Source organism: Rhinatrema bivittatum, chromosome 8 (assembly GCF_901001135.1).
Source record: "Rhinatrema bivittatum chromosome 8, aRhiBiv1.1, whole genome shotgun sequence".
NCBI classification, from domain to species: Eukaryota; Metazoa; Chordata; class Amphibia; order Gymnophiona; family Rhinatrematidae; genus Rhinatrema; species Rhinatrema bivittatum.
In genome coordinates, this window is record NC_042622.1 from 15,972,369 (window position 1) to 16,116,547 (window position 144,179).

Consider the following 144,179-nt stretch of genomic DNA (forward strand, 5'->3'; position numbering starts at 1 on the left):
GCTCCTGCCCCACTAGTGGTACATATAGAAACGATGCCAGCAGACCGAGGCTGGCACCATTGTTCATTTTTTCCATACAAAATGACATTGGTGTTGTCCTGGGCATAGGGATTAGAGGGGGAGTCCAAGAAAGTTTTTTTTTGTTGGTGGCAGCATTTTAGAATGAAATGAAAGAAAACAAAATGTGTTTTTCGTTTCATTTTAAAAAATGAATTGAAACGAAAAAGGAAAATTCATTAAAATATCCTGCTTCATTTCAAATGATTGCACGTCCCTGTTCTTGATTAGCTTTTGGTTCCTAACATTTCCTTCTTCGGGTCAGAACAAAATGAAGGGAATGTTAGCTCCCAAAAACTAATCAAGAAATATATTGTTAGTCCAAAACATGATATCACTTTATATAGATTTTTGGTTTCTTGACCTTTAGTTCTGTGCCAATCACAATCCTTCATCCCAGCTGGAAGAGACTGCATACAGCTGTATGGATAAACAATTGAATAATTCATTTTGGGATTTTTTTTAGGTTACATTTCACTTTAGATGTATATGTCACTCTCCTCCAAAGAGGAGCCAAGGCAGTTACAACATAACATCAAATTACATAATAAAAAATACAGTACAATGGCGTACAAATACAACAGCATAATCATCAAAACATCATAAAAAATATAAGACATGCCCTGATGAAGGAAATGCTCGCTTCTGAAACCTAGTCAAGAAACGGGTAAATCAGTCCAATAATAAGGAATCAGGTTGCATATTGTTTGTTTATTGATCAATATTTCTGTCCGTTCAAGTGCACCTGCATGGCAGCCACAATCCGCTAATTGCCAAGAATGTTTAAGGCTGCAAATCCGAGTTTGTTTATCTGCCTCCGTCTTTAAAGGAAGGAGTCCAGCCTCAGTCTTCTCCTCTTCTGAAGTTTATTGCTGTGGTTCTGGATTGTAATATGATTTCTTTTCGTCTGGAAGGGATGGTGGCAGAGGTTCACGGCCTAGGAGATCCTTAAAGACGTGAGCAGCAGTTTCTGGGTTTCATTAAGTACAGCACAAAAGAGCCCCATGGCCTTTATTTTGCTGTTCCCTCTCTTGCTGCAGACGGATCGTTGCAGGAAATGAAAGCCCACTCCAGGAAAGGGGAAGCGAGAGCGAGCTCAGATTGAATTCTCTCATTAACCCCGCTGTGCGATGCCATGAAAAAGTAGTGCCCGGCCCTGCCGCAGACGATAAAGAATTTCAAAAGAAAAAGTTTGCTTTTGCTGACTTCTTTGAGCTGCGCCTGTACAGCTGTGAGCTCAAGCTCTGCAGAGCAGCAAATGCAGGAAGAGGCCTCAGGCTGTAGCTCTGAAAACCTGGCCCTGGACCCAGGGTCCGCAACAGACTGGTTTCAGTGTTCTGAAAATATTTCTCACTTGCTTGCAGTGGCTTCTCTTTCCAACAAACAAGGCGAAAGCCACGGATTCATTCTAAAAAAGATAATTTGAAGGAGAAACGTGTTTTAGAAGTGATACGAAGGCGTTTACTATACAGTGGGACAAATGCTGGAGAACCTCAGTTCATCGTATTACATGTAAAAATAAGAATTCATTCTTCTAATCATGCAGTCTTAAAATACTATTGCAGAAAGCTCCTTCATGCGAAGCCCTACTCTAATAATCCCCCACTGTGGAATCTCTAGCTCTGTTTGTAACTTGCCTCACTTCTACTCTTGGTGTAGATGAGGTTTGGGATATTTTCAGAATTTGTGCCCAATGACTGAATGTCCAACAGGTCCACTGGTCCCTCTTCTTCACTGCATGACAATATCATTCCCTCTAAACTTGGAATACTATCCTCAGACCTTATCAAACCTAATATAGTAATGCAGTAAATGGCAGCAGATAAATGGGCCATCCAATCTGCCCAATTGAATTTTGTCCGCCTCGGGTAGATGGGCATATAAATTGCCATATGTGACTCAACTTCAACTCCCCCTTCCTATGTCTTCTGCTTGGCCTCTCAATCCTCTTCTCACAACTGTCCTCCATATCCATCCCTCTCCTGTCCAAAATCTGTTACATCTCCTCTAGTAGGCCATTTCAGGCCTTGCCCTCTTCAACATTGCTTCTTATAAGACAAATACTTAAGCCAACACCCATGCCCCTTCTATCATAGCTAAGAAATGGATGCCTTTTTAGTCTTCACTTCCTCTTGTTCTTGATGCAGAAAAGCATCGACTGTCTACAATGTTTTGGGTGATTTTTGGTTTTGTTTCCTGATAGAAGATCACATCAGAAAAAAGCCAAAAGTCAGCTGCCTTACCTGCAGGCTCATGCCTCAGAAGGTGCACTCTCTATGTTTCTATGCTTGGTCCTGAATTTCTCGAGCATCTGCTTCTTATTCACCTGTCTTCTTGTTACACTCACCCCCTGTGGTCGCTCGGGCACAGCCTCAAGTTGGGGAAACAGCCAGGAATGCAATAAGGAGGACAAACTCCTGCTGATTCCACACAAACAAACTCTTTATTTACAAACAAACCCAAAAGTACAGTGCAGAGGAGACTCACAACGATCCAATATACGCAGTTCTGCATAGGCTGGGGCCTCGCCAGCCTTCTGGGCCCTGCCTTCGTCTCCAACGCTGCAGAATCTGCCCTGGCCCAGAATTCCTTGCTGCAATGGCTCTTAAGAATAGCTTTGGCTGGTCCTTTGAGTGTTCGGAGGGAGTTTCTTATACCCTCCCTCTCATTAGCCTCCCCTCTCAGTTTGGTCTTGTCAGGTTGAGCGTCCATTCGAGCCCTAAGCTAACTCCTGGCTTCTCCTCTGTGACCCTTGTATCTTAATCCATGGCCAAGCTCTCCTCAAGGATGTTCTGCCTCCGGATGGACTGCCCAGGCTACCCATAAGCTGGCCCCACAGGGTTGCAAACTGGGGGACAATCATGTCCCAGGAAGACTGGGTATGGAAGCTCGGGAAGGACTCCTGCTTCCATAATGGCTTGTCCTGTTGGTTGGTTACTTCTGTTTGTTCCCATGTATTCAAGCAAGAGTCTCTTTCCTCATATGGTTAATGTGTTCTTTTTGGAGCAGCTACCCATGAATGAGAATCCTGCCTCCCCATCCAGCAAAGCTTGTATGGGAACTTCATACAGTTCCTCTTCGATCATAAACTCCTTAAGTCTTGAATGAGGAATGTCCACAAAGTTGCAACTTTGGAGTTTTGTAAAAGTCTGTGCCCATTCATGTTCCCACTTTTCATTCTTTTTCTGGGGCTCTGCCTCTGTCCCTTGCTCCTTCTTGTGTTTTTCCCGCCAGCTTGCGTTCCCAGTCCATGTCTTCAAGTCATAGGCACTCTTCGTCCGTATGGTCCTCTATCTTACAAAAAGAGCATGCCCGAGGTTTGAGTTCTCCTTTGATTTTGGCTTTTTCTCCCAAGGGCTTTCCATTTTCTGCTTTCCGTAAGGCAGCGATCTTCCTCATGTCCATTCCCTGCACTAAGGGCACAGAAGGAAAAAATATCTGTAGCTTCATTCCTGGGTTGGCCAGTATCTCTGAAATGCCCTTTTTCTTCAATTTGAGAATCATCCCTGCTTTGGAGATTTGTCTTTATCCAAATGGACTTCACCCTCTAGTGTTGGCTGCATCGCTAAGCTGATGGCCATAATTTTGCTTCCCTCATAAAACAATCCCTTGCCAAATAACCTCTCCTTTCCCAGTGGAAGCAATCAGGAGAGGCTGTGGCTGGTGGTCTGGATACAGAAGATGGGCTGTCCGCTTCAGAGGATTGTTTCTGTAATGATTCCCATCACTGCATCATGGCGGCTGTGCAGGCTGTCTTTTTAGCCTCCATACAAGGTTGGGCATTAATTGTGCCTCGTAAAAGGCACCTGCCACTTCTATTGCTTTTCCCAAAGTGAGCCCTGGGTGGCAGCAGACCCAAGTCCACATGGACCGGTCAAGCCTGTCTAGGGGCTGGTCTAGAAGCACTTGTTTTGGCTACCTCTAGGTATTTGCCTTCAACTGCAAACACTTCCAGATGATGGGATAGGTTTCGAAGGCTTTCCCCGAACTGCTGCTGGTTTGTTTGTGACTTAAACCCAGCTCTTTCTAGGATGGCAGTCTTGACTTCTGCATACTTCTGCATACTTGACTTCTGCATACTTCTGCAAACTCAAGACTTGGCTCTTCCTACAAGCTTTCCCAGAGAGCTAAGAGCAGGAAGAATAACAACCCTCCCATCCCACAGCAATTTTGTAATGTTTATTTGCTTCATTTATGTGTTCTTAGTAGATCTTAGTTTGTATTCTACTTTATAATAGATTAACTGTTCTATATGTTCCATGTAAACCGCCATCTCGGCGATAGTTATCTCTGTTATCTGTGAACCGGAGTGATATGTATATTATACAGGAACTTCCGGTATATAAAAACCAAAAATAAATAAATAAATAAATAGGTGGCCTGTACATCTAGATTGGCCACTTGAAAGGCTGCTTGGCTTTTGCCTGCGAGCAAATTTGCCAGGTACATGTTCCAGTTGGCCTCTGGTCAATCCAATAGGAAGATCGTCCCCTGGTTTCATTATAAACAGGATGTGAGGTAACAAATTCACCTGGGTTTCTGGCAGCTTGCATGGCTTGGGCAATCTGTGTCAGCATCCCCTGTTGTTGGGTGAACTGTTCATGTAAACTTTGCACAGATTTTTGTAGCTGCTTCTCTCTGCAGCAAGGCGCAGAATCACCTGCTCTATCTTCTCTGTTTCTCCAGCTACGCAAGCAGTGAAGCTTGGAGACTCCGGGATAGGAGAAAAAGAAAACAAAAATACCCTTTCTGGCCTGTGTGACCCTTACTAACTGGGTATTTCCTAGCTGCTGCAGGCAAGGCTAGCCCCCTTGGCCTGCTCTAACTGATTCCCAGGCTGTCCCTGCAGCCAGGCCACAGAAAAAAAAATATTTCTCTGTGGGCTCCTGCTTGAATTCTCACTCAGAACAGGAATCCCTCTTCTGCCACCTCAGCCACAGCCGGGAGTCAAAAAGGAGGCCAAACTCCAGCTGATTTCCACAAACTCACTCTTCGTTTACAAGCAAAACCAAATATACAGCGCAGAGGCCGCTTACCTCAGCAGTCTTACAACAATCAGATGGACTGAATCAAATCATGGTGAACCTAGAAGATGTGGTAGGCCTGATTGACAAACTGAAGAGTAGTAAATCACCTGGACCGGATGGTTCCCACCCCAGAGTTCTGAAGGAACTAAAAAATGAAATTTCAGACCTATTAGTAAAAATTTGTAACCTATCATTAAAATCATCCATTGTACCTGAAGACTGGAGGATAGCAAATGTAACCCCAATATTTAAAAAGGGCTCCAGGGGCAATCCGGGAAACTACAGACCGGTTAGCCTGACTTCAGTGCCAGGAAAAATAGTGGAAAGTGTTCTAAACATCAAAATCACATCAAAATCACAGAACATATAGAAAGACATGGTTTAATGGAACAAAGTCAGCATGGCTTTACCCAAGGCAAGTCTTGCCTCACAAATCTGCTTCACTTTTTTGAAGGAGTTAATAAACATGCGTATAAAGGTGAACCGGTAGATATAGTATACTTGGATTTTCAGAAGGCGTTTGACAAAGTTCTTCATGAGAGGCTTCTAGGAAAAGTAAAAAGTCATGGGATAGGTGGCGATGTCCTTTCGTGGATTGCAAACTGGCTAAAAGACAGGAAACAGAGAGTAGGATTAAATGGACAATTTTCTCAGTGGAAGGGAGTGGACAGTGGAGTGCCTCAGGGATCTATATTGGGACCCTTACTTTTCAATATATTTATTAAAGATCTGGAAAGAAATACGATGAGTGAGATAATCAAATTTGCAGATGACACAAAATTGTTCAGAGTAGTTAAATCACAAGCAGATTGGATAAATTGCAGGAAGACCTTGTGAGACTAGAAAATTGGGCATCCAAATGGCAGATGAAATTTAATGTGGATAAGTGCAAGTTGATGCATATAGGGAAAAATAACCCATGCTATAATTACACAATGCTGGGTTCCATATTAGGTGCTACAACCCAAGAAAGAGATCTAGGTGTCATAGTGGATAACACATTGAAATCGTCGGTGCAGTGTGCTGCGGCAAACAGAATGTTGGGAATTATTAGAAAGGGAATGGTGAATAAAACGGAAAATGTCATAATGCCTCTGTATCGCTCCATGGTGAGACCGCACCTGGAATACTGTGTACAATTCTGGTCGCCGCATCTCAAAAAAGATATAATTGCGATGGAGAAGGTACAGAGAAGGGCAACCAAAATGATAAAGGGGATGGAACAGCTCCCCTATGAGGAAAGACTAAAGTGGTTAGGACTTTTCAGCTTGGAGAAGAGACGACTGAGGGGGGATATGATAGAGGTGTTTAAAATCATGAGAGGTCTAGAACGGGTAGATGTGAATCGGTTATTTACTCTTTCGGATAGTAGAAAAACTAGGGGGCACTCCATGAAGTTAGCATGGGGCACATTTAAAACTAATCGGAGAAAGTTCTTTTACTCAACGCACAATTAAACTCTGGAATTTGTTGCCAGAGGACGTGATTAGTGCAGTTAGTATAGCTGTGTTTAAAAAAGGATTGGATAAGTTCTTGGAGGAGAAGTCCATTACCTGCTATTAAGTTCACTTAGAGAATAGCCACTGCCATTAGCAATGGTTACATGGAATAGACTTAGTTTTTGGGTACTTGCCAGGTTCTTATGGCCTGGATTGGCCACTGTTGGAAACAGGATTCTGGGCTTGATGGACCCTTGGTCTGACCCAGTATGGCATTTTCTTATGTTCTTATTCCAATAATATATGCAGTTCTTTCATAGACTGGCTTCCTGCCTTCTCTCTGGGGCCTCTCCAGCCTTCTGGGCCCTGCCTTCTTATCCAAGGCTTCAGGGATCCTCCCTGGCCCCAGAATCCCTTGTTGGGTTGGCTCTTAAGGAGGACCAGGCCAGATAGCTGTGTTAAGGTGTTCCAAGGGAGTTTCTTGTTGTTTTTTTTTGTAAATTTTATTTATCATAATATGAAACATTTTGCCAATACTTACAATTCTACATACCAGGACAGCAACAGTGTCTTAGTGTACCACATTAACATTTTTACAATAACAAAGACATAAAAACTGCAGGCAGCTAACAAGACAACTGATTCACTTCACACTAATAATCACATGAACACACATACAAAAGACGCATTCTGATGCCGGCACCCAATTACTTTATTTTTGTTCAGACTACCAACTTAAATTAACCCAACCAATCTGGAGAGTAGCCTACAGAAGTTAACTTTTCCTGAATGGCTTGTGGTAAGAGAGTGTGGAAGGTTTCCCAGGCTCTAAGATAAATTTGCGATATTCACCTTTGTTCACTTTTTACATCTAAACGTTCTAGTTGCATCCAGTCTGCCATTTGATGAAGCCCGAGGTTCTCCAACCGAAAGAGAAGTTTGAATCCAATGTTTCAAGATACAAAATTAAACTCGTGAAATAGCTATACCTACAAATCTAATACATCCATTTGACAATTTTGGAACTCAAACCATTGATTCTAAAAATAAAAAGGCACCTGTATACTGAGGCTTAATAGTGATTATCTTCTCAATAGCACTCAAAACAATATCCCAAAATGGCAATATTCTTGCACAGAGAACGAAATTCTGAATCATGGTTCCTTTTTCAATGTGACACTTTATGAAAACAAAAATCTGGCATGTTTAATCCCCCCATATTTCTTTGCTGTATAGTTGATCCCAGATTGCATGCCCCTCCAAATAAATCGAGATAAAATCGCTCGCAGTCATTTGTTCTCAGTGACTTTCAACCAGCTGGGAAGCACTTGAAGCTTATATAATAGTTTTGGAATTAGAACCATTTTAAATAAAGCACATCTACCAAACAGTGATAAAGGTAATCTCTGCATGCTGATAGCTGGTTTTCAGTTTCATCTATAGTTTGAGTGATGTTCACTTTATATATTTGCCTTCTATCAAAAGGAATAAACACTCCCAAATACTTTGAGTAGTATCCATTGCAATGGGAAAGGACCCTCCCATCTTGTTCTAGTGCCATCAAGCAACGGCACAGCTACACATTTTGTTAAATTTAATTTTAAGCCTACAAGTGTAGCAAAACTAATCAAAAATGGTCACTGCTCTTGGAAGTGCCAGAGTAGGGTTTCACAAAAACAATAACATGTCACTGGCAAGCAAGCAGATCTTATATTAATCAAGTTTACTTAGGGAATAGCCACTGTTATTAATTGCATCAGTAGCATGGAATCTTCTTGGTGTTTGGGTAATTGCCAGGTTCTTATGGCCTGGATTGGCCTCTGTTGGAAACAGGATGCTGGGCTTGATGGACCCTTGGTCTGACCCAGCATGGCAATTTCTTATGTTCTTAATGTCCCATGCTGAGGGAGTTTCTTATACACTTCCTCACGCTCCCATTAAATCTTAACACGGTCCTTTTCTGTACAAATGAATGTCATTATCAACCGGAATCTTTGTAGGCTTGTGATAACTTTATTGGATCACAACCTACAAAGAGTCTGGGGGGTTTTTTTTCCACCAGGACAGATGGATATACCAGAATGCTGACATTGTCAAAAGGTTAACCCTTTAGTCTGCATTTTTCTTTCTACCAGGACAATAAACATGAAATGTGAATAAAGGAACTCAACTTTTTGTCCTACAGGTAAAATCATTCTTCCTTAATAGAGAAGTAACAATACATAACATAATGGCATGTCGGGCCCTGAATAAAGATGTTCCCTTAATATGCAATGATGGATTCTACAATTTTCATTTGAAATAAATTGTAGTGCCTAATTTACTGTATATTCTTATATAATTTTCTGTGAACAGAAAGATGAGTGCAACAATGTCCGAGGTTTGTTCTAATTACTCTATGTCAGCTGCCTGTACATTGTATTGAAATTGAGGCAGAGAGTAGGGCGAGTGGAAACAAGGAGAGAAGAAAGAGAGGTTAAGTATGTGGAGAGCAATTTTGAAAGTATTTTCCCGGGTCAATGGGTCTGTCTAATAATTTTTCTCCTCAATGGCTCCCCTATGAGGAAAGGCTAAAAAGGTTAGGGCTGTTCAGCTTGGAGAAGAGAGGGCTTGGGTGGGGGGAGGGGATATGATAGAGGTCTACAAAATCATGAAAGACTTGAACAGGAAAATGTAAAATAGTTATATATTCTTTTGGATATTACAAGGACTGGGGGCATACCATGAAGTTAGTAAGTAGCACATTTAAAAAAAATTGGAGAAAATTCTTTTTCATTCAATGCCCAGTTAATTGATTAAGGCAACTAGTGTAGCTGGGTTTAAAATAGGTTTGGTTAAGTTCCTGAAGAAGATGTCCATAAACTGCTATTAATCAATAGGAAATAGCCACTGCTTGTTGCCAGCATTAGTAGCTTGGGATCTATTTAATGTTTGGGTACTTGCCAGGTACTTGTGACTTGGATTGGCCACTGTTGGAGACAGGATATTGGGCTTGATGGACCCTTGGTCTGACCCAGTCTGGCATATCTTAATTTATTATGTAAATGTACACAAGAGCATTAAGTTCCTGAAGGCACCCTGGCTTTGAATTGGCAACATTTGAAAGGCAGAGACTGAGAAGCTGCAGAGGAGCCATAGGACATGCAGCCAGGGGATATTTTATCTTCTGGTTGCCTCAGCTAGAAACACACTCTTGGAAAGTCTCATTGGTCAAGCATAGGGTGTGCCTTGACTGGTGTTAGTATATAAGGAAAGCAATTGAGACACACCTTTGCTGGTCCAACAGTCTACTGGGGTATGCCCTCTGAAACCCTTGCTTGATTGGCCTTGTTCCTTGCTCCAGTGTTCCTGCTTCATGATCAGCTCTGTAGGTCTCACTCTGGTGCTGTTATGTTTGATGGCTTGCAAGCCACCACACTCGCCTCCCAATGTCGCTCAGCCTCCACATGCCAGGAAGCCGCTGGAACCCTTCTTCCATGCCTCTATGTCTTGATGGCCATACTCAGCACGTCAGGAACACTTCTGGCGCCACCCTCCATGACCACGTCACCAAGGCTCTACTTCCCCATAGGCGTGCACATAATATGTGGTCAGTGGCAGGAAACCAGGATCGGCAATCTCTGATGATATCATTCCCTCTGACCTATAAGCCTCAGTCTTCAACACTTCTCTGCCTCAGCATTAGGTCTTCTATGCAGCCTGTGTAGTGTGTGTTGCTGCTTCTTCGTTCCTGTGATTCTGGTCCTTGCCTCATCTCACCAGCCCAGCCTCGTCTCTTCAGATCTGCTTGCCTTGTCTCTTTGTTTCCCCTTGACTGACTTCTGAATCTGACCTTTGCCTGGACACTGATCATTCTTGTTTGCTGTCTGCCTCTGAACCTTGCCTGGACACTAACCATTATTGTTTGTCACCTGCCTTTGACTCTAGCTTGGCCATGGATCAACGTCTACGCCACTGCCACAGAGACTCTTGCCTAAGACCTGCTGGTCCCTGGAACCCAAGGGCTCAACTCAAGGGGATAGGGGTTGGTATAGGTGAAGCTCGTAGTCAGTCTCTCTCGTCACGCCACCAGCTGCCAATAAGGGCCTACAAGATCTACCTTGTAGGATGAGCCAATCTCACCACAGCAGCAAGGGTCCACAGATCTTCAGGTGCCTTGTTTATTGCTCCAGTATTCCTGTTGTATATCCAGCTTTGGTGTCATAAGAACATAAGATATGCCATACTGCGTTAGACCAAGGGTCCATCAAGCTCAGCATCCTGTTTCCACAGAGGCCAATCCAAGACACAAGTACCTGGCAAGTACCCAAACATTAGATAAATCAGAAGCTACTACTGCTTATTAATTACCGTAATAGCAGTTTATGGATTTTTCTCTAGGAACTTATCCAAACCTTTTTTAAACCCATTTACACTAACTGCTATAACCACATCCTCTGGCAATGAATTCCAGAACTTAACTATACGCTGAGGGCCGGATTTTAAATGCCCTGCGCGTGTAAATCCGGCCGGATTTACGCGCGCAGGGCCCTCGCGCGCCGGCGCACCTAAGTCAATTTTTTACCTGCTTGCTCTAATCTCCAAGAGGGAGTTGTAAAAGTCAATTGTAGAAAATTGCCTGCCCTCTGTAGGGGTAAACTTAGGCACGTAGTGACATTAATAGGTTAATTTTCAGAGACTTTCCGCTAATTTTCCAAACGGAAGTACCCCCATGCTTTTGCCTTCCAAATTGGTTGCCAGCATGTGCACAAGCTCATGTGCAGAAAGTTTCACCTGCTATTCATAGGGCGTTACTTGTGCGAGTGGATTCGTGCGTAAAGTCTGGAGTTGATTTGATTTGTACCAAGAAAGTCGGTATATAAAAGCCTTAAATAAATAAATAAATAAATAAATAAAATGCCGAAGGTGCGTAACTCCAGACTCTGCCCAACGACCCCACCCCCCCTCGGAACACAATCCTTTGCACACATAAAAGTAGGCATGAACCCCGATTTACGTGCACGCTTTTCATGTGCAAAGACCGGCACGTTTTCTGACGAGTGGCTGACAGGAATAAAACCCGTTCCCTAAACGGGAGCACCACTTGGTGCCCTTGCATGGAAATCCCATGCAAATGAGAGCATTAAGCGGCGCTCCCTGCTGCAGAGAGGATGCATTTGGCCGGCGCACCTTTTCCTAGCACCGGAAACTCAACCGCTGACTCTGTTGCTACTTATTAAAAGAGGAAAAAAAGTGGAAGAAAAAAAAAAAATTGCAGGACCACAGAGACAAATGCAAACTTATCCAGGTGAGCAGTAGCAGCAGCTGCCACTTACCCAGATAAGTACCGACTGATCCAGCGATCTGCTGTGGCTCACCTCTAGCTAGCCGGTTAAATCAAGTACTTATGCGGGCAAACTGGCGGCTGCTGCTGGTCTGTACTCATGCTGGTATGTGGCGCAGCCTGTCAGGGATGCCTCCTGCCCCCTCCCCCCCCCCTTCATCATTAGCTTACTGCATCGGGAGTTAATAAGAAAATGAATCAGAAAACCCAGCGCACAGTTCCTTATTGCCCAGATTAGTGCTCCAGCCTCTGAGGGTTGGGAGCAGCAGCAGTGCCGGAGCTCTGGCAGCCACAGCTTCTCCCTCCTCCTGTGCCCTGAATATGGAGGGAATCGGCCCATCGTGGGGTTCCTATCCGCCCCCACCCCCCCTCTCCCTTTGTTTTAAAATTTGGAAGAGTGACCTGGGGGGGTGGGGGGGGGGACGACCTTCAGTGCTTCCCTCGGTCTTCCTTCGGTGACACGAGTTCCTCTCCATGTCCGCATTGCTTGCTCCCTGCAGGTTGCTGGGCCTCACAACATTATGGGTAATGCAGGTGTGACTTGGGCTGGAAGAAGCTGGGAAACACGGCTTTAGCCCTTCTTTGGTTTTGTTTTCTGGTGCTGGGGATAATTTTCAAAGGCTTAAGGGCCTTCTCCATGGGTAAAAATACAATTGACTTACCTAAACCACCCACAGTGGGGCGAGTAGGTTTTTATCTGCCAGGAAGCGTGTGCAGACTTTCGTAACGCGCGTTTCAGGGTCGGATTTCCCGTATGGCCAAGCTAGGCCATGGTCTAGGGCCCAGCAGTCAGGGGGGCGGGGGGTGTATATACAGCAGAAATAACAATCAAACCTTTACAGATTTCTCAGTATTATTTTGAAAAGGCCATATAAAATGCTGGTTTTTTAAAATTTACATCCATATACTTTAAATAAATTGAGCGGCACATTTACCTTGCCCATCTCTACAGTTTGGGCTGTCTCGCTCAGTCACGGGCAAAAAAGCATTCGCTATTTCTCTCTCACACACACTCAGCATAAACCGCGTGTTAAAGGAAAATTCCAGATTTGGCCTTACGATAGAGATTCCAAGTGATTCATTATGCTCATATCGCTCGTCTTCTACATATCTACTGATAATAGGTTCGTACAATATATCGTTCCTACTTTTATGTACTGTTTTGTTAACTCAGGGCTGAAAGGCGTAAGCAGAAAACGTTGACGGGGGTGTTCGCCAAATTATAAGGGGGCTGCGATTTTTATTACAAAACGTGAAACATGCACAACTTATGGCTCGTTTATGCAGCATCATTTAATGTGGTTTAATGTAAGTTTGACACAAAATGCAAAACATTCCAATAAAATTCTATAACGTCAGATGAGAATCGATGTAAATCTTCCGCATTTTATGTCAATTTTATTCGCTGTTTTTTGATTCGAATACGCCATCTGGGTGAATAATTTGAACAAACCAAAGAAGTAATTGTCGTACCTCGTACGGGTTATATAGGCAGACTTCTGCATTATGCGGGCTGGCCCGACCCGAACCCGCGGGCTGGGTCGGATCCAAAATATTTCAGTGCGGGTCGGGGTCGGACAGAACCTCCGTGGGGCGATGCGGGTCCCGCGGGCTGAAAAACGTTTTTACTGGTTTTAGTCTGTTTTATTTTGCTTCTGGGTTCACTCGTCGCAAGTTTAAAAACGTTTCGAATGACTGGCAGGAATTACAAATTAAATTGAAAATTATAAATCGAACTTTTGAGGGGGAGGGGGGCGCAGAATTGTGCTTTGGCCTAGGGCGTAGAAATGTGTAAATCTGGCCCTGCGTGCGCTCTTTATGTCTCATAAAAACAGAAGGGTTCTGAGGTGAAAGAGGGTAGGATCGCCTTTCGGAGACCCTATAGGCCTATATTTGATTTAACCAAAATAAAAAGCAGCACTCCTGCTGTAGGCCTGCTGCTATCATGCACACAGCATTTTCTGGCATTGTTTAAAAACGTGTACGTGGACGCACCTGCTGTAGCCACATCACAAGTCCTTTGGGTTAGTACTGGCTGCCCGAGTAGCATTTGCCGGTCAGGTGCCCTGTGGAAGACGTACCCATTTGTACAAAGGTAAGAGAGGCAATAATTCATGTAAACTTTTGGCTATCTTTCCTTGTCTAGGTCCTGCCCTATACCTTTCTCCACCCTATTTATTATGTTCTTCACAAAACTCTGAGCACAAAATATATTCGCTGATTTTGCCTTGGTTTTCAGGACATCCACCATAAAGATGCATGAGATCGATTTACATACAATGGATGCAGAGCTATCCACATGCATATTCATGCTGGATATCCTGCAAGCCAGACTGGTTGGGGCTTCACTCTCGGTCAGGTTTGGGAACTGCTTCTCATCCCACTATTTTACCGAACCACTGACCCTCCCCTTCCCTGCAGTTGTGCCAGCTAAGGCGTGGATTCTGGAGCACCGGGAATTTGACCAAAACCACCCACTCATTCCACACAGAGCACCCGATGGTTTCAGATAAATGTGGGCAGGATGTGAACCGAGTCGCCTTGAGATTTAGGAGCGCATCACGGACAGGTAAAAACGAGGGGGGCTGCGAGGATTGGCAATGACGAAATCAGATGCAGGCTTTTTAACGAGCAATGTTCCCTTTTTTCCATGAGCAAACATTAACCCATTTGTGTGATCGGAAATTGTATCAAGCGGAAAACTCTCTATTCTTGTACCTTAATAATGTGCCAGCCCACAGGATGCTTAGGTGCCCGTTTTTATGCGAATTCACTTTGTTTCAGAGAACAAATCTAGGCCACTTTTGTGTCGTCTCGGATGTCTCCTCAGCTGGCTCTCTTTTAAGTTGCTGTTTTAAAGTTCCTTTTCTCAGATTTTTTGGGTTAAGAGGAAACACTGACACGTTGATAAATGCACTGAGCTGCAAGTGTTAATTAGAGGCGATTGATCATCTAATTAACTCGAATTCAAGAGTATTCAAAGAACAATCTAATGTGTTTATTAAGTGAATTAATTGATTAAATGTTATCGATTAATTTAGTGCTTAATTTATCTATTAATTGATAGCTAATTGAATGCCTGTATTAATTCATTTTTCGTGCCTCCCAGCTGTAGAATATGCAGTAAATGCTTGTGCCCTCGGGAGAGTCGTTTTATGAACTGAGGTAGGTTCGGGTAAAGTCTGCGCACACCTTTTCCATGCGAGCTTTACCCAAATGTTCAAAGCCAGCCCCGGGTTTGGCAAGAGGCAGCCATTATAACTGTGCGTAGGGCAGCGAACGTTTATGGCCAGCGGGCAGGCTAAGATTTTCTGCCTTCCAGCTCTGCTGAATCTCATTCAGAGGAGAACGGGCCTCCTGCTACCCCGTAACAGATCCTCGCTGAAGGTGGCTCTAAAAAGCACCAGAAATGCATTAGTGGGGGCGGCAGAATCCTAAATCCGTCCCTGTTCAAAGCACGTCAGTTTACTTTGAAACTTTCTGGGTAATTGTGCAGGTACACACGCAGATTTACTCACAAAGTTATGCCTCTTCTGCAGAGGACTTTAGAGGTATGAATTAATTTACAGGCACACTGTACTTTAAAAAAAAAAAATCTGAACGTCTGTGCGTAAATTCCAGCTCTGCCCACTGGAACGCCTCTCACCCATGTGCACGAAGTTTCGGGCGGAACCGGGTTACATGCGCACTGAGCCCCAGGCTAGGTTCCATTGGCCATTTACTCACATAAAAAACAGTTTTATGTGAGTAAATGGGCTTTGAAAAATCAGTCCCAAGAGGGTATTTTTCAAAGTGATTTCTTCCCATCCGATGTGTGTACGGTTTGCTGCATTGATTGGAGGTTTTGCTTAGGGCAGAGTTGGGGGTCGGGATTTGGAGTCAGGCTCCTACTTTTGAATTAAAAAAAAATTGTGCAGATGTTTCAGCGGCTAGAACTTGTGCGGGGAGACTGATGTCACGCTAGAGGGGAGGAAGCTCTTGTGCCGCAGTTAAGTTTGCGCTGCCTATCTTGTGCAAGCAGGCAGCTGATGCACCACAGCAGTAAGTCTTCTGCCTAGCCAACTACCTCCTCCTTGGATCGAGTCCTCGGGTTCTGGTGGTCGGTAGGACTTTCCTGTCGTGATCTAGAGATGGTGAGAGATGCTAGACAGCTAGCCAAGCTGAGCAAGGTTGAGACGAGAAGCACAGGAACCAACACCAGGGCAGACAAAGACACCGGGAACGCACAAGAACACACTGGGTAATTAGCAATGCTAAGAAAGCAGGAGACCTGTTGCAAAGGCACTGGTTAGTAGTTCTCAGCATCCTTTTATTCTAGGCAGGATGTGATGTCACAGGAAGTCCTGCCTGCAGGACCTATAAAAGGGCTCAGGCGCTGCGGGAAGTTCAGCCATGTTCCTTGGATGCAGCTTCAGACCAGACGCGAGGGGCATTACATGCGAGTAAGCCTGCTTCTGTGCATATTTCCAGACTTGACTTTTCATGAGCGATGTTACAAAATTAACCCCACGGGGACAATTTTCATATCTGCCTGCATCTCTGCAAACGCCGTGGGAGTTTACCGGCAGGCCTTGCATCACTTTTCAGCAGGAAAGCACAAGTATACTTCCCCTCTGCAAACAGACCCGGGGGGGGGGGGAGCTGGAAATAACGAGCACAGGTTTGAAAATGCCAGCTCTGCGCGTGACTTCCATCCCTCGACCTGAACACACCTCTGGACTGAAGGGACGTGTTCTGGGCAGCATTGGAAAATAGCAGCTGCAGAATGTTTCTATGCCCGCTATTAGCCATCGAAATTATATCCACAGAGACAGCAGGTGGAAGCCACCCCGGCTACTTTGTTCCTCTGGCAGTTGTCAAAGACAAAGTATGCATGGACTTTTCCTTAGAGAATTAGGCGTAGGGCCAGACGGTTTGAAAATTGACCTCCAGACTGCTAACATGCATTAGTTCGAGAAAACAGTTGGGATCTGGATCTATATTCCACCGTTCTCCTTTTGCAGATCATTTTTGCTTGCACATCTTTTTCTGTAGGATTTTTTTTCCCCGTGGCGGGATGCCGGGTTCTGCCGCTTACGTGCAGAGGTTGCCCCTAGTTAGTATGGTACCGGTGGTCTCAACAGGTCAGCTTGCCAGGTCTCAGCAGGCCCTGCTCCTGTGTGTGTGAGGTCAGTGCAGGGGCAGTGGGTTAGTGTGGTGTACCACTCCCCCTCGGGAGGGGGGGTGGGTACTGAGGATGTATAAAACCCCTGCACTCATTTGATGCAAAAAGGAGAATCAGCCTTAGCACAGGGCTGAAGGAGCAGGGGTCTCTCCTTGTGGAGGACACTTTGGTGGACCTTATCCCTCCTGCAGAGAAGTCTGGGGAGAAGTGATGAAGAAGAGCTTCAGGATTCCAGGAGGGGAAATTCCTGGGAGGCCAATTTTGGAAGAAGAATTCCTGAGAAAGTATCAGATTCTGAGGAGATCCTAGAGAGAAGGAGATTCTGCAGAGTGCTGGATGAGTGGACCAGGGCGGGATCAGAGAAGAGAGCACCTGCCTGGAAAAATCCACTTCCATGGTTACTGGCATCTGAGTACACCACCCCACAGCAGTGCAGGACTGCAGGTCACTGGGCTAAACAAGGGCCAGTCTTCCGCCGAGCCGGCCCCCTCCCCTGCAGGTTGAACCCTCGGGTTCTGGGGGACAGTAGATCTTTGCTGCGGAGGCAGTACATCATGGTGAAGCAAGGCTAGATAGGCTGGAGAAGGCAAGGCTTGATGAGGCAGAGAGCAGGAACTGGGACAGGATACAAGCACTGACAAAGACAGGGATACCGGGCAAGGGCAGGCAATAGCAAGGCTGGACTGGGCAGGGCTTGACAAGAGCAAACAAATACAGGACCGGACAAGGACTAGGCAAGACAACACAGAACAAAGAACTTAAAAGCCCGAAGGCAGCAAGGCTAGAGGCCTGAAGACCACTACAGACAGAGATACCAGAAGGATGCAAGGCAGGATACAAGACTAGAGCGGGCATGGAGACCACAAGGCAAGGCAAGACCTAGAGTAGGCCACAGAACAAGGAGCAAGGGAACAGAAGACCTGGAGGCCACAAGACAAGGAAAGCCTAGAAAGGCCACAAGACAAGGAGCAAGGAGGCCACAAGGCAAAGAACAAGACATAACATGACTAGACCCTTGTATAGATGAATCTCTTGTATTTAGTGTTTACCTATGAATGCGTTTCAAGTTACTCCTCCCAGTTCCATTCACCCCTGTTTTATGTACGTTCCATGTTCTGTTCCATGTAAACAGATATGATGTTTCGAAGAATACCGGTATATAAAACATGTTTAAATAAATAAATAAGGTCAGAGAGTCAAGGGTGACTCCATGAAGAGGCAAGATGGTTCTGGCAAGGCAGGGTTAAATGAGGCTGGAGCTTGGGTGTGGTGAGAACAGCGAGGAGGTGCTTAGTAAGGCTGGTGGTGAAACTCGCTGAGAACCTCTGCAGGTGAGGAGGAGTCATAGCAGGAAGGACCTGGGCACGGAGAGATTGCGTGGCAGGCGAAACTGTGACATCCACAGAATGTTGGCAGATCAAGAAAATCAGCCGGAAGCTCACCAAAGAGAAGAGAGAAAGGAACTGAGAAGATCAGCATCACCAGAAAGGTACTGGGAGGGCCCAGGGTGGAAGGTTACCTGTCCCAAAGAGCTTACCTTTATGGGGAGGAGTTTTAGACTTTGCTTGCTGTAGTGAACTATTCGCTGGTGTAATTGTGTTGGTTTGCCGCCAGTTTCAGTAAAGACTTTAGCATTGAGAGTGAAGAGCAATTTGTGGTGTGACTGACAGGTGTTCAGAAGAGCCCCAGAATGAAGGAAAAACCTTAAGGGCCTTGAAAAGACAGACTGTCAGTGACCCTCCCCATGTGCCCTCCATGCCCAAGAGCTGACTGGGGCAGAGGCTACGCTCCCTACCACATGTGGCCAGCTACGAAACCCTTGTGCAAAAGATGCATTTCTAGCAAGGTGAGCAAGTTGACTTGCAGGCTGCTGCTTTTCCTAATTTTTGTTTTTTTTACCTGAGTTTTTGCCTGGTGTTTTAATATCGACCCCCAAAGGGGTCTAACAGCAATTCAGAGGCTTTGCTTTGAAAAGGGACCCCCCCAAAGTATTGTACAGTGCGGTCATGGTATGCACACCTCCTAGGCTCTGTGTTAATAGGCCCTGAAGAATCACATGCACGCGAGACCAGGCCAAACCCCGGCTCTGATCTGTCCAGCTGCTCTTTCGGGTCTCTGCTTGCTGGACGATGCTTTGAAAACTGAAACCCCTGGTGCCTAATAGCAGCATCTGGCAGACCAGGAAGTGATGCTGCCTTCCAGCAGAGGGGCTTTTCTCTTTCACATGGCCGGGAACGTAGGCTGGGCCTGCTGGTATGAAATATTAAATGCCTCCAGCTGTGCTGCACTCTCAAAGCTGTGACAAAGGGGCGACACGGCAGAGATGCTGCCTGCACCCCAAAGTGCCCCCCTGCTACACCCTCTCTCTCTCTGCTAGGGAAGGAGTTTATTCTTAACTAAGCAGGCGGCAGCAACTTTAGTACATAGGTGAGAACGGAGGGGGTTTGTTGCTGGCAGCTCCGTAATCACATCAGAAGCACACAGGATGTAAAAATCTGCTCCACCATAGCACAATCTGTTCAATTTTTGGCAACTGGATGCAGAGACCTTCAAGTTCCTTGGCCAAAATCCAGTCAGACTGTAGGGCAAAATTCATGGCATTGCAGAGACTTTCACACCATACGAGATTCGCTCAGTTTCCTGAAACATTATGTACTCTGCTATAATTAATGTGATTCCTGTCACAAAATATCATTGCAGGGTTTCACAAAAGATCTGACAACAAAGTCGTTCACTAGAGCTCATGTTGTTGTTAGGCTAACAAAAGTTTGAGAAGGCAAAGAATTGCATTTTACATTTTTTTTTTTAACAAACGTTGTCACTGACAGGCCCACGGAGATGGAAACTTTGAAAGAGGCGTGCCGGTGGACATGTCGCGCGTTCATCGGCCTGCGCCCTGGGATGCATCCATTTTATAACATACGTAAGTATATGCGCATGTATTAAAATAGTCTGAACACGTGCACTCAACTTTAAATGGATGCGCGGGCCTGCGAGCACAAATCCCGTGTCAGTCAGTGGGGAAGTTTCACAAGGGATGCACACAGACGCCATTCACCGTTTCCCCACTTCTCCCAGGCAAGGAATAGGACTTCCAACCCTCCCTAGTTTAATAGCCTCCCTTCCCCACTGTTAGCCCTGACCCTTAAAACCCTGCTGACTTGCCAAAATATTTTTTGTTTTCAAACTTACACGTCGTCCATAACAGAAGTAAAGCCGTGCGGCAGGGACGCCAGCGTGCGCCAGTGCAGGTAAGTATTTACGCGCTCATCTCTTGGCCATGCCCCAAACGCACCCAGGTCCCGCCCATATCCTACCTTTTTATGCAAATTTTTTTATTTGTGCGTGCAGTGACAGATACGCTCGTACTCGGGTGGCTTTTAAAATCTGCATGATGCCCGCTGGCCCGGTTTCGGCGCGCGCCGGGCTTCTAAATTTCACCTAACAGTCTTCTCTTTCTAGCACACGGTCTGACTTACTATAACATATTACTGACTTACTATAACATATTATTACGGCACGTGGAACCATTAAAAGTCTGATCCAAACTGTCCCCTTGGTTTTGAGCTCCATTTGAGACTGTACATATACAAAATGTAAAATAAGGATAAGGAATGCATGGTAGGGGCTGTAAATTTGTTTTAATCGAAATGGGAAGTTTAAAAAAAAAAAAATTCCCGCTACATTTCAATTTGTTCTTAAAACAAAATGAAAGAAATATAAATAAAATATATTTTTTATCTATTGTTTCGTTTTAAAATGTTGCCACTGCCAAAACCTTCCTCCCAGGCCCCCCCTTTTCCCCGAACCCTCTTAACGTATTTTTCTTTTTTTCCCCATGATCCCTAACCTGCCAGAGAAACACTTGCAAATAGTGCTGGCAGATCAAGGTTGGCCAACAACATTCTGCCCTAAATCAAAAGGGATTCCAGTAACTTCATCCTTGTCACCAACAACCTATCTCATATACTTCAAACACTAATTTTATAATAAAAAAATGTTTAATTCTATATTGATATGTAGGACTGACGCTACAACAGCTCACAATCAAAGAGCTGGACTTAAGCTTGAGTCCAATTTACTTTATTGAAAAACAAAAAAATTTGATTTAAAAAAAAAAAAAAAAAAGTCCATTATTTAATCTCTGTATCATCCAATGACCATTAACACCTTTTTCAAAAACATCAAATGTCCCGTATATATATCATAATAAGCCGTGAGTTAAGGAAGGCTTAAAGAGAACTTAACTTTCCTGTTGTTTAATCCTCCAACCCCGACATGAATTCATGTTTCGAAAAAATATCTGCTCTAGGGGAATCTGCCTTTGAAGTGCCCACTACACGTCCATTGGGATCTGATGACTTGCTTTCTGAGTAGATGATAAATATTACCCACGTCGATTCTTGTACCGTCTTATTGTTCTCTGCCACAACATGGCATAACGGGAGAGTTTATAAGGCGTCTGGAAATTACGTCTAAGCAACCATATTATCAAAAAAAATCACACCAATGAATACCAATTAATTGTTTCATTCAAACCTTGTGGGGATATTATATTTAAGAAAAATATCCAAAAATGTTCTCTTATTTAACAGGGTCTGGATAGTCCCACCTCTACCTGACAATTGTACCTATTCTAAAATTGTCCACATTAGATCTTGAAAAGTATGGTTCTGGCTTAAAGAATGGGTGACCATCAGAGCTGATACTTTAGCTGTATTTAAACAGCGCTTATGCTCAATTAGCCGTGTATGAATCCTTCTTTTAGTCCGTCCGATATAAACCAATTTACATTGACATTGAATCAGGTATACCACTTGAGCAGAATAGCAGTTTGTACTTGAATGAATAGTGATTACACGATGCGATACTGGATATTGCCACTAATCATAGCTAATGTGCACATATCGCACCTCCCACAGGGATGATTCCCTTTCATGGACTCACCTAAAGCCTGGTGAACATCTGATTGCATAGTGGACAAATTTACGCCATGTTGTTGTAGAGAACAATAAGATGGTACAAGGATTGACGTGGATAATATCTATCATCTACCGAGGAAGCAAGTCATCAGATCCCAATGAACGTGAGGTGGGCACTTCAAAGGCAGATCCCCCTGAAGCAGATATTTTTCGAAAGGAAACATGAATTCATGTTGGGGTTGGAGGATTAAACAACAGGAAAGTTAAATACTCTTTAAGCCTTCCTTAGCTTACTATGATATATATAGATTGAAAAAGGTGTTAATGGGCATTGGATGATACAGAGACTAAATACTGGACTGTTTTAAAAAAAAAAAAAAGCAAGTTTTGTTGTTTTTCAATAAAGTAAACTGGACTTGAGCTTAAGTCCTGCTCTTTGATTGTGAGCTGTTGTAGCGTCAGTCCTACATATCAATATAGAATTAAACATTTTTTTTATTATAAAAATAGTGTTTGAAGTATATGACCAATTAACTATTGTGAGAGATCAAGGTTGGCACCATTATTAATTTATTCACTAAAATAGTGCCAACACCTACAAATTATGGGCTGGATTTTAAAAGGGTTACGCACGCCGGGCCTATTTTAAAAAGGCCCAGTGATGCACACAAAGCCCCGGGACACATGTAAGTCCCGGGGCTTTACAAAAGAGGCGGTCTGGGGGCAGGGAGGGGGCGGAGCCAGAGGCCTCCGACATAGCGGCCATTGCTGCTGTGTTGGAGGATCATGTGCCGGCAGGCTGCTGGCACGCACAACTTGCGCCTGCCCAGAGGCAGGTGCAAAAGGTAAGACAAGATTCAGGTGGGGCGGTTACAGTAGGGCTAGGGGGGGAAAGATTAGGGGAAGGGGTGGGAAGGTTAGCATAGGGGGAAGGGAATTTCCCTTTCAGGCTGCTCCAATTGTGCACCCCCTTGCGTGCGCCGACCCTGGATTTTATAACATGCGCGCGCGCCAGGTAGCGCGCCCACAGGTAGGCCCCCCACACTTCTTTTAAAATCTTCCCCTTTTGTTGATCCTTAATTCTTCATAACCACGTGGACTAACATGACAATCACAATCCTTTGCTTGAGGTCATCAAACAAAGAATCTTACAGCTGCCTTGCTAGGTCCCCATGATTACAAGCAATCAGCATATGGTCATTTGATGTGGTCTGACCAAACACCATTCTTGGGTTTTTATCCCCCTGAATCTTAAAATGATTCACTAAAAAGTGAAAAGATTCTATTTAGTATTTGGGGCTTATTCACAAAAGCTTAGCATGCATCCCCTGGCCATTTAGCATGCATGTGGAAAAAAGTGCTAGGTACTAAGGCCTTTGAATGCATGCTAGATGTCTGCCAGAGGACATTAGCGCATATGCCCATGCCAATGAATGAGCAGCCATTTTGAAATACAGTACCAGTGGGGCAGGAGCAACTGTGGATCGCTCCTGCTCCTGAAGTCTCCACGGAGTAAGATGCTGAGAATTGTCTGGGAAGGTTGATAGCAGACAAAAAGACAAATAGAATGTTAATAATGAGCCATAAAGGAATGGAGAATAAAATGGAAAATGTCATATTGCCTCTGTATCAAGCCGAGGTGTGATCACACCTTGTGCATTGCATGGAGTTCTGGTCACCCCATCTCAAAAAAAGACATAGCAAACTCTAAAAGGTACAGAGGAGGGTGACAAATACGATAAAGGGAATCCAACGGCTCCACTGCTGAGAGGCTATGCAGGCTGGGGTTGTTCAGCTTGGAAAAGAGACGGCATGACAGAAGTTTATAAAATCATGAATGGGATGGAACAGGTAAATAACCCTCCCTTATTTACCCTCTCAAGTAATACTAAAACAAGGGGACGCTCCGTGAAACTGACACCCGGCAGATGTAAAACAGATCATGGAAAGTAGTTTTATCACTCGGCGCATGATCAAGCTGTGGGATCTGTTGCCAGAGGATGTGGTCGAGGCGACAAGCACAGCGGGGTTTAAAAGAGGTTTGGACAAGTTCCTGGAGGAACTTAACCAGCCTTAAAAATACTATTGCTCTCCCTGGAAGTGAATAACAGGAATTAGATCTGCTTTATGGGAGCTGCCTGGTACTTGTGAGTTGGACTGACCATTGTCGGAGACAGGATGCTGGGCTCGATGGACCTTGGTCTGACCCAGAATCACATTTCTATTTAAAAGCTTTGCAGACATGGAGGAGCCTGGATCCATTGTTTTTGTTTTTATTTTGCTTTTCAATTTTTTTTATTGGTTTTTGTTTTTTTTATTTTAAATAAACAAAACAAATGCAACAAACAAAATAAAAAAAATTGAAAAAAAAAACAAAAAGGAAAAAACAAAACAAAAGGAAAATATTTTCAATGCATAAACCAACTATAGGGGCTCTTTCCAGGTAAAAAAAAAAAAAAGTTGCGCATTGCACGTTATGTGACCTTTCAGTGTGCATATCCTAAAATAATTTCTTGTGCAAGTTTTAGTTCATAGGTTCCTTTATTTTTTATTCACAATTTGTAAGAATTCAAATAAAGATCAGGCAGCTTGCTCTGGGTAAGCGCTGCTGTATTCCAGGGTAAGAGCTGGTTTTGGAAGCGTTAAATGAACCAAAGTATCTCTGAGTGTTCTTGGTTAATGCATCGGAAATAAAATAGTCCTAATGCTTGAAGATCATCTCTATCCCTCTCAGCAAACAACATGTAGATGTGCACAAGTACTTTATCACTATGCAAAACATGTAAAACCATTGCAAGGAAAAGCAGAAGAAAGTGTACCAGCCGATGCCTAGAACCCTGTTGTAGATTATTTTAAGATTATGGAAATATTGACGAAGGGTAGGGACGTGCATTCATTGTCCAATGAAATGGGAATAGGGGAAGAGCCGCACAGGGGAGCACTAATTGTTAAAGGTCATGATCGGGGTTTTTAGTGGTGGGGGAAGGGGGCTCCCTTTTTTTTTTTTTAATTAAATTTTCATTTTTATTCATTTATATTCCACACATTACAATAGTAGTTCGGGGCGGATTCCATCAGTAATACATATACAATTAAAAAACGGACAAATTCTAAAAATAACACAAAAATAAAAAGTATCCACTTTGGATAGAAGACTTTACAGAATAATTCATGATCTGCTTTATGAGATGTTAAAAGCCAACAACAACAAAAAAAAAAAGTTAGGTCTACAAATCTGTTTTGAAAGATGTTAAGGTCGGGGCAGATCTTAACTGCTCTGGGGATAGAGTTCCAAAGATGCGCTCTGGAAATTGATCGAGTTCTGTTCCTGCTGAGAGCGAGCCTTGCAGCTTTAACAGTGGGGACCTCTAATAGGCATTTATTTGCTGATCATAGGTGTCTGAAGGGCTTGTATAGTCAGAGGTTTGAAGTTCACCAGGCATGAGTCCCTTTGAATGATGTTCTAGATAAGTGTCAACACTTTATAACGAGTCCCTTGAGAAATCGGGAGCCACTGTAATATTGATAATTCTGGTGGAATATGACCCCTAAGCCTTGAGCCGGTTAGTAAGTATCCTTGCAGCTGAGTTTTGTGCAACTTGCAATAGATGGGTTGAATTAGCGGGGAGGCTGAGATACAAATGGTTTATTTATTTATTTAAAACATATTTCTATACCGCTACTCAAACCATCATAGCGGTTTACAAGAATACCCTACATATTAAAAATTGTGTAACAAATACAAAAAACATCTCTTTGGACAGTCCAGAAAAAGAACATCTGCTACAGAGTAAGTCAATATGTTGCAATAATCAAGAGAATTTAGTTCAAGAGATTGTAATACTGATCTGAAATCTTTTTGCTATGGGGTTTATTTTGTTTCTCATAAACAGAACAAAATTAAACAAACAAACCGAAAAATGAATAAAAATATTAAATTTGGGTTGCAAGATGGCGGCCAGCTGAAGTTTCCTTCCAACTTGGCTCTCTCTCCTTTACTCATATTGAAGATTTGGGGTCGGCTGCGAGTCTTTCCTTAGGCCTTTTATTTCTGGTGCTATGGCCCATTTTACCGTCAAGCTTTGGATTCTCAAGGCTGTGACCTCTGGAAGCAGCCTCTGGATCATGCCACCGAGGTGCGACGCTCCAAAAGAGGCATGAGCAGTTCTTGTTGATGCGTCCTGCCATTTTGCAGTTGGGGGGGGCTTCATTTTTCCTTAGGAACCCCTATAAGGGCAAGGTTAAATCAATGTAGTAAATGAGTTTTCTTTGATCCTCCTCGACTCACCGCTCTTCTTGATGTGAGAAAATAACTTAGATCCCCGTTGGCAGGGTCCTCTAATTACCGAATTTATTTAGAAACTGCCCTTACCTATATAAAATGTCTTGAAAGTGGAACTTTTGCTAGGCTACTTTTTTCTTCTGTTTCTCTCAGTTATTAGAGATAAGCATTGGTTATTGGAATCCTTGATTGGGGCCTTGACTTAACGGGTTATGCATGTATTTTTCCATTTGTGGCATCTCTCTGTTATATTGCTTTAAGCTTGTGCTTTGTATTCATTGTAAAACTTACAAATTAAAATATATTTCTGTGCATTATTTTAGAAGCATCACATCTCAGAAGTTAAAAATGTACCTTGAGCCGTAATGTTCAGAGTGTCAAAGTAGCACCGTAGTGGAAGCTCTCCAGTGTAGGTTGCGTGTATCAAGGGAATTACTGGAAGACTCTTCACTTCTTCCCTCACAGAGGAACAAAAATGATCTTGTACTACGTTGGCTTTCTGACTTTCAGGTTCAGTTGACATTTTATCAATGCATGAAGAGGTACAGTCACCAAACTCTCTCGCCTTCTGTCCCGGCATTGACGATTCTCTGCCTATTTATATAGGATAACACAATCGGCACATTACTTCTTCTCTGTGGTTGGCAAACACAGACATAACAGCTGTGCACCTCCTAGCAAATGTGAAGCCAATATTCAGAAAAGGTATCAGAAATTTTCAATGGGATAAATGTCCTGCTGAATTTACACAGTTATCCAGCTACTTTAAGCTGATAACTTTAAACTTAACTGGCTATATTTGAATATAACTGGTTAGGAATAACCCACATAATTTTAACCTTGATTGATTACATTCAAATGCTACAGCCGGTTAAGTGTCCCCTCCTCCCCCCCCCCAAAAAAAAAGAAATCAAAAACATTTTCTGCTTTTCAGGCCCAATTCCACAGCCTCCCACGCACAAAACACTTTCAAATAATTGCGACAAATACCTAATACCCCCCATGCCCTGCTAACCCACCAATGAGATGTTACTACTTACCTGATAATTTTCTTTTCCTTAAGGCGGATAGATGGATTCAAGACCAGCGGGTTATGCACCTCTACCAGCAGATGGAGACAGAGCAAACTGATGTCACAGTATCTATACTCCTGCAGTGACATCAGCCTGCCAGTAATCTCTTCAAAAGCAACTATGGACAGACTAGCAAAAACTTGAATAACAACAGATAACATTGGCCCATGTTGAGTCTGGATCCTACTGTCAGAGCTCTACGATCTAAGTTTTATATGCACACACAAAACATTTGACTGAAAAAAATCTTGTTGCACATATTTATTATTTATTTATTTAAACACTTTTAATATACCGATGCTCAAGACAAATGTCTTATCGTACCGGTTTACAGCAAAGCCAGGGGAAACCAATAAATAGAAGAAAAGAAAGTTACAAAGAACAGGGATTACAATTCAGGACAATTAAGAGAGTAAGAATTAGTTTAACAAAGCGCCACTAAAGTGGAAAATAAATTACAATCAACGTCTGATGGTAACTTAACCGATGATGTAAAGGTCCGGGCAACCCAGAATTAAGAAAGAGTACTCTTTCAAGGCTTGCTGATGTGTTTTATCTAAATAAATATATTTCAATAAGCTCACAGTATTGCTTATAAAAATATCTCATAAAGGTCCTGTTGGTGAAGGTTTTCTTTTTTTTGGAGTTTCTTGATTTTTTGGATTCGTGTCATTTCAGTGGAAACGCGAGGCTCTTGTATTTTGATACTATGTCCTTAACCAGGCCCTCATCAGGCTGGGAAGAACCAAGCTTAGTAAAATCAGAGGAAGATAATTCTCCCTGAGTCTCTAAGCAGCTTTGGCACAAGTTAGAGGGCACTCCAGGCTGAGATGCCCGAATGACAGCACAGAGGGAAAGGCGCTTAGGTTTCTTAGCCACCGGTGCCATTAGCCCGTCAGTACGCTTAACAGGTGACTGAAGATGTGTGTCCAGCTGAAAAAATTTAAAGACACTATTTTTATGTGCACAAATTTAGGCATCCCAAGTCTATGTTCTGCAAAACTAAGTGCACTATCACCATGCCAAACCTGGGCGCACAACCGATATTTGCCAGAATGTGTGTACAGGCAGCGTACCCAAAATAAACTGGGCACACAATTCGGACGCACAGCTGGATGCACTTGTGTGCACCGATGTTGCTGTAGAGGGCAGCTGAACGTGCAGAAAAAAAGTGTGCGAAAACGCCACCATGGCCTACTACGCAGTGCACAGAAAGAAGCCTAACAGCAGGGCCTAGCCCACCCGGGCTGTCCATTCTCTCAATCCCCACGGGAGTAGGAATGAACGATGGAACGGTGCGCCGAGCACGGAGACCGGAAGAAGTCCTACAACATCCCCTCTACTCTGACTTTTTTTTTTTTTTTAAACTTACCTGAGCTCAGCCTTCCTTGTTGAGTACAGAGACGGTCTCTGGCTGTGCTCAGCTTCCTGCACCCGCTGCCTTCAGATGCTTAATTCAGTTAAATCCATGCCAGCTGAAGAACCAGCTACCGGACCAAGACACTCATCTGAGGGACCACTTCAGGAATTCTCAACTGGGGGGGACGGGACACCATTACGTATCACCACAGGAAAGCAGGGCAACTCAAATCTCCAATTAATTCTTCTCTAAATTTTGAAGCAATCCCCAGTAGGGAAATGCACGTCACCCTCTGCTGGAGATGGAGAATACTGGCAGGCTGATGTCACTGCAGATGTATATATACTTTGTGACGTTAGCTTGCTCTGTCTCCATCTGTTGGTAGAGGTGCGTAAGCCACTGGTCCTGAATCCATCTGTCTAGGTGATAGGAAAAAAAAGCAGCCTTAGTGTGTTGAGTTTGGGTTACTCCTTCTCCTGAGCCCTATCCTATCCCCCACTTGCAACCTCTACTGAACCTCCTGGACCTTTCCTGGACACCCCTTCTCCCCTGAAAACTTAAGTTAGAAGCATCCGATAATAACGTTGTTGTCAGAGCAATGCTGGAAGTGGCTGGGCGTGGGTAAGACTGAACTGCACTGCTGGCTAGGATTTCAGGAGGAATAAGGGGATGTCCCCGGCTACGGCTCATTTAAGGGAGAAGTGAGGGGGCAGAGGAGCCTGTGGATGGGTGTGGATCAGCCCAGCCCTGTAGACCCCAGATTATTGGAGGGGGTAGGGAGGATCAGAGGTCCTGAAAATACCCCAGAAAGCAGCAGTGAAGGTCTAGGGGGCTGGATGGACCCCATTTCTTTTTTTTTTTTTTTTTGTTTGTTTTATGGTTGCCAAACAAACCAAACCAAAATAAATTTTTAAAAAATGAAATTTTGGGGTCTGTACATCTCTAATACATTTTTAGATGTTGAGTGATCAGAGATTCTCATCTGGAGCTTTTCCATGGTCCCACTCCCTCAGGAACACCAATCATACCAACTGCAATGTTAAATTGAACTTTTAGTCATACTCGTTCCACATTTAAACCTCAAATGAGGGTTTGTAATGGAACCAGGCTAATTATAAAATGGTTATTTAATTATTTCACTGATGCTGAAGGACAAGTTTCCATTCTCTGGATTGATTTGACCCAGGTCACACAATGTGTTCTTTATGCTACAAGAATCTTTTTCAGATACAGGCCAGGGTTTTCCATGCACTTGACAGACATAGCAAGGATGATATCCAGATCTCTAAATTCAGGATCCACCTTGGCTGCAACCAAATACCAGATCACAGTTCCACCAGGATCAACTGTCATAAACTTGAATGGTGAGACTCTTACATGAATTCAAGAATAGATTCTCAAATCAGACCTCTCTTCTTTGCCTTTTTACTGTTATGATCCTTTTCTAAGCCATGTGGATCTCCATAGATTTTTTTAAATTGCTACAAGTAAATTTTTTTTTTTTAATCCATTGTTATTATGTAACTTTTTGCTTCTCTGCTCTTGTCTCTTACCACAAAATTTGCTCCTTATGTTATGTTACGTTATACTGATCTACCCCTGTTCGATGTAAACCGACCTGATATGGTATTCAACCTTGAAGGTCGGTATAGAAAAATGTTAAATAAATAAATAAATAAAAAAAATCTGCATTACCTGAGATGTCATCAGTTGTTCAACCTAGGTCAACTTGTATTTCTCCAGGACCAGTTGACCCTCATATCAAAACTTTCATTGATCTAATATTTAAGGATTTATTTGTTTTAGAACAACAACCAGTGAGACCTTTTCATAATCACACCCGAACTGAGACTCAGGCTCCGAAAGAACTATGGAGTAATGACAATCTTATTATAAAACCTGCTGACAGAAGAAGCGGAGTGGTTATACAAAAATTGGGATGATTACGTAGTTGAGATTGAACAACAAATCACAAATGGACTATATTTTGAGTGGTTAGTTTCAGATCTCACTGTAGTCTTGATCCACCTTATTTTGTCTGAACTGAAATGTGTGGAGGAAGAAGATTTTGTTACGAAAAAAGAGATGTAGTTTCTAACACCTAGAAATCCTAGAATACCAATACTGTACTGCACACACTGTCCCAAAAATTCATAAATGTTTAAGTAAGCCTCCAGGAAGAATGATGGTATCTTCTTCGGGTTCAGTTGTAGGGCCCTTAGCAATTTTTGTTGGTTATTTGTCTTACATTTGTTGAGTATTTGTCTTACATTAGAGATTAGAATATTTTATGAAGCTCAATTTAAGATGGAACACATTTTCCTGGTTTCCTTGGACATTCAGTCCCTTTATACTAACATTCCACAAACTGAAGCAATTCAGATAGTACAAGCCCATCCCAATCCCAGACCTCATAGAATTCCTACTGAGTTAATTTTGAGATTAGCTAAGATTGCTCTCTGTTATAATTATTTTCTTTTTCAAGAATCTTTTTACTCACAAAAGTATGGCATGGTAATTGGAGTAATGATGGCTCCAGATGTCACTAATTTATACGTAGCTCATTTTGAAGAATCTTATTTGTATTCCTTGGGGTTTGTTTTTTTTCAGCATTTCTATCTATGGTCTAGGTAAACAATGATACACAATGGTCTAAAGGCAACGGTTTCTAGATCGGGGTGGAGCTTATCGCGGAACATTGTTTAATAATCGGGAATTGTTGTTGTCTGAATACAAATGTGAACCACCGACCCGACAGGCATGCACTATGAAGCACACACTTATTTCATCTCAAATCTGTCAGATTATTAGAAGCCACTGGCAGATGTTACAAACCTATGTTTGTTGTCAGGACTTCCCCCTCTTTGCATTATTCTGAGGTAAGAATCTCAAAGATGTGATTAGTTGCTCAACATTGGATCCTGTCACTTCAGATATCACATTAATATCTACACAAGAATGCAGTACTAGACTATTTTGTCCATCACAGATTTGAGAGAGCCAGGTGATATCACTAACGGGATGATCTTTTGATGTCTATCCAGATTTGAATTGTCAGAGTACATTCGTGGTGCATTTCCAGGCATACTCCTCATTATATGCCCATGTGGATTATAGAATGTGGGGAAAACTAAATGCAAAGTTAGAACCCACTTAATTGAGCATAAAAGTTGCCTAAAATAACAGCGATTTGAAGCTCCCATGGTGCAACATTTCACTGAGAAACGCATGCGTTCTCAGACATCAGATGGATGGTGCTTGATGATGTGCAAAAGAATTGGAGAGGTGGAGATAGGGATTTGATCCTAACACGTCAGGAACAAGAATGGATCTTTAGATAAGAGTCAATTATGCCTAATGGCTTTAATGGAGAGATAGAGTGGGGCATATTTTGATAGATACAAACCTGGGGTTCTGATTTGTCTTCTTTACATTGTATTCAAGCATATATCAGTATGACATGTCAGCACTGGATTGGCCCATTAAGAAAATGTTCCACCATTATTTTAAGAACAACTAATGCTACGGTGTAGTTTACTAAACAACTCATTAATATGAGAAGGCCTGGGATATGGCATGTGCATATGTGTGTCTTACACTTGGCATTCCTAGTGTGAGTTTGAACAATGGGAACTGCAAATTTAAAATGTATTTCTTAGTGCATAATTTACATGTATAAAGTAATATGCTAGAACTTGGTTTACTAACCCAATGATTATGTTTTTAATGAATACTACTCAATATGAAAAGTCATTAAAATAATATTTTAATGCCCCTGAAGCAGTCGATGAGATATGGTACCATGTTGGGCACAATTTGAAAGAGCAGGTATAGTGTCTTTGATAGAAGAAGGAAAGTGCTGCTTTTATTGTTAAATGTGCATGCTTATAAGAATAGACATTGATATGGACCAATGATTACATATGATTCGCTGAGACCGAAGGTTCATAATAAGTAAAGTTGATACTGGGCACGGATGTTATGAAGGTCCTTTATAAAAAGGTTGATAACTGTGTGATACATTTACAAATAGACACTAATGTTATGCAAATAATCATCCTGCATTTGAATACCATTTTGACTGGGGATTATATATCTGTATTCAAATGAAGAATGCTTGTTATTGGATGATTAACTAGGTACACAGATGACATTTTCTTTTGTTGTACATCAGAGTAGATCACTTACAACTTTAACATGGTTACATTTTTTTTTAACAATTTAAAATTTTTCCATGGAGTATCATGAATCATATCATATCATTTTTGGACATTTGATTTATAAAAATCATCAAAACTTGGAACATCTCTTTACAGAAGGCCCATCGAAAAAAAACCTTCTTAGTTTTGACAGCTTCCATCCATATAGTTTACATTCCAGTTTACCAGAAGGACAATTCCTACCCCTTCATCGTATATACTCAGAAAAATCTGATTTCTCCATTCATGTTCATGACTTTTGCAGTCTGTTACTGACAAGACGATATCAGTTCTATATAATTAAGAAAGCATACAAGAGTGTGTCTAATGCACATAGAGAATGGTTATTACTTTATAATAAAGAAATGACACCATCACGTCTAGAATGTGTAATGAGATACTCTTTAAGAGTTCAAGCGATTGCATCCTTGAATTATAAGCACTGGCATATGCTGAAGTTACATGAGATATTTAAAATTCCTCCTTTAATTATGCATACATTTGGATAAAATATCAAAGTCTATATGTGTTGCGTCTGTCGCTGCTCGACGCCCTCACTCCGCCCTCTTTACCTCTGTGGCAACTCTCTCCGGGTCTGATGGACGGTTAGATGCCACGGCATCTTCTTGCCGTTTCCCTCTAGCGTCCCCGGACCGGCTCAACGCTGCAGCTCCGCCATGTTGCCTGATGTAGGGCGCGCGTGCTCCGATTGATGTACCAGCAAGGGCGCGAACCTCGGGGGCATCCCCCTGAGTTGACGTCATCCGCTTCCAATATAAAAGGTCTCAGTATTCGCTAACAAATCGAATTAGCAAGGGGATTGCTTCGGCTTTACTCGTAAGCTACTCTGCCTCCTCGGACTTACCAGGGGTACCCGCTCCTCGGGGGCCTCGCTCTCTTTACTTTATTTCAGACTGCAGATAGGAAGCGGTATTCGCTCCTCGAAGGCCCATGTTCCTGAACACTCTGAAGATTCTCTCCTGCCTGGAAGCTATCGCAGATACAGACTTTTGTGAGTTACCATCGCTCTCTCAGAGCTTTCCCTGGAACCAGGTACTCGCTCCTTGAGGGCCTAAACCTTTCCAGCTACTGAGCTTCCTAAAGACCTTATGTGAGTTTTGTCATCCAGTTCTGGCTATGAACACAGTACACCCTGTCTACTCACTATCTATAGTTTCTCTACAGCTCAGCAACCTTGGGATCGCTGTTCCAGTACCTGAGGGACTTCAGCCCTTCCGGGCATATCAGCTCACTACTGCCACCTCTGGTGGTTCTACTAACCTGTCTAATAAAAGAATTATCTATGTCCGTCTCCGTACCCAAGCCTAGCCGGTGGTCCCTCTCAGGATATCCTCCTGGGGGCGCAGTCATCTGCCATCGGCCCAAGGATCCACCTATCTATATTCCTCTACAGCTGAGTGCCCTCTCCAAGCACTCCGCTGGTAACAGATTGCTACTCCTTCCCCATCAGGAGTCTTCAGCAACAGATTCATAACAGATTGCTGCTCCGTAGTCTAAAACCTAACAGATTGTTTACTACTCCCTCTACAGGAGCTGAGCATGTCAGATTGCTAACTCCTCCCTTCTTGAGGAGTAGATCATAACAGATTGTTAACTCCTCCCTTCGGTGGGAGTAAAACCTACAGATTGCTAACTCCTCCCTTCATAGGAGCTGATTCATAATAATATGGTCAAATCTTATTTGCATCTATTGTTTTAACAGAGGAGGGTCTCCTGTCTGTTGCTATTCCCCATGTAGAAAGCACTCATTTTGCTCACAAACTCTTATAAGTGATATGTGGCAAGATCCCAACACTGGCAAAATCCACAAACTGATCAGTACTAACAACTGCACCTCTTCTAATGTTGTTTATTCAATCATTTGAAAATCTATGTGAGAAGGATGAAACGAATGATTAAGACACACTTAGCAGAACATCAGAGCTGCCTTTCCACAAAACAGGTTTGAGCAACCATGGTTCAACATTGTCTGTTTCTTTCTAACTCATTCCAAGCCCAATAGGGGCTTCTTTTAAGGATGATGTTTAAATTGTGCTTATGGATGTTTGAACTGCATGTAGCCAGTTTGGCTTTGAGTCTGAGATAAATACGGTTTCATTCTTTTCATATGTATTAGAAAAAATATTTATTGAAAAATAGAGACTAATGATTATTGCTTTGAAGCAACAGTAAGGAAATGAGTGAGCTGGACTCTGTTCCACATTCCTAACGCAAGCTTCTTTAGATGATGGTCTCATTACAGTCCTACAAAGTTTTTGATTTGCCTGGCGGTTCTTTTCATGTGGATATTAGATTTATTACTATCAAGACCAGGTTTCTTTATTGCATCTCTATGTACATCCCAGCAAACTTAAATCTGACTTCAATAAACTAAAGGAACTTTTTAATGTCAAATAATATGCGATCAAGCTCTTTAAAAATGAGTTCTGTATGTTATGAATAATAATGGATGTTTCCCACAAGTAAAGGACGTTTGTATTTGCTAAGGTGGTCTGTAACTAAATCCTATCCCTAAATCCACTCATAGTAATGCCTTGAAATACTTAAACTATGAACTCCTGGCATGTTATCTTGTGTATAATAAACTAGAAACTTAATACCGAGTTCTGTGACTCTGTGAGCTAAGTCACATTAATAGTCAGCTCTTCATCACCTAGAGGTCATTTAAAATTACGGGAAAAACCAAACAGGAGAGGCTGCTCAACCCCACAAGAGTGAGTGGTGGCCAAAAATGAAAAAAAAAGAAATGGAAATGACTTTGCCAGAATGCTAAACCATCATATAACTCAAAGATGATTTTCATATAGATAGAAACATTAAATAAAGTAAGTAAATACATAAAATAAAAACAAACGAGATACTAACAAACACCCATCATAACTAGCTTTTGGAAAATTGCATCGGGGCGAAAACATAAGTTGCATGTTTTGTCTGAGATTGAATTATGCATGTATTTTATTTGCGGTATATCAAATGTAGTAAAATGTGTACGTAAGTAATCTTATTGGGGTAGATAGTCAAAGCTGGCTGTGTAGGCCAGTTAGAACGAATACATCTAAGTCACAATGTATATTCAGCGGCACAGCCAAGCCGCTGAATATGCACATATAAAATATCAGCCTGATTTTAAAAGGGTGTAAATTACAGGGGTTACGCGTGTAGCCGGGCCTTGCACGCACTGCACACATAGCCCGGCGACGCACGTAAGCCCCCGTTAAACGGTGAAGTGTCGGGACCTGCAAAAGGGACGGGCAGGCCAGGGCAGCGCCATTAGCCACTGTTCCGGGGAAGCGCGTGCCAGCAACCAGCCGGTGCCCGGAGATTACTTTTCATTCCTGGGCAGCAGTAAGTTTTAAAATTTAAAAAAATTAGGAATAGGTAGGGTTGGTTAGGGGTCAGGGAGGAAGAGGCAGGAAGGGTAAGGTTAGGGATAGGAAAGTTCTCTCCCAGACCACTCCAGATTGAGTCGCCGTGCATTTTTTGCCAAAATTCACCCCCCCCCCTCCCCTGCACACAGGGGTCACAGGCCACCTGCACATGCAGATTTTAAAATCTGGTGCGCATGTGTGTGCGGCCATCAGGTTTAAAAACATGCGTGCGTTGGTGCGCAATGTTATAAAATCGACCCCTATGTGCGCACTTAAAGGTGAATTTCAAAAACCCGGCGTGTGCCAAAACCGGGAGATACAGATATATGTTGGGCTGGCACATATACGTGCGTAAGTTATAAAATGGCCGCGTCCCTTGGTTGGGCTGACGAACGCGTGCACATGTGCTCCCCCCGCGTGCCTGTTTAAAAGTTACTGTCTTGGGGGGGTCATTTATCAAAGGGGAGGAGATTGGGGTGGGATTTCTGGCCAAGTGGGCTGGCTTTGCAGTCCATCAAGCTAGGTTGAGAGAACATTGTACAAATCTCATCTTTGGGTGAGTTTCCTCACTCCAAAGGACATCAAATCTTCACAAGAGTGCACTGTTCTGTTCATATGTCTCATTCTCAATGTCAAAGAGGCCCCTAACCCCAACACTACTACCTAAAACCTCACCTCGAGGTACTAGGTGGGCCTCATATAGAGGTATAAATACCTACGCACTATAAGGGCCTTATAGCTAGTGTCTCTCTCTCTCTCTCTCTCTGCCTGGGCAACACTTCCTCCCCTCAGGATGCCCAAGCTGATAATTTACTTACAACATGCCGTTTTGCAGTGCTTAAGACCTTTCCTTCAGTCTGCAGCCAGAAGGCGAAGACACTGCCCATTTGAACTGATCTTCATGAACTGCGATGATTTCTCATAAAACTGGCAAGTTTTCAGATTTTATAAAGCTTTTGATTTTCGTAATTTTCTTTCTTTTTTTTTAATTTGATGCAAAATGTTTTTCATTCCCATCAGAAGAAATAATCTTGTTTACTGGTGCACCGGATGCCTGAAGCACCTGCTGGTCAGTGGTCCTCGCGTGCCGCTGAGTCAGCTCTGACCCAATGGGAGGCGGCGTTGAGCGCAACTCTCATTGCAATGTTTAGTTTTCACTCCTCCCCGCTCCTGCAGCGACAGGAGCCCTCTCGCTGCCTGTCTCCTTCAGATCATAAAGCTGTCGCAGTGAGGAGCAGGTTTCTCGGACACAGGCACGGAGGGCCGCAAACCAGGCGGGCTTTTCAGGATATCCCCAATGAATATGCGCGAGAGAGATTTGCATGCACCCTGCCTCAGTTGTATGCAAATCGATCTCCTCTATACTTATTAGGGATATCCTGAATTCCCCACTGCTTTGTGGCCCTTGAGGACCAGAACTGGCCACTCCTGCTCGAACATATGACGCCATCAGAGCAGCTCCTCATTGTGGGTTTAACATGCATGACTGGGCTTAGTACTTGTGCGTTGCCACGCGCAGCTATTAGACATGTCGAGATAGGAGATACAGGTAGGGAAGGACTTGGAGGGGAGATAACTGTATACAGAGGAACTTGACCTTCACAGGAATCTGTGACGGACACAGATAGATCATAAATCGAGCAGCGGGCCATGTTGGTCTTTGCATTAAAATATTTTTTCCAGCTGTGGATACATTACTATGGTGAAGGGACATTCATTATAGATGAATGCAGTTATCAGATTCCCCTTTGAAGAGCAGAAACAGATGTGAAGTTGCACTGAAAAATTGCGATTCCAGATTCTTACTATCTGCCATTATCCATTTCTCATCTGCACTAATATATTTTTTTTGTTTTGAAATTTTTTTTAAAATTTCATTTGTAATTTATTTTATTTCCTTTAGTTTATTTGAAATGACAAACATTACACATGAAATAGCAATAATCAGCAAAGAACTTCCATCAACACAGGAAACTTCCATTGCGTTTGAAAACAAGCGAAGAATGCAATGCCAGCATCTTCTAAAGCATTTGTAATATTTGTATTTAAAGTTCAATCAGTCGCCTGCTTACTCTGTATTAATTTGTAATCAGAAGCTGAAATAAACGCCTCCACCTTTCATAGTGCTCCTGCATAGTGCTTTCTGGCAGCTGTTGGCCAGAAGTGAGGCACCACTGACAGTAAGCGCGCATTTTAGCAGACATTAAATTTCTTTTGGCGTTCGGATTTCAGTTTTAATGAAAGCCATCTCTGCTGAGTAATTACCTGCTATTGCATTTCTGGAGTTTGCAAACCTTGTAGGATGTTCGACTGGAGCCACTCAAATTAAATGCAGGTTCCTTAAGTGTCTCCCAAATGGTTCACCAGGCTGAAATTAAAAAGAATACTTTATTGCTTTTCCTGTGCCTCAGTGAAAGAAGAGCTGGTGTTTGTTGTTGGGCTTTTCCCCCCCTCCCTTCCGTTTCATTAATTCTCCCACAAGAAAATGAAGTCTGTGGTAGGATTTGATAGTCCTAGCGGTAGATAATTCAATCGCAGAAGCACAGACAGGATGTGAGCACTCAGTGACTCCTATATACGCGGCCTCTTAATGGCCCTGGACCTCAGGAACCTGGGAATTGTTCTAATTAAATTAAAAAAAAAAAATCCACCTCCTCCAAACCGTCTCCATGATACAGAAAGGTAGAAAGTAGTACCTAACTGATCCCTTTTCATGCCGCATTTCCCCTCTCCTCCACGCTATTATTTTTCATTTCATGGCACTAATTACCTAGAATTAGCAGCACAAAGTGCTATTTGGTAATAATTACTCCCATTGCCATAGAAACCTGCACTAAAAACAAACAGACATTACCTGCGAGTTCTTATCCTAAAAATGCTCCGATAATGTTATGCTGCCAGCATAGATGCCAATTAATTATCTGAAAACATCATTATTATGGATCCAGCACGGTAACAGTGCTCAAGGAGTCAGCAGATGCGAGCTCCGGGCGTTATTTCAAGAGGCAGCCGGTGACTGGAGTCCTTCCGATTACGCGGGGTCGCGGTAACACCAACCTGCGGCTCCTCTTATTAATTCTCTGACGGACAGAGGGCCCGAGAAAACGGGAGAGGGCAGGGCACAGCGCGCTCACGCTGGGCTCCAGACACATTTAGAGCGCGCGCATGTCAAACTACTTTAAGGGAAAATCGCATTTATACTGTAGCAGGCTAAGTGCTACAGAAAGAGAGAAAATAAATACTGAGAAAAGAGTGGACAGGCAGGCAGGCGGAGCCTACCCTTAGCTCCCCTCTCTCAGTCAAAACAGCCCTTTGAACTTGATACCCAAAATTCATTTCCAAATTAAATATTAAGGATGGAAAGGTAACGCATCGTCTGTATCATGTCACACTCAATGGCAGCTTCAATGAATCACCGTTGTTGCAATTTTAAATATAATCAAGGCAGTCTGCCGAGCAAAGCTTACTTCTTGGCAATCCTGTATTCCTGGTTGCACAGGACCTGCTTTCCCATGTTTACTGTGCCTCCCCCTGCATGGAGGAACGTGAGATGCAGAGAGAAGGCTGGGCCCTTGCTCATGAGCTTGCATGGAATAAGCTAAATCAAGGCCTGATCAAGCGACTCAATCAACCGATCAAGCTTGATTTGAATGCAACAATCCCTAATTACCACTTATGGCAATAAAAGGAACTGGAGAGCCACAACATCCGCTATTGACCTTAGTGAATTGGTAAACAGGCCTAGCCAGTGCCCTCTGCAGATAATGGGAGAGCTGCCAGAGGCTTGGGAATCAGGATGATCACTTAAAAGTTAGAATGACAGGAAGGTCGGCAGTCTCAGCATTATCTCTCAGCTCATCTTAATAAAAAGGGTCAGGCTCTTTTACTTCTTTACAAATCAAAGGCACTGGCTGAAAGCCTGTGATTTTGTAAAACTTCTGATCTAATGGCACTGAATAGCTTGTTAAAGACACTTTTCTCAAGAGGTTATTCTACCCTCTTTTGTATCAAGGTTCAGTCGGGAAAAATGAGTACACCATAAAGGTCAGACCTCTTAAATAGATACAGTACCTATGTAATATGCAATATGCCGGGGTTTGTTTTTTTTTTTTAAATACCTTCTCCTGCAATCCAGTGAGGAACCATAAGAAGGCAGCACCTGGGACAAGCAAACGTAAATGTACAACCTCCCCACCCCGATCCTCCGCTTCTCTCCCCCTCAACCTTCAACCCTCTGCCCTCTGATCCCCCAGTCCTTACCCCCTCCGTAATGTAAACTCATATTTTAACAAGGGCAGCGTCAGCAGCAACTGTGTCACGCCCGCTGCCCCATTTAATTTAACACTGTCTGTAATAAATTAGCACGAACCATTCTCCACCAACTGCAGGGCAGTTAAAGTGCAATTAGAAGAAGAGATCACCTGCATGGAAAGGTACCGCGGATGATCAATATCTGCCTTCGCATGGCTGCTTCCTTATTTCTCCATCCCTTCTTCTAGCCAACTGCAGCCAATTAGTGCAGCAATGTTCCAGTAATTCCTGCTCTACGGAAGTCGCAAAGCGACTTAATTGTGGGCTGGGGGGTTCTCTCCGATCTTTAAGGTCCAGGGAACCGTCCACATATATGATATGATGTGCAGGTGCCATTGCATGGTTCTGCTCTAGCTGCCTTCCCCAGACCCTCTAGCCCTTCACCCTGCACCCCTAGCAGTTCAGCCAGACCTCCCACCCACAAATTGCGGACAGCAGACGAGTCCAGTTTCAGTTGCATGATCAATTAGCAGGTGTAAAAGTGCACGAATGAGTTTGATAGTTTGTACGCATCTCTCTCTCATAAAATAGAACTTCTGTGGGTACTTCTTGACCCTGCCCATACACTGCCCTCTGTTTGCTAAGAGCAGAAACGTTTCTGGTTTTTTTATATACTTAAAATGAAATGAAATAAAAATTATCTTGGATTTTTCTACATCTAATGTAAATTTGGAGTTTCCTCTGACCCTTTGGTTGAAATATTTGCTTTGCAGCAGCTTTGAGCGGTACCTTAGCTTTTTTTGAGGCTTTTTCCCTCCATTTCTTCCTAAAATTATGTAGCACTGTATACGACTGTGTGGAGAGGTTTGGTTTTTGTTGGGTTGATATCCCTCATCTGCCCTATTGTATTTGGAGAAGGACCGTTGCTGGTAGATAAGGCAATGAATGGCAGTGGGATAGATTCAATGCCGTTTACAGGTGAGAATGTATGGGAAGAGCTGGGAAAACTGAAAGTGGACAAAGCCATGGGGCCGGGTGAGGTTCATCCCAGGATACTGAGGGAGCTCAGAGATGTGCTGGCGGGTCTGCTACATGAACTGTTCAATAGATCCCTGGGAACGGGAGTGGTGCCGAATGATTGGATAAGAGCGGTGGTAGTTCCGCTTCACAAGTATGGGAGCAGAGAGGAGGCTGGAAACTAGGCCAGTAAGCCTCACCTCAGCTAAGGGAGCAGTTTTAAAGGGTCGGGGTGCGTTTTTAGGTTGTGTCCTAACTCCCGTTAGTGTGCACTAACCCGATTAACGATTTTTTCACGATAAGTCGGTGGAATTTCTATTGTATCGCACTCTTTAACGATTAATGACGATTTAAAAAATATCGGATGATATTTTAAATCGTCAAAAAACGATTCACATCCCTACTAAACAACTTAGACTTGTCGGATGCAGAAACTGCCCTATTATCATGGCACAACATTACAAATACTGTGGCCAACAAGCTCTGCCCTTTACAATCAAGACAAATAAACTCACAGCACAATAAAAAAAACCCTGGTACACAAAAGACATGAAACATAGTCTTAGAAAAATAGAAAAGACCTGGCGCAAAGATCCTACCCCCACACTCCTTCCCGATTCAAATCCTTCCTACATTGCTACAGGGAAAGGTTAAATAATGCCAAAAGGGATTTCTACTCCACCAGAATTCACCAATTCCAATACAACCCGTGAGCCCTCTATGACTACGTTGCCTCGTTAACCAAATCAGCACCTGCAGTTATACCAGAGGAAGTAGCCAAAATCAAATGCGAGGAACTCGCAATATACTTCCAAGACAAAATCAATAAACTGCTTACACAATTCCCCTCCTCCTCCTCAACCAATCAAAACTCACAAGAAGCCTACCCAGCCCTTCCAACCCCCCCCCCCCACCAAAGGCCTGACCTCCTTAGAATACACCTCTGCTCTAGAAATTGAATCATTCCTTAAGAAATCCAGACCATCCTCCCACCCCTTTGACACAATCCCTACTAAACACCTACTCTCCATCCCTAACGTAATAGCCCAGCCCACAGCCAATATTATAAATGCCTCTATCATCTCAGGCCTAGTACCCAATCCCCTCAAACAAGCAATAGTCAAGCCAATACTGAAAAAACCTAAGCTTGACCTCACCGACCTGTCTAACTATCGCCCCATCTCAAACCTCCCCTTCATCTCAAAAATTCTGGAAAAAACGTTCAATAAAGCAACTCACTGAATACCTTGATGACTCCCACCTACTCTCTCCATTTCAGTATGGATTTTGGAAATTCCATAGCACTGAAACCCTCCTCTTTTCCTTGTCAGATTGTCTCATTAAAGACCTAGATAAAGAACAAAAAGAGCAAAAATCATCGAAAAAACAGTCAACAATCAACTCACAGACCACCTTGAAACCTATAATGTTCTTCATCCTGCACAGCATGGTTTCAGAAAACTCTTCAGCACTGAAACCCTCCTCCTCTCCCTCACCGATACCATCCTCAGAGGCCGCGACAAAGGCAAATCGATCCTCCTGATACTTCTTGATATATCAGCCGCCTTCGACACCATCAATCACAGAACACTCCTCACCAGACTTAAAGAAATTGGTCTCCAAGACACCTCAATCAAATGGTTCAAATCCTACCTCTCAAACAGATCCTACATCGTCAAGATGAACTCATCTGAATCCTCACAAGTGCCCCTCACTCATGGAGTCCCACAAGGTTCTTCCCTATCATCAACCCTCTTTAACATTTACCTCATCCCACTATGCAAATACCTTTCAGAAGCAAACTTCACCTACTTCGTCTATGCAGACGACATACAAATATTACTCCCCATAAACAACTCCATTCAACTCACCATGGAAAAATGGAACAAACTCAGCTCAAATTTATCTCACTTACTATCTCAGTTATCACTATGTCTCAACCAAGCCAAAACAGAAATCATCCACATCCACGATGACCGTCCCTCCTATCCACTCATGTGCACCCCCTCTGACCACCCAGGAAGCTCAATCAACCCGGGAGTACCACAAATCTCACAAACCTCACTCACGCCGTCCACAAGAAACCTAGGCGTAACAATTGACAGCCAACTCAACTTTAAACGACACATCTCCAATACAATCAAAGATGGATTCTTCAAACTTCAGACTCTAAAAAAACTCAAACCCCTTCTCCAAGAGCACGATTTCCGAACAGTCCTCCAATCAATTATCTTCTCAAAACTCGACTACTGCAACTCCCTCCTCCTCGGCCTACCAGAAATCCACATCAAACCCCTCCAAGTTCTACAGAACGCTGCCGCCAGAATCATCTCTAACAACAAAAAATCCTCTCACATCACACCCACTCTCAAAGAACTCCACTGGCTACCCATTACACAAAGAATCCAGTATAAAACCCTCACCCTCATGCACAAAAAAATAAACAACAACAAAATGGACTGGCTAAACAACGGAATACAACCTTACCCCACTCAAAGAACTCTCAGATCCACCAACACTGGCCTCCTAGCCGTCCCCAATCTCAAAGCTGCACACCTCAATGTCACCCGCAAACGAGCCATAACAATAGCGGGCCCCACCTTATGGAACAGCCTCCCCACCTGTCTCAGAAACGAACCTTCACTGCAAGTCTTCAAAAAACACCTCAAAACATGGCTATTTTTAAAAGCTTTCCCACCTGACACATAACCCGCCCAAATGCACCAACCACACCATGCCCCCTACACAAGCATCTCGCCCCACCCTTTCCCTCCCTATCACTACCTTCCTCCCACCCATCCCTTTCTCTCCCCTCCCCCCCTCTACCCTCCCTGCCATCCTTACCATAATTTATCCTCATCAACAAGCCATTTATGTACATATGTTATATACTATAGTCTAATGTTCCATATATTCCTGTTAGTTCTGTTACAACTTGTTATATTTATTATCATGTTATAATGTAAAATAGGGCTGTTACCACCCTATTCCTTTAGTTATCTGGAAACCGATGTGATATCTCGATCGAATGTCGGTATATAAAAGAAATAAATAAATAAAATAAAATAAATAAACAATCATATATCCTAGCCCTCTTAGACATATCCTCAGCTTTTGACACAATCAGCCACAATATCCTCCTGCAGCGACTTAACGAAATTGAAATAACAGGTGTTGCCCACAACTGGTTCAAATCCTATCTCAGTAATCAAAACTATAAAGTCAAAATCGGAAACCATGAGTCCAAACCAATACCCCTTGACCAAGGAGTCCCAAAAGGTTCCTCTCTATCCTCCACCCTTTTCAACATTTACCTCCTACCGCTCTGTCACCTCCTAGTCGATCTCAAGCTTCCCCACTATATTTATGCAGATGATGTGCAGATACTTATCCCAATATGTGACACCCTCCCTAAAGCTTTGAACATCTGGGAATCTACGCTACTGTCTATCAACAAACTCCTATCCAGCATTCACCTTGCCCTTAACACGGCAAAAACCGAAATTATGCTTATCTCTCCACAGAGTCAGCCTAATGCCCTTCCCCTGCTTCACTCCCTATCACTACCAATCTCGTTCTCCCAACAGATACGAGATCTAGGGGTCATTCTAGACAACCAAATCAACCTTAAGAAATTCATTAACACCACCCTGAAAGAATGTTTCTTTAAATTACACACCCTAAAGAAATTAAAACCTTTACTCCACCTTCCAGACTTTCGTACAATGCTACAAACTACAATATTCTCTAAAATTGATTACTGTAACTCACTTCTCCTAGGCCTACCCAAAAACTCCATTCACCCACTACAAATTCTACAAAACTCAGTTGCCCGGATACTTACTAACACGCGGAGAAATGAACACATCTCACCCATACTTAAGGAATTACACTGGCTTCCTATCGCATACCAAATCCAATATAAAACCCTTTCTATCGTACATAAGGCTCTCCACAATCCTGAGACAAACTGGTTCAGTGATTCACTAATATTCCACGAATCTTCTAAACCAACCAGAAACCAATACCTTGCTACCATACGCACACCTTCCCCTAAAAACAACCACCTGGCATCTACCAGAGCACGTGCGCTCTCCATAGCCGGCCCCGCCTTATGGAACAAAATGCCCGTAGACCTACGCCAGGAGGACTCCTAACAATCTTCAAGAAAAAACTAAAGACGCGGCTGTTCACGCAAACTTACACCTAATCCTAACCATATTATTCACCCAGCATCTTCCTTGGTTTCATCCTCATAAGATGTCCCATATTTTTTGACTCAATCCTGATACATGTGTAATTTCTCTCATTTCCTTTCCTTCCTGCCCCTCCCTATATCCAAGCTTCTCATTGTGCCAATCCTTTCTCGTCTATGTTCCCCTCAACCGCACTTCTCCTTATTGCCTTTAACTAATTGGAACTTTCCCAATATAAGCAACTTTGTAAGTTATTGTAAATAAATCTAGTGCTATGTACACAAGTTACCTTTATATACAATACCCTTAGTCTTATACATATTTCTTATAGGCATATAGACATTTATTCTGTTAATGGCTTTGTATGTACCTGTTTTCGTGTTACTTGTCGAGCGCATCTTAAGCGTAGTTTCTCGTTTATTGTAAACCGATGTGATATCCCTGATGAATGTCGATATATAAAACCCTTAAATAACGGTCCCTACAGCGACTGACTGGGTTGGAAAATGGTTGAGTGGGAGGCAACAAAAGGTAATGGTAAATGGAGTTTTTTCTGAGGAGGGGGATATTACTAGTATGGCCATAGGGATCGGTCCTTGGATTGGTTCGTTTTAATATTTTTGTGAGCAACACTGCAGAAATATTATCGGGAAAAGTTTGTCTTTTTGCTGATGATTCCAAAATCTGCAACAGGGTAGACAGCCAGGAAGCTGTGGAAAACATGAGGAGGGATCGAGCAAAGCTTGAGGAACAGTCTAGGGTCTGGCAGGTAAGATTTAATGCTAAAAAATGCAGAGTTGTGCAATTAAAGGTGAATTTTAAAAGCTGGTTGCGTGCCAAAAATCGGGAGATGGGCAAGCATCTAGCACTAGCACGCATCCACCCGATTTTATAAAGCGGGCAGATGCACGCACAAGTGCCAAGGCACAAATATCTCACATCGGAATATGTGCCAAGGCACGAATATCTCATATCGGAATATGTGCCAAGGCACGAATATCTCATCGGTGTGATATGGGCAGGGCGGGGCATTCCAGGGCAGGACCAAGAGATATGCGTGCAAGTACCTACACGCCTGGGCACATGCCAAGGGCCGGTGCCACGTAACTATGGAGGAGGTGTAAGTTCAAAACCCCCCCAAAACATTTACATGCATCAGTGAGGGGTTTGAGGGCTCTGGGGTAACGGGTTGGGAAGACCTAGCTGAACACTGGGCAAACTGGTGAATGAACTGGTGAAACTGGTCGTTGGCTGGATGCACATCTTGTTTTAAAATGCAGGTAGTTGCGCATCTGTAAGCTGACTTACACTGCTGGGCATGCACAAGCTTAAAATTAGGCGAACAGATACGCCTAGGCTATTTAAAACATGTGCACCCCCATTTAAAGGTTACCTTCTTAGGGCCTGATTTTAAACAGCATTTACATGCTTAAAATTGGGTCTTACATGCGTGAATGCACTTTATCCATGTAAGTGGGATTTTGAAAATTGCTAGAATATGTGCCATTGAATTGTCCATAGGATATTCACGGGTAAGTGCACTTTACACGCCTAAAAGGATTTTAAAAATTGCTATGATAGTATGTTACATGTACACATGTATCTCCTTTTAAAACTACCTCCTAAGTCTACAAAAACCCATAGGGGGAAGTACAGTATAGGGGGTGAAATTCTTCTAAGCAAGAAAGAAGAGTGGAATCCGGGGATGATCACATGATCATAACGTGTCCAAACAAGTGGATAAGATGATGGCAAAAGGCAGAAAGATGCTTGGCTGCATAAGGAGAGTAATGGTGAGCAGAAAAAAGGATGTGATATTGCCCCTGTATAGGTCCCTGGTGAGCCCTCACTTGGAATACTGAGTGAGTACAATTCTGGAGACCTTCCCTTCAAAAGGATAGAAACAGGATGGAGTCGGTCCAGAGGGTCGACACTAAAATGGTCAGTGATCTTCATTCTAAAGCACGAGGGGATAGAAGTAAAGTTCTAAACTGTAAGATTCATGGACTCTTGTTGCTGTGGTGAGATTGACTCAGCCTATGGGGACAGGCTTATACGCCCTCACCGACATCTGATGGAGCTACGCAGGGAAGAGATGGTTCAGGCCTTCACTTATACCAACCCCTTGGGTTCCGGAGCCGACAGGTCTTAAGCAAGAGTCTCTATGATAGTGTCTCTATGATAGTGGTGTAGGCGAAGATCCAGGGCCATGCAAGGGTCAGAGGTAGGCGGCAAATTAGAAGGATCAATGTCCAGGCAACAGTCAATGGCAGATGGCAGGCAAAAGTGGTTAGTATCCAGTCAAGGGCAGGTGGCAGGGAAGTATGGTCAGTATCCAGGCAAAGGTCAAGGGCAGACAGTGAATAAGAGTGGTCAGGGTCTCAACAATATAAAGATGAAGGCAGCAAGAGGGGGGCTTTCCAGTCTTTTGCACTGAATGTCACATGTATGATTTGTTTACCCACCAGTGAGAGATTGTATGTGTGGACCTGGTTCAAAGAGCTCCTGGCTCTCAGGGAATGAGTCCGACCTCTGGAGGCTAGAGTAGCAGACATGGAGGAGCTGAGGCAGACAGAGAGGTACATTGATGAGATCTTCAGCGACATGGTAGCCAAGTCCCAAATTCAGTCTGGCAGCCTTGGTGCTGACTTGGATCAGAAAGGTCTCCTGGTTGGAGAGCAACACCCTGGTGTAGCAGGAATTGATCCTGTATCAAGAACCTGCTCTCCATGTGATGTGTTCTCCTCTCGCACTGAGAACAAGTCTCCCAGGGCTACTGCCCAGGAGGGAAGGGTTAGGTCGGCCATCATAATTGGTGGTTCGATTATAATTATTAGAAATGTAGATAGCTGGGTGACTAGTGGACATGAGGACCGCCTGGTAACTTGTGTGCCTGGTGCGAAAGTGGAGGACCTCATACGTCACCTAGACAGGAATATAAACAGTGCTGGGGAGGAGCCAGCTGTCGTGGTACATGTGAGCACTAACAACATAGGAAAATGTGGAAGGGAGGTTCTGGAAGTCAAATTTATGGATTTTAGGTAGAAAGCTGACATCCAGAACCTCCAGGGTGTCATTCTCTGAAATGCTTCCTGTTCCATGTGCAGGTCCTCAGAGGCAGACAGAGCTCCAGAGTTTCAATGCGTGGATGAGATGATGGTGCAGGGAAGAGGGATTCAGTTTTGTAAGGAACTGGGGAAACGTTTGGGGAAGGGGAGACTTTTCCGAAAGGATGGGCTTCACCTTAACCAGAGTGGAACCAAGCTGCTGGCTCAAACTTTCAAAAAGGAGATAGAGCAGCTTTTAAACTAGAACAAGGGGGAAAGCCGACAGTCACTCAGCAGTGCATGGTTAGGAGAAATGTATCCTTGAAGGATACTAATGAAACAGGAGAGTTAGGAACAGAGAGGTTCCAATAAAAGCAAAAGTAGCCCATGTGCCTATAAGTAAAAAATCACCTAAGCTAATGATTTCCAAATTATCCCAAACAACTGAAAAGCAGGTTGTAATACAAACAAAAAACACACTTTGAAATGTCTGTGTGAAAATGCCAGAAGTTTAAGAAGTAAGATGGGAGAGTTAGGGTGTATGGTAGTGAATGATGAGATAAACATAATTGGCATCTCAGAGACCTGGTGGAAGAAGGATAATAACCAATGGGGACCGTGCTAATAATGAGAACTCTCTGGACTGGAAGCAAGTACAACAGATGCAATGAAACATGAATTACAATGTACTGATTGCTAAGAGGGATTAGCTGTAATATGTTATATCTTTTGTTATATATATTAGGTAGCAGAATAATCTGTATTGGAGCATTTCACTCTATATGTGTTAATTCTGTCCAAGAATTAGGAATATTATTTTGTAAACCGTTGTGATGGGATAGGGAAATACCTACAGTACCTGAATGTAAACCGATGTGATATCTCAGATCGAATGGCGGTATATAAAAATAAATAATAAAAAAAAATAAATGTTGATATGGAACGATGGCAATCAAAATGTCTAAATAAAAAAATAAATACATCAGGGTACAAATGATATCACAATGATAGGGAGGATCAACTTGGTGGGAGTGTGGCACTTTATGTCCGGGAGGGTATAGAGTCCAACAGGATAAAGATCATACAAGAGACTAAATGCTCAGTAGAATCTATATGAGTAGAAATGCTATGAGTGTTGGGTAAGAGTATAGTAATAGGAGTATACTACCATCCACTTGGACAAAATGGTCAGATAGATGGTAAAATGCTAAGAAAAATCAGAAAGCTAAACAAATTGGTAGTACAGTAATAATGGGAGATTTCAATTATCCTAATATTGAATGGGTAAGTGTAACATCAGGACTTGCTAGAAAGATAAAGTTCCTGGATGTAATAAATGACTGCTTCATGGAGCAATTGGTTCAGGAACCAACGAGCAAGGGAGCAATTTTAGATTTAATTCTTAGTGGTGCACAGGATTTGGTAGAGAGATAGAGATGGGGCCACTTGGCAACAGTGATCATAACATGATCAAATTTAAACTAATAACTGGAAGGGGGACAATAAGTAAATCTGCAGCTCTAACACTAAACTTTCAAAAGGGAAACTTTGATAAAATGAGGAAAAGAGTTAGAAAAAAACGGAAAGGTGCAGCTGCAAAGGTTAAAAGTCTACAATGTGGACATTGTTTAAAAAAAATCCTAGAGGCGCAGTCCATATGTATTCCACACATTAAGAAAGGTGGAAGGAAGGCAAAATGATTACCGGAATAGTTAAAAGAGGCTATTTTAGCTTAAAAAAAAATCCTTCAAAAATTAGAAGACGAAAGATCCATCTGAATAAAATAGGAAAAAGCATAAGCATTGTCGAGTTAAGTGTAAAACATTGATAAGGCAGGTGAAGAGAGAATTTGAAATGAAGTTGGCCGTAGAGGCAAAAACTCATAATAACAACTTTAAAAAATATATCCGAAGCAAGAAACCTGTGAGGGAGTCGGTGGAATCGTTTGAAGACTGAGGGGTTAAAGGGGCTCTTAGGGAAGATAAGGCCATTGCAGAAAGACTAAATGAATTCTTTGCTTCCATGTTTACTAATGAGGATGTTGGGGAGATACTGTTATTATTTGTGATAGTTTTGGTTGGATCCTTGGGCCGGTGGCAGATGACCACGCCCTTGGGGGAAGATCCTGGGAGAGACCACCGGTCAGGCTCAGAGTTGGGAGAGGAAGGCTGAGCTGTAGAGAAACTGAATATAGTGAGTAGGCAGGGTATGCAGAGTTCAGGAGCAGAACCTTGATGGTAACACTCACACAATAGTCTCTTAGAAGCAGCTCAGGAGCTGGAATGGATTAGGCCCTCGAGGAGCGAGTACCTGGTTCCAGGGAACGCTCTGAGAGAGAGATGGTAACTCACTGGTGTTGTAGGCAGCGGTGACTTCCTGGCAGAAGTTATATTCAGTAACATGTCCGGGAACGTGGGCCCTCGAGGAGCGAGTACCGATTCCAGACTGCGACCTGAAAAGTAAAAGAAAGAGCGAGGCCCCCGAGGAGCAGGAACCCCTGGTAAAGTCTGAGGAGGCAGAGTAGCAAAGTATGCGGAAAGCGAATCCCATCCGCAGTGATACCTGGAGGCAGCTAGGTAGGAAACCCTTAGTTAGCGAAATGAAAGACCTTTAAATATCTGAAGATGATGATGTCATCTCAGGGGGACGCCCCGGGGGTTCACGTTACTGCTGGTACTTGGGTCGGGGCTGCGCCGTGCGTGCGGCCTTAGGCCTCAGGAGAACATGGCGGAAGGCAGCGTCTAGCCGGTCCTGGAACGCCAGAGGAAGTCGGCAAGATGATGCCGCGGCAACCAAACTTCCATCAACCTAGGAAGGCGTCGCCAAAGAGGTAAGGAGGGCTGAGTGGAGACGTCAGGCAGCGACGGTCGCAATAGATACCAGTTCCGGAGATGGTTTTCAGGGGTGATGAGTCAGAGGAACTGAACCAAATCACTGTGAACCTGGAAGATGTAGTAGTCAAGATTGACAAACTAAAGAGTGCAAATCACCTGGACCAGATTGTATATCCCCCAGGGTTCTGAAGGAACTAAAAAATGAAATTTCAGATCTATTAGTTAAAATTTGTAACCTATCATTAAAATCATCCATTGTACCTGAAGACTGGAGGGTGGCCAACATAATCCCAATAATTAAAAAGGGCTCCAGGGGCGATCCAGGAAACTATAGACCAGTGAACTTGACTTCAGTGCTGGGAAAAATAGTGGAAACTATTCTAAAGATCAAAATCATAGAACATATAGAAATACATGGTTTAAAGGAACACAGGCAGCATGGCTTTACCCAAGGGAAGTCTTGCCTTAAAAATCTTCATTTTTTGAAGGGGTTAATAAACATGTGGATAAAGGTGAACCGGTAGATGTAATGTATTTGGATTTTCAGAAGGCGTTTGACAAAGTCCCTCATGAGAGGCTTCTAAGAAAACTAAAAAGTAATGGGATAGGAGGCGGTGGATTACAAACTGGTTAAAAAACTGGCTAAAAGAGAGTAGGATTGAAAGGCCAGTTTTCTCAGTGGAAAAAAGGGTAAACAGTGGAGTGCCTCAGGGATTTGTACTTGGACCGGTGCTTTTCAATATCTTTATAAATGATCGGGAAAAGAATATGACGAGTGAGGTAATCAAATTTGCGGATGGTTCAAAATTATTTAGAGTAGTTAAATCACAAGCGGATTGTGATAAATTGCAGTAGGACTTTGCGAGACTGGAAAATTGAGCATTCAAATGGCAGATGAAATTTAATGTGGACAAGTGCAAGGTGTTGCATATAGGGAAAAATAACCCATGCTGTAGTTACACGATGTTAGGTTCCATATTAGGAGCTACCACCCAGGAAAAAGATCTAGGCATCATAATGGATAATACATTGAAATTGTCAACTCATTGTGCTGTGACAGTCAGAAAAGCAAACAATGTTAGGAATTATTAGGAAGGGAATGGTGAATAAAATGGAAAATGTCATAGTGCCTCTGTATCGCTCCTTGGTGAGACCGCACCTTGAATACTGTGTACAATTCTGGTTGCCGCATCTAAAAAAAGATATAGTTGTACTGGAGAAGGTACAGAGAAAGGCAACCAAAATCATAAGGGGAATGGAGCAGCTTCCCTATGAGGAAAGGCTGAAGAGGTTAGGGAGTGTTCAGCTTGGAGAAGAGATGGCTGAGGGGGGATATGATAGAGGTCTTTAAGATCATGAGAGGTCTTGAATGAGTAGATGTGAATCGGTTATTTACACTTTTGAATAATAGAAGAACTAGGGGGCATTCCATGAAGTTAGCAAGTAGCACATTTAAGACTAATCAGAGAAAATTCTTTTTCACTCAACGCACAATAAAGCTCTGGAATTTGTTGCCAGAGGATGTGGTTAGTGCAGTTAATGTAGCTGGGTTCAAAAAGGGTTTGGATAAGTTCTTGGAGGAGAAGTCCATTAACGGCTATTAATCAATTATACTTAGGGAATAGCCACTGCTATTAATTGCATCAGTAGCATGGGATCGTCTTAGTGTTTGGGTACTTGCCAGGTTCTTGTGGCCTGGTTTTGGCCTCTGTTGGAAACAGGATGCTGGGCTTGATGGACCCTTGGTCCAACCCAGAATGGCAATTTATTTTGTTCTTAAGGTCCAGGCCAGGGTCAGATCGATATCTCTGTTCGAGGGAAGGCTTAGGAGACAGAAAGGAGCACTGATGCAGCAGGGCAGGCAGAAAGGCAAAGGCTGGATAGGATGAGACAAGCACAGGATCAGTTACACAAGAGTCAGGAAGAAGCAACTCACACCACACACAAGATGCAGGTGACCCATTACTGAGACGTCTGCTGGGAGTCTGCCGTGGCCTTTTATACCTGAGGCAGGTGATGTCATCAGCAGGCGCCAGAGTCCTGTTTCCTGCCTCTGGCCCTTTAAGGTGTGACATGCGCCGCATGTGCCTACGGAGACTTCCAGGAGGGGCTGGAGCAAGGCGAGGAAGAGCAGAGTTGGAAGGAGTTTCTGAGCTGGGGCTTGCTTCTGCCATACAGCATCATGGTTGAGTGTCGCAGCTTAACATAAACATGCATCCCCTGGAGGGAAGGTGCAATGGGGAAGATATGATAGAGCCATTTAACAAGTTGCACAGTAGGGGAGCTTCTTTCATAGGAAAAGGGGCTCTAGAACAAGGGGTCATGGTAGGAGGGTGAATGTGGGTTAAACTACAAACATATTTCTTTACAGAAGATGGTGGGGGCATGGAGCAACCTCCCCACAGAGGTGGTGGAGACAAGGACAATATCTGAATTCAAGAAAGCATGGGATAAACACGGGGGATCTCTGAGGGAGTGGTCGGGATCATAAAGCTGAGCAGTTGATGTGGTCTTTTTCTCTGTTTAATGAATTTGGCAATATTGAAACCACCAACCAACTTGTTGTTATGCATGCCGTCCACGGCAGACCCGTGGCTCGGCCCCCTCACCTTTCTCAAGTGACTCCAGTGCCTGGTCCCTCGTCTCTGGCGGCGGTAGGCCGCCGGCTCCATCCTTGGGCCACCTCTGGTGCCTCCGGCTCAGCTACAGAGCGTGGTGTCCCCGGTCCAGCTACTGCTCCTGCTGCTCCATGTTGGGCCTCTCTGTGTGGCCCGCAGAGAGACGCTGCTTCTTGGCGCCGCGTGCATCACTGTGACTTATGTAGGGCCCATGGCGGGAACCGAGCCGCGGCCCCGGATGATGACGTCAGTGGAGCATCGGTATATAAGCCTGGGATCCGCTCCCTAGCTTTGCCTTTGCAACAGATCTCCTCACTGGTCAAGTACTCGATGCCGTCTGAGGGATTTGCCTTGTTCCTGTGTTCCTGATCTTTGCAGTCTCCAGTTCCCGGGTTCCTTGTTCCTGTTCTTCAACCCTTCCTTGGATTGCCTTCACGGACTTTGACTCTTCTTTGCCTGATCACGTCGTTGACTCTCTCCAAGCCCAGACCTCTGCTTTCACCTCACCACGTCGTTGTTTCTCTCCAGACCCAGATCTCTGCATCACCTGACTACTCCGTTGCCTCTCTCCAGACCTAGACCTCTGCATTGTCTGACTACGTTTACCTGTCTCCTCGCTCAGACCTCAGCCCTGCTTGCCACCGTTTCTAGATTGCCACCAGCCCTGACTCAAGCTTGCCTCTCGACGCCTCTTCAGTCATTGTCCTGACTTGGCCTATTCAGGCTTCGGCCTGCTCTTGCTCGGGTGCCCCCAGTCAGACTTTTTTCCTTTGGTGTTCGGGTCTCCGGGACTCAACCTTGGCCAGTACAGACTGTATCTCTCCTCTGCTGCTGTCTCTGGCCTGACCTTGATCCATCCACCTACGACTACATACGGAGGTCCACCTAAGTCCAGCCGGCCCCGGTACCCAAAGGCTCAACCCACAGGGAACAAGGGCTGGTATTGGTGAAGCACCAGCCAGCCTCCGTCCATCAGCCCATTGTGCCTGCTGACGGTAGGGCCCCGAGGATCCTTCCTATGGGTTGCGCCAACCCCACCTCAGCCCAAAGGTCCACCTCCGGTGCAACACTTGTATACTGAACTCTTACTCCCAGGTTTGGGATCACGAGCATGGCAGTGACTGTCATCTGCTATGAGCCTGAAAAAGTCAGGTAAGTTGAGGGGTTGTTCCATTCACCCACAGAGGGGAGAGGTTTCCCATTCTAGTGAGGAGGATCACAATGGAAGAAGCTTCTGGAGCCAAGTCCACTACACCATTTGCTCGACCACATTTCTTGTGAACCCACAGATTAATGCAAGGAAGGGTCAGAATCCCTCTGCATGAGGTTAATGTTTTATGCGACCCTAGCAGCGGTTGCACATACTTTCCCTTTCCCACCCTAACTCACCCCCTGGCCTAGTCCTTTCAGGACGAAATCCCCGTACATACATTCCTGTTCTCACCCTCACCCATCACCAGGTATGGCCCTTCCTAGTGCAGGCAAAATTAGGTTTGCAATAAAAACGTTTGCTTAGTTTTACCGACATCGAGGGGGCAATTTCCAAACGGCTCCATCTAGCCTCATTAATCTGTTTTAATACAATTAGACCTGATTGAAAATCGCCTTCAATTTTATGGACATACTAGTGGGGTAGATTTAAAAAGGTGTGCCCGCTTTTGTAACTTGCACGCGCAAGTTATAAAAATCAGAGGTCGGCGAGCCGAGCCGTGCTGCCTTCCCCCGTTCCCCCTAACCTAATCTTCCCATCCTGTCCCCTAACCTTCCCCCCCAGCCCTACTCTAACCCCCCCAAAATTATCTTACCTTTTGCGCCTGCCAGCAGCCTGCCAGCACGCGATCCTTCAACACAGCGGCAATGGCCACTATATCGGAGGCCTCTGGCCCCGCCCATGCCCCGCCCCGCCCCTTTAGTAAAGCCCCGGAACTTACACGCGTCCCAGGGCTTTAGGCCTGGCGCGCGTAGGGCTTTTAAAATCCGGCCCAGTATGAACAATCCGGAAGCAGCTTGCATTAATGGGAATTTTTTTCCTATGAAAATCAAAGTTCATATTTTAAAAATGTTTCAGAAAGTGGAAAGAGAGCACCAGATTAGCTCCTCAAAAATAAAATTTTTTATAGAAATTCACCAAAGTAGTTGAATAGAGAGCATCCCTAAGAGATGTTTAAAGAGGTGGGTCCTAACATTCAGCGCTGGCTGGTTAAGTAACTTACAGCTAAATTCATCAAACAAAGTGTTGCTAATGCATTGACAACGCCCACGATAACAAAAAGGGGTGTGTTTATGGAACTTTTTGAATTACTGCTTCACATTGGTATTACCACATGGTGCAGTAAACTTAGCACATCAGGAAAGAGAGAGGGAGAAAGAGAGAGACTGACTGACCGACTATCTGTAAGGCCCTCATAGTAGTTAAGTATTTATATCTCTACAGAAGGCCACCTTATAGGTCATGGTGAGGTGTTGGTGCTGGTTTAGGGGCCAGTTTCGCATGCAGAGTGAGACGCACTAACAGCACAGGACACTTGGTGAAGATTTGACATCATTTGGAGCTCTCTCTCTCTCTCTCCCCCAGTCTCTCTTCGCCCAGCCTAACGCCAGGAAAAAAGGTGTAGTTATTTACGGCGTTAAAACCGTCTGATAACACCCCTCATTTATCTAAATCCCGCCCCCTCCAAAAAAATGTGCGTTCGCGCCATGCGTTATGAACAATAACGTGTACGTTAACGCCACCATGCATTTTGATGAATGACCCGGTTAGCTGGCTATGATCAACCTGGCTAAGTTCCAATGTATATTCAGCGGTACGGTGAAGCTGCCGAATATACGCGTATATGTGCGCACTGAACTGGGTAAGTGTACCCGACCGAGTTTAGACTTGCTCTATGGGGCATCTAAACCTAGGTGTAAACTTATCCGGCTAACTCCGAATATTGGATACGGCTAACTCACTCTGCCCCCGATCCGCCCAGTACACGCCTACATTTTTTGCATGTAACCTTTAAGCTGTATAAGGGATGTATATGGCTAAGTGGCGGCCGCTGATCGTAGGCGTGTATTTAGCAGCATAAGTCTCGCTTATTTGGCTAAATAGCACTGAACACTTGGAATATTGGGCCTGTGGTGTTCTGGGAACAACAAGGTATTTTCTTCACCCTGCAAAGCATAATCTCTACTCAACAACTCTGTGGATTTTCTTTTGATTTGTTAAAAAAATAATTGTTTGTTTCTTGGCACAGATATATTTGTAAACTGAGTCCAACACCTCTAGCTCAGCCTAAGAGCGCAGTTTCAGAAGCTTTCTGGAAGGACAGTGAGCTTCATGCTTTGGCTGCTGAAAAAGTAATAATAATAAAAGGATACACATGCATTTTATTCTTAGGAAGAAGAAAACCAGCAAGCAGAACATGAAGATGGATGCAAGCTTTCACGGCAGAGCTGAACGTGAAATGGGTAACCGCTTCAGTTATTAGGAACCATTTTATGATCAGCTGGACGTCGCTCAGGTTTCCGTGCTGCAGTCAGGGATCTTAGGAAAGGTTAGCTGCCTTATTTGCAGAAGAAAAAAAAAGAATTTATAAAGAAACTTAGCATTGCAGCCAGAATGTTCCAATGGTCTACTCGGTTGAGCTCTTGGTTGAACTATCTAGAAGCATAGGACTGAGTTTATACTTTGTACTGCAGCGTACTAACACATGTACTCTGTTTAATTCTACACAGATGCTTTGGTTGAGTAATTTTGTAGCACAGTTTGAAGACCGGCAGCATAGCCTGACTGTCAGAGTAGGGAACCACACAACGTGTAAACCCAGCTTTAGTTTCCCTTTGCGATCCTGAGAAAGTCAAGATTATTTGACATATTGAATTAATGCACTCAAGATTTACCCTCAGGTTATTTATCCAATACCTGAGGCTGCAAACTGTTACATTTGCTAGCTCATAGGCTGCTGGAGTGAGCCAGCTCACTCCACTACTGCTGCCAAGACTGCCCAGCAACGCCACTCTGGAGAGCCAGGAAGGCCGTGTTCTAGGAATGCTGTCATAAGAACATGCCATACTGGGTCAGACCAAGGGTCCATTAAGCCCAGCATCCTGTTTCCAACAGTGGCCAATCCAGGCTACAAGAACCTGGCAAGTAACCAAAAACTAAATCTATCCCATGCTACTGATGCTAGTAATAGCAGTGGCTAATTTCTAAGTCAACTTGATTAATAGCAGGTAATGGACTTCTCCTCCATGAACTTATCTAAACCTTTTTAAAACCCAGTTACACTAATTGCACTAACCACATCCTCTGGCAGCAAATTCCAGAGCTTAATTGTACATTGAGTGAAAATTGAGTGAAAATTAAGTTTCTCTGATTAGTTTTAAATGTGCTACATGCTAACTTCTTGGAGTGCCCCCTAGTCCTTCTATTATCCGAAAGAGTAAATAACCGATTCACATTTACCTGTTCTAGACCTCTCATGATTTTAAACACCTCTATCATATCCCCCCTCAGCCATCTCTTCTCCAAGCTGAAAAGTCCTAACCTCTTTAGTCTTTCCTCATAGGGGAGCTGTTCCATCCCCCCTTTATCATTTTGGTTACTCTTCTCTGTATCTTCTCCATTGCAAATATATCTTTTTTGAGATGTGGCGACCAGAATTGTACACAGTATTCAAGGTGCGGTCTCACCATGGAGCGATACAGAGGATTATGACATTTTCCGTTTTATTCACCATTCCCTTTCTAATAATTCCCAACATTCTGTTTGCTTTTTTGACTGCCGCAGCACACTGAACCGACGATTTCAATGAGTTATCCACTATGAATCCTAGATCTTTTTCCTGGGTGGTAGTTCCTAATATGGAACCCAACATTGTGTAATTATAACATGGGTTATTTTTCCCTTTATGCATCATCTTGCACTTGTCCACATTAAATTTCATCTGCCATTTGGATGCCCAATTTTCCAGTCTCACAAGGTCCTACTGCAATTTAATCACAATCCACTTGTGATTTAACTACTCTGAATAATTTTGTATCATCCACCAATCTGATAATCTCACTCGTCGTATTCCTTTCCAGATCATTTATAAAGATATTGAAAAGCACCGGTCCCAGTACAGATCCATGAGGCACTCTACTGCCCACCCTCCTCCACTGCGAAAATTGCCCATTTAATCCTACTCTCTGTTTCCTGTCTTTTAACCAGTTTGTAATCTATCAACCCTTTTTAATATATACCTCATACCCCTCTGCATACTGCTCTCCAAAATGGGCATCCAGCACTTCATATATGCAGACGACGTACAGATACTCATACCTATAACAGACTCTATCACTAACGCGATGAAGACTTGGAAATCTGCTTTGTCTGACATAAACCAATTACTCACTGACAACTTTCTAGCACTCAACACAAACAAAACCGAACTACTCATCCTCTCTCCCCCCAGCATTCCCACCCTCAGCCTTTCACCCCCCTCGCCACCAGATTGCCCCCCCACCCAATTCGTCCGCAGCTTAGGCATATGGATAGACAACCACTTTAACCTCAAAAAATTCATTTCTAACACCATAAAGAGCGGATTCTTCAAACTCCACACCTTGAAGAGAATCAAACCTCTCTTACACACTTCTGACTTCCGAACAGTACTGCAGGCCATGATCCTTTCCAAATTGGACTACTGCAACGCAATCCTACTAGGCCTCCCAAAAAATACCCTTCAACCGTTACAGCTCCTACAGAATGCTGCCGCCCGCATTCTCACAAATACTCACCGTCACGAACACATCACCCCAGTTCTTCAATCCCTACACTGGCTCCCAGTAAACTCCAGGATAATCTACAAATCCCTCACCCTCATACACAAAGCCATTCACAACCAAAACATGCACTGGTTCCCTGAACATCTCCACATCCACAACACAACCAGACCAACCAGAAAACAACACCAAGCCAAACTTCTTACACCCTCCCCCAAAGTCATCAAACATGCCACGATCAGAGAAAGATCATTCATTATAGCAGGCACATCCCACTGGAACAAAATGCCACCCCATCTACGCCAGGAACCCTGCCATAGAAAATTCAAACAGAACCTGAAAACCTGGCTCTTCAAACTAGCATACCCCGAATAACCAACCCCGCCCAACCCTACACACCCGACCCTCACGCCCCTCCCGACTGACACCCCCTTTTGAACTTGACAACCGACTGACACTTCCTTCTGAACCTAGCAACCATGCCCCCTCCTCCTACTCCCACCTCATCAGCCCCCCCCCCCTCCTCCTACCCCTCCATATCCGCCCTCTTACCCATCACCTTGTGAATAGTTAAAGAACATATTGTGAATAGTTAAAGAACCTACTTTCCTTCTACCCGCACAAGAATTACCTCCTCTTACCCCGCCTTTCCCCTTTTACCTTTTCCCTTCTACTCTCCTTAAGAGTTTATCAAGTAATCACCTGATAAACCACCTATCCCAAGTTGAACAGCTGTCATATTGTTTATCTATTCTAATTTATAGTAAAGCTAAATATTGTTTATCTATGCTTATCTACTCTAAATTATTGTAAAGCCTGTTGCTACGTTACGTTACATTGTGAACCGGGGTGATGTTTTTAACGTGCCCCGGTATATAAAAAACTCTTAAATAAATAAATAAATAAATCTTTAACAATCGGACCCTCCCTCTAGGTACACATGCACATGGCACTTACTAGCATATGAAGACTCCATGGCAGGAACAGATCTCACCAGTGCTCCCTGATGACATCACATGGCCAGGTATTTAAACCCTGGCCGTGCAATGCAGAATTGCCACAGCAACGGGTCGACTATCCTCAGAGAGTGTGAGTTGCTGCTCCAGTGTTCCAGCTTTGTCTTCCTCTCTTCAGCTTGTCTTCACCTCTTCCGCCTCTCCAGCTTTGTCTTCATCTCTTCAGCCTTGTCCAGCCTTGCCCTCCTCTCTCCTAGCTCAGCCTGCCTTCGTATTGATTATCAGAACTGACCTTAACCTCTACCCTGACTACTCGTGCCTGCCGCCCCCCTCAGACCCCAGCCTGGACTATGACCACTCTTGCCTTCCTCCTGCCACTAACCATAGCCTGAACTCTCGTCACCCCTGCTTGCCACCTGTTTCCAACCTTAGCCTGACACCAGATCTACTCTTCTGCCTGCGCCTCAGAGACTGCCATCTAACACCTGCCAGACCCCCAGAATCCAAAGGCTCAACTCGAGGGGAAAGAGAGTTGCTACAGCTGAAGCTCCAGCCCAGTCTCTGCACCATCTGCTCCACAAGTTGGCAGCGAGACCTACAGGGCCTTCCATGTAGGTTGCATCAAATTCATCCCAACACAAGGGTCTACAATCCTAACAGTTTGGGGAGGCCATGGCCCCAGAGGGCCTGTCCTCAGTCCAAGTGATACCTGACCTGGGTCAACGACTACAGGAACAGCAGCAGTTACTCAACCAGGTTACCGTGACACTGGAAGGATTAGCTGTAAGGATGGATGCCCTGAAGCCAGTCCCAGCACAAATTTCAGTGGCTCCCTCTCCATCGGTGCTGCCTGCATCCGCCAGACTAGTGCTGTAGCTCCCAGCACCCCCACGCATCATGGGGCACTCTAAGCAGTGCCAACATTTTGTTAACCAATGCTGGATGCATTTTCAACTGCAGGCCATCCTGTTTCCGGATGATCTCACTAAGGTCATGGACATCCTCTCCCTCTTGGGCAGTAGTAGTACCATGCTGGCTTGGGCCTCTCCTCTCTGGGAGAGCGACAACTCCATCCTCCAGAACCTTACAAGGTTTCTGAACAAATTCTGCCTCGTATTCGATGAATGAGGAAGAGACACATCCATAGCTATAGAGATGTTACAAATTTGTCTCACCGAATACACCATAGAATTCTGAACTGTCGCTTCTGAACTGAACTGGGGTGAAGATAGTCAAACATAGCCATTTTCCTTCAGGGATTTGCAGGCCAAAATAAAGGATGAGATTGTAGCACGAGAAGTTCCCACCTCCTTGGATAACCTTACCACCCTAGCTGGATGTATTGACTGGAGATTCCAGGAGAGATCCTGTGAGCATAAAATGCGGCGAACTATTCCCCTAGCACCTCGCTTCCAGCATCCGCCTTCTCCACCTACAGCCTGGGCTCCAGAAGTTAAACCCCCAGAAGAACCTATGTAGCTATGCTGCAACCAGCTGGTCTCTGAGGAAAAGCTATGCAGAAGGCAGCTGGGCCTGTGCATGTACTGAGCAAGTCGTGGGCACACTTTTTAAAGTGTCTTCTCTCCTATATTCTAAATTCTTCTTTTTATTTTAAACAACAAAGAACTAGAGTTAAGTAATACCAATCTTATAGCGGAGTTAGAAAAAAATAGACATGACTTATAACACTCACCAAATAGTATTATGATATTATGTTACAGTATTTTTGATGGCACCTGTTTAAGAGTTAGAATTCTAAACACTTTATACAGCATAGTTTTTGTGCTTTATTGTGAACCGTTGTGATGGCGCCCGCTTAATGACGGTATAGAAAAGAGTTTAAATAAATAAATAAACAAACAAACAACTGCCCTGAAAAACAGGGGAGGGAGGCCACCCTAGGTTGGACTTCCTCTGCTCCTCAACTACTCATTCCTGTCTCCATCATCCTGGGCCAAACCCACCGCTTTTGAAAGCATTTCTGGACTCCGGCGCAGGGGGAAATTTCATCGATCAGTCTCTGGTGGTACACCATGGTATAACCACATTGAATGTTGAGACAGGAGAACCATATCCTCAGTCTATGAAGACCCCTTCTGGGGGCAGCTCATAGAGTATTGTTCCACTAATTTTCCACATGGGCCTTCATCATTCCGCAACCATTACTTTCTTTGTCATTCCTCAAGTAGTCAATCCTATCATTCTGGGCCTCCCCTGGCTTCAAAGACATCAGCCTACCATCGACTTGTCCTCGCTGGAACTGGCACAGTAGGGCCCATCCTGTTCTTCTCCTTGCCTTGCCTCTGTCTCTCCTCCAGCCCATCTGACCACTGCAGTCACTCAGATGGGACTGCCTTCTCAATTTGCCAATTATTAGGACATATTTTCTAAGTAGAAAGTTTAAATATTACTTCTTCACCATTCCTATGATTGTGAGATCAAGCTCCTCTCTGGCAAGAAACCTCCTCAAGGGAGAGTGTACCCACTTTCGGAGCCTGAGACCAAAGCTATGGATGACTACATCCAGGGACTAAAAAAGCAGCAAGGAAGGTTGCTTAATAAAGCCATGATAGCAAATGTACACAATAAGCAACCAGATGTCCGATCTTGTAAAAATTTATTGTGTAGAAACAAAAGTATGCAAATGAGCCTGACTCCAGCCGAGTTTCGCCCTCTTTCAATAGGGCTGCATCTATTAATAATTTTTTCACCAAATATTCGTCTTATTCAATTACAAAGCTGGGTATGCTGGTTAGTGTAGTCATGGCTAAGTCAATCGGCATACTGCCATTTTTTCATTACATCTTTACACCAAATATGACAGTCTGATTCAATTCCCACAAGGATAATGTCAGTCTTAATTTTATTATTCTGCACCATGTTGTTTTTCAGTTAGACTCAATTTTGTAGTGATGTTGAGATGGCATTGAACTCCAGAAGTCAACAAAATAATATCAATGCTTACTAGTGTTCTCGCGTATTGTGTTGTTTTTTCCTGTTATGGGCATGTTTAATTATAGATGCGATTCAATGCAATATGAATATTGATCTCTTCAATTGACTCTTTATTTTTCTATTTATCAATCCCATAGGCATCGCCCATAGCTCATATATACAACAATTTGATGAAGATATAGTATTTATACATGCAAATAGTAAGCATTTATAAGCTCTTCACTTATTTCACTGTGTACACCTCATTTTTGTTCTTGTTTTCTCTTTCTTTTTTCACACATTTCATAGGAGTGGTGAGCTTTTATGCTTTTAATTAAATGATAGCTAATGGCACTCATGCTAATAATATATAGTGATAAAGGCAATATTCATTTTTATGTACTGTTCATATTTTTTTTTTAGCTGATGATTGCTTATTTTACTGTGCAGGTTTTACAATCTTAACTCATATATTTATCTCACATTTTTATGTTCACTTTCATCTTGTGTTTTTATGCTCACACCACATATATCCATGTTACCATTTTATATGTATCATTTTATGTTTGTTCATTATATGTTTTTATTAGTCTCATTCATTTTTATATTATTTATTGTTATTTATTGTATGTTTTTAGCCCCTGATGCAGCCCTATTGAAAGAGGGCGAAACTCGGCTGGAGTCGGGCTCATTTGCATACTTTTGTTTCTACACAATAAAGTTTTACAAGATCGGACATCTGGTTGCTTATTGTGTACTTTTGCTCTCATGACTACATCCAGGAAAATCTTACTAGAGACTTCATCCACCTGTTGGAGCGGGTTTCTTCTTCGTGGCAAAAAAAAAAAAAAAAAGACGTAACACTCCGATCCTGTAGAGACTACAGGGACCTTAATGCCATTACAAAAAAGGACTGTTATACCCTACCACTGATATCCAAGCTGTTTGATGGATTGCAAGGAGACCAGGTCTTCACAAAACTGGATCTCAGAGGAGCATACAACTTCATCCGTATTAAGTAAGGATATGAGTGGAAGACTGCCTTTAATGCTCGAGATGGGCACTTCGAGTACTTAGTAATGCCCTTCGGTCTGTACAATGCCCCAGCAGTCTTCCAAAAAAATGATGAATGAGATCTTTTGGGACTTTTATACTCCTCCATTGTAATCTATTTGGACGACATCCATTTCTTTTCCAAGTCAATGACCATATATAGACTACATGTGAAACAAGAGCTCCAGTGCTTACATGAACACCAACTGTATGTCAAGATAGAAAAATGTTTTTTTGAGCAAGAGTAACTACCCTTCCTGAGGTATTTTAACTCCAGCATTGGTCTACGCATGGACCTAGCAAAGCAGAAGGCCATCCTAGAATGGCCCCAGCCCATTGATTTCAGAGTCCTGCAACGATTTTTGGGCTTTGCCAATTACTATCGGCAATTTGTCCCTGGGTACTCTACCCTTGCCACATCACTCATTACCTTGACTTGCAAGAATGAGGATAGAAGAAACTGGGCACTGGAAGCTGTCAATGCATTCCAGATGCTAAAACTATCTTTCATTCAAGGGCCATGTCTATGACATCTGGATCCCACTTGTCCTTATGTGCTCGAGGTAGATGCCTCCTCCCTCAGGGCTGGGGCTGTCCTCAATCAACAAAGCCAAGAAGGAATGCCTCTTCCTTATTCATTCTTCTCTAGGAAGTTCTCCTCAGCAGAGAAGAATTATACAATTGGGAGAGAGAAGTCCTAGTGGCCCTTGAAGAATGGAGACACCTCCAAGAGGGGGCCCAACACAAGATCACCATTTCAATGGACCATAAGAATTTAGAGTACCTTCCGCAAGCCCAGTGACTCTATCCCCAACTGGCTTGCCCATCCCTTTTTTCACAATTTGATTTTGAACTCTATCATCGACTGGCTGAAAAGAATTTGTGGGATGACGCTCTTTCCCAATCTTTCATAACTGAAGATATAAGAGAGGCCCCATGATATATCATCTATCCTACAAGGATCATCCTTGCTTCCACCACTTCCATCCCTGCAGGAAAGATGATTGTTCCCAAAAACACCGAGAAAAAGTAGTGAAGTGAGCGCATGACTCATGTGGCAGAATATCCTGGAGTCAAACCTTGACTTCCTCCATTGCCACTATTGGTGGCCGCATGTTAAAAAAAAGATCTGAAAGACTATGTGGATTCCTATCTATCTGTGCGCAGAACAAAACTGATCATGCCCAACCCTGGGGGTTGTTACAGCCATTGTTAGCCCCCAGGGAACCCTGGACCTACATATCCACAGACTTCATTGTGGACTTTCCTGTCTAATATGGCTCCACTGTGATATGGATTATAGTGGATAGATTTTCAAAAACTAGCTCACTTGGTATCTCTCCCTGGACTATCTTTGGCTCCTGAATTGGCTTGTCTCTCCATTTAACATGTCTTCCGGCTTCACTGTCTGCCATCCCATATCCTGTCTAATAGAGGCATCCAATTTATGGCCCGTTATTGGAGGGGTCTCTGCTGCAAGTTTGGCATCTCTCTGGAATACACTTGAGAAAGGTCTTGAGGACCTGACTGATCTTTTCAGTATGCCCATTGTCTTGGAGATGACAGAGTATCAGCTTCAAGGCAATGGGCACACTGAAAGGATCATTCAGATCCTCAAGACCTTTCTCAGAATGTATGTCAACAAAAGACAAGATGACTGGGCCTTTCTGCTGCTGTGGGCAGAATTTTCCAGGTTGTGTATGGGAGCCGCTCACTGTGGACTGCCCAGCATCCCATCTTATGGCCAAGTGGATTCAAATCATTCAACTAATTTCACAGGCAGCCACTCAAGCCAAGAAACATGCAGCTATCAAATACTGACTAGCACTACAGTTTAAAGAGGGTGATCTGGTATGGCTGAGCACTCAGCATCTACATCTCAGAGTACCTTCACTTTGTCTGGCCCTGCGATTCATTGGACTGTACCCTATCCAACTGCAGGTGGGCTCCGTCACATATCGGCTGAAGCTCCCCAATGCATTAAGATTCCACAATGTATTTCACATCTTACTGAAATATTTGTTCTTTTAATGGCCATGCAGGAAGAATCCTACACCCATGATTATGATGGTGGAAGAAGATACACAATTTGAGTAGAAGAAATCTTGGAATCCCACAGGAGGTGGAACAAACTAGAGTACCTCATCGCTAAGGGGCCAGACAATTTTAGGGAGCCCGCTACAAAGCTCCCAGCACCATGTCCAATAGGAGACTTCCACAGACAATTTCTCTCCAAATCTATGCTTTGGACCCTAAGGAGGGGGCATACTGTTATGTTTCCTCGTTCACGAGCTACTCTCATGAACCGGCTCACTCACCCAATTCTGCCAAGACTGCCTAGCATTGCTGCTCCACACAGCCAGGAATACCATCGTCTCTAGCATCGGGCCCTTCCTCTAGGCACACACACCCAGCGCGTACCATCATATGAAGATACTCACGGCAGTAAAGACTTCACTGGCATTTTCTAATGACATCACACTGTCAGGTATTTAAATTCCAGTCATGCAAATTGGAATTGCCTCAGCAATGGGTCTACTATCTTTAGATAATGGGAGATGCTGCTCCAGCATTCCAGTTCATGTTACAGCCTTGCCTTCAGCCTTGCCTCCCTTTCTTCAGCTTGCCCAGCCTTGTCTTCATCTCTTCAGCCTTGTCCAGCCTTGCCCTCCTCTCTCTTAGCCTGGCCTGCTTTCAAACTGATTATCAGAATTGACCTTAACTTGTACCCCGACTGCTCCTACCTGCCGCCTGCCTCAGATCCCAGCCTGGACTACGACCACCTTTGCCTGCCTTTTGCCACTAACCAAAACCTGACCTCTCGTTGCCCCTGCTTGCTGCCTACCTCCGATCTTATCCTGATACCGAATCTACTCTTCCACCTGCATCTCAGAGAGTGCCACCCAAGACCTGCCGGCCCCCAGAACCCAAAGGCTCAACCAGAGGGGAAAGGGGTTGGTATAAGCAAAGGGGTTGGTGCAGCGTCTGCTCTGCCAGTTGGCGGTGAAGACCTACAGAGCCCTACCTGTAGAGTGTGTCAACCTCACCCCAACACAAGGGTCCTAGTCCTAATGCAAATTACCTGCAGTCACTGGAACCAAACCTATCTCCTTATAGATGGGATACCTTATAGACCTGGCCTCCAATTATTGTGTTAGGTCTAAAGAAGTGTGAAAGACACTCAGATTTGTTACCATTAAGACCTAGTTGAACCCTTAGTTAGTAAGAGTATAGGTTAGTGAATGGGAGGCGGGGGAGTTCCATTTAAATGCAGCTCCTCCCCTTTGAAGGGTCTGGAATGGCCAGCAGCTCACTCCGGATGTTCTAGAGCCAGTCCCTTATGGTTTGCTTAGAATTAAGAGGTATAGAGGAGCTTTTTCCTGAGTTGATTTTTCAGGTGCAGTCAGAGGAATCAGACAAACCCTGTCTGGGGAGTCTGACCAGGGTCGTGAGGGTTTTCCTTATCCAGTCCACTCACTGGGTGTATTTTTGGGATTTTTGCATTTTAAGGGTAGGCTCAGGGCATGGGGTTGTGTCTGAGGCTGATCAGGATAGGGAAGACCTGCCCTTCCAAAAACTCAATGGAGGATGGAGGAGGTGGTGACCGGGGGGGGGGGGGGGGGGGCAAGGCGGAAATCCGATGTTTTATTTATTGTTGAAAGGGAAAAGGGACTTTGAGTTCAAGATACAGGAGGACGTTTTGGCTGCCCCTGCCTTCCTGTATTGGAGCAGGGTGATCAAGCTGTTTCCAAGGGATCCCTCCCATTGGGGAACCAGAAAAAAAAAAAAAGACAGTGAGAAAATTAAGAAAGTTCATCGGTCTGCTGACCGTGAGTAAAACCAATCCCAGACCATTCAGGGCCCCCATCCAGCGTCTTTCCCCCCTGGGGAAAGAGAGGGCTTTACTCTCTCTGTGCAGAAGCCTTTTAGCTCGTCCTCCTGCCCACGCAATGTTTCCCTGCCCCGGCGTAAGAGACCTGCGCACAGACAGCGGGAAGGAGATTGTAATACAACGGAAATTCCGTGCTGCCATCCCCATTAGTGGTGGAAGTAGTAAAGACTTTAACTTTTAGACAAGTGACTCCCAAGGGTTTTTTTTGACACCTATTGCACACATTGAGGTCATGTACCCCTCTCCATGGGGACGCAGAGACAAGGAGGCGAGACCCCTCTCCCAGGGGCATTCAATGGAAAGTCACCCTTAGCACCTGCGGCCCTGAAAGAAGGTAACTGGTCCTACCCCTGGGGAAAGAGACCGCAGGAACAGCTAAGCCAGGGCCCCCCCAGAGATAATAAATAAGTTTATGGCCCCATCTGGAAGGTGTTACAGAAGTTTGGATTTTAGACTTAAAATCACTCGTCTTTTCCAAGGCGCCTTACAGTCCCCCCCTTCCATGAAGGCTCGCAATCTAAGTTATACCCCAGGGAATGGAGGGTGACAAGGAGCATCCCTGGCAGAAGCAGGACTCGAGCCCAGCCTGCAGCTTTAACCACCAGGCCGCCGGACAAAGAGGACAATGGCACAGGCCTCGGTTTGCTGGCGCCGTTTACAATTCTAGGCTCTGTCAGTGGTTTGTTTTTTTTGCCCGCCCTGAATTCTGATTTGTACTTTCCCCGCTAAAGATTACTGAGAGGGTTTTTTCCTGAATCAAAATGATTACGTTAAAGCCTCGTTTAGAAACCTCTTTGATCTTTTCTCTTTACTCATTTGGGGATTCAGCACTTTTGACTCGATCCCACTCCCCGTTTAGATGGATTTCTAATTACTCGTGGGCTTCCTGCGTCGGGGGACCGTGAAACTACCCACACAATTATTTGGCTTGATGCTGACGACTGAACTCTTTTGCTTGCCTGTACATTAAAAAAAAACCACACAAAAAAACTTTGCATTTGAACTTTCGGGACATTGTTGAACCTTTAAAGCCCCTCCTCTTCTTGATTAGCCATTTACAATTGTAACATCAGCGGGGCAAGAGAGGGCGGGCATTGCGACTGCCCCATAACGAAAGAAGACTCGAGGTAAGCAGAGCCGGAAGAAATCGAGGGAGGGTCTGGGATTTTTGTTTTGCAGGATGGGTTTAGCTAACTATTTTTTGCTTTTTTTCATTTTTTTTTATTTTAATATTTCATTTTTTTTATTTCAAATAAATGATATAAAGCAAAAATGACATTAAAAATAAGAAAATGAAGAAAATGTGTGCGCACCCCTATAACCTTTTGTACTTTAGGGAATTCTGTCACCCAGGTTTTCATCGCTCTGCTGGCATTTTCTGCCAGGTAATGGATGACCAAGGAGACGAGGCTGTAAATCAGTTCCATCACTAAACCTGACTTCCATGAATTCTGCCTGGTCCGCAAGCCAGGAAGCCCAACCATGCAGCGCCTAATCAAGTGAGGCAACAATGAGTGAACGGAAGGAGCTGCAGGCCCACCGCTATCCTTCCTATTTTAAAGGATTCACCACCATGCCAACCCCATCTCAGACAGTTTCCCAGGAAGCACTCTCCTTATAATCCCCCTCAGATAATCTCCTAATGGTGCTTTGTCCTGTAGCACAGAAGGGAAATTACCTGTCCTGGAGGCTTAGAGGAAACCTGAAACAAGGACGACCCTCTCTCAACTTTCCATGGAAAAGGGATAAGCAAGCAGCAGTTCCCTGCACCAGATTCTGGATGTGGGCTTGTTCTGCGGGACATTGAAAAGCTCATGACATCGTGTTGTCTCCAGTCCAAAGCAACACAAAAAAAGAAACCCAACAAAATTTCATTTTGTTCTCCTTTTAAGTTTCAGCGTATGCTAAAAAAAACAAAAACCTAGCATAGTCCAAAACTTCTGAAATACAATGAAACACCAAAGGAAAAAAGAAAAAAAAACCCAAACTCTGGTCAACGGGAGACAAAAGTGCTACTACTGGTGCATGGAAATGTTTACTGCTTCTACTTGGCCGTTCCATGGGTTTAAAATCTCCTTCTGGCGGACTGGTAGAGCCGCAGCTCCGAAGACCAGATTACCACTGGTACTAGTGCTTACTGGGGCGGACGTCCGCGAGGCCTCTTCAGAGGCTGACTGAGACTCTTAGTACGAACTGATGACCACAGGGGATCCCTACCACAGTAACCAGGTGTCTGCCTGCTTTCCTAAAATGGTTTCCCTTAGCACTTTCACCTGGTGGAGGAGATACAGTCTCCCTCTGGGGGAGCGATACTGGGAAGGAAGAGAGGCGTACAGCTTGGGGCCTGCAGACACAAATATGGTGAAAACGCTTGGATACAGCTGCTCCAGTTGTTTTCTGCTCCTTGGCATAGTCAAAAGTAAACAGGATCTGCTTTGCTTTGGAGGTCATGATTGTGGGGTTTTTTTTTTTAAGATTTGGAGAGAATTTTATAGCAGAAGGCCTTGCAGAGATTAAAATGTGCAACAATTTTATAGGAGCAGATTTAAAGCGACCCTGTCAAGCGCTAATAAAAAGCAGCCGGAAAGGATCGTGTGGCCTGCAGCTCTGCTGTAGCTCAGCAGATCCGTTTGCAAACTCTAACCGTGAAGAACAGGAACGTTCCAGAAGAGACACACGCGGGAAAACGTTTCTTCCTCGTTTGAAAATTCAGCGCTTGTGCAGGTTCTCGCGCGCGCCTCTTCCTCCACGGCCTTCGGCACATTTTGTCGCACGCCGGCCCAGATTCTTCAGCGTCACTGGTGGTGCCGTGGGCCAGTCCCTTCCTGGATCTCCCGGCTTGAGGCGCTCACTGCTGCTCAAATGCAGGAGAATAACGTCCACTTGCTTAGCGACGAGAGCTTAAAAATCCAAAATGAACCCTGGCTCGTGGGTCGCAGCTGGGAGTGCATCGGTAGCCAAAGTCCTGAGACTGCTGGATAACCGTCCACCCCCCCCCCCCCCCCCCATCCCCCTAAGAATCCTCTCTTCTGATTGTCATATTTTATGGGGGAGCACCTTTATGAGGTGCTTGAATCTAGCTAGGGTCAGAAATTTGGGGAACCTGCTTTCCAGTGGCTTGCCCCTTTTATTCATTTTATATATTTTTTTTGTTACCAATAGGCTGATCTTGTTGCACGTAGGGAGATGCAGTCCTGTGGGTTTCTTAGGGAAACCAGAACTGCGTCTCTATACATGCAACAGGGCTAGGAAGCTAAAACCACAACCCAATCAACCTGTCCTTGAAAAACAATAAAATCTGGCAATCACATTTGGGAAAACAGAAGGTTCAGGCAACAGATAAGCTACACAAAAATCAAAAACAGCGGTCAGTAAGAGATGTTCCCAAGGTGCCAGATCTGCTATTAATAAGTTAGTTATTCAGGAAAAAAAAAAAAGAATTAAGATGTTTAATGGATATTACTAATTAATAACCTAAGAGACTGAAATGCAGTCATTCTAAAAACTTGCCTCCAAGGGAAATTACACTTATTAGCTACAGATCTCAGCTTTTATATTATAAAGTGAAATTCTATGCTGTTTCTTTGATTTGACGTGAGAGCTTTTAGCTATAACTGCTTTCAAAATAGCGCCTGTGAAATTTCACGAGACATTAAAAATCCGGTCTGTTTATTTAAAAACCTTCCTTGCAGAGAACTTTCTGACTCACTGCATCCTTGCAATATTTCAGTACTCAGAGAAATGCTTTTCCCGTGGAGCTAGTTCTCTCTGCTGTCTTTCTTGACTCTGGCAGATTTGACTGGCTGAGAGAAGAAGAGAAACTAAAAATAGATGTATCTGCTTTATGACAATGGTCAGACTCAGATCTATAACTTTACTCATGGCTGCGATTCAGCCGGGAATTGACAGAAACCCAAAAGCGCCGTTCGCGTACTCGGTTCTGAATCTGACAAGGACTGGAGGAGCCCGACTGACAAGCTGACACTCTCCCCCCTCTCCCCTCCTAGTTCTGGTATCCCTCTGTCATCGTGCAAAAGGGGACGACGATGATCTGTCGGGTGGCATGTAAGCTAGAGGCAAGCCAAGGCCGCTGCCACAAGCACAGAACTAGCCTCGGGGTGCCACAGCTTTACTGCCTGTCTGCTGAAGGAGGGCCGCAGAGACAGACTTGCTAGACTGCTCAGAATCCTGTCTGCCTGTCAGCTAAAACAGACAGCATGCCAGGTTAGGTTAGGTTTTTGTGCTGTGTGTGGACAGCCCCAGAAAGGACCATGCTTATTACAGGCCTGTGTAACGCAGCAGGCCTGGAAGTATATCCCGGAGACTCAACAGAAGCCTGAACAATCAATCAGGTTACCGCACACACACACGCGCGCACACAAGCCTCAGACTTAGCTAACGAGCCACCGACCACCGGGTCAGCGCTCCAGCAAGGCCGCGGAGATCGTAAGATGGGACTCGGTCTTAACGGATGATGAAACGAAGCTCAGCTGCTCTCCCAAGCATCTCCTCCCGCTCTGAAACTAAGGCGCAATTGGGCTAATGAAATTAAGCAGAGCATCGCTCTTCTTGAGATCCAGCTGTCTTGCTTTATTCATGCACCATGCACAGAGACAGAACGATCCATAGGCAGCGGAAAGAGTATTAATGACATTATCTTTAACAACTGCTGAACTGATTAGTAACACTTGGCAGACGGCGCTTAACCCTGGTATTTTCCCTTTATTGCCGCTTAGCTCGTCTGCTCTTATCGCCGAGCTATCCAGTGCCTGTTGGTACACTGGGAGTCCCACTGTGCTGCTCACACTTCAGAATACAGAAACCGGGGCTTCCAGGATGGAGAATTCAATCCGAGATGGGCATCATTGGACCTCCTAGAGCTGAGGTTTACTTTAAAAAGTGAGCTGGATTCTCTGGGCAGGCATTTAGGGAGAGTGAGGCTGACACACACGTGGCGACTTCCACTCTCAGGCGAGAACTTCAACTCTACTGCCACCTAGTGGGGCATGCTCAGTACCCACCTGTCTAGACCATTACTGCCTTATGCACGGGGGGGGGGGGGGGGGGGGGGGGAGTGGAAGAAACCAGTAACAAGGGGTTACCTTGCATCCTAGCAAGGGTATAACTAATAACATTAATATGGATGAGGTTTATTTGCTCTCCTACCCTTACCCCCCTCCCCCCCCCGTTTTAAAGCTCGCAATCAAAATTAACGTTACACTGTATTTCGATGTATTGTATTTCGTTGTACCAGACACACAGTTTTTGTTAAATGATTTTTGTTTCTTAGTATCAATCTCAGTTAATGTTAAAATGTAAAATAGTACGACCTCTCGTCTTACTATTCCAACTGTTGTGATGTGATGTACGCCAACGAATGTCGGTATATAAAAGCAAATAAATAAATAAATGAAGATCCTACTCCTTCCTCCAGCCCTGTTTCGGGAGGAGAGTGGAGTCCTGCTGCCCTAGGGGCTTCTGATGCCTCTAGGGAAGAAATGCCCTTGGGTGGCGGAAGATGCCTCTTGGAGGAGGTTTCCTATTAGGCTGGGGGAGGGGGGAGGGAGGAGATAGTGCTCGGGGAGGGGAGAAATAGATCTACTTTGTGGAGTCTGGCAGGTACTTGTGATACATTTTCCCTCTAATCTGTTGTGAGCTGTGTGTACAAAAAATGTTCTCATGTTCTGCACAGTGTACACATTTGTGCTGTCATCTTTGAAACACTATTCTATTTTCCTTTGCTTGTGCATGCTATGTTCTTCTGGGTGCGCTTGTTTCATGATCTGTGTGCGCCTACACGTGTGCTGACCCAAACTGGACACTGTTGGACACAGGATGCTGGGCTCGACAGACCTTGACCTGACCCAACATGGTAATTTCTTATGTTCTTATTTCTTATGTCAGGAACGACACCATTTTCTGTTTGCTGGGTTCAGGGGGAAAGGACCAAACGAGCTTGGAGGATTTCAGCAGGCTGCTGGCATGCACTGCATAATTTTATGCGTGACTGTGCACGGCGCTACCATAGCCCATGCAACATGCAATTGGAAAAAAAGAACTCATTGCATACCCTGTCTGTAACTGGTGTTTTACCGTACAAATTACATTTTTACTGATTCACGCACAAACATTTTTTAGCTGAAATTTTATATTGCAGAGGTCTGCAATGATGATGAGCCAGTTACCGAAAAAAAAGCACATCTTGAGTGTCGTATGCCATTCACATGGTGCAGTAATGGCATATAAAAGGATTCTAATGAATAAACTGGACAGGAGGTGAAAAACGCAGAGCAAACACACATGGTATATTGTGTGTTTGCTCTGCACCAAACAGAAAAAAAAAATGCAGTGTGGGGTCTGTGCATTTTTTTTCTATTGTTTGGTGCTTCTTCTTACTATCTGTGGTACTTTTTCACGTAGAGGCTTTTATCGACAGGGAACTGAGTGAACAAATTCAACTAATCCACCCATCAGAATTTTACCAGCACAGTCTTAAAAAGATTCTTTAACTTTGTCCGATTTTTAGCAAAATTTATATTGATGTATACTTTATTTATTTTTTTGAGGGGAGGGGGTGTGAATAGATTTAATTGAAATGTCTATGGATTGCTAAATTGAATAATGTATTTGATGATAATTGCACACAACATGTTTTAAAAAATGTGACAAAATTAATTTTGGAGCTATGTGGTGGATAGAATTTCCATAATTAGCCATCAGGAGAAGTAATAATCTTTTTCAAAACTCAATTATCCTACGATTACAGGATAATCGAATTCTCACTAAATAAGTTTGTTTTCTGAACACAAATAGTATTTTTATACTTTGGCTTTTTTTTAATTGTTTTCTATTTTTATACTTAATAAACATTCATCTTTTCCCATTTACTGCAAGCTCTACTTGGCAAAAACTTGATATTGGGAGGTGTGCAAAAAATCGTGCACAGAGAGAGAGCATCAAATATCTCCTGAAGCAGCCCCAGGTATCTTTTTTTTTTTTTTTTTTTTAATAGAGAACAGGACTGTGAGATGAGTCTCCATCGCTTAGGCTATTTTGCATGTCTGCAAAAATGTGATATCTAAATTATTTTATTTTTTCTGTTTTCCAAAAAAGGTTAGGAAGGAACAGAAAATTAACCAGGCCCTGATTTACCACTAGACAGCCTAAGCAGCTGCCAAAAGGCACTGCTTTCTCTACTATAGCAGCTCTACGCAGTCTGAGCGCTAGCATCCTGTTGGACCTATCCTCTTAAAGGTCCAGGCTCTCAGGGCCATGCATAAATTTGGAGAGCTGTAAAATAGAATCAGCACTGACCCACCTTGGCGCCATTGTGGATGGCAAAAGAAAATTTGGGTTGGCGTCATTCTTGTTCTGCAAGTGCCATTTGCGATTGCTCCGGGTCATTGCCAACTGAAGGCACACGACACTGCGGCCCCAGCTGACATCTTTTCTTAAACAGGACTTTCATCCAGGCACACACAGACACCCTCCCACACAGTCCCACCCAACCCTATACCCCCCCCCCCCTCACACACCCACCCCTTCATTCCCCCTAAACACACCTCCCCCACTGTCACACCTCACACAACCCTTTCTTCAAACCTGGGCTGGAAAGCATTCCCAAAGTCATGCCCCTGCATGCTTTCTGTAAAATATTTATTCCCTGATTATGTAGTACTCTGCTTGGTTTGTGGTTCAGCTCATAATGATGTTTTGAGAGTGTTGTTCCGTTAGACTCTCTGTTTTTTTTCTCAGCCCAGCAGCTCTCTCTCTCCATCACCTCTGGGTTTCCAGCTGAATCAGAGCTGGGACCACAATGTCACCAGCCTTGCGTTTGCAATGGGGTTTCTCCCATTTATAACCACTCCGCCCCACACTGTGGCTGCTAGAGTGATGTCCGACTTTGTCCTGTTTGGCACCGGGTACTGTGTCTTGGAACGTTCACCACAAGATTTGGCTTCTACTGAACGTGCAATACACGAAGAAGCTTTTCCTCCAAAGCTGCATGCTGATGTTTGCAGTGGAAGTGTCTTTGACCAGGCTCTTGCTAATAGTGTCAGGGGGAATGCCTGTATCATGCACCCGGACACTGACCTCCAAACAGCGGGCATGAAAAAAATAAGAATAAATCACATGCAGCAGCAGCTCTAAAATGGGCTACAATGAACTCAACGTTGACTAACTGTGCAGGCATCATGTAGTGCCTCTTATAGTTACAGGAGCAGGTTTACGAGCCAGTCTGAGCAAGCTGTTCCTTGTTGAATGGGTTTTCCTCTGACACACAGGAGTAAAAGCAGTGGACGAGTCATTTCCATTATTTGTCATAACATTTAAATTCCCAGGCAAAACAGAACAACAACTGAAAATGAAAGTGCCTGCCTATTGGCTGTTTTCTCTGCTCTCTGTCTGAATGAGCCAATGAGAAGGAGGCTCCATTGCTTTGCTCCTTGACCCAGGATCAGCTCTCTGCAGAGAGAGACAATTCCCCTTCATTCCCCTCGCTGTCTTATGTGGCAGCAGAGTTTTCCCTTTCGCTACAAGTCTCTTTTCAGGAACTGTCAGAACAGAGTGCCAGCGGTGGGGTCTGTGCATGTTTTTCTATTGTTTGGTGCTGCTTCTCACTATATCTGTGGGACTTTAGCTGTATGACTATTGAGATTTGTTTAAATAAAGTTGGGCATTAGTATGTGATTATATAGTGTGCCAGCATCGTGAAATGTAGCACCTTTTTTTTTTTTACACAAAGAACTCGAGCACTGTTTGGCGTTATTAATTCTTATTTTTTCATGTCCACTTTTTCGGCATGTGGGTCATTTAGGAATTTTTTTTTTCCCCTGGACTCATTAGTTATTTGTTAACAGTCAAAGCAGCTTATGCTTTGGAATCCTTTTAAAAATATTTTCTGTGTGTGTGTGTGTGTGTGTGTGTCACTTCGCTCGCTCTTGAGGTTCAGCTGCCACCCTTTTGCCTCACCCTCGAAACCATCGTTCACCATAACGGAGTCATACTGATGCCAGCAGAGTGACTGGAGAGGGCATAGGACCTCTACCCGCCTTCTCTCCATATGTCAGAATTAGGGAAACAATATCTCATTTAAATTATCGCAAAACAACTGGAGGAAACACGGAGCTGAGAGTTACAGCTCATTGGAACAACACAATTCTCATTATATGCCTGAGCAGCTCCTGGGACAACAGCAATTAGCAAATGCTACCACCGCGGCAGCTTCTGCAGTGAAACCTCATCCTCCTTGTGCCTGCTCCCCTGGGATGTCATTATCAGTCTTGCATTCATAAACCACGGTATGGTAGGGGCCCCGGGCAACTGACGAAAAGTGTTGTCAGCACCCTAATTTTGAACAAAACTCCTCACATTCTGCAGAAAAATCAGACAACTCTTCCCAGAAGGGTGCCACGTAGCGCACTCCCGGTCCAGTCACAGGTGTCACTGTTTCATGACAGACCAGGGGCTGTGTTCAAACTCTAGTAGGGACACTGGCAGGAGTCATCCAGTTAGGAGATGGACCATTGCAGGCCGGGATCAGTGGACTGCTTATTGGAACATGAAATTCAGCACTCAGAGTCACTCAGAGGTATTTCATACATATTATCTATATGACCTTTGTTCTACTGAATTCAGAGGTGTGTAAAAAGATCACACACTGAAAAAAAAAATCTCTGATGCTGTGAGAGGGAATTTCAGCCATTCCAAGCCAGTGACACCTAGTCGGCACAGCAGTTTCTACCATAAGCTAGCTGGGCAGACTGGATGGAATATTTGCTCCTTTTCTGCCGTCATTTCTATGTTTCTATAGGTCCAGTCGCCAGACATAGGGCCCATGTGTCACAGAGTGGGGGGAACTGGCCAGACTCTAGGGCAAAGCCAGACACAGGATCTTCCACGTGACCAGCCACTTCCCCTGCAGGTCGAGCCCTTGGGTTCTGATGGCCCAGCTGGACTTAGGCTATAACTGGAGACAAACTATTTCTAGAAGGAAGAGCAGGTGTTGGTAACAATGCAGGCCACAGGCAATGAGACAGGAACCGGAGTCAAAACTGGTACTGGAGGCAGCGACTGGAACCAGAGACACAGGAGGTACTAAAGGCAGACAGGAGGTGGAGACAGGGCTGGAATAGGAGACAAGGGCTGGACACAGACACAGAAGGCCCACTGGGAACTGGGCCACAGGGAGGACTAGACAAGACAAACAAATATAGAAGGCCCGCAGGGCAAGGCAATACTAGAAGGCCTGAAGGCTCGGGCAAAGCAGAGCAGGACAAGAAGGCTCAAATGCCACAGAGCAGTATGAGGAGACCAGAAAGGCCTCAAAGCAAGACAGAAGGCCAAGGAAGCCACAAAGCAAGGCAGGAGGCCACAGAGGGTCATAAGAGAAGGCATAAGGCCAAAGAGGCCATAGGGCAAGGTAAGAAGGCCGAGCAGGCCACAGGACAAATCGTAGCAAGAAGACCACGGGGGCCATGCAGAAGGAAGGTAAAACAAGATGGGCCAATGCAAGGAGCCAAAGCGACTCCATGTTCTGGGAGAGGCAGGGCTGGCCTTGCTGAGTCATGGGAGCATCAAGTGTGGCTAGCACAGGAGTGAGGGTGGCTCTGTGAGGGTCTCTGCTGGTGGGGAGGCTGCCTAGCAGCCAAGATCGTGACACCAAGATTGAAGGGTTCCCAGTTGAGGAAGGTCACTGCATTGACTAGGCAGAGTCATTTTGGGGGGTATGAAATAGGGGGGAAAAATCCTCGGGCTGCAAATGATGATTCCTGGCAGTACAGTCCAACAGGATCCAGATCTGACGGAGGCAGCAGCCCAAAGGAACAGAAGGAAACTGCTGCACCAAAAAAAAAACAAAACAGTAAAGGAAATAAATCTCCAGTGGATTGAGCTGAACAACCCCCTCCCAGGCCAATCCAAAGAAAATGTTGCACACTGAATATCTTCAGCTATTTGGACAGACAAGAAATTTGAAGAAGAGGGGCCATGATGACGGGAATGAAAACCACGTGTAACCAAACGGGTGTGAGGATAGGAGGGGAGGTGCTTATGCTAGAGTCAAGCCCATGCGAATCTGAATTGCTGTGCTGCAGTGTGAAAAAAAAGCAAAATTTAAAAAAGACCAAATTGTTACTACTTGAGAGCTGATATTTTTTTTCAGAACGGCACACAGGGAAGGCACACAAGTCCTAGCCCCCAGAATGCCTATTGCAAATGTTTTGTAAATATTTGTACCTGGTAGGGTTATACGCATACCCCCCCAGGCTATCTTCAAAAAGCCATTTAAGTGCATAAAACCGGGGCCTGTATGCATTTTTTCAAAGTGATTTAGGCAGGTTAAGAAGCATTTTGCCTGCATAAATTGCCCACCCTCAATGCTACTAAAAGCGTTGTTGCACGGCCCTCGCGCTTTAACTCAGAGAGACGGCGTTCCTGGGGGGCGCGCTCAAGTCGGAAGGGGAAAAGCGCACGGATGGCGTTTGCAGCTCTCTGCGTGCACTTCCAAGGCAAAACTTTCACCCGCCAGGAGGTGCCCGCGCAGGCGCTCAAAGGGAGCGTTCTCATGCGCAAAGGCTGCGGGTAGGAAGCACACGTGGATTGCGCCAAGGCGGGCACTTTACCCCCCCTCAGAGCCTACCCAAGCAGTGATCTCGTTATCCAAAGAAATCCAAGGCTGGGGCAGGTGAAAAATGCGGTTTATTATGCAAAGCAGCCTGGGGGGGAAAAGCTTCAGCAAGACATCCCAGATCACGTTGCGAGGCTGCCTCAGGTTCCGGAAATGACGCACACGCTTTGCTGGAGGGCAGGGCGCCTGCAGGTCAGGTCACGCGGTGCGGTGCAGCACTTCATGCTTAATTGGCATTTTAGGGTGCTTTGCGCCACTCGGGCACAGAGCGGGGGGGGGAGGGCAGGGTTTGTGAATTGCACCCAGGAAAATATTTTCTGCTGCCGATGCTGAACCAGGAGCGGTGGGGAATTAATGGAGCTGTCGCCCGCTCAATCTATTATTGATTGCATTCAGCAAAATGAGAGGCAGATTTCATCTTTACAGACAAAATCAAAAATGGTTTGCTTTATCAAGGATAGTGCAGCATGGGGTTTCTTCCATTGCCCATGACTGAATATCCATCCTTAAGTAGCAAAACCCTTAAATGAGAGAGAGAATACACTAATAAGAACACAATATTTACAATCAAGAGCTAAAAAATAACTATATAAACATACATTGATGAAGATATCCATGAGAACTGTGATGCCAAGGCCCACTAAGCAGTGAAGGCAGCAGCCTAGGGGTGCTGGGGGCACATTTCTTTTCCCAGCGCTATTCAGAGCCAGCGGCAGCGCCCTGTGGGACTGAGGAGCTGGCCAGTGGCATTACGAGCGCCATAGAATCAATGCCCACCCTCGCATTCGCCTGTTAAGGTGGCAGGTCTGACAGGATGCTGCTGCTTGGACTAAGCAGTACTGGAGGGGAGGGAGATGGCTGCCCTGTGGAGGAGGTGCCTCTTTCACTGCAGCACTTCCACATCTCCTCACACGGCTGCTGCCGAGGTCAGCCCTGCCCTGGCATTATTATCAGTATAGGATTTAAACAGCTGGGGAATCTCCATGTAACAATGGAGTAGGAGGTACGTCATCCTAAATACTGCACAGGTAGCACAACCAACTAGAAGTTTCATTTCTTAACTTGCAGCCTTCCGATGTCTTGTTGAAAAGTACATGCACTTAACAAATAAGTAGCTCCTTCTCGTCATTCCCAGACGAGCACATTGCTTATCCTAATAATTGTGGAGTAATCAAGCTCATGAGGCCCTTACCATACATACAGTGCTACTGGTCCGAGGACAGGACTGACGCTTTCGTGCTTGACAGGTTATCTACACGTGAATGTGGGTGGCAGCAGCCGCTGGAGCTAGCGGATGTGCTCGTCCACGATCGGAACACCAGCCCAAACATTACTACACTGCCCTCTGCAAAAATAAGATACAAAATGCTCATGTGGAAAAATGAGGAGACAGCACCAAAGATGTTTATTGTTCGGTGAAAGAAACCGGCAACTTTTAGCCTTCTCCTAGGTGACTACAACCATTTAATAACTGAATACTTGGAATATATATTTTTACATTGCACTTCTGACAGATCTGAAAGGGACATAGGCTGTGCCTATCAAACTTGCACTAAAAGAATTTTACTGTGCGGCTTAGTAAAATGTTTACACGCATGCTAAAACCGGCATTAATGTGCTATGCAAAAATATTTAACGAGGGCATGGTAAAAAAGTTACCCTCCGAAGCGTGGTCACGGTACAGATGTGGATGTTAACAGAAAACAAGTTGCACGTTCATGCTGGCTGCAGAATGCCCTTGCTAACTGGCCCAAAGTAAAACGCTTGGTTATTTGGGGGGGGGGGGGGGGGGGAATTTGCTCTCGCTTTAGCCCCAGTTAAAAAAAAAAATGGTTGTTACCATCAGCAATCTATCCCACAGTCACCGGCACGAGGTTGGCATCCCCCTCAGAAGCACAAGCCTGGAGGGTCAGGATTGTCATGGGCAGGAATGGCATCGGAGCCACCACCGCATGATGCCATTAGGAGTTGCTTCTCCACCATCACCTGACGGGGATGAAGGGGCCCTTAGCGACGTCATTCACTGAGCCCTGGCAGTGAAGGCTGCTCCCTTCCCAGACTTTAAAGAACGTAAAACTTCTCTAAACGTGCACAGTATCGCGTGAAACAAGCCTATATCACTGGGTGTGCACTGTCTAAAGAAAGAAAGAAACACGATCTTTCTGTCTAATTTTCTGTCTGGACTCTCTTTACCTCACTGAGAAGTGTTCAAGGCGTTATGACGCTCACAGTAAACTGACCGATCACATGAAACAAACAAGTACATTTTCTACGGTAGCCCAGCACATTTATGGGCTTAAAAAAATGTTTATTTCATATTTTTTAACTAAATAAATGAAATAAATATTAGATGAAACAAGATTTGTGGAAAATCAACCCCCCACCCCAAAACAAAACAAAACAAAAATCTCAATTAAATTGGTTTTCTTCTTCCCACACTGAATTCACAACTGGAGGAACAAATAAAAACCTGCCATACCCATTGGCTAAAGGCTATAGCCCAGATTCTGTATTAAAGAGTGACCCCATCAACTGGTCACAGCTCTCCGGCCATTCACCATTAATCCACTTTTGACTGCTCAAGTGCTCACAGTTCCTCGGTTAATTAAATCTAACATTTTTTTGCCCTCATGCAAATTTAAAAATCACCTACTGCCCTCTCACGCACAACAATCTGACTAATAAATATATTTTTCAGGAGCGTCCACATTTCCAGTAGGATTTTGTGCTTTTAATTACTCACCATGTCCAAATCCAAGCTCAAGATATTAAGTTACAATTCAGGTACTGAAGTTACTTCCCTGCCCCCAGAGGACTTAAGTTGTACCTGAGGCAATGGGGGCTGAAGGGACTCCTCCAAGGTCACAGGAAGTAACCCCTGACTTCGCTGGTTCTCAGTTTGCGGCTCTATCCATTAAGCCACTCCACCCTGTTTACCAAATAAACAACAAAATTGCTTTCTGTTTTCCTATTTAGCAATGCTTTAAATTAAATTTTCACATCACCAGATACATCTTGCACTACTGCGTCTAAAGATATTAGTTTTGTTCTGAAATCACTTTTCCAATGTAAAGGAATAACGAGTAAAGCTTCCCCACCAGCAGTCATTTCTCCGCATGCCATAGCATATAATGGAGCTTGAACAACTCATTAAAATATTCTAAAATAGCGACTTTGCCACTCTAAGCCAACCACACAGCAGCTTGATCCCCAAAGTCTCTACACCTCAAGTAGCAACAAGTTACTTTTAAGGCAGCAAATCACAGTTCAATGAGTAAACAGCACTTTCACAGACCCATACAGATCTCTGGGCGCCCTTCTTAATGGGATTTCTGCCAAAAACATCTTCTGCATTTGCTTGCACTCACTCCTTCTCCCACATCCCTCACAGCTTGCCTGCCTCACGTTGGGTGATGGCATGGCATGGCATGGCATGGCTCGGCTCGGCTCTCCTCCCCCTCCACCTCCTCCTCCACTTTCTTGGCACTGACAGCAAGCAGGAGGTGTGAAATAGCTGCTGTAGGCTCCTCCCTGCTGCAGGTGCTCCAACTCTGAAAGGCCAGCACCCCAGAAAAAGTGAGGAAAAGTAACCTTTTTAATTAAGCAAAGGACGATGAAGCTCATTGCTCCCTGCTACAGGCTCAGTTATTGAGAGGAGGAGCTACAGCCCACATCCCCATTCTGGCTCACTTCACTGTGGGAGGGGACTACGGTTCACAAGCTCTTTCTTACAGGCTGGTTGCATCGAGGGGTGGGGCTACAGCTCTATGCTCCTTGTTATAGGCTCACTGTGTTGAGGGGGTGGAGCTACTGTGCTCAGTTCCCGCTTATAGGCCTCAGCTCACTGTCTCCCTCAGAGATGGAGTGACCTATTCCACGTGCATACGCAGGTTCCTGTAACTGGAGATCATCCCTTCTAGATTACAGCCGGTTCCCTCGGTTTTTTGTTTTGTTTTTCAAAACTGCAGACCAATTCTGCGTTTCCAAAGGGATTTTATTCGGATCATCTGGTAGAAAACAATTGCAGGAAATTATTTCTTGTTGATGAGGCCCCATTCTAGCATACATACAGCAGTCCGAAGAAAATGGAGGCAGGGGTCGACGCAAATTCCAAGCTTCCCTGAGTGCAAGGCACAGTGGTGAAATTATCAATTTCGGTGAAACTGCTTGAACGTTAAAACATTAATTAGTATAATATTCAAAGACTTTTTCTATTGCTATAACGCACACATTGATCTAAAGTACCCATAATTCACTGTTTGACTTAGCAGAAAACCATTAATAACATTACCATATCAGTAGCCCGGCATGAGTGAAGCACATCTTTTTTTCTTAAATCAGTTCTATAGCCATTTGTAGTCATATCTTCTAAACGATATTTTAAAAAATGTATTTGAAATGGATACTCTACTTAGGAATAATGCACGTGCAGCTCTGCATTATTTAGAGAAGATTTTTTTTTTTTGAGCAATGTTCTACTCAGGTGCCCCCATGAGGGAAAATGTGTTCATTGTTAAAACGACTAATTAATTGAGTTAAAAAAACTTAAAAAGATTATCAGGAAGCACTGGAGAAATGAGCAAGACTATTAAAATTAATTCCAGAAGGGCTTATAGAAAATATTATACTATTCCCTGTTCAAATAATTTTACTTAATGCACAATGATCAATTATTTCTTTTGTAAAAGCAGGGCCTATGAACATTGCTAGCCTTAGCTCGAGCAAAGGCGGTGGTGAGACAAAGTCAAAGGGAAACTGGGAAGGCCAGTCTTGCAGTGAATGGTCCTGGTCGATCGGGAAGTGCCACGGCAGCCTCATCGTTCTAGAAGCAGAGATCCCATCAGGTTCTTCTGTGGCGCAGGCAGGTAATGAGGAAAACGTGGCAGTGCCGGCTCTGCCCGGGGAAAGCCCCCTGCATATTCTGGATGGACACCAAAAAAACCCCAAAAAACCGAGGGGAGGTATTCACAGTAAGGGGGATAATTCCGCAACTCCCCACGTTACCGGAAAGCCTGCGGGTATCTTGCGCTCATGGATTTTGCACTAACTTTCAAAGTGAAAATATGCGACCGATTTCACAGCGGGAATTTGCCCGGGAAGGCATGCAATGGTTCAAGTTCAAAGGATTTCCATGTGTAGTACATGCGGATATGGACTTTACCTCCAGGACCTCGTTCCAGGCCTCTCTCTGCGTAGTCACCTTGACCTCCTCCTCTGGCCACACTGAGTGAATAAACTGAGCACTGAGTGAATAAATAACTTCCTGCGATTTGTTTTATAGCTGCCAGCTGTTAGTCTCCAGGGCATATGATGCAGCTGTGAGACCTCGGCGCCTGTGAAATACTCTTGCTGAAATTACATTCTTTGCGGTTTTGTCAATATTCATGAAAAGGAGGAGGGGGTCTGGTAGCCCCCAGGCCTCGGCTTTTCTTAGCCTGGCCCTGACTATGGTCAGAGAAATAAGTTACCTCAGGGTAAAAGATCCTTCAGGTTCCCAGGATGAAGGCTCATCGCTGCCCTTCTCAGCGCATGGCTCTGAGTGTCGTTTCGGGAAAGGAACATTTTCCACCTCGGTAGACAGTGATTTACCGAGAATCGCGCGCCTCTGCTGGCTAGGAGCGTGCACCAGCATCCATAGACTGCACACGTGTAGTCTGGTTAAAAAGAGGCATTCCCAGGGGGGGCGGTGTAGGGAGGGGGAGGAAACGCGCGTGTCTGGCACCTTCCAATGTACCCCCACCCCTGCCTCCCGTAACTTACACAAATAGCAGATGGTAACTATGGGCCTGATTTTCAAAAGCCTTTACACGCTTAAAACTGGGTTTTATACATGTAAATGCACTTTACCCGTGTAAGTGGGCTTTTGAAAATTGCTACAATAGATGCCATTGAATTGTCCATAGGACTTACCCACGTTAAGTGCACTTAAGCGGGTAAATGACTTTTGAAAATTGCTATGATAATGTTACATTTACATGCATAAACTCCTTTGAAAATTCACCTGTGAGTGATTTTAGTGCATGCGCTGTGCAACTTATGCGCAGAAGTATCCCCGTCCGTCTCCAGTATGCCAGCTATGCAGTGTGGTACTAAGGGGGGATGTGGGGGTGCGACCCGCCCCGGGTGACAGCTGGGAGGTCGGCGGCCGTGAGCGGAGCCCATCCCGCTAGCGCTAGAAGAAGAGGGAGGCCTCCGGGCCGCGAGCGGTGGGAGCACTGGGCGGCTGCCTAGAGCACTGCAAGTCTGGAGCTGGCAACTGCACGGCCTTTCCTTCTTCCCCCCCCCCGTGGCCTGGAAGAGGAAGTGGTGGGGTCCTCAGGGGCTGGAAGAAGGAAAGGTCCTGCAGTCGCGGCCTGAAGCAGGAGGAAGAGCAACAGCGCTGCCCCTCACCCTCCCCACCGCAGGTGCAGGAAGTAGAGCCGCACCAGCTCCCCCGTGCCGCCTCAAGAAAAAGGAAGCGTCCCCGTCTGTCGCGGGGGCTGAAGGAGGAGGCTGCTGCTGGGCTTCTGAAGTGAGAGAGTCTCTGTGTGTGTGTGTGTGTGTGTGTGTGTTAGAGTATGTTTGTGTGTGTGTATGGAGTTAGGGTGCATGTTTGAGTGTGAGAGAGGGAGGGAGCTGTGTGCAGGGCTGTGTGAAAGTGTGAGCAAGAGAGAGAGCCTGTGTGAGGGAGAGGGGACCCGGAGATCACTGGGTGGGTGCCAAAGGAAGTATCCACCCCGGGTGCCAAATACTTTAGGTCCCCCCACTGCAGCTATGTGCTGACTCCCCACGGAAGGGTGAGATCGCGCAGGCTGGGAAGATGAGCGTGCCCACAAATACGGAAACACTGACGAGAGTTGGAGGGTCCCTACGGCTTTTAACCTGACAAAACGCGAGGAACCAGTTTGTGAGCTACTTCTTCTTATGGGCCGCACTGAGGACACAGACAAAGGCCTCTCTTGATCAAAGTTCTCAGTAAATTCATAAGGCCGGATGAACTCCTTGGGAAATGTGAAAATGCACTAAATTGCTTTGTTCTTGCGTGCACTCGGTGACTAAAACTGAACAAACTACTTCTATTTGACTTTGATGTCACAATAAAGCCGAGAGAGGAAGCTTCTGCACGTCCAAGATTCCCCTGCATGCTGTCTTGGGATTTCGCAGGAGTCTGCAATGCTGTTCAGATAATGGAGGAAGCGCTCCCTCAACTCTCATTGCCACCGACTTCTTATCAGGGCTTCTGCAGCTGCCGGGCTTCACCTCTCTTTTGTTTCTGGGCTTTTAATCATGCAGCGGCCTCAGCAAATTCAGTTTTTGGTAAGTTTATTATTATGATTTTTTTTTCCCCTTTCTTAATCTTGACAAACTGGTGATGTATGGTCTAATACCTTCCACACTCAGCCTGGCTTACTGATGTCTGCAATGCTGGATGTGCCATTTGCCCCCTTGAAAACTTTTAAATTGCTTTCCAGCGTGCAGAGATATCAGAAGTACCTTTTAAATGTCCACTGTCTAATGCTGAATACTGCCAGAGTAGGGAAGATTTATTTTCTGGCTTTCTTTCATGATTACTTTTTATATAAAAGAACACTGTTAATACTTTTTATCTTACTTTAGCTTCCAGAAGCATTAACTGGGCAATTGTTACTCTATCAACGTAAGTTTCTGTTCACGAGGCACCGGCTCACTCTTTCGGTCTCCAGTGCATTCTGCATTTTGCTGCAGTCTCCAGCAGTTTTTTGGCCCTGGGGCTGACTAAAGGGAATCTCTATCTTAAGTAAAAATCGGCAGGTCTGAAATGATGCCCAAATCACAGGGTGGGTGGGGGTTCCCCCAATGTTCGTTATTACAATTTGGCGTGCGCCCTATGGGTTATGGGGGACTGGCTGTTGGGAAAAGAGTTATTTGCAGATATTTGCATGGAAGCTGCCCTTGTCCGTCTATACAGTTTAAAGTTTTCTGCTCCATGCCAGTGCCGAAGATGTGGCTGATTCCATTGCTACTAATATGCTTATTCAATATAGTAACATAACATAGTAATGACGGCAGAAAAAGACCAAAATGGTCCATCTAGTCTGCCCAGCAAGCTTCCCAAGGTAGTAACTGCCGCTCCGTGCAGGTTCCCCCCATGTTTCTCTTAAGGGTAGTAACTGCCGCTCCATGTAGGTTACCCCCATGTTTCTCTTAAGGGTAGTAACTGCCGCTCCGTGCAGGTTACCCCCATGTTTCTCTTAAGGGTAGTAACTGCCACTCCATGCAGCTTACCCTCATGTTTCTCTTAAGGGTAGTAACTGCCGCTCCGTGCAGCTTACCCCCATGTTTCTCTTAAGGGCAGTAACTGCCGCTCCATGCAAGTTACCCCCATGTTTCTGTTAAGGGCAGTAACTGCCGCTCCATGCAAGTTACCCCCATGTTTCTGTTAAGGGCAGTAACTGCCGCTCCATGCAAGTTACCCCCATGTTTCTGTTAAGGGCAGTAACTGCCGCTCCGTGCAGGTTACCCCCATGTTTCTCTTAAGGGTAGTAACTGCCGCTCCATGCAGCTTACCCTCATGTTTCTGTTAAGGGCAGTAACTGCCGCTCCATGCAAGTTACCCCCATGTTTCTCTTAAGGGCAGTAACTGCGACCATATGCAATATGGTTGTCATATACTGCGAAAGATGCTTTCTCTGCCATGGAAGGCTTCTCCCTGGCTGCCAATCAGGGCCATACAGTAAAGTCCGTGGGAGAGCCAGCACTCCAAGGCGAGCGCCCGCTTTTCCAACGCGCGCCCAGGCACCTCTCCTGGGCGTGCAATTCTGTATTTAAATTAGGGCCCGCACTAATAAGGAGGCGCTAGGGACACTAGCGCGTCCCTAGCGCCTCCTTATTGACAGGAGTGGCAGCTGCCAGCAGGTCTGACAGCCAACACTTAATTTTACTGGCATCCATTGTCGAACCCACTGACAGCCACGGGTTCGGAACACGGACGCCAGCAAAATTGAGCATCCGTTTTCTAACCCGCGGGCAGCAGGCAGATTTTTTTTTTTTTAAATTTTTGTAGCCTCTGACTTAATATCGCTATGATATTAAGTCGGAGGGTGTACAGAAAAGCAGTTTTTTTCTGCTTTTCTGTACACTTGCCCGGTGCTGTCTGAAATTAGCTCCTGCCTTTGGCAGGAGTTAATTTCTTTTTTTTTTTTTTTTAATTTTCTTTTTATTCAATTTTCAAAATTTTATAACATTGCATTATAAATTGAATACAGGTAATTAAAGTAAAAACTAAACTCCAAAGTATAGTGCTTCCTAATATATATTTTTACCTGTCCTTATTATAAGAAATACACGAGCTAATGTAAAGAAAATTAAGCGGTTAAACCAAAAGGTATAGAATTATACCCCTAATTCAAACTGCAACAGAGTTACACTGAGTAATACCACAATACTTGCTTCTAACCATTATTCTGTGCTACTTGGGGCGTGAGAGCTCAAGAACGTCTGGAGCTGAGTCACTTCATAAAAAACATCTTGCAACAATTGCTTCTTACATCAGGTCTAAGAGTCAAAAAAACTTTTCCTTCTGTCCAGACAGATCTGGATATATCCAAATCTTTTGACCTAAAAATAATTGTAATCGTTGTTTCAAGAACAATCTTAGAACTGCATCCCTATCAGTTGTGAAAACAAAGGACACTAAAAGCGTGGCCCTTGATTTGATTTCAGTATCAAGTGATCTCTCTAAAACTTCAGAGACATCAACTGAATCATTTATTGCTCCTTGTTCAACAACATTACCCGATGCAGTTTTTACAGGTAAACAATACATTTTTGAAATTACTGGCAAATTTTGTTCTTACATCTTCAAAACACTGATTAAATATCTATTAAACATTTCCTTAGCAGACGTTAACCTAATCATTGGAAAATGCAGAACCCTGATATTTTCCAAATATTCCATTTTTTTTTTTATCATTTATCAATTCTGTTTTAACAAATTTTTGTTGAAATGCCTCAACTTGTTCTAGAGGTTTTTCAGTTGTTATTATACTTGTTTTATTCAGGGTTACCGAATTCTCCAGATTAGAGAAACTCTGCTGTGTAATAGTAATGTTTTGGGATAGGTTCACAATCACTTTCTCAAGAGACTTTATTGCTGTCCAGAATGACCCCATGGTCATCTCAGGCATTTCAGAAGGAAGAATTATATTCAGCTCCTGCTTGGGCTCCCCCCCCCCCACACACACACAGATTGCTCTCCACTCATTCCTACAACCAATTCTGATGGTATTAATTTTTCGGGACTATCAGCCCCTAATAAGGAGTCACGATGTCCCAAATTCAATTGTGTAGGTGGTGAGGGAGTGTTAGGAGCTCCGGGGCTAAGCGATATTGTTTCGGCCTGCAGTGCTGACTCCCGCTCCAAATCAGACACTGCTGCGGCCTTTTCCTCCGGATTTGTACCCAATGCAGGTGCAAAGAACGTAGATATTCTCGGCTGTGATGTCACCGGATCAGGGGTAGATGTCACATTTTCCCTGATCCTGGCCTTCCTTTTAGTATGGGGCATGCCTCGAAAGTCAACCCCCTCCACAGAATATATGTGAAATTATTAAGGTAAAGAATAAGGACGTTTCTCTACTACCAACTCTGTCAAACAATTATAGCTCTTTGGGGCTATGGAGAATTTCAAATTTCAGATATGAAAAGGAAATCAGTACCTTGTTGAAATAATCTTCAGAATCGTTGCTGATAACACCAAAGTCCATAAGATTTCTTCAATTTCAGACAAAGCCACACGCGGCTTAGGCACACGCCGCCGGCGGCTGCGCGCCGCTGGAGGGGCCGATTTAAAGCCCTTCCTGCTCCTCCCCGATGACTTCGGAGGTGCGCGACAGCTCCAACAGGGCGGGGAATCCACCCCCGGGAGCCCCAGCTGTGGCGAGAGAGCAGCAATGAGGAAACTGGAACTCAAAGTCCTTTGCAGGTAAGAAGGAAATCCTCTCCTGAGCCCCAGCAGGAGTTAATTTCTGAGAGTAAAATATGCGGCTTGGCCACACATTATACTTTCTGTATTGCGGGTGACTAATAGGCTCATCAATATGCATTTGCATATCATGCGCGCTATTAGTTTCGAGGGGGGTTGGCCGCGCGTTTTCCACCCGCTATTAACCCTTACTGTATAAGGGGTAATAATAGCGCGTCAAAAACGCGCGCCAAACGGAGGCTAACAGTGCCGTTCTGTATTGTCCTGAATCTGTGGGAACCTGCGGTTCCCTGTGGGAGATGGCAGCTCCTTGTTTATAAATGTATCACGGGTGGGTTGGGATAAGTTTCATGCCTTCATTGATTATCAGACTAACAGATATTTTCCTTTCAATACTGCCAATATAAGTTTCATTTTCAAGTGAAAGATTTTTTTGTCTTACTTACATCTTCGTAGTTTGATGCTTGCAGTGCTTAAGCAGATTCTTTATCCCCTGCTATGGGCCCTTTTCAGAGGTTACTTGGCCTTCATTGTGGGGGGAAACATTCTTTAGCGGGGCTGTATAATAAGCACTTGCACTCTATTACTCAATACCACACTAGCTGTGGTTTGGAGTCAGGATCCTGAGGCGGACGTAGAGGAGGACGACCTCTGTGAGAGCTTGGTTATGCTAAGCAATAAGTGTACTTTCCATACTGATTAGAGAACAACATATGCAAATTCTCCACAGAATTATCATAACTCCTCAGGGAGCGTTTAGGATGAAGCTCATGGAGAGTCCAAGCTGTGGAAGGTGCTCAGAATCCACAGCCACGTTACAGCAGGGCCTCTGGGACTCTGCCCCCATATGACAATTTTGGGCACGGGTTAGGACGGTTTTTCTTGATAAAGTGCAATTAACCGTTCCAGGCCAAGCGTCTCTTTGTATTTTGGATGAGGCCTTGGGCACTGATTGAGAGATGTTGTTACTGATGAAAGGACTCTGCGTAGCGAGGAGATGTGTCCTAGCTGGACGGGTTGTGGGGGACGCTCCGACCTGTTCTTTTTGGGATGCAGAAATGCTGGATCTCTTATTATTAGCTGTTAAAACCTGAGTAAGGGGGACCAAGAGATTTCCTAGCACATGGGGACCTTTCGTTGCTCAGCTGAATCCTTCCCTGTGGGCTAGGTTCCCCCTACCGGACAGGCCGACATCTCTGTGAGCTGTGTTTACGATTTAGCTCCTGATATATTTATCTTGGGAGAGGGCAACTCTGTAGATAGTCTCTCTCGTCTGTGTTTGTCTGGATTGTTTCATCTATCTGGGAGGGGGATGCTGAGGAAAATTGAACGGTTACGATCAGAATGTACTTTGTTTGTGTGTATTGTTATTAACGTTTGGTTTTATAAAGTGAATAAATCGGCAGCTCTCTAGCAGTGTTCTTGGGAAAGGACCTGGGGTTGCCCGATCTGTTTTAGACAATCTTAACATTCCTTTGCAATGGATTGACCTCATTGGATTTTGCATTATGAGGGGGGAGCAATGGACTGAAGAGGTGAACTCAGAGAAGCCTTGGGTAGGGCAAAAGCAAGAGACAAATCCGCCCCCCCAATCCCACACACACACACAAGGAACACCACAAGACCTATTTCTGGTCCCATGAAAATCATACCGCTGCCTATTTTAAGTACGGCAGCCACAAAATAAAAATAAATCTTGAAACATTTGGGTCTGTTGTGTATGGAATTAATTTGAATATCCTGGCGCTCGCCCGACTATATGAGATGCAGTAACTCCAGGAAACAGGCTCTCTGTTTAATGATATTCCATTAACGCTGACTTAAAACATGCTACTATTTTATAGCAGGGTTTTCAGCAACTTCTCCTGTATAATTGATGTGCGAGGGGGCATCTTGGATGCATTTAGCCCTGCGCAGAGTCGCACGCCGTCATTAAGTCTGCACACATCTGATGAGAGGGGGGTTTTTTCAGGTCACAGAACATTAGCAGTTTCGTGGGGGCAGCGGTGCAGGATGCCTGCCGCTGGAAGCAGGCATTCAGATTTAACTGCTTTGTCTTCAGGCCAAGGAAACCTTACTCAGTTAATGGTGATAAACACCTGCTGTTGGACCTGGGTAAACAAAACGCCAGCTCTGAAATCTGTTTTGCTGAAATCAGATAGAGCAGAGATGGCATTGCCTGAGAAGAATAAAGCAATGCATAGCTTATTCCCCTATACATTGTGTGTGTGTGTGCCCTGCGTCCCCATTCAGTTGCTTTTTTTTTTTTGCCCTTCCTGACCTGCCTTCTGGTTGTGTTATCAGATTCTCTCAGCAGGCTGATGTGCAGGGGAAAAAAAAAAAAAAAACCCTCAAACGTGAAACAAGCAATTCCATTCCTTATTGATCACTTCTGCCACCTCATCTGGCAAACAGTCACCGGGTAATCCGTGCTGTACCTTTAGCCTGTCCATTTCCTAGCAGGGGAGGAATCAACGGTGTCTCCCTCCCCCTCCATTTGAAAAATAAAATGAGAAAAACCAGCCCCGGAGATAGTTTGGAAATGATTCACATCTCTTGCACTCTGTTATTTTCTGTTGAGCTCCATAGGTGCTGGAATGTTCAACACGGAAAAAAAATAATATTGTCGGCTGAAAGCAGGGCCCTGGCGGCTAAAATTAATGAGCGGTGACCAAATGGCTTCATGTCAGCAGGGCCTGGCCGAGCCAGTCTCTTCTACCCCGCCTCCCCGGGCCCATGGCACGTGCGGACCTGTAGTTCCAGTCTAAGAACAGGCCCACAGCTCAGGTTAGCTCTCTGGTCATCCTAAGTCCGTGGTTCCTGAATAACAGCCTTTCCCAGCCCTCTCCTGGAGGGCCCGCCCATCCAGTCAGGTTTTCGTGATTACCGAAACGAATATGCAGCAGATACTTTTGCATACACCACCTGTCCGACATGTGCAACGTTATCTCTTGCATATTCATTACGGATACCCTGAAAACCCTACTGGTGAAGTGGGCCTCCACGACGGGGCAGGGAAACGCTGCTACACTCTGAATTGGGGCTGTCTGAGGGATTCCCGGGAGCCCACGACCCTCAGGGCACTGCTGGTTTTTTTGCTCTTCAGTTAGCCCAAGCTCCGTGCGCACCTGCTGATGAAGTTAACGTCCCAGAATTCATCCCTGCTAAGCTTCAGCGCAGCGTGGCGAGAAGTGACGCTTTTGTGAGCAGCTCGTTCCATAGTTAGAAGCATGGGGTTCTCACGCAGGCAGCCATTAAACTGCATTTTTCCAGAGCTCCTCGTGTGATGTGCTCTTCTGCTTACAGCCTGCTACCTCTGTATCAGGATCTGCTCATTCTGCTGTGGAAATTAATCTCATTTCTGGCACCATCGTCTCACAGCTTAATGCCTCCCTCTCTTTGATTATTTCATTGGCCCTTTGTGGCACTTTTTCCAGTTCTGGAATATTGTTTTGTAATATATGCAGAATATAATAATATATCAGGAGGCCATTATTCAGTGCTACTTAGCCGGATAAATAGTGACTAAGTGGCGGCTGCTGAATATCCGATTGTGATAAGCGGTCACCACTTAGCTAGATAACGTGAGGGCGGGCTGGGGTAGAGCTACTTATCTGGTTAACTTAGCCAGATAAGTGTGGATATGTAGACATAGCCAGTTGAGTTAACCAAGTAAGTTACATCTGCTCGATAGCAGATCTAGAGTTAGAACTTATCCAGCTGACTAGAACCTATCTGGATATATTCAGTGGCATGGCCAGATAAGTTATATCCAGCTAAATTTGCAGGTCATTTACTAAGCATGTTTCCCATAGATGCAGAATGGGTGAAAAACTTTAGTAAATCAGGCCCTTAAACAGCTGGACATCTTTGAATACTGGGCCCCATGTGATAGCTGTGACCAAACCAGGACCTTCTATAATGTAAAATTCAGTGTCTTAGTGATCATATACAGTGGCATTTGTTTTATTTTTCTTTGAATCTTTGCTCCCAGGGTGGATAACTTTCACACACCTGTGCGCACCTCCCATGTAGTATGTATATGGGTGAGGGAAAATCTACTAGCATATTTATTTTATAACCTGCATGTATATAATATATGCAAGTTATACAATATGGGGTAGATTTTTTAAAAAAGCGCGTTCGCGTACTTTTGTTTGCGCACCAGGCGCAAACAAAAGTACGCTGGATTTTATAAGATACGTGCGTACGGAGCGGTCTCAGAGGGAACTCTCTTTCGCCCTCCCCTCACCTTCCCCTCCCTTCCTCTACCTAACCCACCCCCCGGCCCTATCTAACCCCCCCTTACCTTTGTCCGTAGATTTACGCCTGCGAGAAGCAGATGTAAATCTACGTGCGCCAGCGGACTGCTGGCACGCCGTGCTCCAACCCGGGGGCTGGTCCGAAGGCCTGTGCCCCGCCCCCAAAATGCAGCGTCGTTCGGCCCCGCCCCTGACACGCCCCCTTCCAAAAACCCCGAGACCTACGCGCGTCCCGGGGTTCTGCGCGCGCCGGCGGCCTATGGAAAATAGGCGCGCCGGCGCGCAAGGCCCTGCTCGCGTAAATCCGGGCGGATTTACGCGAGCAGGGCTTTTAAAATCCGCCCGTATGCATACATGTACCCTGCAACATACATGCACGGACAGCAGGTGTGATACATTTTTATCACGGGTGCTATTTTTGCTATATTTATAGCATTTTGATAAATCTAGCTGAATAAGTCCTAACAGCACTGCTTATCTGAATAACTAGCTTTATCTGAGATTTATTCATCTAGCTTACTTAAAAGATAGACTGCATAAGTACCGCTTTTAAGACTTATCCTGCTAAATAGTGGCTTTGCTGCTACTTAGCTGGATAAGTCAGAACTTGGCCAGATATGTGCCTCTGATTAGCTGGATAAGTCGAAGTTTAGCGGGATGAGCGCTGCTTTCAAGATTCATCTGGTTAGATAGTGGCAAATACCCTAATTAGTTACGCTTGCCCGGCTGCGGATCAGCACCGTGACTGCCCTCACTCAACCCCGGTGCCGCCATTCTCCATGACAGGAATGCCATCGACCGTCAGGCACTGCCAAAGCAGCGCGGCTTTTTCCTCAAGGTCCTCTGAGCACGCATGCACACAAGACTCTCATATTTAAAGGGCCTATGGAGGGAGCTCAGCCTCGGCCCCTTCTGATGACATCAGCAGCTCTCCAGTTTATTATTTAACGTTTATGAAGAATGGTAATGTTTCTGTTTTCCATTGTTGCTCTGCATGTAGAGTCTGGCTTGTTGTGGGTTCCAGTTCATTTCTGTGGATTTAGCACATTTCTGTTTATACTTTCTGATCTCTTTATTCTGTATTTGGTCAGGGTCTCTCTGTGTTCTGCATATGTGACTGAGGTGAGGTATTTTCTTGGCATGTAATTTCTGTGTAGGGATCTATAGCAGCCTGGTTTCCTAATCAGAGTTTTATTTGTGTTCTGGGGCCTGGTGCAGTATGTGCAGTGTTGCCTTTTCATAGATAAGGTTGTGAGGGTTGTTTTGGTATGGGAGGTTTACTATATTGTGTAAAGGCTCTCTGCCGGCGTTCCACCAATCTGCCGCTCCTCCCGGTCTCCAGACGCCTCTCCCGTAAGTCACTCCTCTTTCTCTAGGCCGGTCTGCAGTCAGCAAAGCTTCCTAGTCCTTGGCTCTGACCTGCACCACCCTATCTGGGCTTGAGGGTTCTCTTAGTGATAGCAGAGGGCACAGCTCCTTCACTCCCAAGTTTTATAAAACAGTTTGTAATGCAGTTCCAACAGTGCTGCTCCTTTATCCTCACATTAATATCCAGCAGTTCCCAAGAACAATGGTCACAAGCACTGTGCTCTCTCTAGCCAGCCACTACCACTCCCACTTGGGGGAAAACACAACACTCCCCAACTCCCCTCCTGTTGTGCAACTGTTAGGGCCTTCCCACGCCAAACAGCTAGTGTTCAACTAGTTTCACAGTATAAGCCCAAAACATTCTTTTAAACTAACGTTCCCTTACCATCCCCCATTCTGGTTACTCACTCTGTATCCATAGGAGAACTGGAGGATCTCTCCGTCTGCGAGTCTACCTCCATCTCATCCTCCTCTTGCTCTGAGGAGTTCGATTTTTCTTGCCACTGCCACCAGGCCGGCACGCCCTCCTCTTCTATTTCCATTGATTCAGTTGTGTCAGAATCATTACCCCTTGTTCCGACACCTGTTCCAGCTCTGGCACAGCCCACAGGTCAGGTGGTGGCTCTAAAAACCTGGGAGTTGTAGTCCTCCCTATCTTCCACGCCCTCTGCTGTTTACCATGGGTACTGCTTGGATTTCTCTTACCATGTCCAGGCTTTTTCCGTCCCTGGTTGGGTTGCATCACAATTTTAAGGGTAATTCCGTTTATTCATGTCTTTCAGAGCGCCAAGCCCACACCTAGCATGCTTTACAAAAAGTCTAATTCCAAAGGAGCTCCAAGTGTCTTTTTTTGCAGAGTTTTCTGGTTGGCACCACAGGGAGTCCATGTAAATATAATATTCATGTTGTGTTATTTTTTGCCTCGGAAGACTGTACTTTTGAATGTTCATTTTTCATGTAAAATCTGTTATAAATGCATAATTTAATGGTGTGTGTCTGTAGAAGTTGTGGAATGTGTGGGGTGGCGTATGTGCAAGGCTGTAAGGTTTGCTTAAGGTACCTAATACCCTTCCCTATCTATGGGTTTGGGGAGGGGGGGGGGCGTGTCAGTTTTTAAAAATATAGTGTAGTTAGTGTAGCTGGGTTCAAAAAAGGTTTGGATAAGATCTTGGAGGAGAAGTCCATGAACGGCTGTTAATCAAGTTTACTGAGGGAATAGCCACTGCTATTAATTGCATCAGTAGCATGGGATCTTCTTAGTTTTTGGGTACTTGCCAGGTTCTTATGGCCTGGATTGGCCTCTGTTGGAAACAGGATGCTGGGCTTGATGGACCCTTGGACTGACCCAGCACGGCAATTTCTTATGTTCTTATATTGCAGGAGAGCTGGGCTTTATTTGATGGGCCTGGGATAGAGACTGAATGAATCAGTGGTGGGCAGCACAGTAATTGTTCACACAGGGCAGCAAAAAGGCTAGCACCGGCTCTGCCTTTATCTCTAGGTGGTCTTACTGCTTATGCCCAAAAGGGGTGCCACAGCCTTTAGCAGGAACAGTCTTGTGCCTATTAGCTTGGGCTATCTCACTCTGGTCTTCTCTGCCTTCTCCCCTACTGGGAATAGAGGATATCCATTCAAAACGAGGTCCACGATCCCACTGGCACACCCATAGATTGCAGCAGATGTCTGCTACAACATGGCCACTGGAAGACCAGGGTAGTCATTGAGAGAACCTTGGGTCTGCTCAAAACACATTTCTGCGGCCTGAATAGATCAGGAGGGTGTCTTCTGTACAACCCAAAACAGGTCCAAGACAGCTTTCTAGCCTGCTGCATGCTTCATAACCTGGCCAAATCTGATAAGGGACAAAATGCTCATCTGTTAGGACCCAGTGATGAAGAGGAGGAGGAGTATTGTACCTCTTTTGAAGTTGATTATGTGATAAGCTGCTCTTGTCCTTGCTGGTATGTAGGTAAAACTAGAATTTTTGAACATTGTTGCTATAATTGCCTCTCAAAGAGCCACGCTCCTCTAGTTGCTCATTGGTTGGAGAAATGCCATCTTGTTACCAATCTGAGATTTTTTTTGTTATTGAGGTAAGTCACCCGGTGCTCCCGCAGTGGTGATTTTTCATCCTTTCTCTAATATAATGCGAACAGTGCCAGATGTTTGAGCTGGGATCCTTAACACCCAAAGGTCTCAATCAAGAAATCAAGTGATCTGCTTATTTCTGATACACTGTAAGATTGCTCCTTTTATTTCCTTTATTTTATTTACCGTACTTGTATCCATTTTTCATGCTGTGTTTCCTGTGGCAGAACTCCACTTGTAATCCTATTGGTGGAGATCCAACACATGACCTTAACTCTAGTTCAGATTGGCCCACTAAGTCGCTCTTTGATTGGCCATTCTCTGAAAACCTTATTTCTCTATTGGTTCACTACTTTCTTGTTAGGATAAGTACATGAGTGGACCCTTTAGCTGAGGTGAGAGGTGGGACCACCCAGGGGGAGGAGCCCCACTGGGCCTCACCTTCGGGAGGCGGAGCCTCGGCTGCAGGATGGGATACAGCAGACGTAGAGGTGGAGACGTAGAGGGTGACCCCAGGAGGTGGGCCACAGGCCGTGAGTTCGCCCAACAGAGCCAAAGTTGTAAAAAGGGAGGTGAGCAATGGCGGCTATGGCCACGGAGCGTAACATTTCTTTAATTCAATCTATAAGAATGGTCCAGGAAACTATAGATCATTGCGTCTGACTTCAGTGCCAGGAAAAATCATAGAAACTATTCTAAAGAACAAAAACACAAAACATATAGGAAGACATGTTTTAATAGGACACAGCCAGCATGGATTTACACAAGGAAAGTCTTACCTTACCAATCTGATGCATTTTTTTGAAGGGGTTAATAAACATGTGGATAATGGTGAGATGATAGATACCGTGTACTTGGATTTTCAGAAGGCATTTGGCAAAGTGCCCCATGAGAGATTCTTGATAAAATTAAAAGGTCACTGGATAGGAGGCAATGCCTTATTGTGAATTGCAAACTGGTTAAAAGACAGGAAATAGAGAGTAATACTAAATGGTCTGTTTTCACAGCAGAAAAAAATTAAACAGTTGCATGCCTCAGGGATCTGTACTGGGAATGGTGCTTTTAAATATATTTATAAATGATCTGGAAAGAAGAACAATGAGTTTGATGATCAGATTTGTAGACAACACAAAATTATTCCATATTTTTAAAATCACAAGCGAGGACCTTGCGAGACGGGCTCATTTAAATGTCAAATGAAATGTAATGTGGACAAGTGCAAAGTGATGCACATGGGGAAAAGTAACCTACCCTGTAGTTACACGATGTTAGGTTCCATATTAGGTGTTACTGCCCAAGAAAAGGATCTGGACATCATAGTGGATGATACATTGAAATCCTTGTCTCAATGTGCTGTGGTGGTCAAAAAAGCAAACAAAGTTAGGAATTATTAGGAAGGGAATGGAGAATAAAACTGAGAATGTCATAATGCCTCTGTATCATTCCAGTTGAGGCTGCACCTGTAGTACTGGTACAGTGCTGGTCGCCGCATCTAAAAAAAATATATAGTTGAATTGGAAAGGATATAGAGAAGGGTGACCAAAATGATAAAGGGGATGGAACGGCTCCCTATGAGGAAAGGCTAAAGAGGTTAGGGTTGTTCAGCCTGGAGAAGAGACGGCAGAGGGGGATATGATAGAAGTCTATAAAATTATGAGTGGGATAGAACAGGTAAATGTGAATTGGGTATTTATTTTTTAAGAATACAAAGACTAGGTGACACTCCATGAAGTTAGTAAGTAGCACATTTAAAACAATTGAAGAAAATTCTTTTTCACTGAATGCGCAAGTAAGCTGTGGAATTCATTGCCAGAGGATGTGGTAAAGACAGCATAGTTAAGTTTTTTAAAAGGTTTGAACAAATTCCTGGAGAAGTCCATAAAACTGTTATTAACCAGGTAGACTTGGAGATAACCATTACTTATCTCTAGACATTAGCTGCATGGGATTCGTCTATTGTTTGGGATCTTGCCAGGTGTTTGCTTCCTGGATCAGCCACTGTTGGAAACAGGATACCGGGCTTGATGGACCCTTGGTCTAAGTCAGTATGGCAATTCTTATGTTTTTATGTGTTGTTAATTCTTTGCATTAACTCCAGGATTAACATGTCAGCTTCTGCACTTTCTGAATACATTAGTTTGTACATACTGCGTTAACACCAATGTTTTCATGCACATTAAAATCAGATGTTAATATTCCAATTTTGATGTGGCTTAATAGACAGACCCCCTAAGAGAGTAAAGCCAAATAGCTCACTGGCTGCTTTTGAAATGCAAAAAAGATTCAACCTTCAATTAGCCCTTATGGGTGAAATGGATTCCACAGGCTAATCACTTAGGTGTTGTTGAGTTATGTATACATAGATTTGAGTGTAAAATATCAAAATAGTATGGGAAGACTTAAAGTGTAGGTTTCGTGCTGTGGAGGTTAGTCAGATGGAAGTGGGGGGCACCCTACACACAACCGTGGAAATCCGTTACAAAAGCACACGAACAACAGAAACTCATCTCTTCTCAGCAATCAAATTCCTTGGAGGCCAATTATAGCAGAATCTGGCAGAAAGAAAGCCTGCACGTTGTGTGCAAGGGCTTAACAGGTACAACAAACATAGCAGAGAGGAACAGAAAGATTTCAGATGCTTCGGTGCTAGGAGCTTATGAGTTTATAATTTAAGTAGCTGGGATGTTTGCAGCAATATCAACCATGCCAGCCTGGCCCTGGCACTACTTCCCTTTCACCCCTTCCCCCTCAGCCTGCCCCTTCCAAGAAGGTATAGTCCTAGCTGAGAACTGCATGGCCATGGCTTTTTATGAAATATAATCCCCTGTTACAATAGCGATTTTGCATACAGAAATGACACTGCTGCCGCCCCCCTAAGGCAACGAGAGTCATCCCTTATCCCTGTCCGTTGAGGAGCAGGGCGTGGGGGGGGTGGGATGTTTGCATTAGGAGGAAAAATAGAGGCCCTGTCCCGGCTGTGCCACTCAGACACGGTCAGCCTCGCCTCCCATCCCATCCCAGACCTTTGGTATTAGGATCGGATGGGAGCTTCTGCCTGGGCCGGGAGCTGTCCAGAGCTGCCGCCACCCTAAGGTGACGAGAGTCATCCTCATCCCTGTCCATCGAGGAGCAGAGGGAGGATAGAGAAGCCCTGTCCCGGCTGTGCTACTCAGACACGGTCAGCCTCGCCTCCCATCCCATCCCATCCCAGACCTTTGGTATTAGGATCGGATGGGAGCTTCTGCCTGGGCCGGGAGCTGTCCAGAGCTGCCGCCACCCTAAGGTGACGAGAGTCATCCTCATCCCTGTCCATCGAGGAGCAGAGGGAGGATAGAGAAGCCCTGTCCCGGCTGTGCCACTCAGACACGGTCAGCCTCGCCTCCCATCCCATCCCAGACCTTTGGTATTAGGATCGGATGGGAGCTTCTGCCTGGGCTGGGAGCTGTCCAGAGCTGCCGCCACCCTAAGGTGACGAGAGTCATCCTCATCCCTGTCCATCGAGGAGCAGAGGGAGGATAGAGAAGCCCTGTCCCGGCTGTGCTACTCAGACACGGTCAGCCTCGCCTCCCATCCCATCCCAGACCTTTGGTATTAGGATCGGATGGGAGCTTCTGCCTGGGCCGGGAGCTGTCCAGAGCTGCCGCCACCCTAAGGTGACGAGAGTCATCCTCATCCCTGTCCATCGAGGAGCAGAGGGAGGATAGAGAAGCCCTGTCCCGGCTGTGCTACTCAGACACGGTCAGCCTCGCCTCCCATCCCATCCCATCCCAGACCTTTGGTATTAGGATCGGATGGGAGCTTCTGCCTGGGCCGGGAGCTGTCCAGAGCTGCCGCCACCCTAAGGTGACGAGAGTCATCCTCATCCCTGTCCATCGAGGAGCAGAGGGAGGATAGAGAGGCCCTGTCCCGGCTGTGCCACTCAGACACGGTCAGCCTCGCCTCCCATCCCATCCCAGACCTTTGGTATTAGGATCGGATGGGAGCTTCTGCCTGGGCCGGGAGCTGTCCAGAGCTGCCGCCACCCTAAGGTGATGAGAGTCATCCTCATCCCTGTCCATCGAGGAGCAGAGGGAGGATAGAGAAGCCCTGTCCCGGCTGTGCTACTCAGACACGGTCAGCCTCGCCTCCCATCCCATCCCATCCCAGACCTTTGGTATTAGGATCGGATGTGAGCTTCTGCCTGGGCCGGGAGCTGTCCAGAGCTGCCGCCACCCTAAGGTGACGAGAGTCATTCTCATCCCTGTTCATCGAGGAGCAGAGGGAGGATAGAGAGGCCCTGTCCCGGCTGTGCCACTCAGACACGGTCAGCCTCGCCTCCCATCCCATCCCAGACCTTTGGTATTAGGATCGGATGTGAGCTTCTGCCTGGGCCGGGAGCTGTCCAGAGCTGCCGCCACCCTAAGGTGACGAGAGTCATCCTCATCCCTGTCCATCGAGGAGCAGAGGGAGGATAGAGAGGCCCTGTCCCGGCTGTGCCACTCAGACACGGTCAGCCTCGCATCCCATCCCAGACCTTTGGTATTAGGATCGGATGGGAGCTTCTGCCTGGGCCGGGAGCTGTCCAGAGCACGGTGCTGAACACCAGGGCAATGCCCCCATTGAGCTGCGGGGAGATTCTGTACAATCAGTCAGCAAAAAGAAATCTCCCAGAGCACGTTGTGTTCTTCAAGAAATGCACTGCAATAAACCACATGCTTTATTACTTGTTTTAAATTTAAATAGCGTTTTTAATGTGTGTTTATACCTTAAAATATTATATGGAGAACAAATATTTTAAAATGATCATGCGTTGTAACTGGTGAGGTCATCGACGGAGCTCCGTTTATTCCATTTATTTGAAACCAAATAAACGTAAAGAAATGAACAAATAAACGAGAGAAGAAGGGGCTGGAGTTCTCCCTCTCTCCACCAAAAAGAGACTGCACCGGCATCACAACATTTTGTTTCTTTTTTTAAATTAAAGCTCCCACTCAGGTCTGCCTGCACCCTCCCCCCACAACGAGCAATCTTAGTCCACTACGCAAGTTTGAAAATTGCTGCCAAATCCTTTTTTTTTTTTTTTTTAGAGAGATGGGGGCAGGGGCAGTGCCTGAACTTTACTACAGTTATTTATTTATTTCATAATCTTATATTTATTACGCCTCTTCCAAAAAATGGTTCTGTTCAGTGCAGATTACAAGGATTCCTACATAAAAACATCATTGAACAGAACTATACACCAACATGCACTCAAATTAAAACATATTTTAAACAAGGTAATTTAAATATCGCAACAGCCAAAAGCTTCTCTAAATGACCTGGGTCTTTACCTGCCTCCTGAATTCCTTTTAACTCCTGTTCCATTCTCAGCGGCACAGGAAGCTTGTTCCACATTGCTGGGGGTCATAAAGAAAAAAGCCCTTGTCCTGGCCAGGTTCTTGTGGCCTGGTTTTTGGCCTCTGTTGGAAACAGGATGCTGGGCTTGATGGACCCTTGGTCTGTCCCAGCATGGCAATTTCTTATGTTCTTATGTTCTAGTCTGCACGCACACAGGCCTAGTGCCGTAATGAGGGGCCTGCGATAAAAGGCAGTCCAAGATCTACAATGATCGAGGTAGGTCAATGGTTCTCAACAGGCGTGAGGCCAGGCCCTAGGACAGCAGGAGATTGCTGTCTCCTTCTTAGCCCGAATGGGAGTTGGTCAGCTTCTCTTAGACTGGGCCTTCTCACTCCCTTCTCTTCTTTCTGGCCCAGTGGGAGGCTGTTTCCCCCTTCTCTTAGACCAGAGCGAGAGGTTGCCAGCTCCTGCAAAGGTTTACCTTCCCCTGCTGAGTCTGGGAGCGATGCTGCTGCTGAGCTCTTCCCCCTGTGCAGGGTGGGTCGGGGGTGGGAGAGGAGGTTGGGGATGCTGGGCAGAGAGAGAGAGGTGGAAGGGAGAGGGAATGTGGGGGCTGCTCAGCAGGAAGGGGTGCAAAACAGGAGGTTAGGGTAGCTGGGCATGGAGGGAATGGGAGGAAGAGGGTAGGGAGATCGAGCACAGGGAAGAGGGTGTTGGGAATGCTGGGCAGGGATATGCTTGTGAGGATATGATAGGGAGAAAATAAGAGAAGGGAAGGATGATGGAGGCATAGAAGGGGAGTGATGGGCGAGTGTTAGGGTGCAAGAGCCATGGTTTGTCAGTTTGGGGAATGTGCATTTCTTCTCTCTTTGTACGTTGCTTAGTGTAGGAGGATTTGTATTTCTGTTTCTAGCACTGCATGCAGAGGGGATTCTTGAGGTTTCCATTCCAGTTTTTGGCTCCGCGTTTGTACAGTATTTTGTGGTCTTTTATTCTGTATTTGGTGAAAGACTGAGGTGAGGTATTTTACTGGTAGTTAGGGATTGGTATCAATCTTATTGTTGCGTTTTCTCACTCTCAGTAGGATATGCATTGGGGGGCAGATTTTAAAAGGCCTGCGCGCGAAAATCCTTCTGGATTTACGCGCGCAGGGCCCTCGCGTGCCTATTTTGCATAGGCCGCCGGTGCGCGTAAAACCCCGGGACGCGCATAAGTCCCGGGGCTTTGGAAAAGGGGCGGGGAGGGGGCGTGTCGGGGGCATTCACGAAACGATGCAGCATTTCGGGGACGGGCCCGGGGGCGTGGCGCCGGCCCGGGGGCGTGGTCGAGGCCTCCGGACCAGCCCCCGGGACCGGAACACGGAGCGGGGCTGCCGGCCAGTGCGCGCAAAGTTACGCCTGCTGAAAGCAGGCGTAACTTTGCCGACAAAGGTAGGGGGGGGGGTTTAGATAGGGCCGGGGGGTGGGTTAGGTAGGGGAAGGGAGGGCGAAGGAAAGTTCCCTCCGAGGCCGCTCCGAAATCGGAGCGGCCTCAGAGGGAACAGACAGCACGCGCTGGGCTCGGTGCGCGCAGGTTGCACAAATGTGAAACCCCTTGCGTGCGCCGACCCCGGATTTTATAAGATTCGCGTGGCTACGCTCGTATCTTATAAAATTCAGCGTACTTTTGTTCACGCCTGGTGCGGCAGCAGTCAAAAAAGCAAACAGAGTGTTGGGAATTATTAGAAAGGGAATGGTGAATAAAACGGAAAATGTCATAATGCCTCTGTATCGCTCCATGGTGAGACCGCACCTTGAATACTGTGTACAATTCTGGTCGCCGCATCTCAAAAAAGATATAATTGCGATGGAGAAGGTACAGAGAAGGGCGACCAAAATGATAAGGGGAATGGAACAGCTCCCCTATGAGGAAAGACTAAAGAGGTTAGGACTTTTCAGCTTGGAGAAGAGACGGCTGAGGGGGGATATGATAGAGGTGTTTAAAATCATGAGAGGTCTAGAACGGGTAGATGTGAATCGGTTATTTATTCTTTCAGATAGTAGAAAGACTAGGGGGCACTCCATGAAGTTAGCATGTAGCACATTTAAAACTAATCAGAGAAAGTTATTTTTCACTCAACGCACAATTAAACTCTAGAATTTGTTGCTAGAGGATGTGTTAGTGCAGTTAGTGTAGCGGTGTTTAAAAAAGGATTGGATAAGTTCTTGGAGGAGAAGTCCATTACCTGCTATTAATTAAGTTGACTTAGAAAATAACCACTGCTATTATTAGCAACAGTAGCATGGAATAGACTTAGTTTTTGGGTACTTGCCAGGTTCTTGTGACCTGGATTGGCCACTGTTGGAAACAGGATGCTGGGCTTGATGGACCCTTGGTCTGACCCAGTATGGCATGTTCTTATGTTCTTAAGAGGAATCTGAGCAGCGTCAGAGGATAAAAAAAGGCCCGGGGATGAGGCTGGGAGCAAGACTTCAATATTTTTTAAGTCTGTGGCACTGGGAGTTTTCAGCAGGGAACGGTTCCTTTTATTTTGGGATTTTTTTTTTTTTTTTTGCTTTGGTGTTTACTTTTATTAGATGAAGTGAAGCACAATAAACATTAAAAAAAACAAAACCCTAACTAAATAAATGAAGTGAACAAACAAAATGAAATGAACCTTATTTGCCTGCACATCCCTGGCAAGAATGTGCAAGCTAAGCAAGTTCTCCCAGACAGACAGCGAGCGAGCGAGCATCCCCGAGGCAGGTTCATGCGGCAGAGCAGGAAAAGCAGACTGCTGAGGATTCCTCTGTCTGAGCCCGTCCCCGCTCCTGGCTGGTGCCCTGGCTCTGGCAGACTCCAGGAGGTGCACATGGAAAAAAAAAACCCCCTCCATCCATTTCATTTTTCACTCACTTTTAATTATTTAGCAGGGGTTTGTTTTGTTGTTTTTTTTATTTCTGTTTTAGCAGGCATTAAGCCATTTTTAATGTGAGTTATATTTAGCGCCCGCTAGAATTTCAGCAACAAGATTACATTTCATTGGGTTTTTGGTGTCATTTTGGAGGGGAAATGATGCAAAACCTATTGAGAAATGTCTTTCTTCCCCGTCACATCCCTGGCAGGCTTGGGAGCTTGATACTACGGGGGGAGTTATCTCGGGCCTGGACTTGTTCTGGTGGCTAAAGGACTTTTCCCCCTTCCGCTGTGGCTAATCCGGTGCCTGGTCTGCACATGTTAACATCCGACCCGTAGCAAGCTTCCTCTCCCCAGCCCGTGAACCTGTTCTAATTATTTACTGCAGTTAATTTTAAATTCGGGGGAGGGGAGTCTGGTTGCAATATTGCTCCTGTATCAGCAGAAAAAGTAAAGAAATAATAATGATAAAAAAAAAAGAAAAAACAAGTAACCCAGAGGTAATAAAGTATCAGCATGAAACAGAAAATAAGATTAAAATTGACCTTGTTGCTGTAAGGAATTCTTCCTTCTCTGGATAAAAATCGAACATGTTCAGCTGGTTCTCTCGGTGTTCAGTGCCTGGAGAAGGCCTCACTGCAAATATATCACTTGTAATCTTATTTCTACTTCTAATACCACATTTTACACAATTCTTTATTAAGCTCGGTTTAGATTTGGCTTTGTGATTGCTTCGCTTTTAATTAAAAAAAAAAAAAAAATGGGGCAGAGTCTTCCTTCTTGTTTAGGTGTCAGATTCCCCCCTTTCCTGTGCTTTCTCACCCCCCCCTCCCCCGCAGGCAAACACACGCTCACACCCGTACTTGGTCTCAGAATGGTGGCAGGGAGGGAGCCCTTTCCAGAGATAGCTCTTTTCCCCGCAGAAGCGCGCTTTTCCAGATTTTGCCCGGCGTTGTGTGGATAAGAGAATGGGCGCCTTGCCTGCAGACGCCTAACCTTACCTGCGCTTTCAGGAGGGGGGGGTCTTGCATTTACCCGTCTACTTTTGCATTTTCAAAAGCCTGTGTGCGTTTTTAGCCCCCAAAATGTGCACACCAAATAGCAGGCGTAATGGTGTTTCAGGTAACACAGCTGGGATCATTTCTAAAGGGAAAGTGCACGCATATTTGCCTTTTAAAAAAAACTGGTGGAAATCCTGAAGGAAAAAACGCATCCACAGAATTTACACTGAAGCCGCAAAGTTACCAAATGGGAAGAAATAGCTTCAAAGTTCATTTTAAAAAAAATGGAAAACTATAATTATTAGCAACTCCTGAGGGTGCTGCGGTTAGTACAACCTGCCGCTGCCGGATTGCTACTTGGATTATCACGGTGCAATCATATTACCTCTGCATTAAGAGACCTGCATTGGCGCCCTGTGAAAAATAGATGCAAATTTAATTTGCTAGTTGCTGTGCAAAAACCTTTGTACAGGGAACGCTCGTGTTCATTAAAGAAGGGTGTTCATTTGTATGCGCCCACTAGATCAGTGGTTCTCAATCTCTTCTGTATCGGGGCGCGCACGACAGATAATGATCCCATGCAATGACGACACACTGAACACTTGATCATCACAGGACTACATGTAAACATGTAAAGGTGAATTCTGAAAGCCCTGCACGTGCCAAAGGCAGAAGACACGTGCATGTCTCAGGCTGGCGCACGCCGCATGGATTTTAAGAAGCATTCGAGTGCGCACGTATCGCCCGGTACCCGCACAAATCAGAATGTTAAAAGGGGGCGGGGGCAGGGCATGGGCGTTCCGGGAAGGTCACTTGGAATGTGTGCGTACGTATTTTCACGTACAAGCGCGTGCCGCAGTCCCCTACCGCGTAACTTTACTTCTGCTATGGATGGCGTGTAAGTTTTAAAATTAAAAATTCAGGGCTGGTCAGTGGGGTTTGAAGGGCCGGGGCTAATAGGGTAAAAGGGAGGAAGGTTAATTAGGGGGGGGGTTAGGAAGTTGGGAGCCTTTACTGGGCGAACTGGGAACAGACTGGAGAAACTGGTAATTGCGCGCATATCTAATAAAATCCCCCCACTTACGCGGTAGAGCCAGCATTTGCACACAAAAGCATTTGGCCATACAAAATTGTACGCAGATAAATATGTGTACAGCGGAGTTTATATCACACATGCATATACATGCACATGTTATAAAATGGCAGCGTCCATTCATGTGAGTAGCCATACACGTATACATGTACGCTCGCGCGGCTGTTTACAAGTTACCGTCATACTCTCCATCTATGGGACCACCCCACCCTTCCCCCCCCCCCCCCCCCCCCCCAATCCCCAAACAATGGATGCAGAGCAGAACTAGGATATTTCCCCATACAACTCGCCATATAAAAAAGATATTGATTCTGCTACTATCTCAGTAACAGAGACACAAACTCCCTTACTACCAGGCGCAGTGTAAAATACAAAACCTGGGGGAAAAAAAGAACATTTAGCATGTGTTGCAGACTTGTCATCCCATAGCAACACTAACTCCAAGAACTCAAACAGCAATCTCCTGACCCACGAAAAGGCTGCAGTGCAGCCCCAGGGGTAGATCTTAAAAAAATACGATTTCAATGTGTTATCCACTATGACGCCTAGATCTTTTTCCTGGGTGGTAGCTCCTAATATGGAACCTAACATTGTGTAACTATAGCATGGGTTATTTTTCCCTATGTGCATCACCTTGCACTTGTCCACATTAAATTTCATCTGCCATTTGGATGCCCAATCTTCCAGTCATGCAAGGTTTTCCTGTAATGTATCACAATCCGCTTGTGATTCAACTACTCTGAACAATTTTGTATCATCTGCAAATTTGATTATCTCACTCATCGTATTTCTTTCCAGATCATTTATAAATATATTGAAAAGTAAGGGTCCCAATACAGATCCCTGAGGCACTCCACTGTCCACTCCCTTCCACTGAGAAAATTGTCCATTTAATCCTACTCTCTGTTTCCTGTCTTTTAACCAGTTTGCAATCCACGAAAGGACATCGCCTCCTATCCCATGACTTTTTACTTTTCCTAGAAGCCTCTCATGAGGAACTTTGTCAAACGCCTTCTGAAAATCCAAGTACACTACATCTACTGGTTCACCTTTATCCACATGTTTATTAACTCCTTCAAAAAAGTGAAGCAGATTTGTGAGGCAAGACTTGCCTTGGGTAAAGCCATGCTCACTTTGTTCCATTAAACCATGTCTTTCTATATGTTCTGTGATTTTGATGTTTAGAACACTTTCCACTATTTTTCTTGGCACTGAAGTCAGGCTAACCGGTCTGTAGTTTCCCAGATCACTCCTGGAGCCCTTTTTAAATATTGGGGTTACATTAGCTATCCTCCAGTCTTCAAGTACAATGGATGATTTTAATGATAGGTTACAAATTTTTACTAATAGGTCTGAAATTTCATTTTTTAGTTCCATCAGAACTCTGGGGTGTATACCATCCGGTCCAGGTGATTTACTACTCTTCAGTTTGTCAGTCAGGCCTACCACATCTTCTAGGTTCACCGTGATTTTGTTCAGTCCATCTGAATCATTATCCATGTAAACCTTCGCCAGTATGGTACCTCCCCAACATCCTCTTCAGTAAACACCGACGCAGAGAAATCATTTAATCTTTCCACGATGGCCTTATCTTCTCTAAGTGCTCCTTTAACCCCTCCATCATCTAACGGTCCAACTGACTCCCTCACAGGCTTTCTGCTTCGGATATATCTAAAAACATTTTTACTGTGAGTTTTTGCCTCTACGGCCAACTTCTTTTCAAATTCTCTCTTAGCCTGTCTTATCAATGTCTTACATTTAACTTGCCAAAGCTTATGTATTATCCTATTTTTTTCTGTTGGATCCTTCTTCCAATTTTTGAATGATGATCTTTTGGCTAAAATAGCTTCTTTCACCTCCCCTTTTCACCATACTGGTAATTGCTTTGCCTTCTTTCCACCTTTCTTAATGTGTGGAATACATCTGGACTGTGCTTCTAGGATGGTATTTTTTTTAACAATGACCAGGCCTCTTGCACATTTTTTACTTTTGTAGCTGCTCCTTTCAGTTTTTTTCTAACTATTTTTCACATTTTATCAAAGTTTCCCTTTTGAAAGTTTAGCACGAGAGCCGTGGGTTTGCTTACTGTCCCCCTTCCAGTCATTAATTCAAATTTGATCATATTATGATCACTATTGCCAAGCGGCCCCACCACCGTTACCTCTCTCACCAAGTCCTGTGCTCCACTGAGAATTAGATCTAAAATTGCTCTCTCTCTCTTGTCAGTTCCTGAACCAATTGCTCGATAAAAATGTCATTTATTCCTTCCAGGAACTTTATATCTCTAGCATGTACCGATGATACATTTACCCAGTCAATATTGGGGTAATTGAAATCTAGAGAAAATAATGACAGTTAATCCCAATGCACAACGAACTACAATATCTCACTTCAAAACGTTGTGAAACTCCAATTTTTCTTCAATGTGCAATATCTTATATATATCACTTTATATATTGTGGGAAGGACCATCATAACACCCGCGGCATACAAGCGAGTTAGCTTTATGTATTGCCGCTACGGGTCATATTTAATCATCGGTCCAAGTCCTTTATTAATAAATATATTTTTTCATTTGTGAGCTTTTTCTCATTTTTGAAAATTTTTTAAATAATTAATGTGGAACGGTACTTCCCTTGTTCGTTGTTCCGAAATCCGATTCTTTAAACAGTGCTACCGTGCTTCAAAAGGCCGATTCACTCAGAAGACAGATGTTCAACAAGTCCAGTCCAGTCCAACGTACGTTTCGCAATGCTGCTTCAGGGACTGCAACAAACATGAATTCTTCTATACCGGTCACTGAGAAGTTAAATTCATCATATCCACATGACTATTCACTCGCTTTCTATGAAGGACAAATACCAACATGACTTGACTTATTCATGGCACATAAACTTGAATTAGAAACATAAAATGCACATCCATGGGTGATAAAAAAGACACCGACTCACCAAACCTTGCCGCCTTTTCCTCTTGTCGGCGTCTAAGCAAGGTTACCACGAGAGTGCCACTGATTATATGTGGTCCGCCATACTACACCTGTGTGTTTAATTTGACTGCGTAACAGTGTTCACATGAAATGAGTCCATTCAATTTCCTTATTAAGACCATGAGGGGTCACTGTTTTCAGTTGATAAATCCAACGTTGTTCACATTGGCGGAGGCGCTTAATCCTATCGCCCCGTCTCCAATGTGCCGCTACTATTTCTAAAATAGTCCATTTAATTTCAGAAAAGGTGTGTTGACATTCTGTGCGTATAGCATTTTCAAGACGTAGGAACATTAAGGACCAAGTGGTCCACTCCAGCCTATGTAATCTATTAGCAATTTCAGCAGATATTAGTAATTGCACCAAAGGTAGGGGAGAAAGACCGATACTTCATGCATATCCAGCATAGCTCTCTGCTTCAACGGCAGGGGAGAAAGATCGATACTTCACGCATATCCAGCATAGCTCTCTGCTTCAACGGCAGGGGAGAAAGACCGATACTTCACGCATATCCAGCATAGCTCTCTGCTTCAATGGCAGGGGAGAAAGCCCGATACTTCACGCATATCCAGCATAGCTCTCTGCTTCAACGGCAGGGGAGAAAGACCGATACTTCACGCATATTCAGCATAGCTCTCTGTTTCAACGGCAGGGGAGAAAGACCGATAATTCACGCATATCCAGCATAGCTCTCTGCTTCAATGGCAGGGGGAATGAAGAAAACTGGATCTATATACAGACAACAACCAACAAGGACTGAATTACATAGTCTGGGTAAACAAATAAGCATGGGTGTAGCTTGCTTATTGCGGCAGTTACTACACCTAACTAATTAAGCTAGATATTTCACTTAGATGCAGTTCCAACACTGCTCTCTACATTAATGGTGGGGGTGGAAGGGAAATAAAACCAAAAGGTTACTAAGAGCCATGAGAAACAGATAAGTATGAGAAAAAAAAAAGTGTGAAACTTGCTGGGCAGACTGGATGGGCCGTTTGGTCTTCTTCTGCCATCATTTCTATATTTCTATGTTTCTAAGTTGGAATCCAGGGGTAAGTAAGTTAGTTCCTATCTCTAACATCCTGGCCACTAAGCACTAGTTTTACCTAAAGAAAGTTCTGTATTATGGGTGGTAACAAAACATGCCATAAACCTTAGCTTGCTTAAGATATTAATACTTGGGGCTAACTTACTTACCCCTGGATTCCAACTTCTGTTCACCTCTTAAGCAGGCTCCATCTGGAGAGCTGGAGAATGTGAGCAGGGGAGAGGCTTGCTTCCTGGGCTTGCTATTGGCAAAGTGGGCAGGCTGTCTAGGAAGGCAGCTAGCTTCTGGCTCTGGTGCTTGTCGGCTGTCTGGGCTGGCTCTCACCCTTCCTCATCTATGACTCTGTGTCGCTCTCGGCACCTGAGCCGGGGCTTCCTCTCTCTCTCTGATCACCTGGCCACCCCTGGTCTTCTCCCTTCTCAATAGCAGGGAGGGCTGGTTTGCCTCTGGGCCCCCCTTTCACTCCCAGGGACACCTCAGTATAGGTTCTTTCTGTCTGAGTTTTCTCCTCGGGTTTGCATTCAGGGTTTGTGCCTCCTCTTCCTCCTGGGGTCTGTTGCTTTCCTCTCTGCTTCCTTTTGGTTTCAGGGTCACTCTCCTAGGGGGTCCTTTCCTTCTTTCCTCTTCCTTGTCCCCCTGTCTTATACTTCCCAGCTGATAAATATGCATAAGCTCATGCATAACCCCGAGGTGGGTGGAGGGTCTTTTGCCGCAATGCAGGTCTTTTTCCCCCTCCCCATTACTTTGGGAGGGGTCCTGCCGCAGTTCAGGTCCTTTCCCCCCTCCCATTCCTTCAGAGGGGGGAAGTGCCATGTCTGTATGCGAAGCTGTGTGTCAGAGTGTTTTTCTCCATCTCAGGCTGCCCCTCCCTTGAAGGGTGAGGGTCTTTCTGACCTCTGCTTGCTCTCTTGCTGTCCCTGACACTTGCTTAGGATCTTAAGTTGTTGCCTCTTTGTCTGCTTCATATTTGCACAGGAACTGACAAACAGGCACATCTGATAAGGCATCCTTCAGTGTATCAGGACACGGCCTCTTCATTTTCCACAGAGACACGGATTTAAAGTTCACCTGGGCAAAATTCCTTCTCTTGTTGTGTGCAGCTGTGCCCAGGGCCTGTCAGAATTTGGCCTGTACATGGCTTTTATAATTCATAATTGGTGCATAAGGAGATCTCACTCTCCAGTACTTGGGGATTTGTTTTCATTTCAAAAATTAATGGAAACCAAAAAAAAAACCCCCAAAACTGAATTTCAGCATTTTTATTTTTTTCATTTCATTTTCTGATTAAACAGAACAAGGATTTTTCATTGTGTTTTTCACTTCCTCGGTAAACGAATGCAGATCCTTAATTCCCAACAGGCTGGAAACCAGACATGTGGACAGTTCTCAGGCAGTGGAGTTGCCTATCCCTGACTGGCTGTCCGAGCTGAGCCCACGCAGGCGGGCGGCAGACCCCAGGTGCAGCCAGCACGCCCCCCCCCCCCCCCCCCCCCGAGTATCTGTGCTTTCACGAATCTGCATCAAGGCACTGCCGTGGCACTTCTACAGGCTTCACAGGCTGCGAATTCCCTCCGGAGACTCTTCTTCATTGATTTCCACTCTCCCCTTGGGTGAGAGATGCCCACAAAGATCTGTTTGCCCTTTTCTAGACAAATTTAATTCCTGCTCTTTAGAGGTTAAACCACTACCGAAACTCGGTAGTAAAGACCAGAGCTCCAAACCACCCTCCCACAAAAAAAAAAAAGAAGCAGCCCTGCAGTGTCACTGCAGCACAACTTAAATAAAAACAAACAAACCCTTCTGAACATTTTCTCTCTGCCTAAGAAATTAGACAATATCCACCAGCACTTCTCTAAGAAATGTTAAAAAAAGCTATTAAAGTCCCTGGACAGATGTTCTTTAGCAGCATTTATTGAAAACCTGCGTGCGAGCTTCTGTCAGCAGTCACCCCCCCTCACCCCCAGCAGACTTGGAAGGGGACATTCAAATGCAGGAGCAAAGGGGCAAAGTCCCTGAGAAGAAAGGAGACAGCTTCTCAGATCTTACAGTGACCGCTCAGTGGCGGCCGAGTGCAATGGCATTCGATCTCCATATATACCCGGACCCCACGTCCATCCAAGGTTTGCCCAATGGCTCCAGTTTCGCCTGACGGGATCGATCCAGTCCGGTCTTTACCCCACTGAGAGCAGGGACTTGTAGTCTTGGGGACCGAGACAGGGAAAGGGGAACCACGAGTCCCTGCATGCGATGGGGGTAAACCCTGGACCGGATCTACCCTGCCAGGGCACCTCCAGCATCAGTGGTAGCTCAAGCAGGAGTACACGAAGCCTGGCCTGAACCCGGTAAAACGTTTAAACAGGTGCAGACGCGTGCGCGCTCGTCGACCTGCGCCCAGAGATGCGTCTGTTTTATAACGCATGCGCGCATATGTGTGCGCTTGTTCTAAAATAGCCTGGATGTGCACACACGTGCGCCCAATTTTAAATGAACGTGCGCATGTGCACGCGAATGCCACTTTCTTCCGCATAAGAGAGGGAATTATTACAAGGCGCTCGTGCCGATGCCGTAACTAGTTTTCCCAGTTCGTTCCCAGTTCCCCCAGTTAAGGGCTAGGACTTCCTAACCGCCCCCCCCCCCCTAGTTAAAACCCCGCTGAGTAGCCTAGATATTTTTGTTTTACTTCTTACGCATCATTCAGAGCAGAAGTAAAATTATGCAGCGGGGGACCCCGGCGCGCACAAGGGCGCGTAAGTATTTACTCCACCCACGCCCTGCCCAGACCCTGCCCGCGCTCCGGCCCTTTACGGAAACCTTTGACTTGTGCACACAGCGGGAGATGCGCGAATCCCCAGGCAACTTTTAAAGTCCGCTTGGCAAGTGCTGGCCCTTATCTCCAAGTGCTGGCGCGTGCAGGGATTTCAAATTCACCTTTAAGAGACAAAGGAGCAGCTCTAACCACGGATTATAAAGAAATCTTCACGATATCCAAAAGAAGATGAGTGATGTCCTTCCAGTTTGTTACTGAGGAGGTCTCTCCAGCTCTGCTCCTCTTTTTAGGAGACATTTTTGTGATTATAATTTAAGAAGGTGATTCCTTCACGTCCCTGGCAGAGGTCCTACAGGTCGGTGAGAGGGACACTTTCGAAAGAAATAGGACTTGCCGGTCAGAAAGCTCTTCCTTCCTCGATCTTTGGAGAAGATTACTGCCGTGCCTTGTGTATGGGAGCTCCCCAAAGACTTCTGTCAAAATTACAAGGGGTTCAGAACGCCGTGCCTGGGCCTCACGCGCCGCATTACGCCTGTTTTGAGGAGACGCCACCGACTCCCTGCCGGGTCAAGGGCGGTCAAGACCCGGCTCATCCCGAATGCCTTTAACCTGGCCTGAGGTAGGGAATCCAAAATAATGTGCTAGAGTCGGAAGCATCTCCTTTGTCGTAAGACACTCTCCAGGCTTTGGATCGCTGTTTTATGGCTTTGATAACTATTTTTATTTAGTATCTTTCAGTAATGTGGTTAGAACTGAGTGCTATACATGCAGAAGCAATCAATCATCAATCAATCAATCAATAAATAACCAAATCCAGCTAACGCTATGTGTGGGGTTCAAAAGAATGTGCACTTTGGGCCTGCTTTTGGGGGAGACGTTGCTGCTGTCAGGTGCCCTAGTTCACAGTCCATCCTCCTACGTTACCTCGTGAGCACTACTTTCTTTGAAGCAAAAAGCATCAATTTTATGCTCACAGCAACCCACTCCTTAGAGGGAAAATGAGCTAAATCCAACCCTTAAAATACTTGCCTAATCTACTAATAGCAGTTTCAATAAAACATGTGAATGAAAAAAACATCTTCTGCAAGAACATTCAAAACCGCTTTCTGCATGCAAGGGAAATTAATAAAGGAGCAAACTTCTGTTTAAAACAGAAATGAGGAAGAGAGGAACATAATGGCATAAAAGTCAGTGATAAGTATTATCGTGTTCACAGCAAGAATTAAAGTTACACAAGAACTGGATCTTTAAAATACAGACAAACCCTCACCAAATACAGAATAGAAACGTGCAACATCACCCTCGTAATAAAATCAAGAGATATAAAATATCATTCATAATTTCAAAACCATACTAATAAAAAGAATAAATATCAAAACAGCTGACGAATATCCAATCATTTAAAAAACTTCCATAAATTTGTTCTGTTTCCCAACACCAATAAATATTTCAAAACATCTGATGAATGAACATCCAATAATTTAAAAATTTCTATTTCCCAAAAAAACAATAAAATATTTCAAAACAACAGAAACACCAAATTATACCCAAGGATTAAAACATCTCCTGCTCTCCTTACCTGGGATCTATTCATTTCCAGTCACCCTGCAATTATTATGGATTGTGAGAGGTAGGGCGGCCACACAAACTATCTTCTCTCTCCCACTCAAACACACATACATATTAACACATTCATTCTTTCACACTCTCCCTCTTTCATATTCAGGCCAATGCTCTCTCACACACTCCTTCTCTCTCACATACATAAGCCCTCTCTCCCTTACACACGCTGGTGAGGAGCTCCTCCTTCCACCCAGGATTCCTTGTGGGTCTGGATCTTATGGAAGACCAGGCAAGAGAGCTGTGCCTGGTCCCTTAAGTTGGTCTGAGGGAGTTTCCTATAGACTCCCTTACATACCCTTCCTCTTAGCTCACCCTTATGTTTGAAATGGTTACTTTCCTGAGCTGTAATGTTTTAGAGCCTTTTGGCAGAATGGCTCAGCCCGGTGCTTGATTTCTGCTTTTCGGAATACGCCCAATGAATATGCACGAGACAGATCTGCATACAAAAAGAGGCAGCGCGTGCAAACGTACCTCACGCCGAGTGGTGGAGATCCCGAAAATCCCACCGAGTCACGGTCCTCAAGGGCGGGACTCGGGGACCCCTGCTACAGCGAGAGACACGTTCCCGGCATTCATCGCGAGGAGTTTTGGTTAATTGCTATAAACCCTGACCCCCTTTCTTTCATTTGGCGACGTTGCTGGATTATGCAGAGTGCGCTTTTCACGAGGCTTTCAATAAGTAGCGGAAGGGGGCCCCGAAACGTAATAACTACAAGGGAACGGGCCAGTGCTATCTCCCTGGGAACGAAGGTGCCGGCCCGCGTGTGCAGGATGCATGGGTTGGGTTTTGGGTTGTTTTTTTGTTTTTTTTTTGAGGGCCCACAGGGCAAATGAAGCAGATGGAGGAAAAAAGGTGCTGGCACTCAGGTTCTGGAAAGAAAAATAAAAAAAAAAAGCCCTGGCATGGAGAACTGGAAGAAACCAAGGGCTACGTGCAGAGCGGAGTTCCTGGCCCCATGAAGAGCGTTTGCCCGTCAGAGTCACTGACCAGCGATTTGAAAGAGTGCACTGCTGCAAAATAGCTGAGACAGACAGTGCCCCCGAGGCGGCAGCAACAACAACAACAACAAAAAAACCGGGGACAGGGGAGAAATGAAGCTGTTTACTGCCACAAGATGTCTGGGGAAGAGAAATCTCTGCCTTCCACTTAATACGCTTTGCAACAAATTTAAGAGCCAGATTTGTGCCTGTGAGACCGCGTGGTCCGATTTAGAAGAACAAACGCCTCTGCGTTATGGGGGGCAACCAGGGGCCAGTTCTGTGCTGTAGGCATTCTGAAAGTTAGGGGACGGCGCTGTAATATGTCAGCTGCAGAGACAAAGGAAACCTTTTATTTATTGAATCAATATAATGTCAGACTGCCCAGAGAGGAGAACTTTATTTTACCCAGACTGAAAGTGTCTCTCTCTGACTGTGATGCACTACACTCCCCTACCTCTTCATTTACCGTACATGCTGCCAGCCTATATCAGGAGGAGAGCAAGTTTCAAAGCCCTTTTATAGGCATAATTAGTGATTTACATAGTAAATGTTGGCAGAAAAAGAAGACCAAATGGTTCATCCAGTCTGCACAGCAAGTTACTTGTGATAGTAACTGCCGCTCCGTGCAGGTTACCCCCATGTTTCTGTTAAGGGTAGTAACTGCCGCGCCATGCAGGTTACCCCCATTTTTCTGTTAAGGGTAGTAACTGCCGCTCCGTGCAGGTTACCCCCATGTTTCTGTTAAGGGTAGTAACTGCCGCGCCATGCAGGTTACCCCCATTTTTCTGTTAAGGGTAGTAACTGCCGCTCCATGCAGGTTACCCCCATGTTTCTGTTAAGGGTAGTAACTGCCGCTCAGTGCAGGTTACCCCCATGTTACTGTTAAGGGTAGTAACTGCCGCTCAGTGCAGGTTACCCCCATGTTTCTGTTAAGGGTAGTAACTGCCGCTCCGTGCATGTTACCCCCATGTTTCTGTTAAGGGTAGTAACTGCCGCTCCGTGCATGTTACCCCCATGTTTCTGTTAAGGGTAGTAACTGCCGCGCCATGCAGGTTACCCCCATTTTTCTGTTAAGGGTAGTAACTGCCGCTCCATGCAGGTTACCCCCATGTTTCTGTTAAGGGTAGTAACTGCCGCTCAGTGCAGGTTACCCCCATGTTACTGTTAAGGGTAGTAACTGCCGCTCAGTGCAGGTTACCCCCATGTTTCTGTTAAGGGTAGTAACTGCCGCTCAGTGCAGGTTACCCCCATGTGTCTGATAAGGGTAGAAAGTGCTGCTCCGTGCAGATTACCCCAAGCCTTCTGTTAAGGGTAGTAACTGCCGCTCCATGCAGGTTACCCCCATGTTTCTGTTAAGGGAAGTAACTGCTGCTCCGTGCAGATTACCCCAAGCCTTCTGTTAAGGGTAGTATCTGCCGCTCCGTGCAGGTTACCCCCATGTTTCTGTTAAGGATAGTAACTGCCATTCTGAGCAGGTTTCCCCCATGCTGTCTGTTAAGGGTAATAATTGCCACTCCATACACAGGTTACCCCATACCTTCTGTTAAAAGCAGTAACTGCCGCTCTGTGCAGGTTACCCCCAAGCCTTCTGTTAAGGGTCATAACTGCCGCTTCGTGCAGGTTACCCCCATGCCTTCTGTTAAGGGTAGTAACGACAGCTCTGTGCAGGTTACCCCCAATCTTTCTGTTAAGGGTATTAACTGCCGCTCCGTGCAAGTTACCCCCATGCCTTCTGTTAAGGGTAGTAACTGCCGCTCCATGCAGGTTACCCCCATGTTTCTGTTAAGGGTAGTAACTGCCACTCCATGCAGGTTACCCCCATTTTTCTGTTAAGGGTGGAAATTGCTACTCCGTGCAGGTTACCCCCATGCCTTCTGGTAAGGGTAGTAACTGCCGCTCCATGCAAGTTACCCCAGGCCTTCCATATGTGAAAGAGAACCATTACCATAATATAGGAATTTTGATTTGTTAAACCCAGCTACTGCTTTACTGCTAAAGTTTACAATAAGCGCAACTAATTACTCTTGTACTGTTTTGTATTCTGATTACTTCCAAAAACTGAGGTACTCTGTCAACTTTGCAGTCCCATGCATTTGGGGGATCATTCTTGGCCCCCCAGTGTGACTGGAATAAATTTCAATAATGTAGACCGAGTATAAAGCCACGGGGACACACACACACACACACACACACATACTGATGATTATGCCCCGGGTTCAATTCCCGGTTTGTCTACCGTTGATGAAAATACTGATGTTATTTCTGCTGAAATACCAGAAAACTTTGGATGCCAGACTTGCCAAGCTCTGCAGGAAGAGTCATAAACAAAGAGATAACAGAAGGACTAGTGAGACACAGGAGGTGACTCGTGGTTGGTACGCATCAGACAATCTGTATTAAGGAATGCAAGGGAAAAGATAAGGGAGAGACTAAGCAAGAGAAGGCAATAAGATTTATGTTATGAAAACATGAGAGCAGAAACCAGCTGGTATGCTGAATTTGCCTTTTAACCTATATAAGGCAGAACAGGAATGAAGTTAGTTAGATAGAGACATTTTTTTTTGTTCCTGCGCGAGAACTTTGCTAGCTATAACCATTATGTAAGTATATATATTACTTTTTGCTACTTAACTATATATCCAGTTTCATTTTTGTTCATATGTTGTGTATGCTGAGAATGATATAATAGAATGATATAAAATAATACTGTGAATGATAACCAATAAAGAGTAGTAGAGTAAATTAGTTTCTGAGTAGTTCTTGTAAATAACTAAAGGTCGAGTAAACAAATTAAAACAATACATACACACACACACACACACACATACATACACACACACATACACACACACATACACACACACATACATACTTACACACATACATACATACACATACACACACACATACATATATATATACACACACACACATATACACACACACATATATATACATACACACACACACTCACACTCACTCACTCTCACACACTCTCTCTCTCTCTGCTTGATACCAGGGCTTAGTCCTGACTCAGTCCTGATAACCCTGGATCCTGCATCTGGAAGTGCCGGCAGTAGGGAAGGGTTTATCTTGCTCCCAGCTGGGCATTTTCAAGTAGCAGGGGGTATGGGGAAGGTTAGAGGGGGATGGTGGGGGCAGTGAGGCACCTTGTAACTGCGGGTGGGTGCAGGGAGGTCTGGGGGAAGCCCGATGTACATTTTTTATTTGAAACTGGGAAGGTGGGTGGCCAAACCTGAAGACCATGACATTTTTAACACGTGTACTGATTTAAGCGGATAACCTACCCAGATCATGATGAATATCAGCATTATCTGGCTAAGTTATCCAGGTAAATTAGCCACGCCCCAGAATACCCACAGAGCACCTTGAGTTATCCAGGTAAGTATTATTCAGCTAAAGACTTACCCAGGTAAGTTTGAGCTGGCCGGTGTGGTGGGATTTTTAAATCCCGTGGTTTGTTCAGCGTACTGAGGTAGACCCCTTGCCACAGTATCAGGATAACTCCAGAACTGAAAACTGAGGTTTTCTAGTATTCAACAAAGGTAGATCACCTTACTACAGCCAAAGACCCCCAGAGCAAGCAAGCAGAGAGTGAGGACTACAACTCCCATCAGGGAGAGGGATTGGAATATTCCACAGGGCTCTGGGGGTGGAGACTTTGTGTGAAGGGTGGGAGGAGGCTGATACCTCAGAAGTGCAACCAGTGGAGGAAGAACTGGAAAGAGAGAGCTGCACATAGAAGGGAAGGGAAGTGGAGGGAAGTGCTTCCGATTGACAGTTTTGATCTGGGTATTTTAGGGACTGTTTCCGGCTATAAACTGTGCTGCAGGCTAGAAAACCCAAAGACAAACTGTGTGTGGGAATAGGGAGTGGCTATTAGTGGAAGAATGAGATTTGTAAAACAGCTGAATCACTGCACCTGTCAGATACACACAGTAGATATTCTATTATCTTATTTCATATTTTATTATTCTACTGTGTATTTTAAAATTTTACTGTTATGCTGTGTAGTAATTTTTTTTTTATGTCAGCTTTGACTTTATTTAATGTTTTGTTATTATTTGTTATTTTAATTTGTTTTTTCATTTAGGATTGTTACTAGGCTGGGGAACTCTCACGGGAATAGGCCAGGGCCACAGGGCAAGACAGAACTAAGCCAGTGAATCTTCAGCCCATACCAGCCTCTTCCCCTGCAGATTGAGCCCATGGGTTGTGGCGGCCAGCAGGACTTAGACAGGGGCTTGGGTTGAGGCTAGTAATGGACTGGAGGCTGGAGCCAAGGCAAGGCTGGAACCAAAGGCAGGCGTGGAACTGGAGTCTGGAGCAGGATGCAGGGAGGCGTAGCACACTGGAACAGGCTGGGTCACTGGTGCATGACAAGACAGACAGGACAAAGGCCTAGGGAAAGCCACAGAGTCAAAGCTGGAACAAGGCTTATGGAAAGTCAGCAAGTAGTCAGAGACATGGGGCCAAGCAGGTAGCCAAGCAGACTCAATGACAAGGGCCTGAGCCTAAACAGAGGCAGGGTTAAATAGTCTGGACCCCTGCTAAGTCATGGGACCAAAGAGACTATGAGTGTAGAGAGGGAAAGAGCAGCTCCCTGAGGGCCTCCGATGGTTGGGAGGCTGCATAACAGAATCACAAAAGGATGACTTGTCTTTCTTTAAATTATAGGACATAATTAAAATTATGAATGCGGTCAATACATTTTAAATAAATAAATCGCACTCAGGTTTTTTCTGTTCCCTGCAAACACAACTTCAGGCAGTGCAGTTTCTTGGTTCCTCTTTTATTCCCCTATCTCTTTCTGTCTTGTAGCTCAGGATTAACTTTCTTAGTTATTCTTTTTTTCTCTGTTTCTCTTTATGGCACATGTTATACAATGCACATGAACACCAATAGAAGAACATTGTGATCTGGAAAACACACTTACAGCAACTCGGTTTCCATCAGACATGGTGGAGGGATTTAAACAAAGCAAGAAAAATCTGATCGAAATTTCTGGTCTCGTGTGTGCGCGCAACAGTTGCGAGCTCACGATTGCACTTGGAGGTGACCCAGTTCAAGGTGGTCTTCAGCTGCTGTCATCGGGTCCCAAAGTCCGGTGGAGATGCTGTGAAAGCCTTGATGCAGGCTCTCTCAGCCCCGCTGTCTCTTCCAGAAATTACCCGTCTCCCTGTACCTTCAAATCAGAGCAGTTTGTATTGTGCAGTAGAGCATGTCTCGCTGAGCTAGTGAGAGGAAACAGTCTCAGTGTCTCTGATAGCTCTCTTATCTCTGCTGGCAGTCATTCATACAAAACCAAATTCTTCTGTGTAGGTCCTCTTCCAGTAAATGCGCCACCAAGCTCCATTCTCCCAAATTCTTCCACAGTTCAGCAACCTTCCTATAACAGGCAGGGTTGTTGCTGTTTGAGTGCCGGCAGTTAGTGCTGTTTTGGCATGGGAGGTTTACTGCATTGTGTTTGTAATTCAGTTTATCCATGGCTTGCTGAGGGTGAAGCTCACACCCAACATGCATTGCAAGAGACCTAATACCATATGGATTCCAAGTGTCTTTTTTGCAGGGATTCCTGGTTGGCATCACAGCAGTGCATGTAAACATAATATAATGTTAAGTGATATTGTTACATCAGAAGACTGTACGTTGATTGTTCTTTTTCATGTAAAATCTATTATGCATGCATAATTCTTAGCTGTTTGCAGACAGAGGGCCCTTTGTATGGGTGTATGTGCAAGGATATAAGGGGTTCGCCTAAGGCACCTAATATCCTTGCATTGGCTGTGGGCTCTGGGAAGTAGGTGTACATGTGGGAGTGGGGGGGGGGGGTGTCAATTTTTAAAGTTGAGATTGTTGGAGGCAGCTGGGCATTTTTTTTGGTGGGCCTGGGACACAGACTGAATGAACAGGGTTGTAGTTGGGGAACAGGGGGCAGCACAGTCATTGTTTGGCCAGGGCAACGAAAAAAAAAAAAAAAAAGCTTGCATCGGCCCTGAACACACATTGTGTCTTGTCTTTGGTTGGGAAGTACTGAAAGTACAAGCCACTAGTTCTTATGCTTGTCCGGAGCTGTGCAACTCTGATATCCAGATCTCAGCTAAGTGTTCATTAAGATGAGGATAAAGTGCTCCGATTTGTTGGCATCCACAACCGAAGCCAAAACTGGAGCCGCGAAACCCAGCAGAAAGCCACCTAATTGGCAGTAGGTATCCCAGGCATTCTCTACGGAGGAGGAAAATCTCGGCTGCTTGGCTTTCCGCGTCATTCTGCTCAAGTGAAGTGGTGGCAAACAAATAAGTGGTTTACGGCAACAGATCCAGAGCACTTGAGGAGGGATAAAGGGATGAACTAGTGAGGCAATTCTTTGAGCTGGGATTTGGTGAGACAGCAACAGCAGAACGCAGAGTGGAAGGTTAAACATGAAACAGGAAGGCGCCAATGGCTCGTCCCTAAAGCAACAAACGCGACAAAAATAAAACCAACAAACCGGAGAGCTGCAAAGAATTTTACCCCTTCTGAAAGGGGCTGCAAAATACAAGGAGGTAATTACAGCATTTTGAAACTTTTTCATTAACGTTTCCATTCATTGATTACTTAGAGGTCAATATTCACACCCTGGCCGGCGAGCAATGTTAGCCAAATAAACGTATCCAGCGGTGCACCTGAGCCACTGAATAGTCCCAGCGATGACAAAGTTAGCCAGATACATTTATCTGCTCTTTGCAGTCCGAAAGTTATCTGGCTACGTTAAGTGGATAACACTGCTAACACCCGTCTCCTTCCTGGAACCCTATGCCCCTCCCTGTTCCTGAGCTAGATGGATAACTTTCTAGCCAGATAAACAGTTGCCTCCATGGTAGCAAACAAAAGGCCACATCTCCGCTGGATATCCCAGAACCCAGGCGAGGGTCCAGCCCCTCTGCACTCTTCTCTCCGAATCTCTCCCTCCCACTCACATCTCCGCGCACGCTCCTTCCAGAGGGCATCTCTCCGCCTACTTACTTAAAGACCCACACAAAATACGAGCTAGCCGCTATTGCAAAACCGTGCAGCCCTAGAGATTAAAGGTAGAGGTTAAGCAACAGGGGGTAAGTACACCACTTGTAGACCATAAGGTCCCCAATTTTGGAGGAGGGCTCCACAGTAAAGCTCACGCCCCAGCCCCTCTGACTGCTGATCTCGAGCATCGCAAGATTAAGGTACTGTTCCAGTGGGTGGGTACCAGAAATCGGCACTGATGCTTGAGACTGAGCTGAACACATCCATTGGCACAGGTCGTGCTGTAATGCTTTCTTATTCTGCAGCCCTGGCAGCCTGGTGGTGCTGTCCCCAAAATCTAGGGTGGAACATAAGCAGAACTGATCTAGTAGGAAGTGTTCAGGGCTACTAGGATATTTCTTTCAAGGATATTGCAGAGTTTGATCTCATCTGCCAAAAGACAAACCTTTCACAATAATCCTTCCTCAATGCTGCTTACGAAAATGTGAGAAAGGACTGGTCCCAGGACCGATCCCTGCGGCACAATACTGGTAATGACCTCCTCCTCGGGGTGACCTCCATTTACTACCACCCTCTGTCACCTCCCACTCAACCAGTTTCTAACCCAGCCATTTATTTATACATCTCCTGTGGGACGTGTGTCAAAGATCTTCCTGATATCCAAGCACGCTACATCTAGCGCCCGCCCCTGATCCAATTCTCTGGTCACTCAATCAGAGAAACTGATCAGATCTGTCTGACAAGATTTACCTCTGGTAAAACCCTGCTAACTTGGATCTTGTAATCCTTTGGATTCCAGAAACTGCAGCATCCTCTCTTTTAGCAGTGATTTGCTAACCGCAGAGGTCAGACTGACTCGTCATTCTCCTCCTTACTTCCAGTTTTGTGATCAGGAAACACATCTGCCTGGGAATACTCCAGACTCTAAAGCTCTGAGCCAGCGGAGCTGCCAGGACATCTCTAAGATCCCTTAAAATCCTCAGATGTATCTCGTCCAGACCATTCCCTTTATCTGCTTTCAGTTTAACTAGCTCCTCATGAATATACTTTTCTAAAAAATTGATTGAGGTTTACCTAGCTAGCTTCTCACAATCGCAGTCTTCTGAAAATCATTTGAGGTCAAACAGAGACGGTCAATGAAAGATTGCATTCGGATATGGGACTGAAATACATCCCCTCAGGTTAAAACATTTTCAAAGAGACAAAGGTTCACGATAGCAGGAAAATGTACAATTAGCATAGTACTTTCCGTGACAGTCTTAGTGCACATTAGTGTTAAATAGATCCGTGACTTTCTGTGCATCTCTGAGGTTGGAGCAGAGGGATTAAAGGAGCAGTGACTGAAAATGTTAAAATGCATGTGTGAGCTGCTCCTGCAAAACATGAGCCCACAGCCTTACTCAGCTCTCAAAGGTTGTGCAGCAATAATAAAAGATTTTCATGTAGATAAAAGCATGTTTACTTGTGTAAAAATGAGGTTTGCTTTTCGGCCCCCTGTAGTGTGGGTAAAAACAATGTAAGATAAGGGATTAGGTTTCATTTTTCAAATCCCTGTGTGTGCTTTTCTGGTGCATCTGCTCCCATGCGAGTGCAAAGTACCCGGGTACGAAAGCATCCGCAGTGTGCACCCTGCCCGACCACGACAAATGAGTTGCAGGCCCACAGGTATAAAGCATAAACCTGCAAGCAGCCCACAGGGTTCCAGAATTACCTTCTGGGCGGGTCCTTTTGTAACAGCTGCATCCATTTTAAATCAAATACACAATTAAGTTAAATGACTTTTCTAAGGGAAAGTGCTCACCTGCTTTCCCTTAGAAAAGTCACCCAAACTACCTGCACACCTGCTAATGTGTGTGCAGTCTTTTCCCAGGAAAATGAAAATGCTCCTCTGTCCCAAGAACGCCTCTCTCCACTACGAGTAAACTTACGCACAGGCAAGCTAGGAATGAGTTTATCTGCAATTCAGTTGTGCATTTTAAAACGGATCATCGATTCGGGCAAAGCGCTCTTTTACCCGTGGCAAGGCCTTGGAAAATTACTCTCCCTGTGACTACGTGCAAGAGATCACAAACGATGTGAAGAATATTACAACGGGCAAAATGTAGAAATATAAATCGGATCAGATATAATTAGCAACCATTAAACATTCCCAGACGGTTTGGGACAAGAAGGTGATTAGAGCTTCTTCTACATGCAAACTATTGTCTTGATGCATTGAACACGTATCTGTAGAGACCTGGCTGGACTGCTGTCAGGGTTGTAAAATATCAAAAGCCAGATGGGCTTCAAGGTTATGACTCGGATCAGGTGCGTATTACCTTGTTGGAGATAGCAACCACTAAGCACTCATTAACCTTACAGCTAGTTGAAGTCTCTCTTTGCTTTGCTTGCTCAGGGGGGAGATTTGGGTCTACCAAAGGCTGAGGAGTTCAAGGTTGTTTTAAGGTCAACAGATGCAAAGCTAAGCTTGGAGCTGCTGAACAGCTTGAGGGGCAGAAGCTAATACTTTGAGTAAAACTGGACACTAGAGAACATTTGGATTCTGCAGTTCCAGAAGCAAATAGTTTCTTCCTTGCTTCGTCCTCTCTATCCTTCATGTTAAAGACAAAAGCAGGCTTGAGTTTTCAGATAATGTGCTCTATGTAATGGTGTTTCAGCGTTAATAATGTTCTGATGCCTAGGCCAGGGGTTCTCAACTCCAGTCTTCAAGGGTTGCACACGGGTCTGGTTTTCAGGGAGACCAACCTATGCAAATTATTTTTGTTACATAGAAACATAGAAATGACGGCAGAAGAAGACCAAACGGCCCATCCAGTCTGCCCAGCAAGCTTTCACACTTATTTTTTTCTCATACTTATCTGTTACTCTTGGCACTTATTAGTAACTTTTTGGTTCTAGTTACCTTCCACCCCTGCCATTGATGTAGAGAGCAGTGCTGGAGCTGCATCAAAGTGAAGTATCAAGCTTGTTTAGGGGTAAACTTTTCATGAAGACTGTAATCTGTAAACACCTGTATTTATTATAAGAATTTGTATTTACTATTTATATTTATTATTTAGCCATTAACATTGTTCTGTTACCACTTGGTACTATTTCTCTCCTTTACCTCAAACTCTAAGTTCCTACTAAGTTAGCCATGTTATTTATACCCAATTGTTGGATGTAATTGTGTATATTTGTTTAATTGTTCAATCTGTTTGATGTAATTTTCTGTTCCTTGTTCTGTGTAAACCGAAGTGGTATGCACAAGTGCATGAACTCCGGTATATAAAAGCCTTTAAATAAATAAATAAATAATAACTGCTGCAATAAGCAAGCTACTCCCATGCTTATTTGTTTACCCAGCCTGTGCAATTCAGCCTTGTTGGTTGTTGTCTGAATATAAATCATCTTTTCTTCATTCCCCCCTGCTGTTGAAGCAGTGAGCTGTGCTGGATATGTTCTTAGACCATATGCATGTGATGACATTTCATTGTGGATATCTTGAAGATCAGACACATCTACAGGCCTGGGTTATGGGCTGCCCACAGAAACAGAATCTGAGACCAAGTGTACTTATTGCTGTATATATGTTTTAGCACCTGGCATTGCATACATTCCCGTGATATTCTGCAACTCGCTGATCAAGCTGGCTCAGTGCCATTTCTAGTTTGCACAGCTTCAGTATTTTCGCACTGGAGTCCAGGGTCAAAATAACCAGGCATCGAGCAATTCAATTGCAAATTGAAAATTAGCATGACATAGCAGAAGGTAATTGCTGCCAGGGGCACTAGATGAAATAAGAGAAAGCATTTCCACATTTCCTGCACTATATTCATCACATGTTGCCAGAAACAGTGACATCACTTCACTCCTAAAAATCGTCCACTTAATAATGCCTGTGAGGCTGACGTTTCTATCGCAAGCTATTGTCCAGGAAATGCTAGATAAACATGAAAACCAGGCTAGAAGAGATTGTCCGGTGCTTTATCAGGCAGGGCTTCTCAAACCCAGCATAGGCAGATTTGCCTCTTGCATGTTCATTTTGGCTATCTCGCAAACTGGGGGGGGGGGGGGGGTGTCCAGGACAGGTTCAGGAAACCCTGCCTTAAAGAAAGAGTATTGGGGAATGGCTCCGTGGATGACAAAGAGAATCGGACGCACTGTGGCAAGGCGTTTCTTTAAAAATGTGGTCCGTGGCTATGTGAAGGCAAACTCCTGCCTCTCCAGTTCTACCTCTGCCGAGGGCGGAACAGATGAGGCTGTGGGGTCTGGCAAACAGAATTCGAGGAGGGGACGTTAAGCCCGAAGAGGTTCATATCGATAACGTTATTTAACCCGCCAGTTAATGTGCTTCTTTTAATAAAAAAAATTAAAATAAAAACTAGGGGATTGTAGAGAGCAAACTGCATTCGGTTTAACCTCATCGCAATGCAATAATTACCATCACTTGCTGGTTTCTTCGGGAATAAATATATGATCTGTCCATTCTGTAGTATCCTTAAGGGCTGAAGTCAATCACTGCTTATTGCCAATTTTATGCCTTGCGCATTGCTCGACGGCTTTTATCCCGACCGGCTTAACTTCCTGCACAACGATAATACAGCATCGCCATCAAGTGCCGTCTTTCATGCGAAGGCTGGTGCGCCACTGCCCATAGCCCAGGAGAAGGGTAAAGCAGAAAAGCACACCAGGGCATCAGTGGCACCCCACGATCCTGCCCCTCTGTATCCAGAGAGAAAGAGAAGATCCTCAGGAAATGGGGCAAGAAGATAACAGAAACGGGCTCAGTGGCATCAGGGGCACCACTGGCCTGAGGGAAGAAGGGCTGCCAGGGGCATCTGGACACGTTCTCATCTTAGGGGCTCCAGAAAGTGGGGGATCTTTGGTACAACGTGTGGCACCCAGGCCACGGAAAGTGCAGAGAGCTTAAAGGTGCTGAAAGGTTTAGTGGTAAAATGGTACAACGTGTGGCACCCAGGCCACGGAAAGTGCAGAGAGCTTAAAGGTGCTGAAAGGTTTAGTGGTAAAAATGGTACAACGTGTGGCACTCATGCCACGGAAAGTGCAGAGAGCTTAAAGGTGCTGAAAGGTTTAGTGGTAAAATGGTACAACGTGTGGCACCCAGGCCACGGAAAGTGCAGAGAGCTTAAAGGTGCTGAAAGGTTTAGTGGTAAAATGGTACAACGTGTGGCACCCAGGCCACGGAAAGTGCAGAGAGCTTAAAGGTGCTGAAAGGTTTAGTGGTAAAAATGGTACAACGTGTGGCACCCAGGCCACGGAAAGTGCAGAGAGCTTAAAGGTGCTGAAAGGTTTAGTGGTAAAAATGGTACAACGTGTGGCACCCAGGCCACGGAAAGTGCAGAGAGCTTAAAGGTGCTGAAAGGTTTAGTGGTAAAATGGTACAACGTGTGGCACCCAGGCCACGGAAAGTGCAGAGAGCTTAAAGGTGCTGAAAGGTTTAGTGGTAAAAATGGTACAACGTGTGGCACTCATGCCACGGAAAGTGCAGAGAGCTTAAAGGTGCTGAAAGGTTTAGTGGTAAAAATGCAGGTTTCCTCCTTATGGGCGCCTTGAGAGGTTTTAAATGGGGGGTCAACATCTGCCGGAAGTGCATAGGATGTGCATGGGGCAAAAGATTAATCTGGGACGGCTAAGCGTCAGGAAGTGTAACCTGCCTTCTTAACAGACAAGGGGATCCATCCCCTCATAGATAAAAACCTTGGTGCTACCGAGTCTGGGGGCTGTTCCAGATGACCAGGAAAGAGAGGAGGGTGCAGCTGTGATCCTCACCCGGGAGCAGCAGGAGTGCAGGGAGTTTCCTCTAAAAATCCCCAGAGGTCCGAGAGCAGAGGAGAAGAAGCAGAGGGTGCAATGCAGCCTGGAAGTTGGGAATTAAAAGATAAAATCTGGGCTTAACTGAGACAGGAACCTTTCTGGACCAGGAAGCCAAACTGTGCCAGAGGGAACTTGTTTTGGGACTGGGAGGGTCCTGAAGCTGCACCAGGAGGGATTTCCCTTGAGCTGAGCAGGACATTCGTGTCAGTAACTATTCTGCTATCTGAGGAAAATAAAGAGAGGACCAGGCTAGGGGATGCCAGAGCTGAGGAAAGAGAGAAAGAAAGTAACCAGGACTGCTGCTGTCTTTCTGTAAGAGGAAAGCGTTACTTAAGGAGAGGAGTTAAGATTTCTGGAACTGGGATTCTGTTTGATTTCTGCATCTGCCTGAACGCTCACCGTCAGTACGTTTCATCCTGAAGATTCGGCAGGAAACGATTTATTATTTGGAGCACAACTCGAGTCTGGAGAGTGATCTGTTTGTGTGGATTGTTCTCAGCCTGGTAGGGGCCCTGCAGGTTATCCTGCCCCCAGCTCATGGCCCCACAGATCTATTCCCCCGCCTCGGGACAGTAACCACAATGCTCCCCGAGGCTGGGAAGGTGACCCCTGGTGTCCAGGGGGTTACAAATGCAAATATAAGAAGGACATTAGCAGTAAACTTGAGAGACTGAGATCCTATCTAACATACTCTGGCTCATGAGTGAGGGTCATTCCTGTCATGGTATGTGCAAAATCAGACCCGTGAGAAGATGCATAGCAAGTGGATCATAATAAATTAGAAATGGGCATACGGTCGCATTCTATTTAAAGCTGCATGTTTTCACATTCCAAAATGTGAATAATCAGCAAGATATAGAAAGAAAAGCAAACACAAAAATATATAGCAGGAACACGCTGTCACGAGGAATCGGGGCCGCCCCAGAGGGAAGCATGTGCTTGGAGAGGCAGGGTGACAAGGCCAGGAGCTGGAGAGACACACGGAGCAGGAACGCTGGAACCAGACAGCGCACGTAAAGCAGGAACCACTGCAACTAGAACAAGGCTTGGGAAGCAGATGCCGAGATGGCCGTTGAACCAGCACTGCGTGCCGTCTGGGCATGCCTTGTATACACTGCTGGGCTCACCCGGCGCTGGTCCAATGGGACATGCTGCAAGGGCATGTCTGACTGTTCCAGGAAACAGGACACATACACTAGGAAAGCCGGTAACCTCCGCAGCTCTGTGACAGGTGCACGGTCTCGATATCCCCCGGGCTGTGGGTGCAAATCCCATCAACCCTGACACCTACTAATAGAGAGCAGTTTTATAACTGCGCACGAAGAGCTAAGGTTTGCGAGTGGAAAATACTTGCAGCGTTAGGCCTGAATATTCACAGCAGCCTTACGTGCTTACATTTCTACCCGCTCTGAGGGAGGTGTAAATGTGTTTGTGTGCACTTCTGAAAATTAAAAGTACTTGTGTAAATGATTTTCCCCCCGCCCAATGCCACTCCACTGGAACACTTCTTTGTTGTGTGCAGAAAAATATGCGTAAGTGGGTTATGCATTGTACGTTTATGTATACAACCCCCCGGACAGTTTTCATAAGCCACTTACATGTTTAAATCCTTTTGAAAATCAGGCTCATTATGTTGAAGGCCCACCTGCTTTCCCAATCGAGGATCTCCGACAGCCGTTCAGTGTTTCATAAGTGGTGAGAGATGTAAAGTTGTCAACCTGAGACTCACACATTTTAGGCCAATTGCTGGTCTAAGGTCTAGTTATAAAAAACTCGTCTATTTCTCTAGAGAATGAGAAGGGTTTAAAACACAGTGTTGCTAATTTTGCCCCTTCACTGCGAATTCTTTTTCACTCAACGCACAATTAAGCTCTGGAATTTGTTGCCAGAGGATGTGGTTAGTGCAGTTAGTGTAGCTGGGTTCAAAAAAGGTTTGGATAAGTTCTTGGAGGAGAAGTCCATTAATGGCTATTAATCAAGTTTACTTAGGGAATAGCCACTGCTATTAATTGCATCAGTAGCATGGGATCTTCTTGGTGTTTGGGGAATTGCCAGGTTCTTGTGGCCTGGTTTGGCCTCTGTTGGAAACAGGATGCTGGGCTTGATGGACCCTTGGTCTGACCCAGCGTGGCAATTTCTTATGTTCTTATGTTCTAGCTTTCCTGCAGCCCATTCTGCTTAATAAATAGCTTTACATTGCTGATTTGTGAGCATAGCACCCCCTTTTAGATAAGCAGCATGTAACCACCGATTGCCAGACTTAATTTTAAAAGAATAATCAGAGCACAGGGCCATCAGTCATAATCGTAAGGCAACATATAGATGTAAATTGCTAAAAAGAAAAACTAGCATCACTGAAATTTTGATAAATAAACCTCTCAATATCTAGAAGAACAAATATTACACTTGGTCCAAGAAAACAAACCGGTAACCGATCCAATGTGGCTAACAGCAAACAAACAAACGGTGGAATCGGTAAAAATGGACTTTATTGGATCTTGCCCGACTCTGGCCGAGTTTCGCTCTAAGAGCTGCCTCAGGGGCTTTTTGAACCACTCGATTTGGCTCAAATCAGTGCAGAAGTTGTGTGTAGCATAATCGGAGGAACATGAGTTAACGACCTGATTTATCAGACCTGTTCTACAAACAGATGCTGTCAATCACAGACCACTGTGAGGATAGTGATATCGTAATTCTTCAGTGACCCCGTAGGGGTCCGGCCGCTGGGACTTAGGCGACTCCTTTGAAGACTGTAAGATGTCTGGATGCAGGCGCCTCCTGCAGGTCGTGGGTTCCAGACGGCTGGCGCCTCCAGCAGGTCGAGACAGTCTGAGGACGGAGACGAGGAAGAGTCCAAAACCGGTCCGAAAATCAATATACCAGCGGGGTCCGAGTCCAATCCAGGGTCAAGCCAGGTGAAGGGTCCAACGCCATTCCGGGGTCAAGCCAGGAGAAGGGTCCAACGCCGTACCAGGATCAAGCCAGGAGAAGACATGTCCACCAGTCCAGAGGTCAGGAGCCAAGAATCAATCCACGGAGCAGGGGAGAAGAGCGGGATGAAGAACCAAGAACCAGGAGCCAGGAACACACTCAGGCAGGAACCTCAATACCAAGGCAAGGACTGAATGCTCAGCCCTTGCGTTAAGTACAGGAAGCCAGGGGAGGAGCTTCAGGGGGAGCCATGACACTTCCTGTCATGGCTCCTTTAAGAATATCTCTCAGCCGTGCGCGGCTCTAAAGAGCAGAGGGGGAGGAGCCGGATCGCTGCGGAGCCACGCTGCTGAACTCAGCGATGGCAGCGGCCGGGAGAGGGAAGAAGAAGGGCTGCCTGCCCCCGCAGGCACCCTCGACCATACCCGGCGACCCGGGTGAGTTAAGTTTGCTGCGCCCGTCGGCCTGGCCTCAGTCGCAGTCGGCGCTGCTAACAGCCATTTTACTGGATGGTTTGTCAGAGGGGTGGGGGGAGGCAGAGAAAGACCCAGGATAGTTTTTTAAAACGTTTTTTGTTGCTGTGCTCAGGCTTGTGGACCCTTGGCCGACGAGAGGGTGGTATACCTTTCGGAGGGTCCGTAGGCTCTCTCGTCGGGTGGCGAGGCAGAACAGGAGGCAGGACCAGCTGACCCTTGGCACTGGAGACTGAGGTGAACACGGAGACGATGAAGAGAGGAGATAAAGCGCTGTGTCTTCACCACTGGTGGTCTGCGGTCCCCCCGGGAGGAGCCCGTAGGGACCCGATCACTGGGACTTAGGTGGACCTAGGGAGATCAGGGTAACGGTGCAAAGGCCAACTGGAGCTTCGCCCTGGAAGCCCGCGGTCCCCCCTGGAGGAGCCCCTGTTACGCTTGGGCTCCGGTCAGGAGGCGTGAACACCACCCAGCAGGGTGGCTCCAGGTGGAGAGAGACAGGAAGCTTAGAAACAGTGTCTGGTTCCAGGCTGGGTCAGGGCAGGCAGCAATAAGCAGTGTCTAGTTCAGGCTGGGTCAGGGCAGGCGGCAAGGAGCAGAGTCTAAGTTCAGGCTGGGTCAGGGCAGGCGGCAATAAGCAGTGTCTGGGTCCAGGCTGGGTCAGGGCACAGTAAGCAGGGCAAGGCAGGTCAGAAGGCCCGTAGGCCACACACACACAGAAGGCCCGTAGGCCACACACCATAAGCGGGGCAAGGCAGGTCAGAAGGCCCGTAGGCCACACACACACAGAAGGCCCGTAGGCCAGGTGAGAACAGCGAGGAAGGAGGCCCGAAGGCCGCGCAAGGCAAGGCAAGGAAAGGCCCGAAGGCCGCGCAGGGCAAGGCAAGGAAAGGCCCGAAGGCCGCGCAAGGCTAGAGCAGGGAGCCCAGGTGAGCTCGATGCCGAAGCACCGAGGCAACTGTCAGGCAGGGTTATAAGGGCACACCCAGAACATAGAGTGGACAGAGGAGATGGACTGGACCTGTCCGGAAAGCCAGCACTAGAGGGACCCCTGGTGGTGAGGCGGTTGCACTGCAGCCAAAACTGTAACAGCCCCTAGGGATCCGGGTCGCTGGGACTTAGTTGGGCCCTTGGAGATGGAGTCTTGAAGGAGTCCTAGGTTGAGTGCCAGAGGGTCGTCGCTCACCAGTCCGAAGTCGTGTACCAGAGAATCACTGCTCGCCAATCTGAAGTCAGGAACCAGAGAATCACCGTAAGCCAATCCGAAGTCAGGAACCAGGAACACCAAGACGGAACAGGATCCAAAGCTCAAGGACTCACCGAAGCAAGCAGACTGGACAGTGCTGGAGGATGTTGCCAAGTCACTGGCTGAGCAGAGGAAGCTGCCTTTTATACTTCCTCTGCCCTGGCTGATAGAGAACAGGTGAGGCCATTTAAAGGAATGGGTCCCTTTAATTCTGTGGAGGGGGCGTGGCCTCATGCTTAAGCATGGCGGAGGCCATTTTGGATTTCCCCCGCGGAGGGGAGACGCCGCTGGGGGGAAGCAGGATGGCTTCCCCTGCAACGGGCAGCGCCGGAGGCCGCGATGGCCCGAGTCAGAGCCCTCCCCCGGGGCTCCCGCGGCGAGGGAACGCCGCGAATCAGGTAGGGGGCCGCAGTCGTGGGGCGCCACGGCCGCGGAGCACAACATTTATTGGCGGGGGAATGGAACGGAACCGTGGACCTGACACCATTTTATACTTCAAATAGATTTTTTGTTTCTTTTCTTTTTTGTTTCTTTTTTTTTGCTTTAAATGAATAAAGCAAAAAAGAAGACTGAAACAAAAGAACAAACTTGCAAGATATGACATGCACGCTTTTATTGCCAGGATATTTCTGTGTGCATTATCTCTGCTTTTATGGCAATGCAGATATCTGGCAGGCTCTGCAGGGAATCTAGGAGGCTCCCTGGCAATGATAGCTATTTAGATCAGGCTGGGATAACTGAAGCAAACTATCAGCTGGGTCTGCCTGGCAGGCAGCAAGAACTGTAATAAGTAGAACATCTGATGGAGAACCAGGCACTCTTACAGCTCAGCAGGGTACCTAGCAGGCCAGTTTGGTGAGCAAGGGCGATGCTAGCATTGGTGGCTATTTAGATTGTTAAAGCGCGCGTTGGAAGGCACTAAATAGGGATCTTTTATGCTCTTCCACCCAAGATGGAGGCGTAGAAAGGAAGACAAAAAATACTGGTCTGGATAAGGAGAGAGATCTTACGAGGGGTTGCGCTCCACGGCTGCCAGCTTGGATGTATCCCTGGTAGTGTGGACGAGAATAACTGGGCAAGCTGGATGGGACGATCGATCTTTTTCTGTCATCATCTACTACGTCACTATGTTACACGGAGTCCTAGCTTTGCAGTAGCTTGATAGAGCTGAAAGAGGTTATTTATAAAGTATACCCTCTTTTAAAATGGTTGAGGAGATTAAAGAAGGGCAACTGCCCTATTGGCTGGTGTACACTGTACTGTACAAACTTTCAATGAGGCCAACCACCCTGTGCTGGCATTTATTAGCATGGCCCCCCCATAATAAATAATACGGTATCTACATACAAATGCACAGCTCTGTGCTCATCTTTAATTCTGCCCTTTTAGAATATAGGCTATAATGGCCTGTTTGGAAATAAGACAGACAATGCGGGCCAGTGGCCAGGGGGAAATGGTCAGTTCTGTCTCTCAAGATTATTCCCATTTAATTTGAGAGCTGCTGGTCATGAAGCACTGAGGCAGCACCTCCTATATATATCCAAGGGCCACGCGGCCCAGCCGAGCAGAGTCCTGCCACGGAGGGAGAGCTTCTGGCAGTGAGTGGCTCTGGCGCCTCTGGTGCTGGTTCTGGGGAAGTCTCCTGGCAGTGGGGTCTTTTGTAGGACAAGAAGGGATGGGCTGGAAGTGGGGAGGGAGCTTGGGAAAAGCTTGTGTTTTCCAAGCATTAGCTGGCAGCTGTCAACTCACCGAAAGCTTGGTTAGGGACATCCGGGTGGTGTAAGTGGAATAAAAGATGTCCGCGCCCGGAGGAGCTCTCCATTCCCGTCAGCGCCTGCCCTATCATCTGCCGCAGGTGGAATTTATCAGATCAGCGTGAAATGCAGCCACGGCTCGTTTTCCTCCTGCCTGCCTGGTAATCAACAAACTGCATTCGGAGGCTTTGGCAGCCCTCACCTGGTTACACCAATAAATCTGATTGAATAGCTGCTTGATTTGTTATTGATTTCCCGGGGGGATATATTTAAGGCTGCAATCCTAGTGATAGGGCCTTTGGAGTGGAAATGCTCAGAGAAGAAAACGCTTCTCTCATAAGAGGGGAGGACTCAGTCACACACTAATAGTGCTGCAAAGATTCATTGCCAGTGACAAGCTCATGCCATTTCTTGATTGGGACCAGAAAAGAAGATTGGAGCTAATAAGTGCAATAAAAAAAAAGTAAAAATAAAAAAATAAAAAAAAATTAGTGACACTACCATATCTTTTATCTCTTCTTTTACAAGAGAAGGAAACATGTTATAATTACAGAGGCAAAAAAGAACTTGATGATTAATGTTATGTGCACATAAGTATCTACATCTAAAGAATGACACTTTTGTTAATTTTAGGGATTAGTTGGAGAAGCAATTCCCTTTCAGAGACAGTCTCCTGCATCCATTACCCTGCCTCTCTGTGCTCTCTGTATGATCACAGCTTTCTGAGCGTGGCTTACATTTATAAACTAAGTTGTCAAAGTCATTCAGGGAGGCAGAGCTGGGATTAGAACTCCTGAGTTTCTTACTAGAATCTTCAGTCCCAGTCTCGCGTTTTCTCTTCCACCTTAAGGTTTAACAGCTCCGCGCTCACCCAAGGCTGTCGAAAGCAGGCGCGTGCAGGAATCGTGTAGCGCGGGGCAACTTTTCAGGGATCACATTCTGGCCAATTTCAATAGGGTTAACTCCAGGACCAGGGTCAGCCTGCCCACGAAGCCGGAGACTGATCAGTCCAACTTACCGAAATGTTATTGGGCCTCCAGAAGAGAGACAGAAAGAGAAACAGATGGGTTGAATCACCACAATAAATTCAGCCCTTTCCAGGAATTGCTCAAAATGAACTGACTGTGTGGTGGAACGAGGCAAAGGTGGGCAAAACGAGGGCATTTTTTCAAAGCAATATATGCGGGTAAAAATCATTTGACCCACACAAAGCCGCTGCGTGCTAAGTTCCCTTCCTCAATGTGGCTGAAGGTTCACGCGTTTTCCCACTGCGCAGGCCCGTGTACCGGCACTGAGAGGCAGCGCTCCAGGGGGAGGGGAGGTCCCACCTTTTCAAAGGATATTGTATCCACACAAAAAGCCAGTGCAAGCGACCGCACGCGCTTCCTGCCCGCAGCTTTCAGCGTGAAAGTCCGGTCATTTCTTTCCCTTTGAAAACCGGTGGAAAGGTCACGAGTAAACAGTGAGCATCGACTTCAAGCAAAGCGAGCAGATTTGAGAATTGCACTCCCTCCCCCCATAAGAGGCAAATAAAAAAAAGATGGAAATCTTGACGCATTTGCTAGAGAAATTCAAAGTTCATCGAACGTCCTCTGGATAAAACGGGGAAAATCCAATTGCATTCGCTGGGGATTCCCGGGAAGGTACATCAAATCCGCCCACAGGGCATCCTGGGAATGGGTATCTGACTTTTTTTTTTTTAAGTTTTTTTTTTAATTAATTGGACAGCCCACAACATTTTTGGGAGGGGTTCATCCAACTAATTGGTGAACTTTTGTTAAAAAGTGTTTCTTCCTCTCTGACTAAAAACAGCTATAAATGATTCTTTAGGTGGCATCTGACCCCTGAAACATTGCACAGAATTGCTGATTCCTGTTGGAGAGGGTGCTCACAAGTGGGGACTGTCCTTTCACATTTGGTGGGCATGTGGAGTGATTAAACATTTCTGGAAGGCAGTCGGTTCTTTGGCAGTGGATATTATAAAGGAACAGATAAACTTAGATCCAAAGTACGTTTTGTTAAATATTCCTCAAGAGAATCTCAACAGTAATGTACAGGTTTTAACTCAACACTTCTTGATAGCGGCCCGGTGTGAGGCAGTATTGTCTTGGAAACTCCCAAATGCCCCTAGGTTGGAGGCCGTAGTGCTTTGCTTGGCCAAAGTGCGTAGGATGCGTAAACTAACGGCAAGTGAACATCGTAGACTGCACAACTTTGAACGGGTTTGGGGGGGTAATCTGGATAACAGATATTATAAGTGATCAGCCCTCTAGAAACATCTTAGGCCTATTTGAGCGAAATATATGTCCTACAGAGTGATATAAAACTAGACAGTAGTACTGTGTATTATGAACAGGGTAGCAGGGGCTGCTTCATCATTCAGCACGACTATGTAGCTCCGGATATGATTTGCTAATATCCAGGTGAAGGCACTAAAAACGAGGGGGGAGGGGTAAGTGACATTGTGACATTATGGATGGGATATATTGAGAGAGGGAATTGGGGGTGGGGGTTACTTGCTTGTTGTATGTATATAATTGTATGATTTAAGTATTGTTTATTAGGATATCAAAACCTATGGATCCTTGTTTCCAACTTACGTGATCAGGATGTTGGTGTGTGGCCTGGTCTATTCTGTATTGTTGAGTTGGATAGAATAAAAATTTCTAATTACAAAAAAAAACCAATGTGAGCCTCCAATGTGAGCCTCTAACACCTACCTGGGGTCAAATTTATTTTTTTTATTTATTTAGGGTTTTTATATACCGGCATTCGAGAACGCAGTCCCATCATGCTGGTTCACATTAAAACAAGTGTGCATCGTAAACAAAACTAAAACAATGGTGCGGAAAAAGGCAGTTACAAATAACAGGGAGATTAGAACTTGGCAGAGAGAGAAGAGAAAGGACAGGTTATTAATTCAAACATGTAACGATAGTGTAAAATAATATAAAATTCAAACAAGAAGGTTTGAATTTTGAATGGGACAAAGCTGGAAGAACAGATGGAATTCCCTTCTTCTGGGACACCCAAAGACTGAAATCTGGTATAACACGTCGCTTGGCTAGAGAATGTAACCTTAGATTTGGATTTTCGATTTAATTACTCCCTTTTCCCACATTCAAATTCAAGGCGAGTTACAATCAGGTAGAGGTGGTTTCATTTTCTCATTTTGTTGTTTTTGTGGGGTTTTTTATTTATTTATTTATTTATTTATTTATTTATTTATTTAACATTTCTTTTATACCGATATCCGTTCGCACATCGTATCGGTTCACAGTGAACAAAAAACCATTGGGCAGTGCCCGTACATATAACATATAACAGATAACATAATATAATATGATGAACTAGGCAACATATAAATAAATTTTTGGGAGGAGCCCTTACATATAACAGGCAGCAATGGGTAGATGCTATGGAATATAACTATAACTATATACATGATAGTGCAAAGTACAAAATCAGCAGACATAAAGGCGTTCATACCAAGATATCAGTATAACATTCATAGGGGGGTTTTATGTAATAGGGGGTGAGATGGAGTAGGCTTGCTAAAAGAGCCATGTTTTAAGTTTCTTTTTGAAAGTGGGGGTATAGGTCTCTATGCGGATATCATGGGGCAGTGAGTTCCATATGGTGGGGCCGGCAAGAGAAAAGGCTCTGTTAATAGTGGAGGAGAGTTTAAAAGATTTAATAGATTGGGCACAGAGTGTTCCTTGGAGAGCTGGGCGTGTAGGTCTCTTGGAGGTACGAGGTAAGAGGGGGGGTTAAGCCAGTTGAGGTTGGAATTTACTAGACTCTTATGTATGATCGAAAGTGTTTTATAAAGAATTCGTGACTGTATAGGGAGCCAGTGTAGTTCAATAAGTGTGGGGGTGATGTGATCTCTTTTCTTTGTGTTTGACAATATCCGAGCGGCGGCATTTTGTAGGAGTTGAAGTGGCTTAGTGTGTGTTGCAGGAATGCCAAGTAAGAGCGCATTACAATAGTCAATCTTCGATAAAATAATAGCTTGGAGGACTGTACGGAAATCATTGAAGTGTAGTAGGGGTCTGAGTTTCTTTATTGTTTGGAGTTTAAAATAGCAGTCTTTTATGATGGATTTGATGAATGGTTTAAATGAAAGGTGATTATCAATAATAACTCCTAAGTTGCGAGTGTGCGATGGGAAGTTGGTAGCTGAGTAAGCAGGAGGGATGTCTGGGATCAGTTGCCTATTAGATATGATTAATAGCTCAGTCTTGTTGGAATTAAGAGCTAGGTGCATGTCCTTTAGGAGTTGGTTGATAGAGGAAAGACAGGATTCCCAGCTGCGTAAAGCAGTTTGGATGGTGTCAGAGAAAGGGAAGATGATTTGCACATCGTCAGCATAAATAAAATGCTTGATGTGCAGGTTAGTGAGAAGCGTGGTAAGGGGAAGCATGTATATATTAAATAGCGTGGATGAGAGTGAGGAACCTTGGGGTACACCTTGGGGAAGACTGATGGGATCAGATTCATTGTTGTCCATTGTGACAGTGAAAGTGCGATTTTGGAGATAAGATTGAATCCAGCCAATGGCCTTGCCAGTGATCCCAATATTTCTGAGTATGTTGAGTAGGACATCGTGATTGACTGTGTCAAACGCAGCCGAGATGTCAAGTAATGCAATAAGGTAGGAGGATCCGGAGTCGGTTCCTTTGATAAGGGTATCGTGCAGGGAGAGGAGCAATGTTTCAGTACTTAAATGCTTCCTGAAACCATATTGGGTAGGAGGGAGGATGTTGTTCTGTTCAAGGTGATCGGACAGGCGTGAGTTCACCAGCTTCTCAAGAACTTTAGCTAGGAGGGGTAGGTTGGACACCGGTCTGTAATTAGAAAGGGTGGTGGGGTCAAGGTTGGATTTTTTGAGTAGCGGTTTAACTATAGCTTGTTTCAGAAAATTCGGGACAAAGCCATGCTCTAGGGAACAGTTGAGAATATTTGAAGTGGGTTTGGCGATTACATTGTGTATAGATAGTAGGAGTTTAGAGGGAATAGTTTCAGAGGGATGTGTTGATGGTTTCATTTTCTTAAGTATGTTCTCTACTTCTAGGGAAGATGAGGACTCAAACGAGGAAAGGGAGACTGGTGAGTTGATATTGGGAAGACAGATGTTGAGGTTGTTGTGCGAGAACTGTGCCGTGATGGATGATACCTTTTTTTTTAAAAATTGAGCTAATTCATTGCAACGATTTGTCGAGGAGTTAGCTAGTTGTTGCGTGTGTATGGGAGAAGTCAGGTCAGCGACCATAGTGAAAAGAGCCTTGGGGTTGTATTGCAGACCATTTATTTTTTTGGCGTAGTATTCCCGTTTAGAATGTAGGATGGAATTTCTATATTCATGCATGCGTTGATAGTAGAGAGTTTTGGTTGCGGGGGATTGGTGTTTGCGCCATGACCTTTCCAAAGCTCTGAGTTGGATTTTGAGATTTCTGAGGAAAGGTGTGTACCATGGTTTCCTATTTTTTCGGTTGGGGTTGATAGTTTTTGTTATTAGGGGGCAATGTTCATTGGCAATGCTGAGTGTAAGGTTAAACCAGGAGGAGAATGCATTATCTGGGGATGATAGGTCAATTTGTTTGTCTATGTCCGAGCATGCTAGCGTGATGGTCTCTACATCACAGGATTTGCGAAATTTGAAAGATATGGGCTGACGGGGCGTGGACAAGGAGCTTTGGGGAAGTGATAGTTTGGTCTTGATCAAGGAGTGATCAGACCATGGTACTGCCGTACATAAAGGAGGACTGTTCACGCTGATGGGGGAGTTGATAAAAATCAGGTCAAGGGTGTGGCCAGCTTTGTGTGTGGGGGAGTTTACTATCTGTTGGAAGCCCATAGCTTCAAGTGAAGACAGGAAAGCTTCACAGGCAGGTGATTGTGGTGTTGTATCCACGTGTAAATTAAAATCTCCTAGGAGGATAGTGGGTAGGTCAGGTGATAGTGAGTTTGCAAAGAATTCAATAAGTGGTGATGAATCTCTCTCTAGTAGACCAGGGGGGGTATAGATAAGACACAGTTGGAATGCTTTTGATTTGAAGAAGCCAATTTCGTATTGATGAGGGATGTCACATTTATGGGACAAGAGTTGGAGGTCTTTTTTTCCTTTCATTTTGCTGGATATTTAT

The 144,179-nt window shown here is 45.0% G+C and overlaps 1 long non-coding RNA gene across 9 annotated transcripts; it reads right to left on the reverse strand.

Annotated features, from left to right (window-relative positions):
- Window positions 1-25,568: 25,568 nt before the first annotated feature.
- Window positions 25,569-85,630, reverse strand: LOC115097152. 9 transcript variants are annotated; one of them, XR_003858220.1, is made up of 6 exons: window positions 83,782-83,887; window positions 83,241-83,342; window positions 81,606-81,758; window positions 38,501-38,603; window positions 26,569-26,808; window positions 25,569-26,159 (listed from the first exon to the last, which is right to left on the reverse strand). It is a non-coding gene; the product is annotated as an uncharacterized LOC115097152 (long non-coding RNA). The 9 variants fall into 9 exon arrangements; XR_003858219.1 differs by having other exon boundaries at window positions 83,709-83,831; XR_003858225.1 differs by lacking the exon at window positions 81,606-81,758.
- Between the last annotated feature and the right edge of the window lie 58,549 nt (window positions 85,631-144,179).